General features: G+C 32.8%; 5 protein-coding genes across 19 annotated transcripts in view; 1 reads left to right on the top strand and 4 right to left on the bottom strand.

The window, feature by feature from the left end:
* Positions 1–5,079: 5,079 nt before the first annotated feature.
* Positions 5,080–12,515, bottom strand: Cpr51A (Cuticular protein 51A). Its single transcript, XM_075300322.1, has 2 exons — positions 12,378–12,515; positions 5,080–5,727 (listed from the first exon to the last, which is right to left on the bottom strand). Exons 1-2 carry the CDS (start codon positions 12,432–12,434, stop codon positions 5,365–5,367), a joined length of 420 nt encoding a protein of 139 aa, XP_075156437.1. The 5' UTR covers positions 12,435–12,515; the 3' UTR covers positions 5,080–5,364.
* Positions 12,516–53,107: 40,592 nt separating this feature from the next.
* Positions 53,108–69,160, bottom strand: hui (hase und igel). 2 transcript variants are annotated; one of them, XM_075303165.1, is made up of 5 exons: positions 69,112–69,160; positions 68,834–68,927; positions 68,398–68,480; positions 53,530–53,666; positions 53,108–53,369 (listed from the first exon to the last, which is right to left on the bottom strand). In XM_075303165.1, exons 2-5 carry the CDS (start codon positions 68,895–68,897, stop codon positions 53,261–53,263), a joined length of 393 nt encoding a protein of 130 aa, XP_075159280.1. In that variant the 5' UTR covers positions 68,898–68,927; positions 69,112–69,160; the 3' UTR covers positions 53,108–53,260. The 2 variants fall into 2 exon arrangements, with proteins under 2 accessions (XP_075159280.1, XP_075159281.1); XM_075303166.1 differs by having other exon boundaries at positions 69,019–69,120.
* Positions 69,161–77,372: 8,212 nt separating this feature from the next.
* On the bottom strand, positions 77,373–118,308 carry Nep3 (M13 family metallopeptidase neprilysin 3). 2 transcript variants are annotated; one of them, XM_075303168.1, is made up of 8 exons: positions 118,056–118,308; positions 100,853–100,969; positions 83,268–83,424; positions 83,097–83,205; positions 82,709–83,023; positions 82,085–82,579; positions 81,039–82,011; positions 77,373–78,383 (listed from the first exon to the last, which is right to left on the bottom strand). In XM_075303168.1, exons 1-8 carry the CDS (start codon positions 118,065–118,067, stop codon positions 78,207–78,209), a joined length of 2,355 nt encoding a protein of 784 aa, XP_075159283.1. In that variant the 5' UTR covers positions 118,068–118,308; the 3' UTR covers positions 77,373–78,206. The 2 variants fall into 2 exon arrangements, with proteins under 2 accessions (XP_075159283.1, XP_075159282.1); XM_075303167.1 differs by lacking the exon at positions 118,056–118,308 and adding an exon at positions 101,163–101,522.
* Positions 118,309–124,413: 6,105 nt separating this feature from the next.
* Marf (Mitochondrial assembly regulatory factor) lies at positions 124,414–133,488 on the top strand. Of its 13 annotated transcripts, none has more exons than XM_075300468.1 (11): positions 124,414–124,645; positions 126,871–126,978; positions 127,177–127,527; positions 127,586–127,875; positions 127,941–128,279; positions 128,556–128,672; positions 128,745–129,306; positions 130,138–130,382; positions 130,453–130,608; positions 132,295–132,491; positions 132,563–133,488. In XM_075300468.1, the coding sequence occupies exons 3-11, from the start codon at positions 127,272–127,274 to the stop codon at positions 132,762–132,764; spliced, it is 2,364 nt and encodes a 787-aa protein (XP_075156583.1). In that variant the 5' UTR covers positions 124,414–124,645; positions 126,871–126,978; positions 127,177–127,271; the 3' UTR covers positions 132,765–133,488. The 13 variants fall into 13 exon arrangements, with proteins under 13 accessions (XP_075156583.1, XP_075156584.1, XP_075156585.1 ...); XM_075300469.1 differs by having other exon boundaries at positions 127,200–127,527; XM_075300470.1 differs by having other exon boundaries at positions 127,217–127,527.
* Positions 133,489–138,929: 5,441 nt separating this feature from the next.
* The window catches only part of MED25 (Mediator complex subunit 25), a 23,868-nt gene continuing 18,618 nt past the window's right edge, over positions 138,930–144,179 (bottom strand). The window contains exons 4-5 of the mRNA XM_075300467.1: positions 140,122–140,724; positions 138,930–139,625 (exon numbers count right to left, since the gene is read on the bottom strand). Coding sequence (XP_075156582.1) covers positions 139,083–139,625; positions 140,122–140,724 — 1,146 coding nt within the window. The 3' untranslated portion in view covers positions 138,930–139,082. The remainder of the gene's footprint in view (positions 139,626–140,121; positions 140,725–144,179) is intronic.

The raw sequence follows: 144,179 nt of genomic DNA on the forward strand, positions 1-144,179 counted from the left end.
CATTTTTCATTCCCTTTTCGCGGTTTATTAATAAAGGTACTCACGTACAAACAAATGCCAGTTTAAAAATCCAAATTAAACGGATACTTCAAATTAAAAACTGTTTTCTTAATTCCAAAAAAAACTTTAAACCAAAGACGCTAAATCCTTACAATAAGTTTTAGCCTATATTTGAAGCGTTTTTATCTTAAGTTTCAATATTTCAGTTAATTTAAGGACAATTTCTTTAAATCGAAAATATGTTTCGTTTCTTTAAGGAAAATTAGTCTTAGTTAATAATACACCATGAATCAAATATTATAGTTTCCTTTGAAATTTCAGGGGGGTTTGATGAGAGTAATTCTCATCAAACCCCCAGCCATTACACTTCCAGAAGATAAATTTAAATATTTCACCTATGAAGACTATACAAGATTCTGGATTTATAAGAACCATTTTTCTTTGAGTTTTAGAAAAATCATAAACATATCTTGTAAGTGTGCAAGATAATGATGAAATTACGCCTTGATTTGAAATCAAAAATCTGTAGATTTTAATCCCCATTATTAAATGATTACGAGAAGTAAAATCTGGAAATTTTACATACAGTTTCAAGCAATTTTCATGATCAGTGCGCCTTCCAAATGGACCGAAATGGACCGATAAAAACTAAATCCGATACACGTTTGTTTGTAATTCTAAAATTCTAGTATATTTACAATTTCGGGCAAATCAGATAAAAACTACGGTTTCTATAAGCCCAAAAATTAAAATCGGGAGATCGGACTATACTAAAACTTTGACCGATAAGGTGGGTATTAAGTTCGAGTTTAGCCGCTAAAATCGTCATTTTTTCACGATTACTTTTCTATAATAATCAATTTGAAGGAATTCAAACGTTGTGAAAATTTACTATGGGCTATTCCCCATTATGTTATAATAAAATTTGCAACAAATATGAATAATTTTATGAATATTTATATATATATATATATATATATATATATATATATATATATATATATATATATATATATATATATATATATATATATATATATATATATCTCTTCAGAGATCTCCATCTTTGGTATCTCCCTCGACTTCGCAAGAGGATCCGCTTATTTCTGATACAGACAGAGGCTTGTCCATTTCTGAATCCTTTAGCTGATCGTTTTTCGTTTGGATATAGTGAAAGCCATAACATAAACGGGCCTGGGACTTTGCTAGATGTGACAAAGATTGAGTGTTCAATATAAACACTGCATGTTGTCTTGGTCCATCCACTTCATCCAAACGGCCAACCTTCCAATCAGCTGTTGGAAGATCTGGATTGCATCGTTTCAGTCTATTTAAAAGAGATTCAGGGTCAGAAGGGTTTGCAGGTATCCACGCATGTGCTCTAGGTCCAGCCGGTATGTCTTTCTTCTCGACTAACTCTAGAGCAGCTCCTTCCCAAACTATTTTAGTGTCAGAGCATCTTTAAAACATTCTATAGACCTCTGGTCCTCAAATGCGACTAGCTTAAATCGTCCTTGATACCAACCAGCCTCTTGGTGTCGAGGATCTGGACCGGGAAACTTTTCCAGCACCTGTGAGTAGACGACAGACAGAGCATTCTTAATTTCCCCCCATTTTTGCTCTGGAACCATACCGTCCAATGCTCCTTTATTAATGATTGCCATCACAAGGCTTTATTTAGCAACTGAGGCAAACGACCTTTGATCCCTTTTGGAGGATGGCAGCTCATCCGGTGATCGTTCCCTTTTATCCAGCCTCAAGAATTCCTTGAGCCCATTTTAAGGAATCGCTTTGTTTAGCCGACAGCATGCTTGGGTCGACTGATCCTAACTTTTTTAGGATAAACAAAGCATTTCTGCGTTCCTTGAATCTCTTTCGTGAGGGATTACCTCCTTTTGATGTCGTTACCTTAGAAAAAGTACGACTTGTCAAAGTGTCGCCACCTGTTTTGTTTGTTTAATAGGCTCGTGGGCGCTGATATAAATGTAACTCTTTGACTTTTGATGTCAATAAAAGCTACGTAGCCCAGTGGATAGTGTATTGGCTTACAAATTGTATTGTCCTCGGTTCGATTCTCCGTCCAGTCGAAAGGTAAAATGTAAAAAAATTATAAAATCGAATAATTTCTTCTGCATTGTTTGTATTACAGAAAAAGCTAAGAACTAACAAGTATATACGGCCGTAAGTTCGGCCAGGCCGAAGCTTATGTTCCCTCCATCATGGATTGCGTAGAAACTTCTTCTAAACACTGCCATCCACAATCGAATTACTTAAGTTGCGGTAACGCTTGCCGATGGCAAGGTATCTTAAAACCTCCTAACACCATCTTCTAAATTGTATGTAAGTCCATACGTGGTATATATTAAATCAAAAAAGATCGTTCCAATACGTATATAATTCAGTTTGACAAAGTAGACATAAAATTTTGACAAAATTTTCCACAGAAATAAAATTTTAACAAAATTTTCTATAGAAATAAACTTTTGACAAAATTTTCTATAGAAATAAAATCTTGGTAGATTATTTTTGGCTCGAGTAGCAACCATGATTATGAACCGAATAAAATTTAAACAAAATTTTCTATAGAAATAAAATTTTGACAATGATGAAAATTTTATTATGAACCGAATAAAATTTTAACAAAATTTTCTCTAGAAATAAAATTTTGACAAAATTTTCTATAGAAATAAAATTTTGACAAAATTTTCTATAGAAATAAAATTTTGGTAGACTATTTTTTGGCTCTAGTGGCAACCATGATTATGAACCGATATGGACCAATTTTTGTGTGATTGGACCATATACTAACACCACGTTCCTAATTTGAACAGGATCGGATGAATTTTGCTCCTCCAAGAGGCTCCGGAGGTCAAATCTGGAGAACGTTTTATATGGGGGCTATATACTTATGGACCGATATGGACCAATTCTGGCACGCTTGTTAAAGATCATATACTAACACCATGTTCCAAATTACAACCGGATTGGATGAAATTTGCTTCTCTTGGAGACTTCGCAAGCCAAATCTGGGGATCGGTTTATATGGGGGCTATATATAATTATGAACCGATGTGGACCAATTTTTGCATGGTTGTTAGAGACCATATACCAATATCATGTACCAAATTTCAGGCGGATCGGATGAAATTTGCTTCTCTTTGAGGCTGCGCAAGCCAAATCTGGAGATTGGTTTATATGGGGTCCATATATAATTATGGACCGATGTGGACCAATTTTTGCATGGTTGTTAGAAACCGTATACCAACACCATGTACCAAATTTCAGCCGGATCGGATGAAATACGCTTCTCTTAGAGGCTCCGTAAGCCAAATCGGGGGATCGGTTTATATGGGGGCTATATATAATTAAGGACTGATATGGACCAATTTTTGCATGGTTGTTAGAGACCATATACCAACATCATGTACCAAATTTCAGCCGGATCGGATGAAATTTTCTTCTCTTTGAGGCTCCGCAAGCCAAATCTGGGAATCGGTTTATATGGGGGCTATATATAATTGTGGACCGATGTGGACCAGTTTTTGCATGGTTGTTAGAGACCATATACTAACACCATGTACCAAATTTCAGCCGGATCGGATGAAATTTGCTTCTCTTTTAGGCTCCGCAAGCCAAATCTGGGGAGCGGTTTCTATGGGGGCTATATATAATTATGGACCGATGTGAACCAATTTTTGCACGGTTGTTAGAGACCATATACCTACACCATGTACCAAATTTCAGCCGGATCGGATGCAATTTGCTTCTCTTTGAGGCTGCGCAAGCCAAATCTTGAGATTGGTTTATATGGGGTCCATATATAATTATGGACCGATGTGGACCAATTTTTGCATGGTTGTTAGAAACTATATACCAACACCATGTTCCAAATTTCAGCCGGATCGGATGAAATACGCTTCTCTTAGAGGCTCCGTAAGCCAAATCGGGGGATCGGTTTATATGGGGGCTATATATAATTAAGGACTGATATGGACCAATTTTTGCATGGTTATTAGAGACCATATACCAACATCATGTACCAAATTTCAGCCGGATCGGATGAAATTTTCTTCTCTTTGAGGCTCCGCAAGCCAAATCTGGGAATCGGTTTATATGGGGGCTATATATAATTGTGGACCGATGTGGACCAGTTTTTGCATGGTTGTTAGAGACCATATACTAACACCATGTACCAAATTTCAGCCGGATCGGATGAAATTTGCTTCTCTTTTAGACTCCGCAAGCCAAATCTGGGGATCGGTTTCTATGGGGGCTATATATAATTATGGACCGATGTGGACCAATTTTTGCATGGTTGTTATAGACCATATACCAACACCATGTACCAAATTTCAGCCGGATCGGATGAAATATGCTTCTGTTAGAGGCTCCACAAGCCAAATCTGAGGGTCCCTTTATATGGGGGCTATAAGTAAAAGTGGACCGATATGGCCCATTTTCAATACCATCCGACCTACATCGATAACAACTACTTGTGCCAAGTTTCAAGTCGATAGCTTGTTTCGTTCGGAAGTTAGCGTGATTTCAACAGACGGACGGACGGACATGCTTAGATCGACTCAGAATTTCACCACGACCCAGAATATATATACTTTATGGGGTCTTAGAGCAATATTTCGATGTGTTACAAACGGAATGACAAAGTTAATATACCCCCCATCCTATGGTGGAGGGTATAAAAACGAACTAGTGGAAGTGAGAAAGATGTGAGGGAAAATGCAATTAGCCAGAAAAGATTGTTTTTTTGAGTTAGTCTTTATGAAATTGTTTTTACATCCTGGAAAACATTAATTGCTTATGACAACAAGTATAAACTTTTCAAGAAACTTCCTTAAAGCGAAAAGCAAATGAGAAACGATTTTTGTTTGTCTAAAATTTCGTTTTGGAGAAAAGAATTATTTTTTTGCGTGTACATGTCAAATATCCGATTTTTGGGAACACCATAAGATTAATATCAAACTTAAATGTATACTCGCCGGATCGGCCTACATGGCGATAACATGGCTGAATTAATCCTTATAACTTTTTTCTGGACACTATATAAAAACAAATAGAATATCCACTTAAAACTTACAATTTATTTTACATACATACTTTTTTCTTTTGTTTAAAGATAGGACACTACAATTAATAAACAATTACAACAAAACTATATGAACAGAATGCATTTTCGTTTTTTATTTTACTTTAATGGGACTTTAATGTGTCTTCTGCTTCTTCTACTCCTCATCTGTATTGGGGATCAATCAGTCTCTATTTCTAAATGTTAGAAATGCATCATTTTGTATTTTTTGCACTTTTGTTTAAGGATACGAGCACCGACATCCTTTTCTTTATACTGTCTTAGGCGCGGGCATCCTTGTAGTGTTTTTCGTTATCATCAGTATCCAATTTGATTGAGTATTTGCCGATCAATGAACCTTGAACATCGGCTTGACCATTGGCATTGAATTGAGGACCATCACCAATATCTTGGGTTTCCTCCTTGACTACACGGTAACCATTCTCATCGGCTTCATAATGGACGGTGCGCATAACGAAACCATCACTATAGGAGTACATGCCACTGACCTTGGTGCCATCACGAGTTTCTTCACGGGCAATGGTGCCATCATTGATTTGATCGTCAATTTGGGAATTGAAGGAGTATTGAGCAGATTCATTTTGAATACGTTCCAATTCGGCTTTGTCTTCATCGTCTTGGTCCTAAGGAAGAGAGAGAGAGAGACCAAAGGAGTTAAAATATTGTAACAAATTATTTAACAAATTATTGTAACAATTATTTTAGATCAATAAAATAATAATTAAAAAAGAAAATATTTGCTAACGTTTTAAATTGAAATATAACAAAAAGAATTGAAACAAGACTAACTGAAAAGTACATAGCCTCTGGTTGGTTATACTAATTTGTTAGTATAATAAATAAATAAAATTCTTATACAATTTTAATATAATTATAAAAATATCAGGCCTCTATGGCAAAATAATAGCCAATATAATCCCAGCCAAAAACTTGCTGAATTTTCAGAGCTTTCAGAAGCAGTACATTTACATGAGGAAACCATTGTTCGCTCAAGAATGCAGATAATCCTTACGAATATTGAAACCATTATAGCGATAAAGTACTACCAGATAGCGGTAATGAACTGCCTTTAAAAATTATGAAATGAGCAGCCTTCCTTCCGCAAGAGTTATTCTTACCTTCAATTAAATTCAACAATACACAAAACAAGAGAAGACAAAATGAATCGAGTCGTCCGCAAAACACGTCCTTATCCTTCAAACACAATACATCAACTGATTTATTTTTACAAAAATCTCTTCGGGAAAAAATTGTTCGTTCGTAAGAAGTCGTGATAAAAAAAAAAAATGATCTTGCTTACAGAAGTGCAACTTGGTAAGCGCTTACTCTAGTGCAATTGAATTGCGCTAATTTCAGCACTTTCACACTGTAACAAATTTTTAAAAAATTGTGCGTCGCCCGCTTTAAACGAAGAACTTACTTGCACCTTTAGAAGAATTAGCACTGAATTCAGCTCCTACAACTTTGCGCAGAATAGTAGCGCCTTCAGTATGAACACTAATATTAAAGTGCTTCCAATTTTATAATTATTTTTTGCTGGGATCCAGTGAAATTTATTTTTGCTAAAATTGATCATTTTCAAATTTTCTTTTTGTCAGTATTGACTGTAGCCATGTAAGTAATGAAACGTTTGGCAATACCGAAAACTACTCTGCTAAGCCCTCTAACTAAATTTTCCCTACACATAGGATAGGTTAGGTGGCAGCCCGATGTATCAGGCTCACTTAGACTATTCAGTCCATTGTGATACCACATTGGTGAACTTAAGAAATGCTTACCCTACACATAAGAAATGCTTTTGCATTTTTTCTGCGGAAAATTCTGTAAGACGTTGTTATTGATTTATATACATTTTGCTGTCATAAGAAGCGCAAAATTTTCGCTACAGATTTTGATTTGCCATCTTTTAAACATAAATTGAATTACGAATCTCGAGAATGGACGAACACGAAAATCTTCTGCAGAACTGTTCTGTATGTTGTCTTAAACAAAAAAAAAATTGAGAGTATAAAATATTTTAAATAATATTTGAAAATTTCAATTTTATTTTATTTTGATTAAAAATTAATCAACCCAATTACTCTTTTAATTGAAAATCTTTTTAAACTCAGCAAAGAGTTGTTGTCAGAGAGTTGTTTCGGTGTGATTAAATTGATTGTTCTTAACATTGTGAGTCTCGGTGGTATATTTCGGGTTTAAGAAAGAGAACCCTTATATTTAAGATTGAGACAGAATGGAACTACATGCATTGACATGTGAAAAGTTCCCCCTTGTATCTTACGGAATTTTATTGGGACCAATCGACAGTCATCCGAATACACTACAAAGCGTAAAATTTTTTTTCCCCATTCACAATATTCTCTAGATCTGGGCCAGCCAGATTATTTCCAGTTCCCTGATTTAATTTTAGCAGGGGCTAGAATTAAATTATAGAAATTTAAAATGTATCACAAATTCACCTTACAGAATCTCAAGAAATAATATTGGGCTAGCATCGCGTCGCCAAATTAAAATCTGTTATTCCTTGGCGGAAAATGGTAAAGTGTTGCCATTGCTTATCAAATTTATTAATTCACCACTAGTCATTGTCGTTGCCTGGCCATATGGACATTTTTTTATCTTCAAATAACTCCACACATAACAAGATATTATATGTTTTTATTCAACTCTAACATTAAATTAAAATATGAAAAATCATGTCTATTGAAATTTTTATTGTATTTGTCGTTGCAGAAAAAATGTTTCTCCTATCGCCTATCACTATGGTTATATTTACACACTAAGACCGTTGCCGTATCTAGACATTTTTAACCAGGGGGGGCTATAGCCCCCTATCTATACTACAGTAACAATATATAATGGAAAATCATATATAGGATTTCACATTCTAGGGGGGCAAATTTTTTTCTGGAGGGGGCTAAGCCCTCCCCCCAGAGGCCTTACTACGCTTATGACTAAGACTAAAGCTTTTATTTATTATTTTTTTTTTCAACAAAAAAAACTTAAAAGAAGCCTCTAAAAAAAGAAGCTTCCATCTCAATCTCAACTTAAACAATCATTGTAAATGTCACAGCAACTGTCATTTTCAAGTGTTGCTTCAACTCTAACGGATATAAATGTTAACGATTTGTAACAATTCCTTTTAAAATGGATAAAAACAAAATTGTATCGCACATTGTATGCACTTCACATTTTCCCTTGAGCATACTCAAAAGCCAGCTACTGGAACAAAAAGTCATTCGACTCTTGTCGAGTGGGTTGTGTTGTAATCGATTACTGGTGGTTTGATTGATGGATGGTTTTGTGCCAATCAGTCAGTCAGTCATCAAAGTCAAGTCAGCATCCAAGTACATAGCACCCTTTTCCTCAACATTAACCAAAATGGGTGAATGGACGACGAATGGATGTGGAATGTTTGGCAAATCGAATGATGATGGGCGTTAGTGTCGATGTTGCTGCCTTCGATGATGATTCTGCTGATGATGAGGACGGGTAGTTAACCTTCAACAACTTGTGAATTATTTGGTAATAAAAAGATTAAACTCATTTGCTTTAGCACTAAACACACAATGTGTGAGATAGTGCGGTTTAATGTGATTGCGTTGGGTTTTTTGGAGCTTCTTACATTTTTGGTGTAATGTGATAGGCACGATTGGTATCGATCATTGGAGTGCTTTACCACTTTTTGGTTACTCTCGCTGTTGTAGGTTGTTTAGCTTGTCTTGTTATTTAGTCAATTCATTAATTCTGCTGTCAAATAATTCCAGTGAATCGATGACCAATAATGACAATATTTCCACGTATACCATTGAGGGTATTTGCGGAACGCCAACACTCCGTTATTAATTCTGTTGCGCATGCTCTTTAGTTATGTCTTATCGGGTTGCTTAGAATTCCAATAGTCTATTAAGCTTATTTGAATATTCGACAATAATGAATATTGTTAAATGGAATGCATGTCTACCAAGTTTGCAAAATTTTGTAATATGAAGTGCCAAGAATGGATTTGTAATACGACGTAAGATTGACATCTCCGAGAGTTAGATGACATTTGATACCCTCCAACATTAGATAGATGGAATGGGGAGATATGACGATTTTGTTATATCGCTAATAACACTTTTACATGCTCTTCATTAAGGTAAGAATCGAAATGATCACGATTTCTGCCTGTTTTTGCCCCTCTGTTGTAAACACTCTACTGAATTGCACGTTACACAGAAATGTTTTTCACTATGGACAGTGATGGAAGTGAATTATACCAATTTATAAAGGAAAATATAGTGTTCACTTTCATTCCCAAAACAATGCAGCACAGATGGTTCACATATGAGCCAATGTTTTTATTTTACTTCTTCAGCATGTAGGAGTTGCTATTAGTATCCCAATTAATAATATATAAAAATTGATCTCTTGAGATTCAATATCAAGAATCATATTTGATATAGCCAGAAATGAGAACGATCTTTGTTAGTTGTTAACAGAAACATCAGTTTTGGCTCCATTTGGATTCTGGTATTCTTTTAGATCATTAATTGATAAGGTGTAACTAAGTATTCGTTATGAAATTAAAAATTGATATTCATTAAGAGCCAAAAGTATAAATGGACAATATGTTTTAGTTTGCAAAAAAAAAAAAACAATCTTGCAAGGTTACAAAGATTTTGGAACGAGAAAATAATATGGTCTCGGTAAACATGTTGTATGTTCTCCGATCAAAAACAACATTAGGGCTGTTTTCTTTTAGCACTGGATGCCCTAAAGGCCGGTATGCACCTCTAGCGAAATTTTCGGTAGCAAAAATTTATTTAAGTCTACAACAAAAAAACAGGGCTGTGTACAACAAATTTTAAACCAGCAAATCGCTTTTAAAAATTGTTAATATATGTTCCAAATATTCCTCAAATAAATTGTTTATTATTTACAGACCTTTTAAAACTTGTACGCATACAATGATTGTAATAAATTAAATGTTTGCTGCCAAAATATGCTTTTGACAACCCTGTTATTTTCATTAGAGGTGCGTACCAGCTTACGAAATTGAACGCTACCGAAAATTTCGTTAGCATAAATAGCAATGCATTTCTTATGGGAATGAAATTTTTCGCTAGAGGTGCATACCGGCCTTAAGCCGTGGAGGACAAAAAGAAAACAGAGTACTCGTTTATCCAGGACATCTCCAAAAATATGCAACACTGTCATCAGCTGTTCAAAAACAATCACAGAAAATAAGTGAAATCTTGCATTTTTAATGTATGAAATGCTTCAATTAGTAATAAATATTTATTGTTGCGATTATTTATGACACTGTACCACTTTGAATTTCATGTTTTTCATAAATTAGTCACAATAAATTGCTATTGTGAATCGAAGAAGTGTCACTTTATCAAAATACAGTCTGACAGCATCGGCGCGACTTGCACTGATGAGATGTTCTGGATAGAACACCAGTGCAACGATGTTCTGGATAGCCCATACAAATGTTGCATCCAGTGCTAAAAGAAAACATTCCTATTATGCTATTGAAAAATGTTTGAAGTAATCATATTCGTTCTCTGAGTGTACTGACTCAAGTTTTCAAATAAGAACTTTGTGCCAAGTTTTGATACAATTAATGATATTGATCGTTAATATTGAACCAACGAACAAATTCGTTAATACAAAAGTGATTTATGTGGTTGTCATTTTATGCCACTGATATAGGCCATGTTGACCACTTTACTACCCTATATCAGAGTCATAGTAAAATAACTTTTATCTGTACGAATATGTACCGATTTCATAAAATTCGATTTTTTCACAAAGACGACTGCTAACAAAATTGGAAAAATATGACCAAATTAAAAATAAATCCCACTCATAAATGGACAGAAATCACTAGTCGCATTGGCCCAAAATAGAGATGTGGCACATTTTTGGAAATTGGATAAAAGAGTGAAATATCTGGATGAAAATTCTACAATATAGAAACTCATGAATTAACGAATAGTATGGGGTAAATATGGTCCGATATATCTCATGTTTAAGTTTCTGGGACCAGAAGGGCATCTGTAAAATTTCAAGTCTTTGACTAGCTCGAATTTGAATTGAATTTAACCACTACATTCAAAACAGTGAGGCACTAAAGCCAATTTAACTCTAATTTGGTTCATGGAATTATGTTATTATGTTTTGCATCCACAAATAAAGCGCAAAGATTTACCATATTCGTATTTCCCACAAAATAATTCAAAATGTCTCCAATTTTTTCCGTTAAGATAAGAACAAGTAAATAAAAAGTTTGTGTTTTTTTTAATTTGTCGAAAAATATTTACTTAAGTTTGTGATATCGACGTTTGTAAAACAGGTACAGTTTCTATAAATAACCTATATTTTTCTTTCGTGGTGGGTTCACTGTTTTTTAGTATATCAAGAATATATTCCCTTTCTGGAATCTGAGATATTTCCATGTGTTACCTAAGATAAAAAGTCGAAATACCAAAGGTTTTCTTAAAATTTACAATTTTCAAAAGTCATCTTTCCAAAATAGTTAAAACTTTCATTTTTTGAGTACAATATTTATATTCATTACTGTTTGAAAGTTAAATTTTTAGTTTCATAAAGCTAATTGCCGAATATGCTTCCAATTCAGCTCAGAAGTTTAAAGACGAAATTGCCTCTCTGAAAAACATAAACTTTAACATTGATTCACAAAAATAAAGCGAGGAACATAACCATCTTCAAAGATTTAAAGTATACTATATTCCTAGTTCACTTTTGTTGTTGTTCGCGTAAAAAAGGATTGTTTTGGACAGGACTATAATCCAAACCAATATTAGCCGGACGGAATAGATGGACGTGAATATTTTTTACCTCCGTGATTTGCGAATTCTATATTATTATTTATTAATCGAATCCTTTCTATAAGTTCATGGAAGGAGCTTCAACGACTATCTCCTGACCGATGTCTATATGTTTGCTAGATTTTTTACTCCAATTTCAAATTTTACTGAATAAATTTCACTTATCTATATTAAAATGACTTTCTCAATACCATTTTTGAAAACATTTATTCAAATGTTCAAAATTTTTGTCGTTTTTTTTTCATTAGAGTATGTCACGATATTATTGTCATTATCCAATGGCAATATTTTCTTGGAATTGTCACCACTCCCTATATATGTAAAGGGAACATTTGCTCTTCAGTCTTTTATAATTTCTTATTTAAGAATGTTCATTGCTTTCTGTGTGTAACTTTTCACAATAGTTTTTTTTAATTAAAAATTTCACTCACAATTGGCATAGCAATGGCAGCGGCCAACAAACAGGAGATTAACACGAATTTGAACATTTTGATTTTGAAGCGAAGGTAATCGTAGCAGTATTGAATGTGCACGTTTCAAGTGTACTGTGGACTGTGTTTCAAAAACGTGCAAATATTCTTCTTATATACGCACCTCAACTAGTGAACTGGCTACGCATGCGCTCATACGCTTTACCACACATTTCAGACGCTGTTGGGTGCAGTCGGCGTTGGCCTAAAGCTTCCGTTAACCCGTTTATTTGACGGCACTGTTGTTTTTTAGCAGCATTAAGTAGCCTATGTGCTACCACCTATCTTAACGAATTCCATGGAATATTACCGCCTTCTGCCAGCGCATACGAACGAGCTTCTTGAAATATTTGCATTTGCCGGGGTACCAGAAATATCAATTGTTTAACCTATCTTCATGGGCCTGCATGTATAACCATCAGCCAGTGTGCAGTTTTTTTACTGCATACGTTTGGTAAATTCGTTTTGTTTTTTTTTTTTTTTTACTTAAACACCACCCAAATAAAAGTGAGTGTCGTCCGTCAAAAAAAAAAAATAATTATGTATCGACAATACGAACAATAAATCAATCCAATGATTAAAATTAAAAACTCTGATATTTCTAGATGAGAAACTGGGTTTTCAGTCAAAACACAAAAAATGAATAATGGCCCTGTCTTTGCTGACCTAGAGAGAGCCTAAAAGGTGTCGTTGCGCCCATTAAAATTATATTAACGTTCGAATATGTTAAATATTAAAAGCTTCATTTAAATAGAATATTAAATTTTTATGTCAATGAAAAAATTTTAATTTATTGGACCACAAAGGACCTTATTACGGCCCTTTCACGTATTAATCGAATGTGTTTTCTTTTATTTTTAAAATATTTCTTTAAGATCAAATAAAACAGATTGCTGGATTTAAAGATAATAAATTCCGATAAAAAAAGATTTTCGATTTTAAACACATTTGGCTCTTTAAATACGAACGCAAAATATACTTAGCATAGAAGACGTATTTCTCTGAAATAAAGTTTTTTCCTTGTCCAAAAGACTTTAAATTTGTTGGCTTATTGTATCTTCTCTACAAATCAAAAAAGAGTTTAAAAAAGTGTATCAGGCTCACTTAGACTACACGCAAAGAAAAAAACGTTTGGAAAACGTGTACCGAAAACGTTTTTCTTTTGTTAGAGTTTTTTGAATTGCTTCGAAAATTTTAAACTTTTATCACCAAAAAAATTCGTTTGTTACAAAATTTTTATTTTTTCAATAAAAAAAGTTATTTTTGAAACAACAACACAGTCCATTTCGTTTATATCAAACACTGTTCTTTTCTGACTTTAGGTCTTTAATAAGACACATTTTACAGTTCAAAATTTAATATACTACAATGTAATGTTGAACATTTTTTTCGGAATCTTCCGAACATATCTGGAATACATGTAAAAAAAAAAACTTTGGTCGAAGCAGGGATCGAACCCACGACCCTTGGCATGCATGTCAGACGTAGCAACCACTGCTCCACGGTGCCAAACTAAATGTTTGTTTCTGTCAAATAAACTTTGTTTATTCGGTTCGTGGGCGCCGCAAGCTATGCTATATAAATATAACTTATATGGATATTTATCTATTGATGACCATAACAGGTACATAGCTCAGTGGTTAGTGTGTTGGCTTACAAAGTGCATGGTCCGCGGTTCGATTCTCCGTCCAGGCGAAAGGTAAAAAACAAATTTTAAATGTATAATTTCTCGTATAATTATAATCGTATAATCGTATAATTTCTTCTACATTGTTGGTATTACAGGAAAAGGTGTTAAGAACTAAAAAACCTCGTGGATGTTAGAAGGATGTGAGGGCAAATGCAATTAACAAGAAAAAATGTTTATTTTTATTTATTTATTTTTTTTTTTTTTGAGTTTGTCTTTATGAAATTGTTTTTACATCCTGGAAAAGAATAAACGTTTATCACAAACAGTATATACATACGAACGCAAAATATACTTAGCATAGAAGACGTATTTCTCGGAAATAAAGTTTTTTCCTTGTCCAAAAAACGTTAAATTTGTTGGCTTATTGTATCTTCACTACAAATCAAAAAAGAGTTAAAAAAAGTCTCTGCAGCTTCCTGGAAGATCAAATTTTATCCGATCACGAAATTTGATGCGAGATATTAGTATATTTTATTGATTTACACAGCTAGGTTAGGTTAGGTTTGGTGGCAGCCCGATGTATCAGGCTCACTTAGACTATTCAGTCCATTGTGATACCACAGTGGTGAACTTCCCTCTTATCCCTGAGTGCTGCCCGATTCCATGTTAAGCTCAATGTCAAAGGACCTCCTTTTTATAGCCGAGTCCGAACGGCGTTCCACATTCCAGTGAAACCACTTAGAGCTTTGAAACCTTCAGAAATGTCATCAGCATTACTGAGGTGGGATAATCCACCGCTGAAAAACTTTTTGGTGTTCGGTCGTAGCAGGAATCTAACCCACGACCTTGTGTATACATCGGGCTGCTACATAACCTAACCTAACCTAACCTAACATATCATATATGCAATGTCATGCAATGAAGGATTAAGAAACTGGGATAATCCACCGCTGAAAAACTTTTTTGTGTTCGGTCGTAGCAGGAATCTAACCCACGACCTTGTGTATATATCGGGCTGCTACATAACCTAACCTAACCTAACATATCATATATGCAATGTCATGCAATGAAGGATTAAGAAACTATACACCCAAAGAAAAAATACTTTCCTACCGAACAAAATTTCAGATAAACGATTATTTTCTTTAAAAATTCTTTTTTCAGTGTATAAGTAACGTGGTTGGCCAGTGCAAAATATACTGGGCGAATGCACAACTCCATCCGCTGACACGGACAATTCCGGTCCGGTCCGTCCAGTGTACATATATGAATGTACGTGTGCGTATACAGAAGACTGGAGAACACGCTTTGATCACTTCTCATAAATTCGGGTTTACTTGCTCTTAAAGAACATATTTTATGACAAAGGGGAATTTCGTTTGTCTAAAATTTGGTTCCGGAGCAAAGTATTTGATCTTTGTGTGTAACAAGAAATGGATCGGCACACTTTTAACCATCTTTTTAAACTGCCAGTATTTTTATTTGCCTTTACATGATATTTTGGACAGTAAAATTACGAAAATTTAAATTGGTAGATAAAATAGAGTAAATAACATAGATTTTATATAACGCCTCAAAAAACTTCAAAAGTTAAAATTAAGCGTATCTATGGGAGAACAAACACTAAATATAAAACACTTGGGAAGATGTTCCATTTTTTTATGGGAAGAGATATATCCCAACCAAATGTAATGACAGCCTGACGGACATGATCCATCCCACCCAGGAAGAAATCAAGTTAATTAATGCGCACTGCATCTTTTAAGATACAACCAGAAAAAGTTCTTACGTCTTAAAGTTTTGACCGAATTCCACGAAATCAAGTTTGTTGCATTTAAAACATATGTTTTTACGGAAAATTTTGCCCGAAAATTCAAAAACCTACAAATTGGAGAATAATTAATTTTTGGCAGAAATAAAAGGAATGTTGGTAAAAAATTTGAGTAGTGCAAAATTTTCTCTATGCCCTACTACAATCAATTTGTTTATTTGTAAACAAAAACTTAGTTTAATGCGCACAGTATCTTTTAATATAGAACCACTGCTTTTGCAAAACATCGCAAAAAACAACATTTTTAAATGTGCTATTCAATCAATATTGAGGAGCTTGGGGTTCCTTACTATGTGCACTCGATGATGGTATAGAAATATTCTCAAATGATAGCCTTTTTTACGTAAGAAGTTAACTTAACAGATCCTGGTTCATGCTCCTGGAATATCTCATTGATTAGCATCATTATTATTTTTGCAATTATTGCTTTTTTGAAATTGAATTTTCTAAAAATGCTTTACTTCCACTCTAGTTAAAGGATAAATCAATTAGCCCAGCTTACCAAGAATCAATCCCTTAAAGAAATACGAGACCTACCTTAATTCCTTCTCCATTACCTTCTGTTGGCTTCGTTCACACTGTTCCATGTACACAAAGATCCCAAACTGGTTTTCTTGCCCACAGTCTTCCTTGCATACGCCGGTATTGTGTAATATTGTGCAAGGTCAACTGGTTAGCCCAAAAAAAAACTCGATTTAACAAAAAAAAAGCTGATGAAGACAGAAAAGCCAATTTATTGGATATGAATGTCTTCGATTAATTTAGTGGAACATTCACAAAGTACTGCCCTCATTTTGGACAACCTGAAACATAAGGGAAGCACTCAACTTCATCGTATGATTGGTAGATGAATGTTGTTCCTTGGCCATAGTAGTCAGTTATGTTGAATATTTAAAAGTCATTGAGAAATCAAGCAAAAGTTTCATAGTTTTTCCTTTTGCAAAAGAATTTTGAAAGGAATAACTTCCGGGTTTTTGATTACGTATGATGTCTTCGCATACCAATGCTCTTAATTGACCCTTCCACACATATTTCAAATTCATGGGGTATTCAACACAGCGAATGTCATCAGGTGCATCTTCTACTTGAATGTTATTTTTTATTTTAGTCAGTAGCCTTCGAAAGACACCACTATACCGCTGAATAAGAACTGCGTATCAATGAACCGACCATCTTCACCACCGGTAAATCTACCAATCATAAAGTCATATAATCAAAATTTGACTTAAGGACGAAGAAAATAAAAATGGAATGGGCTATGATTAAGAGAATAGCCAAACAAGAACGATATATATGTACCATATTAAAATAATGAACGTTACCATCTTGCAAATACAAGGAATTCAAATTCCAAATTAATATTTTATAATTGCAAATGCTCATTACTGGTCAGACTAGATCAGGTATCCGGAACGGGTTAAACAAATTTGCTCCAAACTTCGCTTCGTATTAAATAAAACAAATAAGATAAACATAAAGTCGGCAGGAGCATCAAGCAAATTTATGTTCCATCCTCCATAGTTTGCGTACAATATTTTGCTAAAGACTGCAGTCCAGAAACGAATTACTTGAGGCGTGTGATTTGTCGCCATTCGATTATTTTTTGTGGGGATGCCTGAAGTCTTTGGTTTACGTGGGTAAATCAGAAACGATTGACACTTTGGAAACCAATATTCAACGTGTCATTGCTGAAATACTTGACAATGTGGTCGAAAATTTGACCTTCAGAGTGACCTTTGTGCAAACTGGTCTTGGTGGCCATATGCCCAAGTTTCTCTTCTAAATTGTCCATATCGAGTCTGTATTAGATAAAACGTCTGATTAAAAAGCAACATAAGCCACTATAGTTTTTGATCAGTTAATACAGTAATCCCTCGATTTACGTCGTCTCGGTTTACGTTGTTTCGATTTACGTCGTCAAGTTTTTTGTTCCATCCAACTTCGATTTACCTTGCCATTCGATTTACATCGTCGATTTTTTTGCCAGCTTTATCAGAGACTCCTTCCATTAGTGAAATAAGTACCAACGATGATGACATTGCAACATTTATTACTGAAATTCTTACCGAAATTCGTCAAACTCTCATTGACATTGCATATATACGCAATTGTCGAAGTGACGATGTTTTTTATATGTATACAACGTAACGGTTTTTCATTTGTTTATGAACTGATATTTTGGAATAATGAATTGTTTTTTATGTTTGCTTTATGGATATATATTTAATTATTTATTTTTTATGGATAAAAGACTGAATTACTTTTATTCCTCAAGTTGTTAGGAGTAAGTATGAGCAAGTTTTAATTCGTTTTACGTAATTGACATCACATATACTATTTCAAGCGGATCGGATAAAATGATGCTCCTCCAGGAAGCTCAAGAAATCACATAGGACCAATTTTTAATAGATTAAGAAGACATATAAGTTCCAGCAGATATTAGCTGTGTAAATGGGAGCCACCGTGGTGCAATGGTTAGCATGCCCGCCTTGCATTCACAAGGTCGTGGGTTCGATTCCTGCTTCGAACACCAAAAAGTTTTTCAGCGGTGGATTATCCCACCTCAGTAATGCTGGTGACATTTCTGAGGGTTTCAAAACTTCTCTAAGTGGTTTCACAGCAATGTGGAACGCCGTTCGGACTCGGCTATAAAAAGGAGGTCCCTTGTCATTGAGATTAACATAGAATCGGGCAGCACTCAGTGATAAGAGAGAAGTTCACCAATGTGGTATCACAATGGACTGAATAGTCTAAGTGAGCCTGATACATCGGGCTGCCACCAAACCTAACCTAACCTAACCTAGCTGTGTAAATCAATAAAATATACTAATATCTCGCATCAAATTTCGTGATCGGATAAAATTTGATCTTCCAGGAAGCTGCAGAGGCTCATATCTGGGGATTCATTTATATGGGAACTGTATCTATATGGCTCATCTGCAATGCCATCCCACATCAATAATAACTATTTGTGTCAAGTTTCAAGCCGATAGCTCATTACGTTGCAAAGTTAGCGTAACAGAAAGACGAACCGACATCATCAGACCGACTCAGAATTTGACCAAGACCCACAATATATACTTTATACGATCTGAGATCAAACTTCCGATGTGTGGCTACCGGAACGACATAGCTTGTATATATTCTATGGTGGAGGGTATAAAAACAACAACAACAAAAATGTTCCATTTCCTGATTATAATAAATAACCAAACAACTTAAAAAAAATATATATATTCATATAATCTCATGTGTAGAAAATTTTATTTATGCATAGGTATGTATACAATATTTATACCCTGCTCCACACTGTGGAACAGGGTATTATAAGTTATTTTATAATATTAAATTGAGCCGATGGGCTTTTTGGGCAGCAAATAAATCAATTACTTCTTCAGTCGGCACATTTATTCGGCGATGAACCGACATTAGTGCCAATCCATTGAGTCTACTCTCGCTAGTCGAATTTCTAAGATACGTCTTTAATCTCTTCATTGTTGAAAATGAAAGTTCGGATGAGTACGTAGTAACTGCAGGGATGGAAAATGCAGTACTATAGTACTTTTTTCAATACTTTTTCACCCCGATCAGTACCGTAGTACCTCCGCGAATGATTTAGTACCTTTTGTGTAGACATTTTTGAGTCAATATCAGATTTATGGTACAATAGCTTTGACAAAATATTTTAATATTTTGCGAAAGTCTTTATCAACCTTATTTGCTAATAGTCTTTTACAAATATTGCAAAACAGATATGTTCATGTGGGAGGAAAATCTCGATTTTGTAAAAGACATAGTCAAAAACAGGATTTTATTGAACTTCAAGAATGTTTTAATCGAAAAAAGAATGCGATTCTATATTATCGATTTTTTATTTCGGTAGAAAATGTTGTCAAAATTTTATTTCTATATAGAATTTTTGCAAAATTTTATTTTTATAGAAAATTTTGTCAAAATTTTATTTCAATTGAAAATTTTGTACAAATTTTATTTCTATAGGAAATTTTTGCAAAATTTTATTTCTATAGAAAAAATTTTGCAACATTTTTTATCTACAGATTTTTTTTGCAAAATTTTATTTCTATAGAAAATTTTTGCAAAATTTTATTTCTATAGAAAATTTTTGCAAAATTTTATTTATATAGAAAATTTTTTCAAAATTTTATTTTCTTTAAAATTTAGTCTCTTGACAATAATTTTCCAGTGAAATTTCTGTTGAAATTTAGTAAAAAGTACCTTTCCGCTCAAAAAATACCTTTTTTGTACTTTCTTAAAAATTGTATTTTCCATCCCTGAGTAACTGGCAAAGTGACCAATATTTTTAAAAGAATATGCACGTTTGGAAATATCTCTTTATTGCACTCTCCAAGTGCTTTCATCACTGAATTAGGCAGGTTCTTTTCGCAGGTTTTGCGCCATTTCATTTACACATGTGTGTTTGGCTGTTTCGTTGTTGTTGCTATGGCCAAACAAAGCGAGTCATGTTCACAAAAAGAACAACAAACACAAATAAAAAGCAGAAAGACATTTTCCAAAAATGAAATTTGTGGTGCGAGAACAAAAACAATTTGTTTTTTTCGACCGCCGTTTGACGGGCTTTTCAACTAGTATTTTATGATTTGTGCAAGTTTTATAGGTAAGCGTTTTTCAAAATAAAACCACCAGCTTTTCTTCAACATCTTCGATAAGATTTTTCTATGCAGCTAAAAATATATATTTATTTATATAAAAATATTCATTCATTTCTTCATTGTTGAAAATGAAAGTTCGGATGAGTACGTAGTAACTGCAGGGATGGAAAATGCAGTACTATAGTACTTTTTTCAATACTTTTTCACCCCGATCAGTACCGTAGTACCTCCGCGAATGATTTAGTACCTTTTGTGTAGACATTTTTGAGTCAATATCAGATTTATGGTACAATAGCTTTGACAAAATATTTTAATATTTTGCGAAAGTCTTTATCAACCTTATTTGCTAATAGTCTTTTACAAATATTGCAAAACAGATATGTTCATGTGGGAGGAAAATCTCGATTTTGTAAAAGACATAGTCAAAAACAGGATTTTATTGAACTTCAAGAATGTTTTAATCGAAAAAAGAATGCGATTCTATATTATCGATTTTTTATTTCGGTAGAAAATGTTGTCAAAATTTTATTTCTATATAGAATTTTTGCAAAATTTTATTTTTATAGAAAATTTTGTCAAAATTTTATTTCAATTGAAAATTTTGTACAAATTTTATTTCTATAGGAAATTTTTGCAAAATTTTATTTCTATAGAAAAAATTTTGCAACATTTTTTATCTACAGATTTTTTTTGCAAAATTTTATTTCTATAGAAAATTTTTGCAAAATTTTATTTCTATAGAAAATTTTTGCAAAATTTTATTTATATAGAAAATTTTTTCAAAATTTTATTTTCTTTAAAATTTAGTCTCTTGACAATAATTTTCCAGTGAAATTTCTGTTGAAATTTAGTAAAAAGTACCTTTCCGCTCAAAAAATACCTTTTTTGTACTTTCTTAAAAATTGTATTTTCCATCCCTGAGTAACTGGCAAAGTGACCAATATTTTTAAAAGAATATGCACGTTTGGAAATATCTCTTTATTGCACTCTCCAAGTGCTTTCATCACTGAATTAGGCAGGTTCTTTTCGCAGGTTTTGCGCCATTTCATTTACACATGTGTGTTTGGCTGTTTCGTTGTTGTTGCTATGGCCAAACAAAGCGAGTCATGTTCACAAAAAGAACAACAAACACAAATAAAAAGCAGAAAGACATTTTCCAAAAATGAAATTTGTGGTGCGAGAACAAAAACAATTTGTTTTTTTCGACCGCCGTTTGACGGGCTTTTCAACTAGTATTTTATGATTTGTGCAAGTTTTATAGGTAAGCGTTTTTCAAAATAAAACCACCAGCTTTTCTTCAACATCTTCGATAAGATTTTTCTATGCAGCTAAAAATATATATTTATTTATATAAAAATATTCATTCATTTCGGGGGGGTTTGATCCCCCTCATCCCCCCCCCCCCCCCCCTGAATACGGCCTTGCCCGGTCTTACACATAGATGGCGTCGCTAGTATTAAATGCATATTATTTTTATATAGTACCAACCTTCAAATGATTCGTGACGTCTGTAAGTCAATTAGTTTGTGAGATAGAGCGTCTTTTGTGAAGCAACTTTTGTTATTGTGAAAAAAATGAAAAAAAAAAGAATTTCGTGTTTTGATAAAATACTGTTTTCTGGAGGGAAAAAATACGCTGGAAGCAAAAACTTGGCTTGATAATGAGTTTCCGGACTCTGCCCCAGGGAAATCAACAATATTTGGCTTGGTATCAAGCGTGGTGAAATGACGCAGTGGACGCCCGAAAAAGGTGGTTACCGACGAAAACATCAAAAAAGTCCACAAAATGATTTTAAATGACCTTAAAATGAAGTTGATCGAGATAGCAGAGGCCTTAAAGATATCATGTTGGTCATATCATTCATCAATATTTGGATATGCGGAAGCTCAGTGCAAAATGGGTGCCGTGCGAGCTCACATTTGACCAAAAACAACATCGTGTTGATGATTCTGAGCGGTGTTTGCAGCTGTTAACTCGTAATACACCCGAGTTTTTCCGTCGATATGTGACAATGGATGAAACATGGCTCCATCACTACACTCCTGAGTCCAATCGGCAGTCGGCTGAGTGGACAGCGACCAGTGAACCGAAGCGTGGAAAGACTCAAAAGTGCGCTGGCAAAGTAATGGCCTCTGTTTTTTGGGATGCGCATGGAATAATTTTTATCGATTATCTTGAGAAGAGAAAAAACCATCAACAGTGACTATTATATAGCGTTATTGGGGCGTTTGAAGGTCGAAATCACGGCAAAACGGCCCCATATGAAGAAGAAAAAAGTGTTGTTCCACCAAGACAACGCACCGTGCCACAAGTCATTGAGAACGATGGAAAAATGCATGAATTGGCCTTCGAATTGCTTCCCCACCCACCGTATTCTCCAGATCTGGTCCCAGTGACTTTTTTTGTTCTCAGACTTCAAAGGGATGCTCGCAGGGAAAAAATTGGCTGCAATGAAGAGGTGATCGCCGAAACTGAGGCCTACTTTGAGGCAAAACCGAAGGAGTACTACCAAAATGGTATCAAAAATTGGAAGGTCGTTATAATTGTTGTATCGCTCTTGAAGGGAACTATGTTGAATAATAAAAACGAATTTTGACAAAAAAAATGTGTTTTTCTTTGTTAGACCGGGGACTTATCGGCCAACCTGTTAAATGATATTTGTGTCTTAAAAAGATCCCTACCTCAATTCTCTACTTCTTTGGCTCGGAATCAATACCAAATATTTAGAATTCAAATTTCAGGCAAATCGGATAAAAACTACGTTTTCTAGAAACCCAAGGCCACAAGGCTGAATCGATATAGCCCGTCTTCGAACTTGACCCGCCGGCAAAAAAAGCAGGAATCAGGAAGGCTGCTGCGTAATTACAACAGATAAAAAGACGTACACGATTATATCGTCTTCGAATTTCTCCCTGATCAAGAATATATATACTTTATATACTCGGAAATCAATACTTTGATGTGTTGCAAATCATCAAGGGGAACATCCTAATTTTTCAATATTTTTTTCAAAATCTTCCACTGCCTCCTTAAAAGGTGATACGGTCAAAATTTGGTCAAGGGAAAACGCGTGTAAATCGGTGAAATCGTTTATTTAAAAAATCAAATTAAATTTCTTTTTCAAGTTCAATTAGTATAAAATTCAGGAAAAATATTCAGTTAGGCTTTCGCTTTTCCAAATCCGAATTGCCGGGCCTCACGCTTGACACCTGCCATCAGATTTTGTACAGCCACCTTGTCCACCTTCTTCGCCGCCGAAAGCCAGTTTGCCTTGAACTGCTGCTCGTCCTTAGCAGTTTTTTTGGTCTTCTTTAGGTTCCGCTTGACAATAGCCCAGTATTTCTCAATTGGGCGGAGCTCTGGCGTGTTGGGAGGGTTCTTGTCCTTGGGAACCACCTGCACGTTGTTGGCGGCGTACCACTCCATGGCCTTTTTACCGTAATGGCAAGATGCCAAATCCGGCCAAAACAGTACGGAACAACCGTGTTTCTTCAGGAAAGGCAGCAGACGTTTATTCAAACACTCTTTCACGTAAATTTCTTAGTTGACAGTCCCGGAAGCTATGAAAATGCTGCTTTTCAAGCCACAGGTACAGATGGCTTGCCAAACCAGATATTTCTTTGCGAACTTTGACAGTTTTATGTGCTTGAAAATATCTGCTACCTTTCCCCTTCATTTTGCCGTATAAAACTCCTGTCCAGGAAGCTGCTTGTAGTCGGCTTTGACGTAGGTTTCGTCGTCCATTACCACGCAGTCAAATTTCGTCAGCATCGTCGTGTACAGCCTCCGGGATCGCGATTTGGCCGTCGTATTTTGTTAATCATCGCGATTTGGAGTCACTACCTTCTTGTAAGTCGATAGTCCGGCTCGTTTTTTGGCTCGATGCACGGTTGTAGACGATACACCCAGCTTATTTGCGGCATCTCGGAGAGAGCGGTTAGGGTTTCGCTTGAAACTACCGCCAACTCTCTTTGTCGTCTCAGCGACTTCCGGTTTTCGATTTCCCCCCGATCCAGACTTGCTGGCTGTCGACAAACGTTCCCCAAACACTTTAATTACATTTGTAACGGTTGATTTTGCAACTTTTAGCGATTTTGCCAGCTTTGCGTGCGAGTAGCTCGGATTTTCGCGATGCGCGAGCAAAATTTTAATATGCTGCTCTTCTTGCTTGGACGGCATTTTGACAACTGAAGAGTGAATTCCAAAATCAAAATAGGAGCAACATTCTACACACACACACCTTCAAAATGAGGGGCGTTCAGGTTTTTTAAATGCAAAATTGAAAGAAATACGTCAAGTTTATATTGACCAAATTTTGTCCGTATCACCCTTTATCCCAAGTATGTCTCAAAAAGTCTATAAACTAAAAAACAAGAAAATCATTGAACATTTGATTAATAGAATTATGACTTGGAGCCTAAGATTTTTTCTTTACTTTGAGTTCAAATAATTTCGTAAATGGCATTTAAATATCGTACAAGTTCATTTCATTTTTCATTCCGGACATCTCAAAGAAATTAATACAATTAAATCAATTCATTTTCCTATACAACAGTTTACTTTTTTCAGTGTATGATCACATCGCATTTAATGACTTTAAATTGGGCAAGATGAGAAAAGAACTACTTTGGAAATTTAATTAAAATTCTAGATTCGTAGGGAACAATCCCAAACTTATCTATAATTACGTCCAATGAAGTCATTAGAAGATTTCTTAGCTATAACAGTTTTTAATGACTTCCCAGTATGCATAAGAGCACATTTTGCATAATGCTCACTGGATACTCCAGCGATGATGCAATTCTAATTCAATATAAGCTCACATCTGACGATGTCAAACATTAGACACTGTTGAAGAATTCCAAATTCTCATTTTCTTAACCTGGAGACACTTAATATGCTCGGTAAAAGCATACAAAAACACGTAAATATTTTAATAGGAATAAATATTCGACAATCGTATGTATGAGAACAATCTTTTATAGGAGGAATGTACATTAGGGAGATACGTCGCATATCTTCCAAACAATTGTGAAACGTGAAGGCGTGAACGGGGCATACATTTTCGTGAGTCACGCGAGAGCCATGTGTCATACCTGAAATTATCGGTGTAGAAATCTATGAGTGAGCTGCTTTGAAATATCACATTCATGAACCTACATCGGCTTAAAAAGAAAAATGCAGTAACACACCTAGAGAAAAAATATAATTGACGGATAATTAAATGACGCAATCTTAAAACACCAATATAGAAATTTCTCTTTTTATGCAACAAAACATACAACAGGAACAACCAAATCTTTTAAAATGTTTCATTAATTATAAATATTTTAAGGCACATAAATAAACATTTTTATTAATACTTCAAGAGACCTTTAGATATTTTGTATTTTTGACAAAAAGCATCATAAGATTTCATTAAATCTTTTGTTCTTATTTCGTTAACCCTTCTGTGCGTGATGAGGTCCCGCTGGACCTTTTTGATTTTTATTCATACATAACTTTATCTTTTATATGAATTTCAGCTTGATGGTTTATGACTTCTTGTACTGAAGTGTTTTAAGTTGAAAACTTTAAATTTTTATGTGATTGAATCATTAAATCGGTTTTTATAGGTATTTGAAAAAGTTTAGTGCGATTCTGCGTGATGAGGTCCAATGGGACCTATTACTAATTACATTAGTGGTTTTAGCACAGTTTAAAAAGCAGTGTAAAGATATTGCGATTTTCGTATTTGGAACAATTAATAACACTAACATCCTTTCAGAAAATACCGTTATTTGGAAGAATTTGTCATTTTTGAAGTTTCCATTGGTTTCGTTGCTTGGTAGTACATAATTTTATGTCTTCCGTTGATATATCCAATATAGTGAGAGTAAAAGTGCAAAAAAAGTTATTTGAACTTCATGGAAATCGTGGTCGAAAGAAGTTTTTATATTTCTATACATTTTCCAGACCTATCGGCTCCTGGAATTTGGCAAGATGTGCCTCAATTTGGACCAAGTTTGAAACAACCACAGTGCCCATAATACTGCGAGCAAAACGAACGCCACTAAAAAAAATCGTATTGTTTTTCCTTAAAAAATCCAGTTTGTTAAGAACATTCAACTACAAAAACAATATATTGTTGCTTGGTACGTATAAGGATACTTATAGGTTTGTTAAGAACATTTGTTAAGAACATTCAACTACAAAAACAATATATTGTTGCTTGGTACGTATAAGGATACTTATAGGTACCACGCCTGCGTCAAACATCAGGGCCACTAGTATACTAATCAAAAATCTTAACATTATCTGTATCCTATATATAAAAATTAAATAAAACTCTATATTTACAACCAGATGTTTATATATGCAATTTGTGCATTATAGAAGAGTCCACCTACAGTAAATGATCGAAAAATATCGTAGGGATAACCTCTCTACCATCCTTTTTTTATTGTAGGTCCCACGGGACCTCATCACGCTGGTATCGCTTCCAGTGTTATCACATACACAAGGGTTAAAGTTTTATTTAGCATAGATTATATGCTAATAGCTAATGTTGATGTACTACGGAACATGAGTTCATCCTATTCATTTCTAATTAGGCTGAAGTTCTGCAAAAATGACTGACGTTATCATGTTTTTATTGGATTTATACTTGAAAATCGCAAAAAAATCTATTTTCAAAATATTCAATTTACATTGTTCATCTGTTTTGATATTACATTTTCTATCAAAAAAATCATTTCATATTAACTGTTGATTTCAAGAAATAACAAAATTTCATATTGTATATTTTTTAACGAACGTATTTAGCCATACTTTCTTCTTTAAAAAATATTTCAATATCACGAAAAAAACTGCCAAAACTGAAAAAAAGCTTGCCAGACTCCAAATTTTTTGTCTCTATACGGACGAAAATGACTTTTTCTCATATGTTTCGGTGTAAAAAAATATATGTTTGGAACTGAAATTCTAGCACATTGCTTTAAAATGCAAGCATATAATGTTCGTAAACTAGTTTGGGACATATCCGTGTAAAAATTGTGGGAACTGATTTGATATGGTTAGATCTGTGCCAAGATATGGTCAGATCTGAACATATCCGAAAAATGGTTATATCTGGTCAGATCTAAATACTATGAAATTGGATCTGATCAGATCTCAAAAATGAGACACATATTATTTGATACATTTGTATCTTTCGAGATCTGTCAACAGAGATCAATTAATTTATTTAAAAATACAAAAAGAATATGCATTACATACACTCCATAACCTAACCATAACCATTACATACACTCAAAAAATTTTAATATAAATTGAATACCATCAAAGTCAATTAAGGAGGTATTGTTGTCCAGAGGTTTTTTTCGTTTGTTTTTTTTTTAAGGCAATCTGTAATGAAATTTAGTAAATAGTATTAGGAATTAAATTGAACTATGTAAGCTAGTATAAGGATTGCAATAAAAGTTGCTAAAAAGGTTATAATTTTATGTTGCTTTTAATACTCACATTTAAAGAGAATTCGTGAACAGTGATCAACATATCGAGTGATGTCCGATTCAATGTTTAGCTCAATAACATGGGACATCTTTCTTATAATCGAGTCTGAACGGCAAATCACGTTGCGTTGAGAAAACTTAGAGAATCTTTTAAGCAGTAAGAAATGTCACATTACTGCACCCAGAGAAGGAATATGATCACCTCAAACATGTTTTAAGAGCAAAATGTTATTTTTGGGTGGTGACCATGTAACATGGTTTTCGCAGCCATGTTATTTTATCGGAAATCATGTATCTGATTTCGGCAAGCAGGTTATATTTGATGAGAAAATAACATTTTAGTGACAAACATGTTACATGGTCACCGTACAAAAATAACATTTTGCTCTTAAAACATGTTTGAGGTGATCATATTCCTTCTCTGCGTGTGTGATAATCCACCGCCGAGATAATTTTTGGTCGGAACTGGGATTAAACGCATGACCTTTTGAATGCAAGGCGGGCATGGTAACCAATACCACCGTGGTTTCCTTTTTCCTAATCTAGAAAGTATTAAAACAATATATGAAAAGGACTACGAAGGAAATGAAAAATACAATCTACTTACCTACATAATCTCCGCAATAAAAGAAACTACAATTTACCAAATTAAAACTATTTACTAAATTAAAACTATTTACCAAATTAAAACTATTAAAAATTAAAAGTATTCCTTAATTTTCTCGCCTTTCTTGTGTTATTAATGGGTTTTTGTTGAGATTGATGGGCCGTTCACATTAAAGGCCGAATTAGTTTGTCGAATTTAATGGAAACATGAAGGACTTTTATAATGTATAAAACCCATTTATTAGAATATATCGATGTCTCTATTCCAAAGTACGCTAAAAAGTCTAAACAGTGAATTTTACAGGAAACAAGTTAAAAGTTTTTTTGGAATTTCTCAAAAACCGTTTAAAATATAAATTCACTTTTGTCGGTCTTAAAATCATGTTTATTGTGGATTTTTTTAGTATGTACGAATTGAAAATAATGATAATAGACCATGGTTAAAAATGATTTAGACCACTTTATACCGAACAAATTTTTTTGCCCTTTTTGGATTGGAAATTTGTAAAACTTTAGTCACATACTGCGTACAACATTAACAATAACTTTTGATAGAAGTGTCCAATAAATTCGAACATTTGAAAGGATGCAATTCACATCAATGCGAATAAAAAACAACGAACTCCATCAAAAAATGCTAAGTTGACTTAGCAATGTTTTTTATATAAAGAGGTGTATTTCAAGTAGTTTTCTTGGACCGTATTTAACCCCATATATAGTCAGATATGTTGTTATATATACCATATCTTATTAGATATAGTGCTATATACACATGGTTCTATCCAAGCATTAGATATGGGAGATATAATTAGATATTACACTATATGATGAGATCTGCGATTATATCTAACCAGATCTAGCGCCATATATAGCATATCTGTGCAGATCTAATTATATCTGAACCAATATCTGAACAGATCCAATTAGATAAAATTTGATATTATTAGATAGGATTGGATCCTCCAATTTTTACACGGGTATATCTTAATATGTTAGGTCATAGAAATGATAGTATCAATCACCAATGTCAATTAAAAAATTAATTGTTCCAATTAAAAAATTAATTATAGAATAGAAATCATTAAAAAAATAAAAATAAATTAATTGATAAATTTTTTTGATTGATTTTTGTTTAAATTAAAAAAACTTTTTTTGTTTAAATTAAAAATATTCAATTTGTTAATTGAATATTTTTTAAAACTCAATTAAAAATTTAATTAGATTTTTTTTGTGATATTTTTTTGTGTAATGTTCTAAAAATTTGACTTTCAAACATATAATTTTTATACCAAAACTTATGAAAAACAGTCGATTTCGTCTGCGCATGTCTTCAGTATGACACCGATAGCTTCTTTTCTACAAAGCCAACTTGTAGAAACGCAACATAGAATCACATGCTTTTTATTTATTTATTTTAGTTAAGCTTAAAAATAGATTATTAGGATATTTGCAAATGTAAAGAAATTAATATTGCACCCAGAAAAAAGCGAACCCACCATGAAAGAAAATGCGGGCTTATTTTAGAAAATTTTAACAAAAATATTTTACTAATTGAAACATGACACAAATAATTTTATAATTTTTGTAAAATTGCAGAAAATTTATTAATAATAATAATTTTTTTGCTTGAGAAAATGTCATATTTTGAAAGAGAAAATTAGTTAAAAACTGTTAAAATGTCTTTGGCGTTACATGAAGTTAAAAAAAGACACATAAACTTATAAACGCAGTTCAAGTAAACTTCACCCATTTTAGGAAAATATGAACTATTTTCAAATTTAGTAAAATTATTATCTTCATTTGTATACACATTTTTTTCTCACTTTTAGTTCATGTCATTAAAGTAATCAAAAATAATTAAAATGAGAAAATTGTGAGTTAAATCGCCTATAAAAAATTTCGTTCATTTTTTTCTGAGAGAAGTGACTACAACTTAAATATTTGAAGTGAAGTGAATTTGTTTACGTACTTTGGGACGTGGGGTAAATTTGACCCCCTCTTTTAAATAAATATTTTCTCATATTTGTTGTTTTGATCTCAGCTTAAAACCATTGTGTTGACTACAGTATAAGAGTAGATTAACCAACAGAGGAAAATAATGTTTGTCAAATTTATTTGGCAAATCCCTAAAGACTGCAAGATGGTTGGATGGAAGCACGTTTCGGAATTACCACATTCCTCATCAGCATCCTCTACTTGCAGCAAAACTATCAACTAATTATCAGAATAAATTCGCTCGAAATAAACTTAGCCAACTGAACTCAAATCGATGATTTGACATAGGCAAAGGAAAAGAGAGATGTTTGTGCAAAGATTTATTTCGGCAAAAGCCGACTATCATAAACCTTTTTTTGGAAGGTTCAAGTGTGGTTCACTTTGGGTTTAGTGAACTATGCGAATTTATTCTGATAACTGGTTGATAGTAGAGGATGCTGATGAGGAATGAGTGTGTGAGGTGTGTGCAAATCCGATGTAGAATCATGCAAATATGAGCCAATCACCCACACAAAAATGCATTTTTGGGTTGGTGAGTGGGTCATATTTGTATGATTTGACATGATTCTTTTAACCACTTAACTTATTAGAGATCCAATTATACACGTTGGTTCGTCATCTCAATACCTTTCATTTAAGTATTAACAACGATATTTTCTAACCGGATATATAATTTGTTTAGTGAAAAACAGCGAAAAACTAAAAATAACGGGATATCTCAAAAACTGTTCCATAAAAAAAAATTTAAATTGTTTTCGAATTCAGCATATCAAAATACATAAGACAAGTCACAACTCATCAAATGTACACGAAAAAAATTATGTTGTAAACTAGTGTTAAACCTATTTATATGGACACTAGCAACTAGAGGCTATGGTCCTAATGAAATATTTTGTTATTCAAAATAGGAAAAATTTCCTTGCATTCAATTTTCGCCCCAACTTTATTGACACAGTTCGTTATCAATTCGAATCTCATTTTCTACCAATGTACAGCTGTAATGATAAAGAATTGATTTGGCTAAAGACGAACTAAAAAAAACTACTCTCGAAATACTTGTACCATCAATATTTAAATTTCAAAAGGAAATGGTGTTGTTCTAACTGTGACAGTTTAGCCTGACAACAAAAGCTTACTTATAGCTTCGTACTGAATTTAAAGAACTCATAATGCCAATACTGGATAGATTATTAAATATCAACAAGTTTTTGTATTTCATAACTTTTGTTAGTTTTACATGCAAACGAAAAATTATTAAAATTGAGAAGACTTGAAAAGAAAAACAAAAAAACAAAGTAGATAATTGATTGAAGGCGAGAAATGTTTGCAAACGCAGCAAGTAAAAGAAACTCCGTTCGACTCCTACACCAGAAATTGGCTTAAAACTTCAACGATCCATTTTTATTTTTATTTTTTTTTTTTAGAGAAATCAATCATAATTCGAGTATTGAAATATTATTACCGTTTCTATTTGCACCTTGTGTCATTCATCTTTGGTGACCGATTCAATTAAATTTGATTTGACTCAAATCGATTGATATTTGTGTTTTGTTGTTGTAATTTTTAGTTCATAATTTGTGACTCTTGTCAATATTATTGACCAGTGGCTTGTGCCAGATATTTCACTAAGATGACTGGAGGGGTTGGTGTCCACCAAATAAATTATTGAAAAATTATGCAGTACCGCCACACAAAAATAAAACGAGGCCATTAACCCGTTCGCAGAGTCACCCGTTGTTTGGCCTGCACGCATGTTTTCCGTTTTATTTCAAATTTGTTCGCTTCTCTATCGATTACTGCAAATGCAAACAAACCAGACCACTGAACCGTTGTAGTTCAGGGATTGGAAAGAGAAGCAAAAATCAAAACAAAACACGAAAGTTATGTTTAACAAAAAAAAAATAATATTTAATAGCCTTCCACTCAATGGGAAGGGGTCAGTGGAGTGGAGCATGGAGCAGATAATGAGGATCATGTGATTGAAGTATGCAATGTCAAAGTCAAACTGATATTTTGATTCAAATTGATATTGGAATCATAATTGAGATTAAAGGTAATTATCGGAGTCTATTAATTAATCAGGATGGCTTGTGACATTATTGGATTTGTCAACACCAGTGGAGTAGCAGCATTCAATGGCACTCATGGCATTCACCATATGCGATAAACCCATTTAAACACACCTTGTTATTGTTCTTGTAATAACACTTTTTTATCCATGTTGTTGATCACAAACCATTGAACAGTAGTTTTCAGAAAAAAAAATAATTTCCAACAAATACCATTAAGGCCACAAGTTGTAACTTTGTGGGCAAACGTCCAAGATTGGTTCATGGATAGGGCCAGGTCCTACTACACTGTCCCCAAACTCATTGCATACCATTTGATCAGAATTGAGATAGATCCATATTGGTTGGGTCTAGACAAAGAACCGCTTCACTTTTCACTTCACTTCACTTTTTCAATATTTGGTCCCTCCCTTTGCCCGATTTGTTATGTACGGTGAAAAAAGTAAACTTCTCCGATTTGCTTGAAATTTACAGAAGAGATTAAGAAATTAATATGTGGCACCTGATTGTTTAATATTTGGACGGGGAATATTGGACCAAATATCTCTAATTTGCTGGAAATCTGCAGTGAATTTTTTGATATTTACACGTGAGAAAGAGCTCCTTCTTGACAGACTTTTTTAAGTAAAAAGCTTAATTTTACATTTTTGAGAAACAACATAGAGGGTGCTTCATTTCATATGTTCGGAAAGGCATCTTCCCCGTGTCCGACACATTAAAAAAATTTATTTATTTTATTATTTTTCTAGAACGTAAATATTTAAATACTTTCTCTGATAAATATGACAGGAAACATAGAGTGTTTGTATGTAGTTGAAATAGGATTCTCCCCAAGGATTCCACGAAGGGGAAAGAAAAATGTGGCGTAATAACTTCACGAGCGTTCCATATTTTCTAATTCTGCATATTTTCTACTTTTATAGCTAAGAAATTTGAAATAACGTTACTTCGAATTTCCAAATTCACATGTTATCAAATTTTATTCAATTTTTTCAAATATCGGTCGAAGAAATTTAAATACACAATACATGAAAGTATTCCATAAGTGAATCCTCTCTTAAAATAAGTGCTGCCCGATTCTACTTAACGACCAATAATGCTATGGGTGACACCACTTGAAGCACCCAGAGAAGGAATATGATCACCTCAAACATGTTTTAAGAGCAAAATGTTATTTTTGGGTGGTGACCATGTAACATGGTTTTTGCAACCATGTTATTTTCTTGGAAATCATGTATCTGATTTCGACAAGCAAGTTATATTTGACGAGAAAATACCATTGTAGTGACCAACATGTTACATGGTCACCACCCAAAAATAACATTTTGCTCTTAAAACATGTTTGAGGTGATCATATTCCTTCTCTGTGTGAGAGAAATAAACCGCAGCTGAAAGAAAAATTTTGTGTAAAAAGAAAATTTTTGTTAATTGAATTGAATTTAATAAAAAAATTGATACAATTAACTTCTTCAAACTAAAAACATTAACCCCTATTTTCATGAAGCTCCATTAGTGTTCCGTTAACTAACGAACTTTTAAATCGTATTATGGACAAAGTTGTCATCTTGTCTATATATTCCATATGCCAGTTAGGAACATAATTGCCAACAATTTTTCAGTTAAAGTTAACCGGAGAGAAGATATTTGTAATATACTTTCCGTTAATTGGAAGTTAAAGCCTAACGGAGCTACATGAAAATGGCCGTAAGTCTATAAGGTCAATGATTGAAAATTTGTAACATTTTAATTTCTTTAATGATTGACAAAATTAACTTTTTTATCAAATTCGGAAGACTAAGTCAGATAAAAATATGATAAACATTTTTAATTTTTAATACAAAAAAATAATTGATACAATCACTTTCTAAATCAAAATAAAAGTAAAGTCAATTCAGAAAGTAATTGAAAATAGTTACGTTTTTAATTAAAAATTTAATTGATACAATAATTCTTTTAATCAAACTAAGAACATAAACTTAGTTAGAAAATCAGTGAACATTTTCGCGGTTTTTATTGAACAATTAATTGTTGCAATTAACAATTTAATTAAAAAAATTATTCGCTGTCGATTGTAAAATTGAATAATTTGTTTAACTGATTTAATTAAAAAGTTAATTGAAAAATTGAAGTTTAACTAATTAATTAATTGAATCAATTAAAAAACTCCGAGTTTGGCTAGTCTCTTAAGCAAGTTCACCTTTCCCTAACCCTTTTCGTTCTTAAAAAGGCAGTAATATCTCGGAGGAGAGGTTTGAGGATTGTCACCATGCTTTGCTTATCCCTATAAAATAACTCGATCCAAACGAGGAACCTCTAAATATGCAATTTCTTGTGTGCATTCAGGCTAACAGACAACCACATTCTTAGTCCATAATTTTTCTTTAACAAACCGCATGAGATAACTCCGTTAGTCAGTGCTTACATTTCTGCCTTCAGATCCGCAAGACTTAAAAGATTTTAAACTACTTTTCACCACTTAACTACTTTAAGTGGTTCTTTCTGATTTCTTGGAAGATGAGTGTCATCAAAATCATTTTCTTAAGTTGAGGTGCATTCTCGTAGTACACTCAGAGAAGGCATATGATCACCCAAACATTTTCAAGAGCAAAATGTTATTTTTGGAAGATGATATGTTTGCCTAGAAAACAAGATTTTTGCGACAAAAAAGTTCCATATCCTCCGTCCAAAAATAACATTTTGCTCTGCCTATACTTAACCACTCCTCCCCCTGGGGAACATTCCGACAGCTTTTACAATTCCTACACGCAAAGAAAAAAAAAACGTTTGAAAAACGTGTACCGAAAACGTTTTCCTTTTGTTAGAGTTTTTTGAATTGCTTCGAAAATTTTAAACTTTTATCACCAAAAAAATTCGTTTGTTACAAAATTTTTATTTTTTCAATAAAAAAAAGTTATTTTTGAAACAACAACACAATCCATTTCGTTTATATCAAACACTGTTCTTTTCTGACTTTAGGTCTTTAATAATACACATTTTACAGTTCAAAATTTAATATAGTACAATGTAATGTTGAACATTTTTTCAGAATCTTCCGAACATATCTGGAATATATGTAAAAAAAAAAAAAACTTTGGTCGAAGCAGGGATCGAACCCACGACCCTTGGCATGCAAGTCGGACGTAGCAACCACTGCTCCACGGTGCCAAACTAAATGTTTGTTTCTGTTAAATAAAATTTGTTTATTCGGTTCGTGGGCGCCGCAAGCTATGCTATATAAATATAACTTATATGGATAATTATCTATTGATGACCATAACAGGTACATAGCTCAGTTGTTAGTGTGTTGGCTTACAAAGTGCATGGTCCGCGGTTCGATTCTCCGTCCAGGCGAATGGTAAAAAAAATTTTAAAATTTATAAAATCGTATAATTTCTTCTACATTGTTGGTATTACAGGAAAATGTGTTAAGAACTAAAAAAATCTCGTGGATGTGAGAAAGATGTGATGGAAAATGCAATTAGCAAGAAAACAATGTTTTTTTTTGAGTTTGTCTTTACGAAATTGTTTTTACATCCTGGAAAAGAATAAACGTTTATCACAAAAAGTATATAATTTTCTTCCAAATACACTTCCTTACAGCGAAAAGCAAATGAGAAACGAACTTTGTTTGTCTAAAATTTCGTTTGGGAGGAAAGAATTATTTTTTGCGTGTACACAGCAAAACAATTTGGAAGTTTTTCCAAAGGTACTACTTTATATTTTTAATGGGTAATTTTATCTTTTTTTTTATAAGTTAAAAATAGAGTAAGAAATAATAAAATGGTACAAGTTATTTAAATTTTGTCAAAAAAATGTTAAATTCATTCTAGGAAAATTGCGCATTTTTGCAAATATTTGAGGTCAAGCATTTCAGAAAATGCATTAAAATCATAAATAATTATAAAAATTATTTATTTGTCAAAATATCAAAAAATTTTTAAATTCACATCCAAAACACTGAATTCGGATCACACCTTAAGAAGTGATGTAATTTCATTGCAACGGCTGTTTAAATGGTAGACATCCATCCTCTGACAAGCCCATGTAAAATTCATCACTTCCACCACTTTTTTTGGTGACGCTTGTTTTGCTAGGGATACCTTGCTAGGGATACCTTTCCTCCAAAACGAAATTTTAGACAATGTTAGGTTAGGTTATGTGGCAGCCCGATGTATCAGGCTCACTTAGACTATTCAGTCCATTGTGATACCACAGTGGTGAACTTCTCTCTTATCACTGAGTGCTGCCCGATTCCATGTTAAACTCAATGACAAGGGACCTCCTTTTTATAGCCGAGTCCGAACGGCGTTCCACATTCTAGTGAAACCACTTAGAGAAGCTTTGAAACCCTCAGAAATGTCACCAGCATTACTGAGGTGGGATAATCCACCGCTGAAAAACTTTTTGGTATTCGGTCGTAGCAGGAATCGAACCCACGACCTTGTGTATGCAAGGCGGGCATGCTAACCATTGCACCACGGTGGCTCCCTAAAAAAAAAAAATTTTAGACAAACAAAGTTCGTTTCTCATTTGCTTTTCGCTGTAAGGAAGTGTAATTGGAAGAAAAGTATATAATTTTTGTGAAAAACGTTTATTCTTTTCCAGGATGTAAAAACAATTTCATAAAGACTAACTCAAAACAAGTATATACGGCCGTAAGTTCGGCCAGGCCGAAGCTTATGTACCCTCCACCATGGATTGCGTAGAAACTTCTACTGAAGACTGTCATCCACAATCGAATTACTTGGGTTGCGGTAACACTTGCCGATGGCAAGGTATCTTAAACTTCCTAAATTCGTAATATATACCACATAGTCCATACGTGGTATATATTAAACTAAAAAAGGCCGATTAAATACGTATATAATTAAGTTTAAAGTTTCTATAGAAATAAAATTTTGACAAAATAAAATTTTGACAACATTTTCTATGGAAGTAAAATTTGGAAAAAATTTTCTATAGAAATAAAATTTGGATAAAATGTTCTATAGAAATAAAATTCTGACAAAAATTTTCTATAGAAATAAAATTTTGACAAAATTTTCTATAGAAATAAAATTTTGACAAAATGTTCTATAGAAATAAAATTTTGACAACATTTTCTATAGAAATAAAATTTTGACAAAATTTTCTATAGAAATAACATTTTGACAATGTTTTCTATAAAAATAAAATTTTGGTAGATTATTTTTGGCTCGAGTGGCAACCATGATTATGAACCGATAAGGACCAATTTTTGTGTGATTGGGGATCGCCTATATATAACTATAGACCGATATGGACCAATTTTGGCATGGTTATTAGCGGCCTTGTACTAACACCACGTTGCAAATTTCAACCGGATCGAATGAATTTTTCTCCTCTAAGAGGCTCCGGAGATCAAATCTGGGGAACGGTTTATATGGGGCTATATATAATTATGGACCGATATGGACCAATTCTTGCATGGTTATTAGAGAACATATACTAACACCATGTACCAAATTTCAGCCGAATCGGATGAAATTTGCTTCTCTTAGAGGCTCCGCAAGCCAAATCGGGGGATCGGTTTATATGGGGGCTATATGTAATTATGGACCCATATGGACCAATTTTCGCATGGTTGTTAGAGACCATATACTAACACCATGTACCAAATTTCAGCCGGATCGGATGAAATTTGCTTCTCTTAGAGCAATCGCAAGCCAAATTTTGGGGTCCGTTTATATGGGGGCTATACGTAGAAGTGAACCGATATGGACCAATTTTTGCATGGTTGTTAGATACCATATACTAACACCATGTACCAAATTTCAGCCGGATCGGATGAAATTTGCTTCTCTTAGAGCAATCGCAAGCCAAATTTGGGGGTCCGTTCATATAGGGGCTATAAGTAAAAGTGGACCGATATGGCCCATTTTCAATACCATCCGACCTACATCAATAACATCTACTTGTGCCAAGTTTCAAGTCGATAGCTTGTTTCCTTCGGAAGTTAGCGTGATTTCGGACGGACGGACGGACATGCTCAGATCGACTCAGATTTTCACCACGACCCAGAATATATATACTTTATGGGGTCTTAGAGCAATATTTCGATGTGTTACAAACGGAATGACAAAGTTAATATACCCCCATCCTATGGTGGAGGGTATAAAAAAACATTGTTTTCTTACTAATTGCATTGTCCCTCACATCTTTTTCACATCCACGAGGATTTTTAGTTCTTAACACCTTTTCCTGTAATACCAACAGTGTAGAAGAAATTATACGATTTTATAAATTTTTATTTTTTTTTTTACCTTTCGCCTGGACGGAGAATCGAACCGCGGACCATGCACTTTGTAAGCCAACACACTAACCACTGAGCTATGTACCTGTTAGATAATTATCCATATAAGTTATATTTATATAGCAAAGCTTGCGGCGCCCACGAACCGAATAAACAAAGTTTATTTAACAGAAACAAACATTTAGTTTGGCACCGTGGAGCAGTGGTTGCTACGTCCGACTTGCATGCCAAGGGTCGTGGGTTCGATCCCTGCTTCGACCAAAGTTTTTTGTTTTTGTTTTTTTTTTTTACATATATTCCAGATATGTTCGGAAGATTCCGAAAAAATGTTCAACATTACAATGTACTATATTAAATTTTAAACTGTAAAATGTGTCTTATTAAAGGCCCAAAGTCAAAAAAGAACAATGGACTGTGTTGTTGTTTCGAAAATAACTTTATTGAAAAAATAAAAATTTTGTAACAAACGAATTTCTTTGGTGATAAAAGTTTAAAATTTTCGAAGCAATTCAAAAAACTCTAACAAAAGAAAAACGTTTTCGGTACATGTTTTCCAAACGTTTTTTTTTTCTTTGCGTGTAGTTATCCAGTGGCCACCGATAGCTTAATAAATTCCTTGGTGTATCCACTGTACATAAACCCTAAATATGTTGGATAATATCTGTAAAATTGCACACCCAAAGTAATTTATTAGCAAACAAATGTGTAGTTGGCACACCCTTACATATGTATAATCTAGTGAGTATCATCATAACCAATAGACCACTGTGTGCCCTCTAAACAGCATCACTAGCCATCTTTTGTTAACACCATGGTTATCAGTAAAATTCCCAATGCGCTTGGGATTGGGCTGGTTAAGTGGGTATGTCAGATTAATTTGTTGGATTTTGTTTTATTGTTTGGATCAGTTAGTCGACATCAGTAGAAGTCAGTAGACTGAGGTTGTCTGGGCAGTTTGCATTTAGTTCATGGCTGCATAAAATTAACGCATTTAATGCTAATTCCAATTTATTTATTTTTTTTTGTTAAATTTCTGATATTTTTATTCTCGGTTATAGTTTGCTTTTATTCTTCACCTTTGGTGAACAATTAATAATACCTTTTTAAAATTATTTTACAGGTGTTTATTGATATGCCAAACCACTGGATGTTTTCCCTTGCCTCAAGCATTCCAAAAGCAAATTTAAATATTATTCAATTCACACCATGTTGAGAAGCGATCGTCCATCATTAACATGGATTGTAGTGGTAATGACTACCGCATCGTTAAAAAGGACGGGCTTTTTTGAGGAATTTGACCGTATACACAATGGCCGTCAAATGATACCTAAACCTATGTTTGAAATATAGTCCGGGACTTTGTCTTTTATACTCCCTACCATTGGATGGGGATATAGAAAGTTTGCCATTCCGTTTGTATGAAATGCAATTTCTAAGACAATGTCTGTCTCTCATGGTCAATTTCGAAGATGACCTGAATCGACCTATTTTCTGATATAATCCATTGATCCTAGATTTGCTTTCCTAATGGCTCTAGATTAAGCACGCATGCGGGTTGTAATTTTTACATACACATAAAAAATAAAAAGTTTCGCAAGTCTTTTGTCTTTTAGACATATATCCGCTACTTTAGTTTTCGGTCGGGGTGGGGAATCTCCACTTTGTCCCACTTTTTTCAAGTGTAGTGAAAAATAAAAACTTCCCCGATTTACTTAAAATTTACAAAGGTCATGGGGGAGGTTATGAAATTAATATTGAGCCCATTCTTTTTTTGCATACCGGACTTTTTGAAAATTAGCTTAAGTTCTTAGCCTTCACTGAAAATTTCAAGAAGGAAGGTTGACTCAACAATTTAAATGAATGGCGTGATAAACAAAATTATAGGTACATAATTTGAATAATTTAAGGAGAAATTACAAAAAAAAATCTTATCTGAGCAAAGGCAAAATCCTTTTTGGAAGTTGAACCCGCGATAGAGGCATAGCGACATATGTTTCATATTTATTCAATATTGTCATATTTACACTTAAAAATGTGTTTCTGAGGAACGAAATTTTAGACAAACTAAGTAAATAAAAATCATTAGATATAACCGTTGCAGCAATTGTCACAATTTTGGGTTTATTTGCACTTTAAGGAAATACTTTATGACAAAAGGGAATTGGGAGCCACCGTGGTGCAATGGTTAGCATGCCCGCCTTGCATACACAAGGTCGTGGGTTCGATTCCTGCTTCGACCGAACACCAAAAAGTTTTTCAGCGGTAGATTATCCGACCTCAGTAATGCTGGTGACATTTCTGAGGGTCTCAAAACTTCTCTAAGTGGTTTCACTGCGATGTGGAACGCCGTTCGGACTCGGCTATAAAAAGGAGGTCCCTTATCATTGAGCTTAACACGGAATCGGGCAGCACTCAGTGATAAGAGAGAAGTTCACCAATGTGGTATCACAATGGACTGAATAGTCTAAGTGAGCCTGATACATCGGGCTGCCACCTAACCTAACCTAACAAAAGGGAATTTCGTCTTTATTCCTGAGGAAGATATTTTTTCTTGGGTGTACAACGTTTTAACTAAACTATATTACAAACTCCGCTATCAAGCGGATATGACAAAAATAAGAAAATATTGTCAGACAAACTCAAGAAAATTTATTATACATAATTATTTTTTTCTCAAAGAAATTTCGTATTTTAAAGGATGAAGTTAGTTTGAGTTAAAATTTGCAAAAATGTCAATGTTCCATCTTGCATTTGTTGTGACATTATTCAAAAATATTTTAAGAGCAAAATGTTATTTTTGGATGGCAAACATCGAACAATTTTAACTCGAAAATGCTTTTTTCTCGCCAAACATATGCATTGTTGCCGAAATCACATACATAATTTCCGACATGTTCCGTTTCCACCGTTCAAAAATAAAATTTTCTCAATTTTTAGCTATTTTCTGGGAAATACGAATTTAGAAAATCTTCATGCCTCATTTGGGTATAACTTTGGAGAAAGTTTAACTAAACCATAATAATAATCCACGAACGTAAACAGAGCTAAATTGGCTTTAGTGCTCTGGAGGAATCACTTTTTTTTGAGTGTAGTAGTTTTCCCTAAAGATGGGAACAAAAATCGTTTTAGCAGCTATGAATCAGAAAAATCTGAATAAAATTATATGGTTTTGGTACATATTATTATAACTTGAAAGGGAAACGATCCAAAGTACCAATTCAAAAAGTTTATTTTCTTTATAATGAAATATTAAGGAAAAGTAACCATGAACAAATTAATATATTCGGCTGGTATTGCTAACAAACACCGCTTTTTTACTTCTGGTCTATACGTTGCTATTATCGCCCAATTTCTCTAAATGTATAATAATTCTATGACTCCTTTATTTTTGGATCGTCTTGATTTGCCTGGAATTCGCTTTAAGAAATTTCGGCAGATACACAGAAAGAAGAGTTTTCTTTTCTGAGGAACGAAATTTTAGACAAGCAAAGTTTTCTTTTGACGCTAAAAAATATTCTTTTAAAGCAAATAGAAACTATCGGAGGCAATCGTAGAATAGCTTATCACAAATTCGGGTTTATTTGCTCCAAACGAAAATACATTATAGGAAAGGGGAATTTCGTTTGTCTAAAATTTCGTTCCGGAGGAAAGTATTTTTTCTTTGCGTGTAATATTTAATGCATTTCCATATCGGGATCTTATTTCGACCCCCTAACTCACGTATCTTAGTTTTTAAACTTTGTCTTCCATTCTGTAAAAATTTAAGATTTTCTATGGAATAAATAAAATAAATAAAGAATTTCGCATATATAAAGTTATATACATGATAGTGATGAACGAAAGATATGACGACTAAAAAGGTTTAAACGATAAATATTCTGGTGTGGGCTAATACTTCTCTGTTGGTGGCTTAGCCCTCCGGGCCCCCTAGCTACACATAATTTTTTTCTGATTCAATCACGAAATTAATTGATCCAATTATTTTTTTAATTGAAATGTCTTCAGTCACAGAAATGATAGTATCAACTAAAACAAACAACTGAAACACAATAAAAAATTAATTAATAATATTAATTTTTAATATTGATTTTTGTATCAATTAAAAAATTTGTTGAATCAATTAGATTTTTAATTGAAAATTTTTTAAAACTCAACTAAGACTTTATTTGGAAAAAGTTTCGTAAATTTTTATTTTGTGTACGCCAATGACCCAATTTCAGTACTTCTGTAGTAAAACAGAGAGATTTTGCAGTTGAAATAGAATACTCGTACTTGATTTCCCGATATGTTATGGAGAGTGATACATTCCCTTTGGCAAATTTTTAAATATTTCGGGGGTTAGTAGCCACCTCACCACTACGTTTCGTTAAGTTTATTAAGAAAAACATCTTCGATTTATTTAAAATTCATATCTGAATGACATAAGATACCTTCCGATACCTTTAAAACTTCACTAATGTTAACCTACTTCTTGAAATTTGAAGTATGGAAGAAAAAAATTCTGAACACAATTTTTTAAGTGAATCTCCCCTTTCAAGATGTGTTTAGATCAGGGATCCGGAGCGGAGCGTGGAGCGGAGTGGAGCAAGCCCTTTTTTAGCCGGAGCGGGAGCGGAGCGGTTTCCAAATGAAAAATCGCTCCGCTCCGAATAAAATATTACTTAAATGAAATGTGTAACTTTGAAATTACACTGTGTAGGTAATTTCAAATTTAGCTAGTACTTAGCGTAGTGTGAGCAAACGTTTAAAATGTACGATATGTATTTTTGTACGTACGTACATTGGGGAAAACACAACGTGTTTTTTTTAGTTATTGTTTTCAAAAACGGCAACTGTCAAAATATATCTCCAGTATGTATTATAAAAGTAACAACAGTACTTTCGATCAATTTCATCCCGTATTACTACAAAGATGTTTGTAATGAACGTCAAATAAATGCAATTAAACGATCTTATTTATATTTAATTTTTTAGTTTTCTACACTGAAAAAAATATTGTCGTGAAGTCAAAGATTCCATGTCCTTAGAATAAGAATGCAAATTTTGCTTAACATGGAAGACGCATTTCTCTAAAATAAAGTTTTTTTTCTTGTCCAAAAGGCAATAAACTTCTGAATGAAGTTGTAATGTCCTTATAATTAAGTGATTTTACTTAAAAATGTGTATCATAAAATGAAAGATAAAATTTTTGAGGTAAGGTCAACGTGACTTTAATAATTAAGAAAAATTCTTTAAAATTAATAAAATTGTCTTTAAATTTGTTTCCTTTTTGCATCTTGCCTACAAAGCAAAAAATCGTTAAAAAATAAGACATGTTTTTCAACACTTTATTTTAAAGACGCTTTTTACTTGAAACATAGCATAATTTCTACTGGAAGTCGAGTCTTAATATGGAAAAAAATGACTCGTTAACTCGTTTTTAAAGGATTTTGATAATAACTGACGAAAAAAATCTAAAAAAATGAAAAATTAACATTTGCTTCCTAGAAGCAAGTACATAACCCCAAATTTAAAAGAGAATTACGTCTTTAAAGTATCCTTACTTGTATTCTCCGCTTCTTTGGCTCGGAATTAATACCCAAACTGTTAAAGTAAAGACAAAATCTTTGGAACCGGGAATGCTTTTTTTCAGTGTAAGGACATTCATATTTGCTTTACTATTGCACTATATCCTAGCATTCTCTTATTTCTGATATTAGTTCTCGAAAACTTAATTAAAATTATGGATAGTTTCAATTTTGGCTGAAAAATGTGTGCATATACATTTATTATACAATAAAGGGGAAAAAAGCGAAATTAGGTAACACTAGATCTGAGTAAGAATATTCGTAGGTATACCACGGACTGATGTCGATGGAGGTTGTTGCAAACATAAACATACACACACACATTACAAATATAACAAAACCTCTTCTCTACGTCTGTTGCAAAACAAAAAAAAAAACTTTCGGAGAGTAGGTACTTCTACTCTGTGTATAGACTTTCAATTCCAATCAGCGTTGCCGTTTTGGTCCGATCGGACCAAAATTGGTCCAAAAGATTTCTAATTTTTAAACTTGGTCCGACTTTGGTCCATTTTCATAAATTTGGTTTCTATCACATATTAAATAGTAGATGGTGCACCGCAAAAAATATTGTCGGGAGGCCAAATATTTCACATGCTTAAAATACGAATTTTGCTTAGAATAGAAGACGTATTTATCTGAAAAAAAGTTTTTCCTTGTCTAAAAGTCTCTAAACTTTTCAATGAAGTCTGTTTATCCTTATAGCTAAGTTATTCGACATAAAAATGTGTATCCTAACATGAATGCAAATTTCGTTTTAATGAAGTCAAAATGGATTTAATATTTCTGAAAAAAATCTTCAAAATTAATAAAATGTTTCAACACACTAAACCACATAGTGGTTAGGGTATAATAAGTTTGATCTGCCAAAAAATGTGCCTACAAGAAATATTGATTTTAGACTCCATAAAATATATACCGATCGATTCAGAATCACCTCCTGAGTCGATCTAGCGCTTGGTGTCCGTCCGTCCATCCGTCCGTATGTCCATGTATTTGTTGTTCACAGGATTTCGGTCGCAATTATTAACCGATTTTGATGAAATTCGGTACAGGGAGTTTTTTTGGGCACAAGGACGAACGTTATTGAATTTGGAAGAAATCGGATCAAATTTAGATATAGCTCCCATATATATGTATTGCCCGATTTCGACAAATGGGGTCACTTTGCACTTTTTTACTAACCGATCGTCGTCAAATTTAGCACAAAATAATCTAATCAACCGATCCTTTATCAACAGTTCCTCCAAAGGCACAACTTCAAAATCACTTCCAGAAGATGCACTCCCAATGATGTTCTCTATTTCAACTACCCAGGAAGTTCTTTTATTTAAATTTTTTATAACTTGGTTTTTTCATACTTTTAATGGATAATTTTAACTTTTTTTGTTTCAAATAGGTTAAAAACAGAGTAAAATGGTAAAAATCATTTAAATTTTGTCGAAAAAAATGCTAAATCCAATCTGAAAAAATTGTGAATTTTTGAAAATATTTGAGGTCAAACGTTTCCGAATCCATTAAAAATTATAAAAAATTATAAAAATTATTTATATGACAAAATATCACAGAATTTTTTAATTTACATCCAAAACATTGAATTCGGATCACACCTAAAGAAGTGCTGCAAATTCAGTGTAACGGCTGTTGAAATGGAGGACATCCGTCCTATGACAAGCCCATGTTAAATTCATCGCTTCTGCGTCAATTTTGCACCACTTCCGGATCCAAAAAGAACATTTTCAGTACTTTTTTGGCGACGCTTTTTTTGCTGGGCACTTGAAGATGGTTAGAAAAGTCACCAGCACTGAGGAGAGATTATCCACCGCTGAATAAAAACTTTTTAACTCTGTATGTGAGGATGGATTACTTATAACACATATACCTCAAAACTCATTTTTATACCCACCACCATAGAATGGTGACGGGGGTATAATAAGTTTGTCATTCCGTTTGTAACACATCGAAATATCGATTTCCGACTATATAAAGTATATATATTCTTGATCAGGGAGAAATTCTAAGACGATATAACGATGTCCGTCTGTCCGTCTGTCTGTCTGTCTGTCTGTTGTAATCACGCTACAGTCTTCAATAATGAAGCAATCGTGCTGAAATTTTGCAAAAACTCGTCTTTTGTCTACAGGCAGGTCAAGTTCGAAGATGGGCTATATCGGTCCAGGTTTTGATATAGTCCCCATATAAACCGACCTCCCGATTTGGGGTCTTGGGCTTATAGAAATCGTAGTTTTTGTCCAATTTGCATGAAATTGGAAATCTAAAGGTATTGTAGGACCACAAAAACGTGTGCCAAAAATTGTGAGTATCGATCCATATTTTGGTATAGCCCCCATATAGACCGATCTCCCGATTTTACTTCTTGGGCTTATAGAAACTGCAGTTTTTATCCAATTTGCCTGAAATTTTAAATCTAGAGGTATTTTATGACCATAAAGAGGTGTGCCAAAAATGGTGAGTATCGGTTCAGGTTTTGGTATAGCCCCCATATAGACCGATCTCCCGATTTTACTTCATGGGCTTATAGAAACCGCAGTTTTTATCAAATTTGCATGAAATTGGAAATCTAAAGGTATTGTAGGACCACAAATACGTGTGCCAAAAATTGTGAGTATCGATCCATATTTTGGTATAGCCCCCATATAGACCAATCTCCCGATTTTACTTCTTGGGCTTATAGAAACCGCAGTTTTTATCCAATTTGCCTGAAATTGGAAATCTAGATGTATTTTAAGACCATAAATAGGTGTGCCGAAAATGATGAGTAACGGTCCATATTTTGGTATAGCCCCCATATAGACCGATTTCCCGATTTTACTTCTTGGGCTTCTAGAATCCAAAGTTTTTATTCAATTTGCCTGAAATTGGAAATCTAGAGGTATTTTCGGGCCATAAAGAGGTGTGCCGAAAACGGTGAGTATCGGTCCATATTTTAGTATAGCCCCCATAAGAACGATTTCCAGATTTAACTCCTTGGGTTTCTAGAAACCGTAGTTTTTATCTGATTTGCCTGAAATTCTAAATATTCTGGTATTTGAGGCTCACAAAAACGTGTATCGGATTAAGTTTTTATCGGTCCATTTGGTAATGCCTCCATATAGACCGACTTCACTTCTTGAGGGTGTAGAAGGCCAACTGATCATTAAAATTGCTTGAAACTCAATGTAAAATTTCCAAATTTTACTTCTCGGGTGAAAATCTACAGATTTAAGATTTCAAATCAAGACGTTATTTTATAATTTTCTTGCACACTTATAAGAGATGTTAATAATTCCTCTAAAACTCAAACAAAAATGGTTCTTATAAATCCAGAATCTGATATAGTCCTCATAGGTGAAATCATTAAATTTATCTTCCGGAAGTGTCCTCAAGCCCTCCTGAAATTTCAAAGGAAACCCTAATATTTGGTTCATGGTGGTGGGTATTTAAGATTCGGCCCGGCCGAACTTACTGCTGTATATACTTGTTTTTAATTTGTTTGTGTTCGCCGAATATGAAGCCTTCTGTATAGAGTTCAAATGGAATCAAATATAAAATTTAGAGCTCGTTTCAACATGCAAATAAATAAGATAATTTGTATAGGCCCGACCCCACAGCCCTGATCGCAACAGTCGCTTCATTTACCATTTTAGCCAGTCACACAAAAAAAATCTTTCCTCCGAAACGAAATTTTCGACCAAAGAAGACTGTTTATTGGTAAAGTCGTCTCTTTAAAGACAAATAGTTTTTTGTTTGTGGTAACCGTTGCCACGCTTGTCGGCAACGAACTTTGTTTAGCGAAAAAAAACAACTTTAATAACAAAATAAAACTTTATTGGTCTAAAATTTCGTTTTCCAGAAAAGAGAATTAGCTTGAATCTAGGGAACCCCAAATATGATATCTCCATACAGACAATCTCCTCACTGCAGTACCATATAAACAGCATAACATAATTTAATTTTTTTATCAAATATTTTTATGCCTAATTAAAACTGTGATTGATACTATCATTTTTGTGATTAAAGATTTTCAATTAAAAAATTAATTGAATCAATTAATTTCCTGATTGAATCAGATTTTTTTATTATATGTGTAACTAAAAATCTTATTTTTACTTGGATTCAAAGATTTTGACTTTCTCTTAAGAATTTTCGTATTTATTCCGAGCCAAAGATGCTGTTTTTTATTGAATTTTCATTCTCTTCTTGCGATATATTAACAAAGCTATTTATGCACAAATAAATACTATAAGGTGATTTTTAGCTATATTTTGGCAACATTAGTTTAAATAGCTGGCGCAGGGAGCCACCGTGGTGCAATGGTTAGCATGCCCGCCTTGCTTACACAAGTTCGTAGGTTCGATTCCTGCTACGACCGAACACCAAAAAGTTTTCCAGCGGTGGATTATCCCACCTCAGTAATGCTGGTGACATTTCTGAGGGTTTTAAAGCTTCTCTAAGTGGTTTCACTGCAATATGGAACGCCGTTCGGACTCGGCTATAAAAAGGAGGTCCCTTATCATTGAGGTTAACATGGAATCGAGCAGCACTCAGTGATAAGAGAGAAGTTCACCACTGTGGTATCACAATGGACTGAATAGTCTAAGTGAGCCTGATACATCGGGCTGCCACATAACCTAACCTAACCTAACCTAAATAGCTAGCGCACGTTTCGTGTTTTGTCTCACTGTCAAACATCTTCAGTTTGGTCTATAATTTAACCATGAATCGCCTTCCAAACGAACAACGCTTACTATTTTTATGTTAGCCTGAGATCAATTCATGCTGGTACAATGCCCAAATTGTTTATACTACATTTTATTATTTATTTGAGCTTATTGGACAAGAAGATTAAGGGAATATATCACAGTTCGGACCTCAAAATAATGCCAGATGTGACAAACGTAGTGGATTACACTCTGGCGAGGCCGCTTTTCGATAAAAAGTGTGAAACTCGAATTCCCAATAGTGAGGTGTGGTGTACACAGACCCCAGGGAATAAACGATATATAGATTTCTACACTGATGGCTCCAAATTGGAAGGACAAGTGGTTTTTGGAGACCTGGAACTTCGAATAGCGAAAAGATGACCTAATCACTGTAGTGTTTTTCAGGCTGAAATATTACCAATAAGAGAGGTGGTGAATTGGCTGAGAAGTAATGCTTCCAAAAAATGTTTGCATTAATATATACTCAGACAGTCAATCTGCAATAAAATCCTTGAACTCTGTGTTCCTTAACTCGAAAACGGTCATCGACTGCCGCAAATCTCTCAATGAGATGCCTGAGCAGCACAATATTCGCCTAATATGGGTGCCTGGCCATAGGAACATACCGGGGAACTGCGAAGAGGATGAGTTAGCAAGGCTAGGGACTACCTTACATATTCCAGGGGAACTAGAATCTGTTTGTATGCCCCTAGCTACCTGCAAGCTCATACTTCGTGAGAAGGCTGTTATGATGCAAATGTTCGATGGGAGAATTGCAAGGGTAGTCACCGTGGTGCAATGGTTAGCATGCCCGCCTTACATACACAAGGTCGTGGGTTCGACCGAACACCAAAAAGTTTTTCAGCAGTGGATTATCCACCTCAGTAATGCTGGTGACATTTCTGAGAGTTTCAAAGCTTCTCTAAGTGGTTCCACTGGAATGTGGAACGCCGTTCGGACTCGGCTATAAAAAGGAGATCCCTTGTCATTGAGCTTAACATGGAATCGGGCAAGCACTCAGTGATAAGAGAGAAGTTCACCACTGTGGTATCACAATGGACTGAATAGTCTAAGTGAGCCTGATACATCGGGCTGCCACATAACCTAACCTAAGGGTAGTAACAACACCAAGCAAATATGACCCCATTTAAACTTAAACCGCACACTAGATATGCTAGGGTTCTCAAGACGTCAGGTTTCACTCCTGATATCTGCTATAAGGTTCGCTGCTTTATAGGCGATTTGGCAAAAACTATTGGCGCGAAGTACTACTGTATGAGCTGTCACGATGCTGAGGAAAAGGAATCAATTAAACACCTCTTGTGCGAGTGTTCTGCGTTTTGTGTAAGGCGTAAGCAAATTTTAGGGGCACATAGCTTTAGATTACTGGCAGATCTGGAAAACGTTAACTTAAGCAGTCTGCTAATGTTTTTGGAACAATCTGGTTGGTTCAACAGAAGAAAATAATCGAGAAGGTTCAGCGGTTAAAAGTGCCCATATGCAATAGGTACTTTTAGTTAATGGGGTATCACAATGGACTGAATAGTCTAAGTGAGCCTGAAACTTAATAGTTAATAATTTTAATTAAAAATTAATAATTTTGAACTCAAATTTTTTCTTTCAAACTACAAAATTTTCTTTAACAAGTGAAAAAAATTAATTATGTCTAATAAATTTTCTTGAATTTGTCGAAAAATATTTACTTCTTTTTGTGATATCGTCGCGATGCATAGACATGCATTAAAAAATTGAATAAATAATTACTCAAGCACATTATCAAAGACAATTTTATGTCACGCATGGAAATTTTACAACTTCAATGAAACTTCCTCGTTATTTCAACGAAAATGTTTCGTACTTTTTATGAAGAAATTGAAGAAATATTTCGTAAAATATTCGTAAATTCCTAAAAACTTTTTCACAAAAGTCATGAAGAACATATCGTTAAAAGTACGAAATGTTCTTCGCAAAATTTACGAAAATGAATGAAAATTTCGTTGTTTTAATTAAGGATTCACGAAGAATATTATTCTTTGTAACATTAACGATGAGATTAATTACTAGTTTGCACACTATTTTCTAGAAAATCCATATTTTCAAAACATTTTTCACCCAACGGATGATTTATTCTTATTATACCCACCACCATAGAATGGTGACGGGGTATAATAAGTTTGTCATTCCGTTTGTAACACATCGAAATATCGATTTCCGACTATATAAAGTATATATATTCTTGATCAGGGAGAAATTCTAAGACGATATAACGATGTCCGTCTGTCTGTCTGTCTGGCTGTCTGTCTGTCTGTCTGTTGTAATCACGCTACAGTCTTCAATAATGAAGCAATCGTGCTGAAATTTTGCACAAACTCGTCTTTTGTCTGCAGGCATGTCAAGTTCGAAGATGGGCTATATCGGTCCAGTTTTTGATATAGTCCCCATATAAACCGACCTCCCGATTTGGGGTCTTGGGCTTATAGAAACCGTAGTTTTTATCCAATTTGCCTAAAATTGGAAATCTAGAGGTATTTTAGGACCATAAAGAGGTGTGCCAAAAATGGTGAGTATCGGTCCATGTTTTGGTATAGCCCCCATATAGACCGATCTCCCGATTTTACTTCTTGGGCTTATAGAAACCGCAGTTTTTATTGAATTTATCTGAAATTGGAAATCTAGAGGTATTGTAGGACCACAAATACGTTGCCAAAAATTGTGAGTGTCGGTTCATATTTTGGTATAGCCCCCATATAGACCGATCTCCCGATCTTACTTCTTGGGCTTATAGAAACCGCAGTTTTTATCCAATTTACCTGAAATTGGAAATCGAGAGGTACCTTAGAACCGTAAAGAGGTGTGCGAAAAATGGTGAGCATCGGTCCATGTTTTGATATGGTTCCCATATAAACCGACCTCCCGATTTTGGGTCTTGGGCTTATAGAAACCGTAGTTTTTATCCAATTTGCCTGAAATTGGAAATCTAGAGGTATTTTAGGACCATAAAGAGGTGTGCCGAAAATGGCGACTATCGGTCCATATTTTGGTATAGCCCCCATATAGACCGATTTCCCGATTTTACTTCTTGGGCTTATAGAATCCGAAGTTTTTATCCTATTTGCTGAAATGGGAAATCTGGAGGTATTTTCGGGCCATAAAGAGGTGTGCCGAAAACGGTGAGTATCGGTCCATATTTTAGTATAGCCCCCATAAGAACGATCTCCCGATTTAACTCCTTGGGTTTCTAGAAACCGTAGTTTTTATCTGATTTGCCTGAAATTGTAAATATTCTGGTATTTTAGTCTCACAAAAACATGTATCCGATTAAGTTTTTATCGGTCCATTTGGTAATGCCTCCATATAGACCGACTTCACTTCTTGAGGGTGTAGAAGGCGCACTGATCATGAAAATTGCTTGAAACACAACGTAAAATTTCCAGATTTTACTTCTCGGATGAAAATCTACAGATTTAAGATTTCAAATCAAGACGTTATTTTATAATTATCTTGCACACTCACAAAAAATGTTAATGATTCCTCTAAAACGCAAACAAAAATGGTTTTTATAAATCCAGAATCTGATATAGTCCTCATAGGTGAAATCTTTAAATTTATCTTCGGGAAATGTCCTCAAGCCCTCCTGAAATTTCAAAGGAAACCCTAATATTTGGTTCATGGTGGTGGGTATTTAAGATTCGGCCCGGCCGAACTTACTGCTGGATATACTTGTTTTTCATCCAGTTTGTTAATTTTTGAGCATTAGTAATTTTAACTCTTTCTAGTTTCCATTTTCTATTTCTTTTTTAATTATCCGATCCTAAAGTCTGATAAAAACGAATACTAAAAACTACTTTAAAAAATTATCATCTGCCTAACAGACCGTTCTAATAATAAAATTCACATATATTTTTGAAAAATAATATTTCAGAGCAGTAAAATAGTTAAAAATATAGTTTATTATACATAGATGAGGTATAGATTTCATTTAAATCATATCAGCAAATACTATGGGATACAATAAAAAAAACTTCAGCTCAGATTGTGCAATTCCATACGTTTAGATATGTGCATGAGTGTTGAAATGACCATGTTGAGTGTTGAAATGACCATGACCATTGGCATCGACTACTCCCTCAGTGTGGACGATGTGACCAACACTGCCAACTCTAAAATAAGCCAAAGGAAAAACTCCACATTAAAAATAATACCAAAGATAAACAAAGAAAATAAAATAGCCCAAGGCAAATATTCAGGGAATTTGCCATAAACATGAACCAGGTGTTCAATTAAAAATTGCAAGCTCATGTTAGTAGTTCAATTACTTACACATCATCGTGGTGAGTGTTGATAGTCTGGGTTGTGATAAAAGCTGGACCCCCATCGGATGAAACGGATGATGAAGAGGAAGAAGATGATGATGAGATTGAGGTCTGTCTACGCAAACGTCTTAGGTAATGGGCAGTCTACAAAAGAAAATAAATAAAAATTAGTTATAAAAGAAAACATAGACTAGTGGTACATATGTAAAATATTATCAGTTTATTTTTCATGCTCGAAACAAGCGCTTAACGTCCGAATACATGATTTTATTTATAGTTATTATTTGTTCTATATGGACAAAGAAGTATAAGGGACTTGAAGAATTATGTAATTGAGAATAAAACGTCAAATACAAATCTGTACCCGACTGACACTACTGACGAAAACATATGAAAAATATCCCCTTACAAAACGAATCGTCTCTAACCATTTCTTCATATACACAGAAAAAATATCACCAAAATTAAAATACATACATTTAAATATCATTGGATCTGGACAGAATTTGATAGACTTCTACAAAATCTATAGACTGAAAATTTATGTCGGCTAATGCACTAGGGTGGAACACAATGTTAGTAAAAAAATATGGGAAACATTTAAATCTGAAGCAATTTTAAGGAAACTTCGCAAAAGTTTATTTATGATTTATCGCTCGATATATATGTAATAGAAGTTTAGGAAAATTAGAGTCATTTTTAAAACTTTTCGACTAAGCAGTGGCGATTTTACAAGGAAAATGTTGGTGTTTTGACCATTTTTGTCGAAATCAGAAAAACATATATATGGGAGCTATATCTAAATCTGAACCGATTTGAACCAAATGACCAATTATGACCAGATCGGTGAAAAATATATATGGCAGCTATATCTAAATCTGAACCGATTTTTTCCAAAATCAATAGGGATCGTCTTTGAGCCAAAACAGGACACTATACCAAATTTTAGGACAATCGGACTAAAACTGCGAGCTGTACTTTGCACACAAAAATACACCAACAGACAGACAGACGGAGAGACAGACAGACGGACATCGCTAAATCGACTCAGAATTTAATTCTAAGCCGATCCGTATACTAAAAGGTTGCTCTATGATTACTCCTTCTTGGCGTTACATACAAATGCACAAACTTATTATACCCTGTACCACAGTAGTGGTGAAGGGTATAATTAATTGATACAATTAATTTTTTAATCAAACTAGAACCATTAAGTCAATTAAGTCAATGGTTGAAAATTTTTACATTTTTAACTCGGAAGACTGAGTCAGTTATTGAAGTTTTTTTAATAAAAAATTATTTGATAAAATCTATTTTTTAATGCAAATAAATCCACAAAGTCGATTAAGGAAGTGATTGAAAATAGTTACGTCTTTAATTAAAGAATTTATACAATCAACAAAATTAGTTAAAAAATTAGTGAAAATTTTCGCGGTTTTTATTAAAAATTAATTGCTGCAATTAACAATTTAATTTAAACAATTATCGATGTCTATTGCAAAACTCAATTTATTGTTTAATTAAAAAGATTAACAAAATAATTAGTTTAATCAATTTGAAAAGCTAATTGTTGTTTGCAATCAACATCAATTAAATTTTTAATTGTATCAATTAAAAAATTAATTGAAATTTTGAAGTCCAATCAATTATTTTTTTAATCAAATATTTTTATGCCTAATTGAAACTTTGATTGATACTATAATATTCGTGCTGATCAATTAAAAACTTAATTGGATCAATTAATTTTCTGATTGAACCAGCATTTTTTTTTTTGTGTAACTAGGTTAGGTTAGGTTAGGTGGCAACCCGATGTATCAGGCTCACTTAGACTATTCAGTTCATTGTGATACCACATTGGTGAACTTCTCTCTTATCACTGAGTGCTGCCCGATTCCATGTTAAGCTCAATGACAAGGGAGCTCCTTTTTATAGCCGAACCCGAACATGCTAACCATTGCACCACGGTGGCTCCCTTTGTGTAACTAAAACTCTTACCCCCATTTTAATGAAACTCCGTTAGTGCTACGTTAGCTAACGAACTTTTAAGCCATGCCATGTACTTATCTGTCATCTTGCGTATATATCCCATATGCCAGTTAGGAACATAACTGCTAAAAATTTTTCAGTTGAAGTTAACCGGAGTAAATATATTTCCATTTTTCTTTCTGTTAACTGGCAGTTAAAGCCTAACGGAGCTAAATGAAAATGGCCGTTATATTTATTTGTTAAAGTTTACTTGGATTCAAAGATTTTGACTTTCTCATAAGAATGTTGGTATTTATTCCGACCCAAAAGCGCTGTTTTTATAGAGTTTTCATTCCATTTTTATTAACAAATCTACACGTATACAATTAATTCTATACGTTGATTTTTATCTATTATCTTTTTGACAACACTAGTTTAAACAGCTGGCGCACGTTTCGTATTTTGTCTCATTATCAAACTTCTTAAGTTTGGTCTATAATTTCACCGTGAATCCCCTTACAAACGAACAATGCTTGGAAATTATTGAATTGTATTATCAAAATATGTAGACTTGCGAAAGGACCTGCAAGTGTACTGTCACAACTTTAAAGTTCCCACACGCACAGAAAAAACATGTTTGAACATGGTTGGCGCATCCATTTAATGCTTATCTAGAATATGTAATTGTCGCGAAAACCATGTATTTTGTCTTTGTAAAAATGATTTTCGAGCGGAGAAAAATATATGTTGGCAATAAGCATTTAAATGGTTCTCAAATGCCGCAAACATGTTCTATTATTTAAATGATAGAATTTGAGACCATTACATGGTCGGGAAAATCATGTACATGACCATTCATTTTTTTACTCTTTTGCAGAGAAAAAAGTATTTTTATAGGTTACGTATAGACATGTCTATAACCATTACATGGCCATAAAGACCATGTAAAGGGTGATTCTTTTGAGGTTAGGATTTTCATGCATTAGTATTTGACAGATCACGTGGGATTTCAGACATGGTGTCAAAGAGAAAGATGCTCAGTATGCTTTGACATTTCATCATGAATAGACTTACTAACGAGCCACAACGTCGAATTTTCAGTGAATGGGCCCTAGAAAAGTTGGCAGAAAATCCGCTTTTTTATCGACAAATTTTGTTCAGCGATGAGGCTCATTTCTGGTTGAATGGCTACGTAAATAAGCAAAATTGCCGCATTTGGAGTGAAGAGCAACCAGAAGCCGTTCAAGAACTGCCCATGCATCCCGAAAAATGCACTGTTTGGTGTGGTTTGTACGCTGGTGGAATCATTGGACCGTATTTTTTCAAAGATGCTGTTGGACGCAACGTTACGGTGAATGGCGATCGCTATCGTTCGATGCTAACAAACTTTTTGTTGCCAAAAATGGAAGAACTGAACTTGGTTGACATGTGGTTTCAACAAGATGGCGCTACATGCCACACAGCTCGCGATTCTATGGCCATTTTGAGGGAAAACTTCGGAGAACAATTCATCTCAAGAAATGGACCGGTAAGTTGGCCACCAAGATCATGCGATTTGACGCCTTTAGACTATTTTTTGTGGGGCTACGTCAAGTCTAAAGTCTACAGAAATAAGCCAGCAACTATTCCAGCTTTGGAAGACAACATTTCCGAAGAAATTCGGGCTATTCCGGCCGAAATGCTCGAAAAAGTTGCCCAAAATTGGACTTTCCGAATGGACCACCTAAGACGCAGCCGCGGTCAACATTTAAATGAAATTATCTTCAAAAAGTAAATGTCAAATCACAAATCACCCTTTACATTGTTTTCGTGACCATTTAATTCTTTAATTTTTTTGCAGCGAAAAGAATTTTATAAAAACATTGAGCAGGTACACACGATTTTCGATTTTGCGCGTCAGTCGTATGTTGATTGTTTCTTGGAATGGAATTACTGTGTTTTGTTTTAATTTATTTATTCAGAAATGACACGTGGTTTTAGTGAACGCAAAAAAGGAAAGTGTAATTGAAAGAAATGTACCTGTTTTTTGTTCTGCATTTTGACATATGGTATCATTTATTTTTTTGCAGTTACATGATATCTGCGTTGGTTCATTAGCACGACACAAATATGGAATGATTACTTATTATTGAAATAGAGCCAATTTAGAGTGTATAAATATATGTGATGTTTGTTTGCACAACATTATAAATACAAATAAACAATGAAGTAGTTTATAAATATATAAAAATAAATAAATAAATAAAGTTAATTTTGTGTTTTCGTTTCTCAAGTGGCGTCGACGACGAAAAAAGTTTTTTCATAAAGATCAAAACATTTTAGGTTGCGACCATGTTATTTTAACTGGAAGAAAAACATTTCTGACTAATACCATAATATTTTAGATCGTGACCATTGTCTTTTAATGGAAACAAAATTCTTTTTATCAATATAATAATATTTTAGATGAGGACAATTTTATATTTCGTTATTATAACATATTTTCTGTTAATCAACGTAACAGTTCGTACTATTAACGAATATTTTCTTTGTATTAATGAAAATGTTTCGTTATATCAATGAAAAATATTCATTGGCTCAATTTTAATGAAATTTGCTTTGTGTATGAGCCAACATGGTTGCAGGTGAAAATGTTACATGGTTGCCGCAAAAATATTTTGTATGGATTCAATTTCCAGAGGGTAAAGGAAAACACAACACCCAGAAAAAGCAAGAAAATGTAGGTTTATATTACAAAATTTTAACTAAAATATTTTAGTAATTGCAACATTATATAAATAAATTAATAATTTTTGTCAAATTGAAGAAAATTTATTAAAAATAAAAAATTATTTTCAAATTTCGGAATAGATAATTGGAAATTGTTAAAATGTCTTTAGCGCTATGCGAAGTTCTAGACATTCACAATTTAAGTAAATTTATTCATTTGAGAAATTATGAACTCAGTTTCAGCAAACTTCACCCATTTTAGGAAAATATGAACTATTTTCTTATTTGGTAAAATTATATAAAACTCAATTTCCTCGATTTTTGTTCACGTCATTAAAGTAAACAAAAAATAATTAAAATACGAAAAAAATTCTCACATTTGGCAAATAGAACTAAAATCATTTTCATGAAATAAAATTAAATTAAATCGGTTGTTGTTTTTGTTTTGCTTTTACTCAGTCTGTTTGTTTCAAAATGCATTGATCAGCAATGATGCGCAATTCGAGACTGTAATGATATTATGGTTCATGAGCCTATCATTACTCATTACACTGAAAAAATGTATGCCCGGTTCCAAAGATTTTGTCTTTAGTTTAAAAATTTTGGTATTGATTCCGAGCCAAAGAAGCGGAGAATAAAAGTAAGGACACAATTCTCTTTTAAATTTGGGTTTTGTGTACTTGCTTCTAAGAAGCAAATTTTAATTTTTCGCTTTTTCAGCTTTTTCTCTTCATATGCTATCACAGTCCTTTAAAAACGAGTTAACGACAACTTTATTTTCCAAATTAAGACTCGACTTCCAGTAGAAATTATGCTATGTTACAAGTAAAAAACGTCTTTAAAATAAAGAGTTGAAAAACATGTCCTATATTTGAACGATTTTTTGCTTTGTAGTCAAGATGCAAAAAGACAACAAATTTAAAGACAAATTCATTAAATCTAAAGAATTTTTCTGAATTCTTAAAGTCAAGTTGAACTTCGCCCAAACATTTTTTCTTTCATGTTATGATACCCATTTTTAAGTGAAATCACTTAATTATAAGAACAATACGACTTCATTGAAAAGTTTATCGACTTTTGGGTAAGGAAAAAAATTTTATATTAGAGAAATGCGTCTTCTATGCTAAGCAAAATTTGCATTCGTATTTTAAGGACATGAAATCTTTGACCTCACGACAATATTTTTTCCAGTGTAGTTATTATGAAAAGCAAAAATGTTGTCCAAAATGGTTGGGAAGACAGCTGTTTCGGATTTCCACATCCTCATCAGTTCCCTTTATTGGTAAAGCTTTCTTATATTGCAAAGAATTAGCTTTAAAAAATCCAAAATGTCCCAAAAAGAAAAATAGTAGAAACATTTTTGAATTCCAATTAACACCACTCCAGTATATTGCCGTCGGCAATTGATTTACTAGAGTATAAATGCCATGTAATGATATTCTATGGCCTTCTTTCATAGTTTTTGTTTTGTAAAAAACTTCGACGTCTTTTTTCCTGGAGAAAGAGCAAAATTCGGTTTCAATGGTGGGTTTTTCTATTCTTACCACGAATATGACTGCTGCGTACGTAAGATAGCTAATTATTTTCATATTACAAAAAGGCAAATAACTGGAGATTTGGAGATACTTAAGTTACAGAAAATTTAAAGAAATCGTCTTTAACTCAACTGACATATAGTATTTTTAAATTTAAGATAAAATCGCTTCAAATATAGGCTAAGACTTATTTTAAGGATTTGCATCTTTGGTTTAAAGTTTTTTTTTTAACATTAAGAAAACTGTTTTTACTTTGAAGTACGTGTTTTAAAGAAGCTGCATCTTTGGCTCGGAATCAATACCAAAATCCTTAAGGGAAGGTCAAAATCTTTGGATCCAAGTAAACTTTTTTTTGAGTGTACGTATATTCTAAAAAATTTCACAAGATTGTTCGGCATTACATACTGCTTTTTATTTTTTTACTATGAAACCAAAAAAAATGGATTTTTAACAAAGGTATTTTTTTTTATTACCAAAATAAACATTTTGTAAGAAAAATGTGTTTTGCTGATAAAAAAATACGATCGTTTCGAAAGATGTAAACAAACTGCAACGAAAGAACAACGTTTGCGACACCCGTTCTTCAACAGTTTTTTCTCTTGAATATATAGACAAGATCATTAGTTAGAGCAGTGCATGTAAATGGGGAGCTTTCTTGTTATATCAATCGCCACACTGTGAAACAGGGTATTATAAGTTATTGCATATGTTTGCAACACCCAGAAGGAGACGAGATAGACACATGGTGTCTTTGGCAAAAATGCTCAGGGTGGGCTCCTGAGTCGATATAGCCATGTCCGTCTGTCCGTGAACACATTTTTTTAATCAAAGTCTAGATTGCTGTTTTAGTCCAATCGACTTCAAATTTGGCACAAGTATGTGTGTTTGGCTCAGAATAGGACCCTATTGATTTTGGAAGAAATCGGTTCAGATTTAGATATAGCTCCCATATATATATATATATATATATATATATATATATATATATATATATATATATATATATATATATATATATATATATATATATATATATATATATATATATATATATATATATATATATATATATATATATATATATATATATATTTCGCCCGATATGGACTTATATGGCCCCAGAACCCAGAGTTTTACTCTAATTTGCTTAAAATTTTGAACAAGAAGAACAATTAGTACTATGTGCCAAATTCTATTGAAATCGGTTCAGATTTAGATATAGCTCCCATACATATCTTTCGCCCGATATGAACTTATACGGTCCCAGAAGGCAGAGTTTTACCCCCAATTTGCTTGAAATTTTGGACGAGAAGTACAACTAGTAGTTTAGTCAAGTGTGCCAAATTTTATTGAAATCGGTTCAGATTTATATATAGCACCCATATATATTGTTCGCCCGATTTACACTCATATGACCACAGTGGCCAATCTTTTACTCCGATTTAATTGAAATTTTGCACAGAGAGTAGAATTAGCATTGTAGCTATGCGTGCCAAATATGGTTGAAATCGGTTCAGATTTAGATATATCTCCCATATATAGCTTTCGCCCGATTTACATTCATATTCCCATATATATGTTTTCCTGATTTCGACAAAAATGGTCAAAATACCAACATTTTCGTTGTAAATCGCCACTGCTTAGTCAAAAAGTTGTAAAAATGGCTCTAATTTTCCTAAACTTCTACTACATATATATCGAGCGATAAATCATAAACAAACATTTGCGAAGAATCCTTAAAATTGCTTCAGATTTAAATGTTTCCCATATTTTTTTACTAACATTGTGTTCCACCCTACTGCATTAGCAGACTTCAATTTTGGGTCAATAGATTTTGTACAAGTCTATCAAATTCTGTCCAGATCGAGTGATATTTAAATGTATGTATTAGGGACAAACCTTTATATGTTATATAGCCCCCAACACATTTGACGGATGTGATATGGTATCGAAAATAGTTCTACAAAGTGGTGCAGTGTATAATATAGTCGGCCCGCCCGACTTTAGACTTACCTTACTTGTTTTGTTTTGGGAATTGGAGTATAACAGATAATTGTAGTTACGATAGCAACAAGTGATTGCTTTTTGATTTCAACTCGATGTTTTCTAATAAACTCACTTCTTCGAGTGTATGCTGATTAGTATAGTGAGTAAGGTAAATATATTCGATGAATGACAGCCCTTTTTTGCTAAATTGTGCTAATTATATCTTCACTTTTTGCTGTTCGTTCGTTCTTTTTTCTTATGAATTTCATGTTATTTTTATTTGTCTTGTTATTTTTTGTATTGTAAGCATTGTGGTCAACCAAACAGAATCATGAAAAAAGTGTTAAGAGATATTAAAGTAGGTATGGAACGTAGACATTATAATACATAGATGATCCACTATTCTCTTTAAAAAAAATGTGTCAGTTCCAAAAATTAATTTTCTGATATTTCGTTTTGATTTTTTCGTAAAGAGTCAGTCCGAAACATTAATTTTCGCGCATTTGCTTTTGTGTTGTTCGTAAAGAGCAATGGTGCTCAAAATTAAATTTCGTATTTTCGCGGTTTTGGTCCCAATTTTTTGTTCAAATATTAACTTTTAATATATTAATTTATTTATAAATCCTCTGGTGCATGATAAACGTTCTAATTTTGTGTAAAATTGGCAAACTACAAAAAGGAAAGCGAAATAGATTGTAAGCTCTTATTTTTCTCGTTTATTCTTAATCTTCGGAACTGTCAAACATAGTTTGACACCCATGGCTCATCTATATGTATTATAATTTCTATGGTTTGGATCAAAGGCATAACTGAGATATATTAGGCTCATAAAGCGCAATTCAAAAAATAAAATTTTCCGTCAAAGAAATACAAAATTATTCATGCAGAACTAAGAAATGATTTTTTCCATATAAGCCCTATCAACACAGGAAAAAATGCATGCCCTGTTCCAAAGATTTTGGACCAGGTAGAAATTATGTTACACTGAAAAAACAGTGAACGCACCAGGAAGAAAACGATTGGTTAATTTTGGAAAATTTTGAATATTTTTAGAAAATTTTAACAAAACAGTATTACAGTATTATATACAGTACATAATAGAAGGTCAAACTTGTACGGATATGGAAAATAAAGAATCAATCAATCAGAACGCTGGCATCATGCCGATATCACACAAATAAGTAAATATTTTTCGACAAATTCAAGAAAATTTATTAGACATAAATATGTTTTTACTTTTTAAAGAAAATGTTGTAGTTTGAAGGAACAAATTGGAGTTCAAAATTGCAAGAATGTCTTTAGTGACATACGATGTTCATGATGGACGCATTTGTAGCAAAATTTACAAATTTAAAGAAATAATGAACTATTTTGTGAGAAATACGAATTTAGTAAATCTTTATGCTTAATTTGTGTTTATTTTTTACGTTTGTACGCCAAAAATTATTAGAGAAAAGGAAACTTTCTCCAACCATAATAATTCCATGAACTAAAATAAAGTTAAATTGGCTTTAGTGAAATAGAGAATTCACTTTTTTGAGTATATGTTTGAAGGGGAAAACGTCTTTAAAATACCATAAACATTTGAGAAACATAAAAATACAACAAATTTAAGAATTTTTAAAAATTATTATGAAATCTTTGGCCTCACAACAATATTTATTTTCAGTGAATAAAATTAAAAGGTCACTAATTATGTAATTTCGCTTCTTTAATTTAATTGAATGTGACCAAACTGAATTCAATTTGATTGGCTTCTATAATTAATTAATAAGCAGGCGTATCCTACTTTATTAATTTCGGCCTTCATGCTCATGAAAAACACGTTAACTTAGATTCAAAGATATCGTCTTCAGTTAAGCATTTTGATATTCTTTTTGATCAGAGTCTTACACGCATAAATGAAGGATACAAATCTAATTTGTCGAAATTTCTGTTTTGTGTTTAAGGTATATTCACTTAAATATTGACATGCAATTGAGTAAATATTTGAAAACCAAGACTTTAAACTTCTTCTGTTCTTCTTCTTCAAGCATCACAAATATTGTCGTTAAGTGCCCCTTTTTACCTTTAAAGATACAATCATTAATTTAATATATAAAAATTCAAGTGAGTAAAGTAGAAAGTCGGGCGGGGCCTACTATATTATACCCTAAACCACCCCTACTGAATTAGTAAATAAAAGCATTTGTGGGGTATCATTGGTATAGGTTTTGTAGAACATAAAGGGGGGTACATGTCTAATATTAGGAGCTATAGTTTATTTTGCACCAAAAGAGTTAGTATAGTGGCATACATATTGAGTCCATTATTAAAAAAGAGGAAATCGGTCAATTAGTTGTGGGTAATAAATCCAAATTTCTTCAAATAGGTCAATAGATTTATGTAAGAGCTACATGTAAGTCTAAATACGATCAGCTAGTACATCAAAATTTGAAATTTGAATAACATAGGTCAATAAATAAGAGTATTATGGCCAAATATGACAAAATCGAGCGATGCATATATATGGGACCTATATCTAAATTTGAACTAATTTGTATAACATTTTGCAGGTATGATTGATACCACAGAAAGTCACTTTGTATAAAATTTGAGTACGATCAGTTAATAAATGGGCCCCTATGGTCAAAAATAAGGTTATTAGGGGCAAATTTTTCAAAAAATGTGGGAGATATATCTAAATCTGAACCGATTTCGATGAAATTTTGCAGACTTGAAGAACGATGAAAAAGATTACTTTTTGCCAAATTTGGTGACGATCCGTTTGAAAAAAAGCGCAACGTGTCCCCATTTGTCGAAATCGGGCGATACATATATATGGGAGCTATATCTAAATTTGATCCGATTTCTTCCAAATTCAATAGCGTTCGTCCTTGTTCCCAAAAAACTCCCTGTACCAAATTTCATCAAAATCGGTTAATAATTGCGACCGGAATCCTGTGAACAACAAATACATGGACAGACGGACGGACGGACGGACGGACGGACGGATGGACGGACGGACGGATGGACGGACGGATGGATCGACTCAGGAGGTGATTCTGAGTCGATCGGTATATATTTTATGGGGTCTAAAATCAATATTTCTGGTAGGCACATTTTTTGGCCGATCAAACTTATTATACCCTGACCACTATGTGGTTTAGGGTACAAAAATTCCCAAATCCAAAGTTTTGAATTAAAAATCTCTGAATTTAGAATGAAAACCTTACTTACAAACTTAAGTTAATAGACTATTATTTTTCAATTTTCAATTCAATTCAAGAAGGCATTTTGAATCCATTAACCTATAAATAGAAAAAAGTCACCAATATTTTTTCTACTTACATGTTAATTGAATTTGAAAATATGTTCAATTTAAACGTTAATTGGTCCAATAATGTGTTTTTTTTTTAATCTGCTTTTAAAGTTTACATCTGTAAATTATATTATAATTATCGTAATTGGAATACCGAGAATCCTTTGTGGGCTAAATATGTCGCAATATGCTTCCAAATTTTCTCAGATTGATCTCTCGCGTCGAATATAAAATATCTAATTATATTTCTCATATATTTAAAGGGAAGTGTGTTTAATTAATTTAAAAATATTCATTCCAAACATCATAAATATACCGCGCTATTTATATGTATATATGTATACATACATTAAGATTCAATAAACAAAACTTGTTCAATAATTAACGCTTCATAAAATATCATTACCAAAATATGAATAATTTAATAATTCATACGAAAAGCAAGTTGTCCATTTTACAATAGCCAAAAATTTTTTAAATATTCAGATTTACGATGATCCAAATTAATTACGTATATCCAAAATTTTCCATAATTCATTGATTAACTCGTGCAAACTAAAAAACATTTCCTATTAGTTTCAATTAGAAATTATACAAATAACATATATATTTTCATGAACGCAACATTTCATTATATACAGTGAGCGTCAAAATAAAGTGTACATAAGTTTTTTTTCAAAATTCATTTTATTTTAGCCTTCTCATTTACGATTTCATTAATTTTTTTTTTTTTTGGTTTGCCAGAAGAGTATTTAAATCTCTACTTAAATTTAATAAATCGCTTTACTTATGAATTTTAGTACTGCATATTGATAAATCAACCGAATGTATACTGTGGTTAGTTTTAAGTTTTCAATCCACATGGAGTTACACTTGCACTATAATTATAAGAATTTCCTGGTCTTGTGTCAATAATGTACGAATACGAATGTCTGATAAAAGTATAATACCACAAAATAAATATTAAATATTCAAAAATACGTCAAGTATTAAATTGTTTGCATTTGATGAGAATTTCTTATTTGCCACCTAATTTTTAAGTGGAAAATATAGGTCCATTTTGAATTGTACCTTAAAGCATATTTTGAATGTTGAATTTCGGCCAAGAAGTTTAAGAATAAATACAATTTGCATATGAAGTACGTATAATTAAATGTCATTGGTGTTGTTATTAAGATTGTCCTCTGGGAAATCAAGTAAAAAACTCTTTGCAGTTCAAAAACAAAGAATAAAAAATTTAAAAATGCTTGCTTTATTATTCAGCTTTAAACTGACTGTCCGTATGTCAACTCATTTGTTGTTCGTATACATTTAGACAAAAATCTGAGTTGGAGAAGTGCATATATATCGGGATTCTGTTCCATCTGCCGGATCATAGTAAGATTCTATTGGCGGAAGTTACACTAAAAAAAAAGTGAACTCTATATTTCACTAAAGCCAATTTAACTTTCGTTTAGTTCATGGAGTTATTATGTTTGGAGAAAGTTTCCTCTACTCTAATAAGGTTTTGTGTACGTTAGTTAAATTAACTAAAACCGAGGAAAAAATATACACAAATGAAGGATAAAGATTAACTAAACTCGTGTCTTCCACAAAATAGTTCAATATTTCTTTAAATTTGTAAATTTTACCAAAAATGCGTCCATCATGAACTTCGTATGTCACTAAAGAGATTCTTGCAATTTTGAACTCCAATTTTTTCCTTCAAACTACAAAATTTTTTTAACAAGTGAAAAAACTTAATTATGTCTATTAAATTTTCTTGAATTTGTCGAAAAATATGTACTTATTTTTATGACATCGGCGTGATGCCAGCGTTTGTTATACTGTTTAGTTAAAATTTTCTAAAAATATTCAAAATTTTCTAAAATTAACCGACATTTTTCTTCCTGGTGGGTTCACTGTTTTTTCAGTGTAGGGCGGTATATATTAAAATGTCATTGTTGGTAAAATACTAAACCACACTCAATAACAGTGAACCCACCAGGAAGGAAAATTTTAGAAAACATTTGTCAAATTTACAGATTTTACGAAATTCTGAACTATTTTGTGAAAGACACGAATTTAGTAAATCAGTATGTTACTTTTGTGTATAATTTTTACCCCTCTTTTAGTTCATTTAACTAAAGTAAGCAAAAAATTACACAAGGGAACAAAATTGAACTTTAGGTTAGGTTAGGTGGCAGCCCGATGTATCAGGCTCACTTGGACTATTCAGTCCATTGTGATACCACATTGGTGAACTTTGTTTGTGTTGATTTGAAATTTATAGCAAATTTTTGGTAATTTGAGGCCGCTTAATCCAAATTTGCACTTGGTTTTTTTTTCTATCAGCTCGATTTTTCGAGATATACCGTCATGTTCAAAATTAAGGCACTTCCGCTACATATATTGGAATATCTTGAAAACGGTTCAACATATTAAATTAAAAAAATTTCAGAAAATCCCTAACAATATTCTCTTTAAGCCGTCTTTACACTGTTTTTCAATTTTCCAAGTAGTTTTAGAGATATCGTTCAAGTTTTGAAAAAAAATGAAATTTTTAACAAAGCAAATTTTTGGTCTTTAAAAATTCCTAAAAAATCAAAATGGGACAAAAATCACAGTTAGTTAAATATATTTCGAAAAAAATGAGATTTATTTCATTACAATCGGTGCACAATGTTTGATTTTGTTCACGATTTACTGAATTGATATAAATCGCGATTCCCGTACAAAAATAACATTTTCTAATGGGTAAGTGTTTTTATGTAATAAGTTAGTTCTTTATGGATCTTTTGATTAAGAACTGAATATTGTTTTTAAGGTTATTTGAGACGCTGAATCCAAATCTGCAAAACCAAGTGCAGATTTGGATTCAGCGTCCCAAATAACCTTAAAAACGATATTCAGTTCTTAATCAACAGAACCACTGTTCCTCTGTGTTATTAAAGCCTAACAAAACATAATATTACCAGAACTAAAGTAAAAGCCAAATACGGTTCACTTTTTTGTGTGATTACCATCATCATTTTTTGATCAATCTCAGTAAAGATTTGATAAACGCTATAGTGTTTATGGAGTACCTCGTGAATTTCTTGGTATATGTTTACCATAAAAATATTTTTTTCCAGTGTATCGACTATTAAAAAAATGACGTACTGGCATTAAAGGTTTGCGAACATATTTTTTATTATTTTTCCTTTTTATTGCATTTGGATTTTCTATGATATATGTATGTACATCTATGACTCATCACTGTAATTTACACAAAACATTTAATTGCTTAGTATTTTAAAATACTTCCATGAAATAATAAAATGCTCATAAAAACTCTGAATTTTTTTCATCCATGCCCATTCTTAGAATAAGGTCAATGAACTTGTCTATGAGTACTTACATGTGGATTTATGGGATGGACATCAGACTTGTGACCCTCAGCATCAAGCGTATAAAAGGCTTTGGGAATAAAATGGGCAGAATCTATAAGAAGGAAACAATAGAGAACAAAAAATATAAAATATTTCATTTTCTGCATTGCCACCATAGGATATTTGACTACTAATTAGAAATAAAAATTATTTTTATTTATTTTACTCATTATCGTAATCTTCCTCATTATCTTGATGTTTTGTTCACGTTTTTCAATTTTTTTTAATGTTTTAATCTGCGTATGAATATTTGTCTGTATACATATTGATGAGGTAATACTATGATAATTCAAACTTTGTTTCTAATTAGTCAAGCAAGCATCGCAATAAAATGAATTAATTATCTTAACTAATAAATGGTATTGATAAATCATAAACCTCAAACAAAAATATGACAACACATACCAGCATCAGCGGAAACAGCAGCCAAAACTGCTACCAAACATAAAGTGCACAAAGCGATTTTCATTTTTAAAATATTTTCTTTTTGATTTCAAATCTAAAAATAAAAAACAATGAAATTTTATTTATCACTAAACGCAACTACGTTTTCTTCCCGCTCTCCAAAACTGAAGATTTAAGGCACGAACTTGATTTGTTTCCCCCCTGCTATGACTAGCAAGACAACAACAACAAATGAGAGAATTCTTAAACACTCTTTAGCTAAACACGAACGAACTTACACAGACAACCGGCAAATGCCAACTAAACCTCATCAATGGCAGCTAAGAATTTTTATAGACTCTCAAATTGAAGTTTATGACCATGGTCAAAGCAGAGAAACGAAAAAACAAACAAAGACCAAACGTATGGAAAAAATCACACCAAAATAAATGAAGATCTTGTCTTGAGTTCTACGCTAGTAATTGCCACCACCAGAAGTAACATGACGTATACACCCGAATTTAACAAAAAAAAATATCTTAAAAAAAACTTAGTTCGTTTGGCTATTGTTTAAATCTTTTTTGCAAAATTTTAAATAATAACCCAACGTTTTTAAACTCTGAAGAAAAAAAAACCGGTTTGGTGAAATTATTTTGGTACTCTTACTATAGTGAACTTTTAAATAGCACAAAAGTTCTTCATAAAAAATCTAAAAAGAAAGTTTTTCGTTCCAATTGTCAGTTGGGAGTAAATAGTAAATGAATCATTGAAACAAATGACTTGAACAAGTAAAGAGAAGAGTATTTGAAGTAAGAAAAAGTTATGATCGCAATGAAAGTGTTTACAAAGGTTTTTTCAAATTTTTAAAATCGATTTTTTAATGGTGTTTTCCTTTCTTGTAAAAAATGCGCACAAAAATTCTTTGCATTTTTCCCGGAAAATGTGCCTTTTAGGTTCTTTTCAACAAAAAACAGGCAAAAGTGCGACAAGGCTTCGAATTCTGTTGATAAAATAGTGCCACGCATAGAGGCAATTTCAGTACTGCCGACAAACGAGAGTGCTGCAATTGCCCTGTCTACTCCTTTAAATTCTTTTCTGCCCTCTGAAATGATAGCATTTTTTTGGGTTGCTGGCGACATTTTAAAAATGTGCATTCTGTACAGGCAAAATGAAGGCAAACACTTTTTCAAAAATGAAAACACCATAAGTTTTGAAGGAATGAAAAAAATTTTGATTCTGTCAAAAATCTAACCAATAAATCAGATATTGTTCGCATTGTATCACTATCACAGAGAATATATTTCATTACATTTCAATGCAATCATTTGGGAATATTAGCTATAAACGAAACCTTTGTCGAAATCAACCGAAACATATTTGCGCGTCAGGGAGTGTGATTTTTTTTTTGCTACACTATAAATTTTGTAACCTAAAAAAATATTTACTTCATTTTAAGAAAATGCGAGATGATGAGAGAGATGAAGCAATTGAATTCTCATTCAAGTAAAAGTGAAGGAAAAGCGCTGTTTTTCCACATTAAAGGATACTCACCGTTATACAAATCAAACAATTTTCTTGAAAATTTCTTTTTAGAATTTTAATATTCCTTTTTATCTCTATTTCTTTCAGAGTAAAAAACTCAACTCAAAATACATAATTCCAATTGAATTAAATACATTTGTATTTCATAACGAAATTCTGATTATTTTACAATAAATCCACAATTGGGTTTAGTACTAAAGTTAGGAGCTAAGACTAACATGTTTAGATTAAATCACAAAAAAATACAAGATATATGTATGTTAGTATGTATGCGTTTGTTTTTGTGTTTGTATATATAAACAGGAACTGGACACAATGATGATAAAGACTGACTAATATGACAATAACTAGTATGTTCTTCTCTATTTTTGTTTTGTTTTCTCCGTTTATTATCAAATTATGAATAACGTCCAGAACGTATGTGTATTTGTATTCACATATACTTATAAAGAAGGAAATTAAACAAAACAAAAATAAAACAATGGCATGTGTTCTAATGAATATTTTGAGTAACAAAAATATTATTCAAATTTTGTTTTTTTCTTTTAAGATATAAGAATTAAATACAATTTGGCTTCTATTTGAGGAATCATTGTGAATCTCGCCTTTAACTTTTTATAGGCGGAAACATTTGAGTTATTGCAATCTCTAGGATATTTAGTTTTTATTTGTGCTAACGATCTATTTCGCCGGTTTCTTATCTTAAACTTATATTTTTTTTTTTTTAGTTTGTGCATAATTTCCTTAGTAAAATCACAGGAATTACTTTTAAAATATCCTTTTGAAATAATAATATAATCAATACTTGATTTATTTTTGCATTGGATGGGGGTATTTATTACACAAAATTGATTGGGTTACCCAATAACAACGATTTTTTTTATTTTGTGGTCTCACTGGACATTAGTAATGTTTTGAAAATAGATTTCACAATTAAACATTGACTTTAGCATCATGACAAATAAATGACACAGAGAAAAATAATGTTTGTCTTTAATCACGAAATTAATTAATTAAATTAATTTTTAATTGAGATTTCAATTAAATTTTAATCACCAATATTTTTTTGTGTCGTATTAATTTACCCAATCACCAGAACTGGCGAATATGTACAACTTTTTCCAAAGCTTTCCATTATAGTTTTATTTTTCTATAACACAAAAAACAGCTATTTTGCCCTGAGCGCAAAAAAGTAAAATTCATTTGCTTTAATTTAACATAAATTAATTTAGTTTGAATAATTTCATGTAAACTAAATTCAAGTTATTTATCCCTCAATCCTCTAAAATTTGTATCGGAAGTAAGTATTACCAATCCCAATGCAAATATAAATCTTATCTCTCATTTCAAATGGATCTTATATAGGTTTTGTACAGTTACAAGGTTAAAAATGGTTAACTCTCCAATAGCCTTCGCCTTAATGGTTAAGATTTTAGCACTAAGTTTCACTTATTTATATATTTGCAAATAAAATAATACTAAATATGGCCTATGGACACAGCCCATTATCAGCCTTTTATATGGATTTCCGCTATAAAGATACTTTGCACACCGGCAAGAGGGACTGAATTGATTGAATAGGAATATAATTAATATGGGGTTTCACTTACATATAGCAGTTTTCCTTAATTTTCCCGATACGTACTTGCAATGGAGAGTTAAAGAAGGACTGATTTCAAAATACTTTAAATGGTGGCATATTGTTACTTTGAGCGAAAAAACATTATATAACCCAGCAAAAAATTTGAAAGTTCTTCCTTAGTCATTATTTAATGAACATCCAAAAGTGCTATTCTAGAGATGGACTTAATTTTCACTTTACAAGAAAATTTTTTGAGATGCTAAAAAAAATTCTTCATTTTATGCAATTTGCTGGGAAATTTAAGGCATTCACTAAACTAAAGGGAACGTGTTTCGCTTAAACTTCCACAGGACTATGACCTCCAGGACCACGAGCTATTATTTTAACCATTAACACTAGAGAACAATATTATATGATTTTATACATTAGATATATGTTTAATGTTATTATCAATTTATTTAGTTTATATTACGGTAGGTAGGATTTAACTTGTTGGTGTAAAAGGATCTTCTGTTTTGGTATTGGGATAGATATGTCTATGGAAATAAATATTTTTTTTTCTTAAAATGCCATTATTTTAAATGCTTAATTGTTTAAAATTATAATTAAAAATAAATTACAATATTCCGTAATATATTTGGGATTTATTCATTCATTTCTTTAGAGTGCATTTGTTTTTAGGCACAATTATTATGTTTTCTACTAATTTACCAAGTAATTATTTGGTATTGGTCATTCTTATCATTCTTGATTCTTTTTTAGTTGTGGATAGGAAAAATTATAATTTAAGTACAAAAATATAATTTTATATATTGGGGGGATTTGGGTTTTATTTTTCTTATGTTTGGAAGCTTTTATTAAAAGTTTTGATTCCATTTTTTCTCATAGTAATGAAAATATGTAAATGTATTCAAGTAACATTCAAATTCCTTAATGTTCCGTTGGTTCCACTTACAACTTCATTATATTGATGATCTAATCTCCTTGCCTCAATGAGATTGCTGAGTATTTTAACATGAATTGGAATTTTAAATCACATAAATCCGGATAGCCGAACTTTTTGGAAGCTAGAACAGGTTGGTACGTTTCTATCTATTTTATGAAACCATTGGATGGAATTTCGTTTCAATCTTATTTATATAAAAATTTCGACTTTTGACGAGTAATCAAAAGATGAAAAACATTGCTACCAAGGATTATAATAAATTGAATTGGGTTTAAACCAGAAAACCATTTAGCCTTTTACACATATTTCAAATGCAGTATATGTGTGTACATACGTACAAATCTGCTAAACTAGCAAATAAAGGAAAACAGTCACTATTTGCTAAAATGGCTAACTTTATCTCCACCCAGAGAAGAAATATGATCACCTCAAACATGTTCCAAAAAATTTTATTTTTGGATGGCGAACATGTTTATCTCAGAAATTATGTATCTGATTTCGACAAACACATATATTTTTGCGAAAAAAATTTTTTTTGGGACAAACATGCTCCATGTTCTCCGTCTAAAAAAACATTTTGCTCTTAAAACATGTTTGGGATGATCATATCCCTTCTATGTGTGTCCTATTTTTAAGCCAGGTGACCCGAAAACAAATATTAGTTAAACTGAAACAAACAAACAAAAATATCTACGAGCTACTAAAGCATTAACCAAAACGATTTTTTGTATTTATATCGGTTCATAACTATATATGTACTCGTATATAAGCCGATCCCAATAAATCTTACACGCACAGAAAAAACATGTTTAGACATGGTTGCAGCATCCATTTAATGTTTATCTAGAGCATGTAATTATCTCGAAAACCATGTATTTTGTCTTTGTAAAAATAATTTTCGAGCAGAGAAAAATGTATGCTGGCAATAAGCATTTAAATGGTTCTCAAATGCCACAAACATATTCTATTATTTAAAGTATAGAATTTGAGACCATAACATGGTCGGGAAAATCATGTACCCGACCATTCAATTTTTTGACTTGTTTGCAGAGAAAAAAGTATTTTTATAGGTTACTTATAGACATGTCTAGAACCATTACATGGCCATAAAGACCATGTACATAATGTATAGAATTTTATAAAAACATTGAGTAGGTACACACGATTTTCATTTTGCGCGTCAGACGTGTGTTGATTGTTGCTTGGAATGGACGGAGAGTACGGAATTACTGTGTTTTGTGTTAATTTATTCATTCATAATTGGCACGTGGTTTTATGAGAACACAAAAAAGGGAAGTGTAATTGAAAAAATGTACCTGTTTTTTGTTCTGCATTTTTTATTCTATTTGCAGTTACATGATGTATGCGTTTGTACATTTGATGGGCAGTAAATAAATATGGAATGATTAATTATTGTTGAAATTGACCGAAAATAGAGTGTGTAAAAATATGTGATCTTTGCTTGCAAGATATTAAAAATACAAATAAACAATGAATTAGTTTATAAATAAATAAAAACAAATAAATAAAGTTAATTTTGTGTTTCTTTTCTCAAATAGCGTCCTTTTATCGCCAACGAAAAAAGTTTTTTCATAAAGATCAAAACATTTTAGGTTGTGACCATGTTCTTTTAACTGGAAGAAAACCATTTTTGGCGAATACCATAACATTTTAGATCGTGACCATTGTCTTTTGATTCAAACAAAATTCTTTTTATCAATATAATAACATTTTAGATTAGGACAATTTTAGTTTACTTAGAATCGTGTTCACTGAGCCAACATGGTTGTAGATGAAAATGTTACATGGTCGCCGAAAAAATGTTCTTATCATATTATTTTGTTCTTCGACTATGATCGTGACAATCATGTTTCTTCTCTGCGTGTAAAATCTTCAGTCTCCCATGAGCGACATTATCTGCGATACGCTTGAAGTTCAATATGTGGTCTTGGTATTTACCTTCTAGCTATCACATAAAAAGATTTTCTCTATCAATTTGTATTTATATTATATTGCTCCCATACAAACCAGATATGTGTTCTTGAACATTTTGCAGGTGGTTACTTCATCCGCCCCTTTTGAAATGCGGTATTGTTCCTCCAGAACGACAAACGAAATTCCCCTTTCGTATAAAGTATTTTCGTTTTGTGCAAATTAATCCAAATTTATTATAAGCGATTCAACGATTGTTTGTTTTTAATTTACTTTTAAATTTTTTAGCGTCGAAAGAAAACTTTGCTTGTCTAAAATTTCGTTCCTCAGAAAAAAGAACTCTTCTTTCAGTGTAAGTATTCATCCTACAATAGCCACGTAGAAAAAACGCTATATGGATCCACTAATAGATATATCCTCCATTTAAATTTTTAAATTTTAAATTTGTTATATCCTCCACCATACGATGGGTTATACTATTCCATGGTGAAATTCTGAGTCGATATAGAAATTTCTGTAAGTCAGGTGGTATTGCAAATGGGCCATATGGGACCGCTTTTATGCATAGTCCTGATATACATATAACATCCGGGACCCCTGACCGTCTTGGTGGAGAAAATTTCATCAGATCCGGTTGGAATTTCGTACGTGATGTCAGTATATGGTTTGTCCCCACACTGAAAAAACAGTGAACCCACCAGGAAGAAAACTTTTGTTTAATTTTAAGAAATTTTGAAAATTTTTAGAAAATTTTAACTAAATATTATTACAAACGCTGGCATCACGCCGATATCACAAAAATAAGTAAATATTTTTGGACAAATTTAAGAAAATTTATTAGACATAGTTAATTTTTTTCACTTGTTAAAGAAAATTTTGTAGTTTGAAGGAACAAATTGGAGTTCAAAATTGCAAGAATGTCTTTAGTGACATACGAAGTTCATGATGGACGCACTTGTAGTAAAATTTAAAAATTTATAGAAATAATGAACTATTTTGTGAAAAATACGAATTTAGTAAATCTTTATGTTTAATTTGTGTATAATTTTTTCCTGTTTTTTAGTTCATTCAACTAACGTACGCAAAAAATTATTAGAGTAAAGGAAACTTTCTCCAACATAATAATTCCATGAACAAAAATAAAGTTAAATTGGCTTTAGTGAAATAGAGAGTTCACTTTTTTTTGAGTGCACTATGCAAACAGTGGCCCGATCGCCAGATTTGACTTTCGGAGCCTTTCGAAGGAGTAAATTTCTTCCGATCCGATTGAAATTTGGATGACAGTCTTTAGAAGAACTTTGTACGCAATCCATCATGCAGATTCGACCTGGACGAACTTTCTGACATATGTACTTGTTCAGATATAATTTCAAAACCGTTCCTCAATGTCCGTCATTAATTGTACTGATACGTTTAATAATTGGAAGCAATTAATAAAGAAAAATTCCTAAACTGTGGAGTCTTCTAATACTATAGACCCTATTGTTCATATGTTTGACAATTATTTTGGCCCTGTTCTAATTGCATAATAATCATGGAGGTAACTTAGTTCAAAATTGGTAACCAAATACTATAAAATGGAAATCATAACTATTTTCGTAGGACATGTTCTATGAGAAAAGTACAATATTTTATGAATATATATAGTATTTGCCCAAAAATCTGAATTTTTATCAAATTGAGGCATAACAGCAAACAAAATGTTGTACGTATATTACAGTGTAAAAATATACCAAAAACTACTTTGTTCTTAAATACGTTTTGGGAAACATTTTATAATTGGTTGTTCGTTAGAACAAGTACAAAAATATAACAGCAGACATCGTCTGCTGTTTTTTCTATGAGTGTATGCAGTTTTCAGTAAAATTTAAAAGCGACATGTCTATTCTTTCAAAAAATTTTCCTACGGATATTGGTGCATAACAATTCAATGGATAATAAACAATTTGATCAACTTAGAATATGCTATCATGGGGAATATAAAAAGTTTCTGGAAGCCAATATGCACCAATATTAACTAAAGTCAAGCAAATCTTAACTAAACTAAAAAAATTGTGGACTCAAAGTTATAAATTATTATTAAAATGTAATGCAAAAGTTGTTTCACATGTTATACTAAACCTTGGAGATGGATATATTGAAGATAGATTTCTAACCACATCACGTTATTTTATAGGGTTTTAAAACCATTTATAATTTTATGTAATATGCAGTTGGAACAATTAAGGAATTTATTACATAGTCCATTGTGCGTAACATTTTTACTAAAATAGTACACATTTCCTGTTCTAGGTAGTGAGTGATGTGCAAAAATTAAAAATGATAGCTAAATTAAAATAACGAAAAAAGGTTAGATAACATTAACTTATATTTAGTCTAAATCATTTTTTAATTGGCCTTAATGATAACGAAAATGATAATTTTCGGTTCGGTTAAAAATTATATATATAAATGCAATGGACCACATCACCCACTTCACCTATTTTTATTTGTTGATTGTATACTTTGACATTTTCTTCAAATAAACATTGGAACAGAATCTTAAAATACCTCCGAAATTTTTCCACTTATATTTCATACCGTTATACGATTCACACTTTATTTTTTTTAATAATTTATAGGTTTAATTTAATTATTTTAATAATTTTAAAATACATGTATATGTCTAAATTAGATTAGTTTAAATTTTCTTTGGCTCATTTCTTAATCAGAGAGCTTCTGGTTCCATTGATATTAATCCTTTATGCATGTACATTTAGATATTTACCATATTTATTTTCTTCTTAAATTCTTTTAATATTAGTTGTGGTTTTTTTCTGTAGTTTTTTCTATTTTCTTATCTTCATAAAAAATATTATTTTACGAGAATTATTTGTTCTTAATTTATTAAATCACACACATACATATTGTTACAAATATATTTTCAAATTCAGTATATATTTTTGGTTTCTTTGTTCGCTACCATCGTTTTAGGAATTTAAAAATCAGGAAAAACGTTTATAAAAAATCATCGATTTTATCTACGCGGACCACATACACATAAATACGTACTCGTACATACCGTTTTTTGTTATCCATGTATTTGTATAGGTTGATGTATTTGGCAATTGCGAATGTTTAGGACATACAATACACCGACAGAAGTGTTTTCTTATTTGAGAAACGAAATTTTAGACAAACGATGTTTTCTTTGACGCTATAAAATTTTCTGTAAAAGCAAATAAAACTAATTAAAGACAATCGTATGCACCGTATGTCATAAATTCGCATTTATTAGCTCTTAAAGAAATACTTTTTATAACAAAGAGGAATTTTGTTTGCCTAAGATTCCGTTCTGGAGGAAAGTAGTTTTTCTTTGAGTGTAAAGACCATCGGGGACAGGAAGGGAACGTTTACCACACGGCACATTTCTTCTCTGGATTCATTTTGGAACCTGGTTTGCATTGAAATACTTCCGCAAATTCAGGCATATTTGAAAGTGTACCGGTTACCCGCAGTCTTGACGGTGAATGGGTATCCTTCTCTAGTTGAAGCATAATTGTCTCTTCTGTATCTGAGGAACACCAAACCTGAAATTGAAAACTATCTTTATTTTCATCCAAAAAAGAGCTAAAGTCTATATATATGTATTATGTCCAAAACCAACACTACTTAACTAAATTATTCCCGCATTTAAAAGGTATTATTAAGAAGGATGCCACCATTGTTACCGTTATGCCTAGCGATGTTACTTTTTTCCAACGCATTCCAGTTAAGATTGCCAATGTCTACACTCTAGTTTACAAGCCCAATCTTGTAATTAACAAATAGATGACCCGTCCCTCTCAGCATGAAAAATATTGAAGAAAGCCAAATGTTGAAAGTTGAAAACCACTTTATTTTCGCGATTACTTTTTCTTAAATGACATAGTAAAAATTATAAATGAAAACAAACATATTCCTGTAAAGTCTTGCCGAAATCTAGAGGAACAAGAAACTGAGCATTGATAGAGTTAATTTATCTGCTTTATATTGAACTCTTTGAATACGTAACCGCGAAAACGGAACCTAGTACTGATCTGTATTCGTAAAGAGAAAACTTTCTAAAAGTTAAATTTTGTATTTACGCAAATATAAACTTTTAAATATTTAATTTGATTATAAATCGTCTTGTGTATCAAAAATGTTCAAATTGTGGAAAATGAAAGAGGAATAAGAATTTCCCCTATTTTCTTCGTTTAGTTTGATAGTTATGGGTCATCTATATGTTAGTTATCTATGGTTGTCTATTAAGTGTATTTTTTTTTTTTTTCAAGGTACGTTTGAGAGACATATCGACGCAAACTTCTTGATAATATACTACTATTTATTCGGTTTGATACTACACTAATGCAACTATTACAACCCTGTAGGAATGTCTCGAACTCACTCAAAATCAAACTAACTGTTTACTAACTAATTTGAGGCGACTTTAAGCTAACTCATTATTTATGCAGTCTTGAGTCAGTTGAATTTTTCCCAAACTCACTTTTTCTCGATCAGCAATGAGTTACCTTTTTACTCACTCTAAGCTGATGCATATTTAAGTGAAGTAAAGTCATGGAAACAATTCAAATAAACAAACAAAAAATATGTATTGGCTTCTATAACTGTCAATTTGGATTTGGCTTTTTATATTTGTTTCAATTTAGCTTCTATTTTCAGAGAACTTTTGTAATTTTTTGTCACGGTTAGCGGTAAGTAGCATAGAAATGCATTATTCAAACGCAATTTAATAATTAAACTTTCCTTATTTCCACTAGAACCCATCATTATCAGTGAAGGAATAAATGGAAACTTCGAATAAAAGCGTTAAATGGCTGTTTGAGGACGAAGATATTGGGAAATACACTTAAGCCTTTTGGACTTCCCTGACGAATGGCACTTCCATTCAGTGTGCGTCATTACAAAAGTAGGTACAACTCCCTCTGAGTTAAACGATAAAATTAACACAACACTCAAACTCAAGACAAGATGAACTCAACTAATATTATCCGAATTTTTACTTACGTTATATTTTATTTATTGTAAAATAATTTTAAAAAATCTGAATTGTTATTATTTTTTAATTAATTCAAAATAAAATGATTCATAAATAATAAAACAAAAACAAAATATTTTATTATCCACAAAGAGCTCACCATAAACTAATCAGTTAAGAGCTAACTCATAGTATAGTCATATATTATCAGCCTAAAGCTAATTCACTTTGAGCTAACTTTTGGTTAGCTGAAGCTTATGCAGGTTTGAGTGAGGACTGACTCGTTCCAATGACAACACGTGTTAAAACTGAATAGGATTTTACATGGGAAATGAGTTAGGATTTGAGTCACCTGTGACTCAGTTATGACTAACAATTTATTAACTTAAAGTCACCTCAATTTCCTACAGGGAATATTTATTCGGTTTGATACTACACTAATGCAACAACAAATCGAAATCTATTTTTAAAGACACTGCTGAATTCACCTGATTGATGAACAATCACACAATGCGTTGTTTCTAATCAACAACAACTATGTTACACAACAAGAATTCTAACAACAATATTAGTAGTGTTTTTTCCTTATTTACGACGGGCTCCTCGCAGCTTACTATTTTTATGTATGTCTCATATCAATGCAGGCTGGTTCAATGTCCAAATCATTTAAACTACTATTATTACAATATTTATTCGAGCTTGTTGGGCAGAAAGATTAAGGGAATTGATATTATGCTGGTAGAGATATCTGGTATTTGAATTTTATTATGAAAAAAAAACAGCAGAACATATCTAAATAGGATGTAAGTTGTTCTTCTAAGAGGCTCTCTAAGGCAAGTCTGAGGATCGGTTTATATGGGAACTATATACAATTATGGACCGATATCAACCAATATTTGCATACACATATACAAAATGCATAGACATATACAAACATCACGTACCGAATTTCAACAGGATGGTTATTGTAATGAAACCATTTACTGAAGCTTTGAAACTCTCAGAAATACCAATCCACCGCTGAAAACCTTTTTTGTTGTTTGGTCGAAGCTGGGTGAACTCATGACCATTTGTATGCAAAACGGTGCAATGCTAACCATTGCATGGATCATGGAACCATTAGCTGGTATTACTTTTCATTCGAGACTCATAATCATTGTATTATCGGAGTAACATCCCTAATATCCCAGTGAATAAATTTACACTCATACCAATCAGTACTCACCCTTGCGAAAGAAACAAAAAACAATTGTTTATGCGTTAAATTCAACCCAGGCAGTTTCAGGACATCCGCTTCTTTGTCCATCGATGTTTTTAGGAACGCATGGTAGGCAGCTTTCAGGCCACCATTATCGGCTATATTCTCACCCAACGTCTGTTTGCCATTCAAATGGCGGCCGTGAATGGAATAGGAGCCATACTGTTTCTCAATACACTCGGTTTTCTCGTTGAAGCGATCAATACTCTTATTGTCCCACCAACGATTGATGTTACCAAACTTATCAAATTCTCTGCCTTGATCGTCAAAGGCATGGGTCAACTCATGACCCATGACAACGCCCATAGCACCAAAATTCAAACTTTTCGGATGATGTATATCGAAGAAAGGCGACTGCAAAATGCCAGCTGGAAACACAATCTGATTCTTGGAGGGTGTGTAATAAGCATTGACCATATGTGGCACCATTCCCCAATTGGTCTTGTTCACCGGTTGATCAAGTTTCTCTAGATTTTTCTTCAAATTGAAAATACTGGACTGGATATTATTTTCAAAGTAAGCATTGGCAGTCACATTGAGATCTGCATATTTCTTATCCAATTCTTCCTGATTCAAAATGTAATCGGGGAAGCCTATCATATCCGAGATAGCATTTGCCTTATCTATAGCCCGTTCACGGGTACGTTTATCCATCCAGGTGAGATTTTGAATGCTAACTTTAAATGCTTCACGAATTTCGTTAATCATTTGTTCGGCCTCTGGCTTTGATTCACCATGAAAAGCCTGTCTCACAAATATGGCACCCACAGCAAAGCCCACTACATTGCCAGTGTCGGCAACGCAAAATCTCCAGACTTCCTCACCACCATCGGATCCCATTAGAGCCTTACGGACACCCTTGTAGGCATCGCGGAATGACCTGGATAGGCAAGGAGTGAGAACCCTGACGGCTTGCCATACTAGATAATTGTTGAGGGTACTGCAATTGAAAGAAACGGTTTTAGATCGTTAGACCGATTGGTCAGCATTAGGCTATAAGATCAGATACTTACTTTCTTCCTTCTACTGTCTTCTCCATTTCGGCAATTATCGCAGACAATTTCTTTAAAAATTCTGGAGCATAAACAACCACAACTTCTCGTTGATTGACACGTCTTCCCACCAATTGCATTGCATGGTCCATATGCTCCGTCCAATTAATAAAAGGTGCTAACGTATCCAATTCCCATAATTTCATGGGATGATACATGGCCTCCTCATTGCGTCTCTCCTCCAGAGGTATGGTTATATTGGCAATTTTTGTTTCGAAATCCATAACTTCCTTCATTTGACGGCGGGCATCAGTTTCATTGGCACCCAGGAGTACACAAACCTTGGTCATATATTCTATATATTCCTTGAGAACTTTACGATGGATCTCTGTACGATTTTCATAATAATCCGGAGTGGGTAAAGTCAGACCACCTTGATCGATTTGTATCACATGACGTGTTGAGTTCTTATCATCCTCTCCAATGGCCCAGCCAAAGAGGCAGTTGATATTGTATCTGTAAATTAAAAAAGTTATAACAAATGTATGATATAGAAATCAATCTCCCAAGCACAAAGGCAAGGTTTGCATTATTAGCTAATTTGACGTTAACACCGCTTGGACGGAATGCCTATATATGCCTTGCCTATTTTGTAACTCTTTCAAGGTCCTCGCCAATGACCATTTGGCTATATTGAAGCCTGTATGGGAAACATTCCAGCCTCCAATTTTCCATAGGAATGATACCATCGGCTTTGCTCCCAATTTCTCCAGCTCATCGTTGCGATCTAAGCATGACTCGTAATAGATTTTCGCCTTTTTCTCAGCTTCCGATTTGAAAGTATTCATTGGCTTCTCCAGAATATTCTTTATGATCAATTGATTTCTTTGTTCTATATTACTGAATGTGCCCCAGGAAGACTTGCCATCTGGAATAGGATTATTTTTAACCCATTGATTACTGCAAGCAAAAATTAATAGATTAGATTTGCCCGTTGCATATAACATACGTTGCACACTTGTCATATACTTACCATGAATACTCATAAAAGTCATCGCAGGGATTGACAGTACGATCAATGGAATTCAGAATATCATTGGCCGCAAAAATACAATGCTCATTCAAACAAGGCAACTGGGGATCTACAATGGATAATAAAGGGGTAAGTTATTGATTGGTAAGCTATTAGAGCTTCACGACATACTATCTTTATGTGGTTCCACATGGAGTATTCTTGTTGTTTTGTCAGCTTCTCTTTGGAAGATAATCACCAACAAGGTTATGATTATGAATGAAAGAACGATTGTTGTTGCCATTAGCCATTTCTCCACACGATTGCGAGAACGCCAATTTAAGGTTGCCTGCAAGAAAAGAATAACTCCATCTATATAATCTATATTTGACTTGATCTGGTGAATAGTTTGTATTTCCTCATAAACAGATTATCTTGTACCAAATTTGAATAGAATCAGTTATTAATAAAGCCAAAATTAAATGAGGGTTGGTTAACAATGGAAATCTTCGACTTGGAAATGAAAGGTTCACGGATAGAAAAGTATATTTTTCATATGTTCCGGTATAAACAAAGTGAATAACACGATATTTTTTTAAGTGGAAAAATATAATGTTCCTAAACTAGTATAACATGTTTGGGACAGATATGTTAATATGTTAGACTATGTATGTTGGAATATGTGTTGTTATGGATAACTGTGCTTGGGTGAGTATATTGGAAAATTGTATATGGTTAAGTCTAAATATTATTTAATCTGAATACTAAAATGTGTATTTGGAGCAAAAAGAGCGGCAAAGAGAATAGACATTTGGAAAAAAATGAAAATGTATTTTTGACTTGATAGCAGCCCTTTATGTATGTGTTAATGTTTTAAGAAGTTTCACAGAGTTAGGCAACTGCTATACAATACAAGTCCTTTGATTGTGAATAACACACACCCTCAATCGCTTCTTTAACATATGTTCCAAACATATTTTGCAGGAAGCACATATATTATTGGATACTGTCGAAACATTAATATGTTTGTTTTATGTGAACATATTATATGTTTGGAAGCATTTTGAGCCCAAAAATATTATATGCTTGGAAGAATTTTTCCCAAAGACGATTGTGCTCATTCCCTAACATACTCGTTATTTTCACTTCCACGAAATATTTTAATTCTTGGCACCTTTTTCTGTAATACAAATAATGTTGAAGAAATTATTCACTTTTATAAATTTTTTAAATTTTACCTTTCGCCTGCACGGAGAATCGAACCGAGGACCATACAGTTTGTACGCCAACACACTATCCACTGGGCTACGTAGCTGTTATGGTCACCAGCAGATAATTATCGTTATAAGTTACATTTATATAGCATAGTTTGCAGCGCCCACGAGCCCATGCAAACATAACATTATTTAACAGAAACATACATTTGTTTGCCACGTGGAGCAGTGGTTAGCATGTCTGCCTTGAATGCAAAGGGTCGTGGGTTCAATCCCTGCTCCGATCGAACACTTTTTTTTTTTTTAATTTACACATTTATATTTATACTATATAAAATTTTTATAATGAAACTTCGAAATGTGGGTTATTAAAGCTTTATGTTATGATGGCCAATATTCGATGGGAAAATTGCAAGGGTTGTAACGACACCAAGCAAATATGGCCCCATTTAAACTTAAACCGCACACTAGATATGCTAGTGTTCTCAAGGCGTCAGATAGCACTCCTAATATCTGCTATAACGGGTCGCTGCCTGATAGGCGAATTTGCAAAAACTATAGGTGCGAAGTATAATGACTATTGTATAAGCTGTCATGACGTGGAGGAAGGGGAATCAATTAAACACCTCTTGTGTGAGTGTCCTGCTTTTTGTGTAAGGCGTAAGCGAATTTTAGGAGCATATAGCTTTAGATTACTGGCTGACCTGGAAAACGTTAACTTAAGCAGTTTGTTAATGTTTTTGGAGCAATCTGGTTGGTTCCACAAAAGTTAATAATAGAGAAGGTTCTTTGGTTAAGACTAGAAGTGCCTATATGTAATAGGTACTTTTAGTTAAATGTGGTACACAATGGACTGAATAGTCTAAGTGAGCCTGAAATTTAATCGGGCTGCCACTTTAACCTAACCTAACCTAAAGCTTTATAGTCATTAACAGTGCTTGATATAAACTAAATTGACTGATTTTTGGATAAAATATTATTTTTTATTGCAAAAATAACAATTTTGTAACAAAAAACTGTTTTTGGTACAAAACTTTAAAATTTGGAAGGAATTCAAAAACTCTAACAAAAGAAGAACGTGGAGTCGAGTAGTAACATACATAAATAATTTTATAACATAAACATAAATTTATTTAGGCGTGAACAGTTTTTTGCTAGCATTTAACACCATCGGTCTAAAATGCCTTTTATTTTTCTTTAATAATTCATTTTAAAGAAAATAAACTTTTTAAATTGTTTTAGCTGCAAAACTCGAACTTAATGCCCGCTTTTATATTTGAAGGTGTCCGTCAACTCCTCTGGGACTACTTATTAATAAAGAGGAACTAAACTTTGTTTTTATACATTTTACTGTGTAATTTTTCACTATTTCCTCCTTATTTCATTTTACTGTCCCAACTCTAAAAAGAGTATAGTGCCCTTTCGTTATTTTTATGAAGACCCCTGATTTCTTTTAACGTACCAAGAAAAAAATTGTTACCATAATGCCAAAATGATAAACAAAACACATGTCCACACATACATAAAATGCTGCTCTCAAGGCGAAAACACATGCTTTTTTTCAAATGTCTATTCTCTTGGTTCCGAATGTCCATTCTCTTTATTCAAATTAAATAATATTTGACTTAAGCATATCAAATTTTTGGCATTATCATAAAACAGTTTTCCGAAACAACATACAAGCAGTTTCACAAAAATTTCTCTCTTTGGATTCTTTCGCTGTGTTATGTTGATATCTTTCGTCAACTCTCCCGGTTTCCATCTCTATTTCTTTCTCTATACTCTCTCTGTCGCTTTGGATAAAATATCACAACATATGTATGTTTAGTCGAAATTTGTAAATTTATATATGTTTGCATTCACACATATGATTTTTATGAAACATTTATGCCCCAAACATAATATATTTTAACATATTAACATAGATGTCCCAAACATTTAGTGTTAGTTTAGGAACATTACATGTTTGCACTTAAATATATTCTGTCTTAAAATTGTGCCCGAAACACACTTGGTTTATATCGGAACATATGAAAAACATATTTTTCTAAGAGTGCAGTGACACATAATCCATGATGAAGGGTACATACGATTCAGCCGAAACTTCGGTCTTGTACGCAAAGAAAAAACGTTTGCAAAACGAGTATCGCTACGTTGTCCTTTTCTTACAGTTTTTTTAATTTCTCCGAAAAGTTCAAACCTTTTTCACTATCAACTAATTATTAGAGTAAATTCGCATAATTCACTAAACCTAAAGTGAAATACACTTGAACCTCACCGAAACAAAAGGTTTTATCTTAAAAAAAACTTGTAAAAGCATCGTTTATATTAAGCACGGTTCGGTTCTATTCTCCGTCTGGATGAAAGGTGAACTTTGAAAAATGTATAAAATAACAATTTCTTCTAGATTGTTTCTATTACAGAAAAAGTGCAATGTATCTAGTTACTTTTGAGGGTGTGAGAAATATATGAGGATGCAGTTAGTCAAAAACTTAAAAAAAACATATATATTTTTTGAGTTTGTATTTATTAAACTGTTTTCACATCCTGTAAAAAAGACAACATTTATTACAAAAAGACTATACATTTCTTTCAAACAAACTTCCTTACAGCGAAGAGCAAATAGTAAACGATATTTGTTTGTCTATAATTTCGTTTGGGAGGAAAGAATTGTTATTTTGATTTATGATTTTTGAGAACAGTTTTCACGGCAATGCGAAACTTTGACATTAAAAAGACAAACAAAGACTGATATTTTTACTGTACAAAAAACTTCTGTCTTAGCAGTTTATATTTGTAAACCAACAAACAATTTGCTATTTTGGAAAAGAAAACACACCGGTGAAAAGCCAGTAGATTGTTGAAATTTCCTACGGACCCAAATAAAATTATAAATTCTCTTTGGACTTCAAACATTAAAAAACAATTAGTAGTTTTTAATAAAACGAACAATAGATTTTGATACATTAATCCTCTATGAGATATTTGTCCTTGAACTCATAATTTCAGGTGTCACAGTCTTCGGTAGTCTGGTCTACAAAAGCATGATTTTATTGCACGTAAATATGACAATGGTTGTTACAAGGATAAAAAATATCACCTATTTCAAATAATGCAGTGTGAGCAGCGATTTATTTCAAAAATTTTTGCAAATACGTTTGCTAATTCAGCAAGTATTTGTTTGTTATTTCAGCAGAGAAAAAGGCTTGCTGGTCGAACTAACGGATGTTTGTTAAAACAACTTATCGACTGCTTTCCCTTTTTCAGCAGACAAGAACTGTTTTAGCAGTGTTTCACCAAAAACCGCTAGATTTGTCCAAAAAATAGCTAAAAAATCGCTAGAAAAAAACTAAATTTTTTGTATCAAAAGTCAAATTTTTGCATTGAAATTTAACAAACTTAAAAGCTTTATTTCACTTAAAATGCATATTAATTTAATTGTATTCATTTCAATTCTACTTCTGTGAGACTGCAACAATATCTAAGTCATATCATTAGAAAATATCAATATGTTTCATTGTAATTGGCTTAAATTGGGGATCAATTTGAAAAATCCCATCTTCTTACCAGAAACTTTGTGAGTAGTATGGATAGAAAAGTTTCTAAGTTTATAAGGGATTTGGAGAAAAAATTCATTGGCGAGCTTGATTCGAGGGAACTAATATCCGTAGATGAGATAAGAATGAAAAATAATAAAGCTCCAGGATTCGATGGTATTCTACCAACCTTTTTGAAAAATCTTCCAGATGGCGCTCTATCATTTTTACAAAACATCTTCAATGCCTGCACTGAAAAAAAGCATACTCGGTTCCAAAGATTTTGTCTTTACTTTAAAAAATTTGGTATTGATTCCGAGCCAAAGAAGCGGAGAATACAAGTAAGTATACTTTTAAGACACAATTCTCTTTTAAATTTAGGTTTTGTGTACTTGCTTCTAGGAAGCAAATTTAATTTTTCGCATTCTCAGCTTTTTTTCTTCATATGCTATCAAAGTCCTTTAAAAACGAGTTAACGGCAACTTTATTTTCCAAATTAGGACTCGACTTCCAGTAGAAATTATGCTATGTTTGAAGTAAAAAACTTCTTTAAAATAAAGTTTTGAAAAACATGTCCTATATTTGAACGATTTTTTGCTTTGTAGTCAAGATGCAAAAAGACAACAAATTTAAAGACAATTTCATTAAATTTAAAGAATTTTTCTGAATTATTAAAGTCAAGTTGACTTTAGCCTATAAATTTTTTCTTTCATGTTAAGATACCCATTTTTAAGTCAAATCACTTAATTATAAGGACAATACGACTTCATTGAAAAGTTTATCGACTTTTGGACAAGGAAAATAACTTTATTTTAGAGAAATGCGTCTTCTATGCTAAGCAAAATTTGTATTCGTATTTTAAAGACATGAAATCTTTGACCTCACGACAATATTTTTTTCAGTGTGTCTTAAACTTGGAGTTTTCCCCTCTTGTTTCAAATGTGCAAAAGTCGTACCTATACCAAAACAATGTAAAGACCCTAGACTACCCAGTAGCTACAGGCCAATCAGTATTTTGAGCTCGTTAGACAAACTCCTGGAAAAATGTTTACTCACTAGAATAAATATGTTTGTTGATGACAATAAACTAATTAACAAAGAACAATTTGGTTTCCGAAAACAACACTCAACGGTTCACCAATTTAAAAGAATAACAAACCTTATCAAGAAAAGCAAGCACCAGCGGTACTCTACAGGCATTGTACTAATGGACATAGAAAAAGCTTTCGATAGTATTTGGCACAACGGCCTAATATATAAGCTGCATAAATTTGGATTCCCGATGTATATAATTAAATTAATTAAATCTTTCCTAGCGGACAGAACATTTAAAGTGTTTCTGAACAATCACACTTCCTCCGCAAGACATATCACGGCAGGGGCCCACAAGGGTCCGTTTTATAGCCGGTTTTATATTCATTGTACATTTCGGACTTTGTTCCAAAATCCGAATCTGATATTGCCCTGTACGCCGATGATTTGGCAATAATAGCAAAAGGCAAGGTCTCAAATGCAATCGTTAAAAGACTTAAAGCTAATATAGACAAATGTTCACACTACTATAAAAAATGAAAAATACAAGTAAACACAAACACAAACAAAACTCAAGCTATTATCTTCCCTTACAATAGATCCATGAAACATGTCCCATCAAAAGAGCTCCAACGTGATGATGTCGTAATTCCACTAGAAAGCTGTGTAAAATATTTTGGTGTACATTTGGATAAGAATCTAACATTCAAGTATCATATAGAATCCTCTCGCAATAAAGCAATAAAGAAAGTCTAGACTAAATGTCCAAAACAAGCTTCTAATCTACAAGAGTGTAATCCGTCCGATAATGCTGTATGGCTGTATAATATGGGGAAATGCTGCTGACATACATATCAGAAAACTACAAGTTCTACAAAACAGAGCTCTTAAAACCATACTCAACCTGCCTTTTCTATACCGAACTCAGGATCTCCACATCCGATATGACCAATAATTGGTAAAACAGGCATGCGCAGTGTATAACATTTAGCAATAAACTAGCTAATATACAAAGGTTTTTCTATCATTTTTTCCTTTTTTATGCATATTTTTTAAATAGTTTATTATATTCAAATACTCTGTTTTTACACTGAAAAAAAGCATACCAGGTTCCAAAGATTTTGTCTTTACTTTAAAAGATTTGGTATTGATTCCGAGCCAAAGAAGCGGAGAATACAAGTAAGGATATTTTTAAGACACAATTCTCTTTTAAATTTGGACTTTGTGTACTTGCTTCTAGGAAGCAAATTTTAATTTTTCGCTTTTTCAGCTTTTTTTTCTTCATATGCTATCAAAGTCCTTTAAACACAAGTTAACGACGACTTTATTTTCCAAATTAAGACTCGACTTCTAGTAGAAATTATGCTGTGTTTCAAGTAAAAAACGTCTTTAAAATAAAGTGTTTAAAAACATGTCCTATATTTGAACGATTTTTTGTTTTGTAGTCAAGAAGCAAAAAGACAACAAATTTAAAGACAATTTCATTAAATTTAAAGATTTTTTCTAAATTATTAAAGTCAAGTTGACCTTAGCCCAAACATTTTTTCTTTCATGTTATGATATCCATTTTTAAATCAAATCACTTAATTATAAGGACAATACGACTTCATTGAAAAGTTTATCGACTTTTGGACAAGGAAAAAAACTTTATATTAGAGAAATGCGTCTTCTATGCTAAGCAAAATTTACATTCGTATTTTAAAGACATGAAATCTTTGACCTCACGACAATATTTTTTCAGTGCATTACATAAATTAATAGTGTATTTGTTTCTATCGCGCGTTTAATAATGTATAGGATCAAAACATTATTAAACGCGCGATAAAAATACGATATTTTTTATTGTATTTTTGATGCTAAAAATATCACATTCAAAACTTTATTTCCTTAATTTTTTCTTGCATACACTGAATAAAAGCATGCCCGGTTCCAAAGATTTTGTACACTAATGAGTTTGGTATTGATTTCGCGTCAAATTTGAATTTTTTCGTTTTTTTTCAGCTATTTCTTCATGAGCTATCAAAGTGCTTTAAAAACGTGCCTACGACAGTTTAAATTTCAAGTAGAAATCATTCTATGTATCAAGTAAAATAAATAAAGTATTGTGTTTAAAATAAAGTGTTGAAGAACATCTTCTATTTTTGAACACTTTTCTGGTTTGTGGCCAAGATACAAAAACTCCACACTCAGAATTGTCCCTAGCCTAACAAAATTTACTTTCATGTAAAGATACCGATTTTTAAGTTGAATCACTTAACTATAACGACACTGACAAAAAGACTTTGTCGACTTTTGAACAAGGAAAACAGTTTATATAAGATAAATTCACAAATGCTATTATAAGCAAAATTCGCGTTTGTATTTTAAGGACATGAAATCTTTGGTTTCACGATAATATTTCTTTCAGTGTACAAAGCAATTCACATCTACTATTTTAACTTAGTAATAACATAATAACTTAGGTTAGGTTAGGTTAAAGTGGCAGCCCGATTAAGATTCAGGCTCACTTAGACTATTCAGTCCATTGTGATACCACATTATCTAAAAGTACCTATTACATATGGGCACTTCTAGTTTTAACCGCTGAACCTCCTCTATTATTTTTCTTTTTTGAACCAACCAGATTGTTCCAAAAACATTAGCAGACTGCTTAAGTTAACGTTTTCCAGATCCGCCAGTAATCTGAAGCTATATGCTCCTAAAAGTTGCTTGCGCTTTACACAAAATGCAGGACACTCACACAAGAGGTGTTTAAATGATTCTTTTTCCTCCGCATCATGACAGCTCATACAATAGTCGTTATACTTCGCACCAATAGTTTTTGCAAAGTCGCCTATCAGGCAGCGACCCGTTATAACGGATATCAGGAGTGATATCTGACGTCTCGAGAACATTAGCATATCTAGTGTGCGGTTTAAGTTGAAATGGGGCCATATTTGCTTGGTGTCGTTACAACCCTTGCAATTCTCCCATCGAACATTTGCCATCATAACAGCCTTCTCAAGCAGCATGAGCTTGCAGGTAGCTAGGGGCATACCAACAAATTCTAGTTCCCCTGGAATATGTAAGGTAGTCCCTAGCCTTGCCAACTCATCCGCTTCGCAGTTCCCCGGTATGTTCCTATGGCCAGGTGAATATTGTACTGCTCAGCCATCTCATTGAGAGATTTGCGGCAGTCGATGGCCGTTTTCGAGTTGAGGAACACAGAGTCCAAGGATTTTATTGCAGGTTGACTGTCTGAGTATATATTAATGCCAATATTTGTTGGAACATTACTTCTCAGCCAATTCGCCACCTCTCTTATTGCTAATATTTCAGCCTGAAAAACACTACAGTGATTAGGTAATCTTTTCGCTATTCGAAGTTCCAGATCATTAGAATATACTCCGAACCCCACTTGTCCATCCAATTTGGAGCCATCTGTGTAGAAATCTATATATTCTTTATTCCCCGGGGTCTGTGTGCACCACGCCTTACTGTTGGGGATTAGAGTCTCACTTTTTGTCGAAAAGTGGACTCGCCAAAGTGTAATCCACTACGTTAGGCACATCAGGCATCATTTTGAGGACAGAACTGTGACCGTAACCTTTTTCCGGCCACAGCGATAGTTCGCGCAACCGCACAGCCGTTGTTGCAGCTGACTGTTTGGCCAAAGTGTCTAAAGGCAATAGATGCAGCATGACATTAAGGGAATTTGTTCCTGTCTTGCTGAATGCGCCTGAAATACACAAACACGCCATACACTGAACTTTATCTAAACAAGTCGGTTTCTGAAGTGCCGGCCACCAGACTACATAATAACTTGAGAATATTATAACAACATAAAAAGGGCACCATAAACGAGTCAAATACTAATATTCCTAATAATTTACTGACAGTTTATCTAAGGAATTTGTATAGTAATAGTAGATTTAAAGTTTACGTTAACTTTTATGCATATGAGGAAAAAACTTTACAACTAGGTATACTTGCTGCAAAAATGCCCCGCATAATGGCGGGAATCATTATTAATGTTTCAATTGAGCTTTGTGTTATCCATATTTCAATAGAAACATGTAGAAAATAAAAATAGCTAAAACGCTCATGAAAAAAAGTCAGTTGGGAACGCTGTGTTTTAGCAAGATGTTGCTAAAATGTTGTAAAATGATTTTCAACCTAATCAATTTATTTATACCGACGCAAATCGTAATGGTTCTTCAATTATTTAATTTTCGCGTACAGTTTTAATTGAGTCACTATTTGCTTGCACTAATTAATTTGCAAAAGCAGAGCGCATATTGAATACAATAAATTGCTTTGTGTAATAGCTACTGATGGTATTTATGTGGACTATAGAAATGTCTACAAGAGATACTACGTACGTCTAGGGATTCCAATTGAAGAATTATATATTGAAAATATTTTAGAAAGACAAAACGAATTTATCATACTAGAAAATCAAAAATTGTCAAAATGAAATGACACCATATGGCAACTACCGTATATGACCTAAGAAGAACAGGTGCCTGAAATAAGAACGTTGCGTTCTTATATATATTATACATGGCAATAAGAACGCAACGTTCTTAATATATATATATATATATATATATATATATATATATATATATATATATATATATATATATATATATATATATATATATATATATATATATATATATATATATATATATATATATATATATATATATATATATTAAGAACGTTGCGTTCTTATTGCCATGTATAATATATATAAGAACGCAACGTTCTTATTTCAGGCACCTGTTCTTCTTAGGTCATATACGGTAGTTGCCATATGGTGTCATTTCATTTTGACAATTTTTGATTTTCTAGTATGATAAATTCGTTTTGTCTTTCTAAAATATTTTCAATATATAATTCTTCAATTGGAATCCCTAGACGTACGTAGTATCTCTTGTAGACATTTCTATAGTCCACATAAATACCATCAGTAGCTATTACACAAAGCAATTTATTGTATTCAATATGCGCTCTGCTTTTGCAAATTAATTAGTGCAAGCAAATAGTGACTCAATTAAAACTGTACGCGAAAATTAAATAATTGAAGAACCATTACGATTTGCGTCGGTATAAATAAATTGATTAGGTTGAAAATCATTTTACAACATTTTAGCAACATCTTGCTAAAACACAGCGTTCCCAACTGACTTTTTTTCATGAGCGTTTTAGCTATTTTTATTTTCTACATGTTTCTATTGAAATATGGATAACACAAAGCTCAATTGAAACATTAATAATGATTCCCGCCATTATGCGGGGCATTTTTGCAGCAAGTATACCTAGTTGTAAAGTTTTTTCCTCATATGCATAAAAGTTAACGTAAACTTTAAATCTACTATTACTATACAAATTCCTTAGATAAACTGTCAGTAAATTATTAGGAATATTAGTATTTGACTCGTTTATGGTGCCCTTTTTATGTTGTTATAATATTCTCAAGTTATTATGTAGTCTGGTGGCCGGCACTTCAGAAACCGACTTGTTTAGATAAAGTTCAGTGTATGGCGTGTTTGTGTATTTCAGGCGCATTCAGCAAGACAGGAACAAATTCCATTAATGTCATGCTGCATCTATTGCCTTTAGACACTTTGGCCAAACAGTCAGCTGCAACAACGGCTGTGCGGTTGCGCGAACTATCGCTGTGGCCGGAAAAAGGTTACGGTCACAGTTCTGTCCTCAAAATGATGCCTGATGTGCCTAACGTAGTGGATTACACTTTGGCGAGTCCACTTTTCGACAAAAAGTGAGACTCTAATCCCCAACAGTAAGGCGTGGTGCACACAGACCCCGGGGAATAAAGAATATATAGATTTCTACACAGATGGCTCCAAATTGGATGGACAAGTGGGGTTCGGAGTATATTCTAATGATCTGGAACTTCGAATAGCGAAAAGATTACCTAATCACTGTAGTGTTTTTCAGGCTGAAATATTAGCAATAAGAGAGGTGGCGAATTGGCTGAGAAGTAATGTTCCAACAAATATTGGCATTAATATATACTCAGACAGTCAACCTGCAATAAAATCCTTGGACTCTGTGTTCCTCAACTCGAAAACGGCCATCGACTGCCGCAAATCTCTCAATGAGATGGCTGAGCAGTACAATATTCACCTGGCCATAGGAACATACCGGGGAACTGCGAAGCGGATGAGTTGGCAAGGCTAGGGACTACCTTACATATTCCAGGGGAACTAGAATTTGTTGGTATGCCCCTAGCTACCTGCAAGCTCATGCTGCTTGAGAAGGCTGTTATGATGGCAAATGTTCGATGGGAGAATTGCAAGGGTTGTAACGACACCAAGCAAATATGGCCCCATTTCAACTTAAACCGCACACTAGATATGCTAATGTTCTCGAGACGTCAGATATCACTCCTGATATCCGTTATAACGGGTCGCTGCCTGATAGGCGACTTTGCAAAAACTATTGGTGCGAAGTATAACGACTATTGTATGAGCTGTCATGATGCGGAGGAAAAAGAATCATTTAAACACCTCTTGTGTGAGTGTCCTGCATTTTGTGTAAAGCGCAAGCAACTTTTAGGAGCATATAGCTTCAGATTACTTAGAAAGACAAAACGAATTTATCATACTAGAAAATCAAAAATTGTCAAAATGAAATGACACCATATGGCAACTACCGTATATGACCTAAGAAGAACAGGTGCCTGAAATAAGAACGTTGCGTTCTTATATATATTATACATGGCAATAAGAACGCAACGTTCTTAATATATATATATATATATATATATATATATATATATATATATATATATATATATATATATATATATATATATATATATATATATATATATATATATATATATATATATATATATATATATATATATATATATATATATATATATATATATATATATATATATATATATATATATATATATATATATCATTATAAGTGTTAAAAGGTCTCATTGCCTTAGTAAATGGCTCATTTGTAGCATAAGAAGTAGAATGTGTATTTATATGGAAAGGGTAATAGTACCGAAGAGAATGAGGTGGCGTATTGAAATTGATAGAAGAACTTACAATTCCTTGCAAGAATACCAACGAATCAATCTGTCTACGAGAGCGCAAAGACTGCATCCTCAACTGCATTATCAAATAAAATTATTTTTTCGTTCTGTGTATACATATCGCTCGATTTAAACACCCAATTTGTTTGCAAATTTTAAGCACTTAAATGATGTCATATACGCTCAAATTTTCTAAATATCAAAGAAAGGTCTATTAATCGTTGTATACACAGAAAAAAAAGTGTCTCGTAAATTTAAGAAGATTTTTACAATAATTTATTACAAGAATTTTCCAGAATTTTAGTTCATTTTTCGTATCTTCAACGAAAATTAACTACTCGAAAGGAAATTTTACAAATTCTAAGTAGCAATCGTTTAGTTCATGGCCTACAAAATACGATGGAAATTTCCTTAAAAAATTTCTTAACTGGTTAAAAATTCGTTTGTCATGCTATAAAACTACTTGTGAAATGTAAAGTATTTTCTAAATAATAAGTGCAATTTACTATAAGATTTTTTTGTATGAGAAAATATTTTTTTACGAAAAATTAACTTGAAAGTAGATAGCAATTTCTTACTGACAATTCCTATAGTTAATAATTGTTGGTAAAAAATTACCCAATGAAATATTTTTAGTTCACATGTAATTAAATTTATAGACATTTTCGTCAAAAATGGTAGATAACATTTCATGAAAATTTTGCAAACTTTAAGTTAAACGTTTCATCGTTCATAAACTGGTGTGCCTTTACGAATATTATTCTTAGAGTAAATTGTCAGCAGATGCGATGAACTAATGCATAGTACAGAGATCTTTATCGGAATAGTGGAATGTGATTAATGTAAAGATGATGTTACTTGAGTTTTGTTGTGTATACATGAGCGTGGGGTTGTTTTTATTTTTGTTCATTTAGTGGTTTGTGTGTGCGTGTGTTTGTTATTCGTTGATGGTTTTTGGCTGGCACATGTGTTTTTGTTGTTGTTGGGATGTTTTGGCTTTGCTTGGTTTTGTTTGGCATGCTTCAGTCGTACAGTTGGCGTTGGCGTGGGTTGTTGCATCTTTTAAGCAGGTATGCAACAAGGGAATATAAAGGCATGGAATATTTTGGATTTTTGAGACATATATTGGTGTTTGTTTATTAAACCTTTTAAATGAAAGTTATTAATATTTTATCGGTAGTTTAGAAAAAAGTTATTAAGAATATTTAGTAAAATATGTTGAAATTGAATGTGTATTGAAATGTTCATTATTCAATGTAAAAAATTAATATTCAATTCCAGATGAATTTGGAAAATTTTTGTTATATCTCAGCGAACAGTTTATTTATAAATTGGTAAGTATTTTTAATATGGCTTTCTTTTAAAAAGAATATTTTTTATGTATATTATTATTTGTTAATTATTTTTTTTGGAAACCAGTTTAATGCTTTTCTTTGTTGTAAAAGCAATATTTAATTTCAGAGCAACTCCAGATGGATACAAATAAATTTAAAAAATAGAGAATTGGTAAGTTTTGCTAAAAATTGGCTTTCTTTCAACTAGAATATTTACGTTTTTATTACCTTTTTATCATCAAAATTACAGGTTTTTAATACCTTATGTTAGTATTTCTTTAATCAAATTTTTTGGAAACCAATGCTATATTTTTAATGTAAAAAACAAATATTTAATTTCAGAATAACCCCTTAAAAATTTGGAAAAAATTTTAATACTCCTTTGCTTGTAATTTAATAGTGAATTGGTAAGGATTCCTTAACTTTCTTTTAAGCCTGTACAGTCATCCTTATTTTTTGTACATTAACGTCATCCTTCGTCATTTTGACTACGGCTCATTTCAAGACGCTATAATTTTCATCGTGAGCGAAAAAGTGAACCAAACTTGAATTTTTCTTATTCAATTTGGTTTTAAGTAGTATAAAACAAAAATTCATAAAACGGTCGAATTAGTATAACTGAAATTTACCATTTCCCAATAGACTAAAATGCATTTTAAATCGAAAATGAAATTACGTGTCGTCATTTTGACGAATGATGACTGTCTAGGGTTAACCATAATATTTTTATGCATATTATTATTTTTTTCATTGGATTTTTTGGAAACCTATTTAATAATTTTAATTAATGTAAAAAATATATATTTAATTTCAGAGTAACCCAAATAAATTTGGACAACTTTTTATATTTCCCCTCAGCGTACAATTTAATAGAGAATTGGTAAGTTTTATATTAAAACTTTGTCTTTCTTTCAACTAGAATATTTATTTTATTATATCCTTCACATCGATAACAACACAGTTTTATGAGTTTGTATAGAATACTTCATTATTTCTCTAATTGTTTCAGGTACAAATTTTATGAGATACGTTTTTCAAAGAAAAGTTGAATTCGTTACACCATTTGATAAAATGCCCCCAAATATGGTAAGTTCCAAGCTAATATAAAGAATTAAAAACTTATATTTCATTACATGGTGTTAATTTTTAACAATTTTCATTATTGCTTCCATTTTTTCCAGCAAGATATGTGAAAAAATTACCTACGATGGATAAAAAAAGGATAAGTCAAAATGTCCAAACAGCGAGTTCAAATGAACTACTCTCTGTTCCACGTGGTCATAATTTTTATTCACAAAAAACATTGTATTAAGAACTTTCATCATAAGTTTTTATAATAAAGTACTTTTGCTTAAAGAAAGTTTAATTTTAATGTATGAACATTTTCATAATAGTAAAACGATTTGTTGTTCCTTTAATTATTTAATTTCTCTGTACTATGGAAGGATTGATTTAAAAATAGTTTAGTTGTCGACATTTTAAAGAGACTGTAAACCAATTTTTATTATCGGGTTTCCCACAAAATAAGCAAGTAAACCAAAAGAATATTGACTTTTTAACTTGGTAGGGGTATATAAATCTTATGGTGTTGTAAAAATGAACTAAACTACAATGTTATAGATGAACTAAAATTTAAGAGAATTATAAACTAGACAAGTTGAAAAAAATCTTAAGGGCTAAATCATGGTCAATATTACTACAGTTTAGTTCGTTTTGCAATGGAAAAGGGTTCACTGTTTTTTCAGTGTATAATTCAAAACTAATAATTTAAATGATTGCCGCATTCAGATCAAAACATTTAATAAATAACCTCATTTTTTAACCGACCTTATTAAAATTTAGCACAGGGTAATAATTTGTAACAGGTTTTAGAATTGTAAAGTAGAGGGATATTGATTTCGATTTAGATTAAGCTACCAATGATTTTCTTTAATACGGACATCGTCTGAGATTTGGGTTATTTTAATAATTCCCCTCAAATGCTTAGGTTTACTAATTCAGTAGGGTGATTTGGGGTATGATATAGTCGGCTTCGCCCGACTTTTTACTTTACTCACTTGTCCTTGAAATGTGATCAGTTGATACAGTCAATTTACATCACTGAATTCTTGCAGTAGGTTAGGTTAGGTTAGGTGGCAGCCCGATGTATCAGGCTCACTTAGATTATTCAGTCCATTGTGATACCACATTGGTGAACTTCTCTCTTATCACTGAGTGCTGCCCAATTCCACGTTAAACTCAATGACAAGGGACCTCCTTTTTTTTCATTGCACTAAAACTACTTAGAGAAGCTTTGAAACACTCAGAAATTGCACCAGCATTACTGAGGTGGGGTAATCCACCGCTGAAAAACTTTTTGGTGTTCGGCCGAAGCAGGGATCGAACCCACGACCTTGTGTATGCAAGGCGGTGGGTACTTCTTCTTGCAGTAGTACGATCAAGTTAGGGATGCCAGACTTTGAAGAGGCAAAAAGAGCACATTCAGTTTATAATAAGAGCACATACGAAAAAAAGAGCACACTTTTTCAAATGAAATAAAAACATTTAATTCCATATTAATTCATTTAAACATAAAAAAGGTTCATAACATATACATAAAATAAACCACGTTCAACTCAATCTAATTTTCTTACAATACTTTGTAAGTCATTTGTTTGGTCTTTTTGTGAAAAATATTATTGAAAGAAGTTTGTTTACATTTAGAACAGAGTACAAAGTGAAGAAGCAACATCGGCGTGTTCTTCTTCGAGTCTGATATATAAAGTAAAACACTATTTAATTAGAAAATAACGGCGTAGGAAATTCTCGTAGTGTGACACATTGAATCGCGTTGGAGTAATATTTGTTGTGATGCATACAAAGAGCACAAAAAGAGTACTTAACTAAAAATAGAGCACTTTTACGTGCTCTATCTTGTTTTAAGAGCACATTTTGTACAAAAGAGCACATGTGCTCTTTAAAAGAGCACGACTGGCATCCCTAGATCAAGTTGAGGGGACCTGTCTCAATTGTATCTCAAAAAAATACTCTAAAAAAATCGAGTGTAACTCCTACCACAAATAAATCCCTGCAGAGAATTGAGACGGTTCTGAACTTTCTTTCCTTGGCCCTGGAACCTTGTATACCCTTTCTATATTGCTAAACCAATAAAAATGTGGCAAGCCCTTCTTAGTTTTCGCTGAATATACATACCCTTAGCTTATTTTTATGGACGTCCCATTCCTACGGAGTTCTGTTGGACCAAAGCCCTTCTCAGTTTGGTAGGAATCCTAATCCTCTGGAGTATTAGTGGACAAATTTACTTTTCAGTTCTCGCTTTGTATGCGTTCAGTTCCTCTGGAGTTCTGCTTAGCCACCAACGTAACATCTCGCGCTAGAGGACTGACGAAGGTTAACTGAGGCAAACCACTTGTGATAATTTTCAGATTTATTGTATTGTCATTAATTTTGGGAAACTTTTCCTAAAATATATCCCGTAATCCCAGAAAATACCCAAACATTTCAAATTGTACACCTCTTACTCTGCCCTCCAAATATTGCCATTAAGATATACAATTACCACGCCGTCCATTGTTGTTTATTTTGTACTTACCCGTGCTGTATGATAGCGTATCTGCATACCCGTACTTATCCCTGGCTCATTCAGTTGTACGCCACCCATGGAACTGCTGTCTTCCTCAGAGAACTCTGTCTGTTTGTAACGGGTCATCTGAAAGGAAAAAAAACAACCAAATACGCACAAATGAAAAGTAATTCCGAAATTCAATATAAGCGTAATCATTCAGCAATCTTGGATGCATATCATTTGGACATTGACATGTGTAGAGATGAATGGACGGACATATTTATGGGTGAATGCATCATTCGTGTGTAAACATATGTCTTGCCTCTGACGTACGTACATCAAAGCGTCGTTGAAAGAAATTGTAAACAAACATGGTGATGATGACTCCACTCCTCCCACAATCGTCTAAGTTCTCCTCCCCTTGACAACAGTGCGTACGATGCGAAAACGAATCCAGAAAACAGCGTTAGTGTTTTTGTTTTCTTTCAAATTAAATTATGTGCGAAAATTGAAAAGTGTTCCATACAAAATGACTATGTACTGGACACAGTGGCAGTGAGACTGACGGACCGTGAGTCTATGGAAAGCGTGAAACACTACCCTCAGACAATATCCAAACACATTGAACGGTGGTGGTGCCTTTAATGTGACCAAAAGCTAGGGGAATACTAAAGTCGCAAATATTCACGATGGCATGGAAAACTCGTACAGTAGCAATAAGACCAACGGGCACGGGAATGCGAATGCCTATAGAATATGCCATAGCATTGTACGTGTGTCGCTACATGTGTATTTTGTGGATATTAAAATATCCAGCAGTGGAATAAAAGAGATCTTATAATTGTATATCTTGCCTTATACATACATTGGGGAGCAAAACCGAGTGCATGTTTTCACATTTGCAATCTTTATTAATTTTCTAATTGTCTGGAAAACGGTCGTCATGACCGTTGGTGACTGCAAATAAGTCATATGGTCAGATGAAGCAAAAATGTACCGCTTTCCAAAGAATATTAATGAAAACGACCTCATGGAATTCGTAAAAAGCAACACGTCAAGAAATCCATTAAATCTAGAGGGGAAACCTAACGGTATGGGCATGCACCCAGAGAAGGTATATGATCACATGAAACATATTTCAAGAGCAATATGTTATTTTTGGATGGGGAACATGTAACAACCATGCGCAACCACGTTATTTTCTCGGAAATTATGTATCTGTTTTCGCCCATGTCGCCCTTTAAAAATAACATTTTGCTCTTGAAACATGTTTGAGTTGATCATATTTCTACCGTGCGTATGCTGGTAAACATGTCTTGATATTTCGCAATTAAATTTGCCTAAGTTTGTTGAGGTTTGCTTGTTTCTGTGAAACAAGTTGGTCGGAGACAAGCTTTCAAATGCTCGAATTGCCACCACAAATCACCGATTTTAAAACCATTGAGAATCCATGGCATTAAAAGGCGGTTGTGATTACTCCAAAAAATATCGATGAGTTCTGGAGCCGTGTTCAGCACAATTGGTCAGATATTCAAAAACAAAATAGTTGAAAACTTAGTAGAAAGTATACCAAGGTCAGTGAAAGCCTAATAGAAACAAAGAACTATGGACTAAAACATTTGATTTCAATGTATTATACATAAAGGGTAAAATTGAGTGAATGGGACTCAAGAAACGTTTCATACACTCAATAAAAAGTTTACTTGGATCCAAAGATTTTGACCTTCCCTTAAGGATTTTGGTATTGATACCGAGCCAAAGATGCGGCTTCTTTAAAATAAAGAAATTTTTCATCGACCTATCTGGCTTTAAATCTAGGACCAAAAAAATTAAAATTGGGATACAAATCTCATTTATCAAATTTTCATTCTATGTTTACGGTTTATTAATAAAGATGCCAATTTAAAAATGCAAAGTATAACGGATACTTCAAAGTAACAAATGTTTTCTTAATTCAAAAACAAAACAACTCTAAACCAAAGACACTAAATACTCAAAATAAGTCTTGTCCTATATTTGAAGCGTTTTTATCTTAAATCTAAAATTTCAATATTTCAATTAATTTAAGGACAATTTCTTTACATCAGAAAGAAATTGTTAGTTCAAAGACATGCGACTTTAACGGAGGGTCGCAAATTTACAAAATTTCTGTCCTAAATTTAATGAAAAAAAATTTTTGAAACAAAGATTATAAACTTTATTTTAATTAAAATTTCATTATATTAAAGAAATTTGTCCTTAATATTTTGTAAATTTCGCATCCTAATATTTAGGTTGCGTAATCTTTAATTTCACGTAAACATTTTTTTCTGTGTATTAAACAAATAATGCATAAGTGGTAAATATGCACTCGATTTTGTTCTCTACTGTATATGACTACTAACAAAGCACTGTAAGCTCCGCTCCCCCCCTTCAATGGTCTTCCTAGGGACTCAAAGAAGATCATATATACGAGGGTTGCCTTTTCTATTTCGGGATTAGAGAACAAACATAAAATTACTTCATTTTTATCAAAATATTCACCATAAATATCTCCACACATTTGCCGGCACTTTTGCCACTCTGATTGAGGTATCACCAAAAAAACTGTTGTTTACTTTCGGACTCATATACGTAAATCCATGAATCATCACCTGTCACTATGTCATAGACGTGTTTCAAAGTACCACGAACGTATTTTTGGAGCATTTTTTCCGTCAATTGACACGATCCATTTTGAGCTATTGACAAAGTGTGTAGGATCCAACATGAACAACATTTTTTGACGGTCAATTCTTCATGCAATATTGAATGTAAAGCCTAAGGACGACAGGTCATAATTATTATTTTTCAATATCAGTTGACTCACAGCATCAATGGTTTCCGGAACAACCAGGGCTGTGGAGTCGGAGTCTGAAGATTTTGCTGGAGTCGGAGTCGTAGAAATTTTTCTCGACTCTGGCGAAACAAAATGTGAAAAACACTTCCTATCTTTGTAACTAAAGAAATATTTCGACAAATTAGATTCCATTAGGGTTTTTAATCGAACAACGAAAAACGAATTGATGGATTTCAGGCCATTCAAAGTGTATTTATATGGTGAAATTTCACTTTGATATAAAAAGTAGGTTTTACTAGAATATGGGATGAATTAATCAATTGTATTGTCCATTTTTAACATATTAAAATATCGATTTTTACCCTATATGTACTCTTGATAAAGGTACAATTTTAAGGTACTATAGCAGTAGAACCTAACGTTCTAATTTTTTTTGGCAGGTATGTTGAGTTCGAAGATGGGTCATACCGGACAATTTTGTGATATAGCACCTACACTGTTAGAACAATATGTTTTTCATATGTTCCGATATAAACAAAATGTGTTTCGGGCACAATTTTTAAACACAATATATTTAAGTGCAAACATGTAATGTTCCTAAACTAACACTAAATGTTTGGGACACATATGTTAATATGTTAGAATATATTATGTTTGGGGCATGAATGTTTTATAAAAATAATATGTGTGAATGTAAACATATATAAATTTACAAATTTCGTGTAAACATATATATGTTGAGATATTTTATTCAGAGAGCGACAGAGAGAGAGAGAGTATAGAGAAAGAAATAGAGATGGAAACCAGGGATGGAAAATGCAGTACTATAGTACTTTTTTCAATACTATTTCGCCCTGGTCAGTACCGTAGTACCCCCGCTAATGATTTAGTACCTTTTGTGTAGACATTTTTGAGCAGATATCAGATTAATGGTACAATAGTTTTTACAAAATATTTCAACATTTTGAGAATATCTTTAACAAACTTTTTTTCGTCAAAATGTTTTCTGTAAAATTTTGTAAACATTTTATTTTTCTATAGTATATTTATCAAACTTTTATTTGTATAGAAAATTTTGTCAAATTTATTTGTATTAAAAATTTTGTCAACATTTTATTTCCAATATTTATTTTTTTTTTTGAAAATTTTGTCAAAAATATATTTTTATTTATCTACAGATAATTTATGAAATATCGTGAAGTACAACTGTGGCAGCCGTGATTACAATACTACGGTAGTCTTTGTAAGCGGATATAAAACTAAAAAAATTGAAATTGAGGAGTTGACAAACAAAAATTTGCTTTAATTTTATTTTCTTTAAAATTCATTCTAAAAGAGCTCTCGACAATAATCTTCCAATGGAATTTTTGTTGAAATTTAGTGAGAAGTACTTTTTCGCTCAAAAAAAAAAAAACCTTTTTTGTACTTTCTTAAAAATTGTATTTTCCATCCCTGATGGAAACCGAGAGGGTTGATGAAAGATATCAACATAACACAGCGAGAGAATGAAAAGAGAGAAATTTCTGTGAAACCGCTTGTATGTTGTTTCAGAAAACTGCTTTATGATATGCTTAAGTCTAAATATTATTTAATTTGAATATTAGAATGAGTATTCGTAGTAAAGAGAATAGACATTCGGAACCAAGAGAATATACATTTGAAAAAAACAGCATGTGTTTTCGCCTTGAGAGCAGCATTTTATGTATGTGTGGACATGTGTTTTGTTTATCATTTTGGCATTATGGGCACAATTTTTTTCTTGGTTCGTTAAAAGAAATCGGAACGTATGCTAACCACTGCTCCACGTGGCCAACAAATGTATGTTTCTGTGTAATAATGTTATGTTTGCATAGGCTCGTGGGTGCTGCAAACTATGCTATATAAATGTAACTTATAACGATAATTGTCTATTGGTGACTATAAGAGCTACGTAGCCCAGTGGTAGTGTGTTGGCTTACAAATTGCATGGTTCCCTGTTCGATTCTCCGTCCAGGCGAAAGGTAAAATTTAAAAAAAATATAAAATTGAATAATTTCTTCAACATTATTTGTATTACAGAAAAAGGTGCCAAGAACTAAAAATTTCGTGGAAGTGAAAATTATGTGAAGGAATGAGCACAATCTTCTTGGGGAGAAAATTCTTCAAAGCATATAATATTTTTGGGATCAAAATGCTTCCAAACGTTCACATAAAACAAACATAATTATGTTTCGGCAATATCCAATAATATATGTGCTTCCTGCAAAATATGTTTGGAACATATGTTAGATAAGCGATTTTTTTATGGTGTACATATAAACCCATTTTCCCATTTGTTTTAAGAAGTTTTCCCAGTCTAAGATTGGTCAGAAATTTTGAATTTAGAGTTATTTGAGATCAATAAATAAATTTATTGGCCTGACATTAAAATGTAGAGTTCTTTACATCCCTAAAATGCTGAGATTTGTCGTCGAGTATGGTACAAATAGATAAGTACATATGGCAAAATAGATAAGTATTCTATTTATTTTTGGAACATTACACCTTAAAATTACAATTGGAATACTGTTAAAATGAGATTTAGGTACACCACCTGGAGTCGACTCGGGAGTCGGAGTCGGTGTCGAGGCTAATAAGAAATGCTGGAGTCGGAGCCGGGGTCGAGCACAATTGACTCGACTCCACAGCCCTGGGGACAACAACTAATTTTGTACTACCTTCACGAAATTCGTCTTGGAATAAATTACGAAGTCGGTTGAATTCATCATGGTTAGGTTAGGTTAGGTTATGGATTAAGGTCATCAATAAATGATTATTGACTTAATCCAAGTCACAAGTTGTAAAGAATAATCGCACGAAAATCTTCACGAAGAAACAGTCAACCCACCAGGAAAGAAAATTTTAGTTACTTTTAGAAAAAAATAGATTAATTGAAAAAAATGCAGAAATTAGAAACGCAGATGTCACGCCGATTTCACAAAAATAAGTAAATAATTTTCGACAAATTCAAGAAAATTTACGAGGGCGGTTCGGAAACTTCTTAGCCTATCAATGAAAGAGAATAGTTAGTTTTTGAAAAATATTTTTATTTTTCAATATAATCTCCTGAAACTTCAATACACTTAGTCCAACGCTTTTCTAGCAATTATATCCCTTGATTAACATAGTTTTCCTCAAGGTCTTTAAAATAGTGGTTTACAACTGTAATTTCATCTTCATTTGAGGTAAAACGCTTGCCAGCAAGGATTTTTTAGATGTGGGAACAAGTAAAAGGCACTGGGATCTAAATAAGGAGAATAAGGTGGGTGGTCAAGCAACTCGTACTTAAATCGTACTTAAATTTTTGCCATTGTTAAAAATTTTTTGATGAAAAAAATTTTTTTTGTGTTGTAAGCCAGGAAGTTTTTCTCGAATTTGTACATTTAATTGATCCAAAAGGTTGCAATAGTACTCTGAATTTATTGTTTTACCCTTTTGCAGATAGTCAATCAATAAAATACCTTTGAAGTCCCAAAAACCCGTTGCCATAACCTTACCAGCCGATTGAATTGTTTCCGCCTTCTTTGGGGCACTTCCTCCAGCTTCAGTCCATTGTTTGGATTGTTCTTTTGTCTCTGGAGTATAGTGGTGGATCCATGTCTCATCAACAGTTACACTGTTAGAAAAATATGTTTTTCATATGTTCCGATATAAACAAAATGTGTTTCGGGCAACATTTTAAAACACAATATATTTAAGTGCAAACATGTGATGTTCCTAAACTAACACTAAATGTTTGGGACATCTATGTTAATATGTTAGAATAAATTATGTTTGGGGCATGAATGTTCATAAAAATCATATGTGTGAATGCAAACATATATAAATTTACAAATTTCGACTAAACATACATATGTTGTGATATTTTATTCAAAGCGATAGAGAGAGTATAGAGAAAGAAATAGAGATGGAAACCGAGAGAGTTGACGAAAGATATCAACATTACAAAGCGAAAGAATCAAAAGAGAACAATTTCTGTGAAACCGCTTGTATGTTGTTTCGGAAAACTGTTTTTTGATAAGGCCAAAAATTTGATATGCTTAAGTCTAAATATTATTTAATTTGAATAAAGAGAATAGACATTCGGAACCAAGAGAATAGATATTTGAAAACCAACCAGCATATGCTTTCGCCTGAGAGCAGCATTTTATGTATGTGTGGACATGTGTTTTGTTTATCATTTTGGCACTGTGGGCACATTTTTTTCTTGGTTCGTTAAAAGAAATCAGGGGTCTTCATAAAAATAACGAAAGGGTACTACAGTCGACTCCGCTTTACTGAAACGTTAAAAATGCAGCCATTTAATTTCAGTTATCCGAAGTTTTTGCTAAAGCGGACTACGGATAACTGAAAAAAACTTCCAGTAATGCGAACTTCGGATAACTGAAAAAGTTTCAGTAAAGCGGACTCCGTATAACTGGAAAAAAATCCACTCAATTTCAGTTAACCGAACTTATGACCAATGCTATGTACATAAAATAATAAAAACAAGGTGTTTGATTCCGTATGTGTGCCATCTACAATTTTACCTTTCAGTTGATTTTATTTACAGAGTGATTTAAACTGTTTTGAAAGTGCCATCTTCACTTGAAATAAAGCGTTCTCAATACGGAGAAGAAAATGTACTCTCTCTCAATAGCGAGAATGTGGCATTTTCAGTAAAGCGAAGTCATACTAATGTGACGAAACTCATTTGAACACAAAAAACTTTTCAGTAATCCGATTTTTTCAGTTAAGCGGAGTTTCACTAAAGCGGAGTAATTTAAATGAAATGGACAGAAAAAACAACTGGGGAATGCGATCGATTTCAGTTATCCGAGGTTTTTCAGTAAAGCGCATTGCGCTAAAGCGGAGTCGACTGTATACTCTTTTTAGAGTTGGGACAGTAAAATGAAATAAGGAGGAAATAGTGAAAAATTACACAGTAAAATCTATAAAAACAAAGTTTAGTTCCTCTTTATTAATAAGTAGTCCACGAGGAGTTGACGGACACCTTCAAATATAAAATCGGACATTAAGTTCGAGTTTTGCAGCTAAAACAATTGAAAAAGTTTATTTTCTTTAAAATAAATTATTAACGAAAAATAGTAAAAAACTGTTCACGCCTAAATAAATTTATGTTTATATTATAAAATTATTTATGTATGTTTATACTCGACTCCACGTTCTTCTTTTGTTAGTTTTTGAATTCTTTCCAAATTTTAAAGTTTTGTACCAAAAACAGTTTTTTGTTACAAAATTGTTATTTTTGCAATAAAAAATAATATTTTATCCAAAAATCAGTCAATTACGTTTATATCAAGCACTGTTACTGACTATAAATCTTTAATAACCCACATTTCAAAGTTTCATTATAAAAATTTAATATAGTATAAATATAAATGTGTAAATTAAAAAAAAAAGTGTTCGGTCGGAGCAGGGATTGAACCCACGACCCTTTGCATGCAAGGCAGACATGCTAACCACTGCTCCACGTGGCAAACAAATGTATGTTTCTGTGAAATAATGTTATGTTTGCATGGGCTCGTGGGCGCTGCAAACTATGCTATATAAATGTAACTTATAACGATAATTATCTACTGGTGACTATAACAGCTACGTAGCCCAGTGGATAGTGTGTGTGTATGGTCCTCGGTTCGATTCTCCGTGCAGGCGAAAGGTAAAATTTAAAAAAATTATAAAAGTGAATAATTTCTTCAACATTTTTTGTATTACAGAAAAAGGTGCCAAGAACTAAAATATTTCGTGGAAGTGAAAATTGCGAGTATGTTAGGGTATGAGCACAATCGTCTTTGCGAAAAATTCTTCCAAGCATATAATATTTTTGGGCTCAAAATGCTTCCAAACATATAATATGTTCACATAAAACAAACATATTAATGTTTCGGCAGTATCCAATAATATATGTGCTTCCTGCAAAATATTTTTGGAACATATGTTAAAGAAGCGATTTTTTTTGAGGGTGTATGAAACGACGCTTAAAATCCATTTTATTTCGCTTAAAACGATCCAAACAAGCTTGAGAAATGTTCATTCTTATGCGTTTTTGATCTACTGTTAACAAATGCGGCACCCATCTTGCAGAAAGCTTTTTCATCTGTAGTTCTTCATGCAAAATTAAGTGGACTCCATCATTTGAGATGCCCATGATATTAGCAATTTCACGCACTTTTATTCGTCGATCATTTAATACCATATCACCATATCAATTTCTGTTGTTGTTGCTGTTTTTGGACGTCCACTACGTGGTTCATCTTCAATGCTTGTACGACCACGTTTAAATTCAGCAACCCAATTTTTTACTGTTGCATATGAAGGAGCACTTTCACCTAACACATTCACCATATCATTATGAATTTCTGGTCCCGATAAACCTTTTTTATGTAAATATTTAATGACAGCACGCATTTCTAATTTTTCCATTGTAAAAGAATTGCGGATGCGTCTTTTTTGAACAAATGTTTCTATATGAAGGAGTTGCCAGATCGAAACAAAATTTAACATGTATTCATAACAGAGATGGAAGTTTCCAAAACACTTAACTTTTTTCTGTTTATACCACGCTTTTTGTGCTAGGCTAAGAAGTTTTCGAACTGCCCTCGTATTATACAAAATTATTTTATTTTCACTTATTGAAGTAAATTTCGTAGTTTGGAGGATGAAAATTGAAGTTCAAAATTGCAAAAATGTCTTTAGTGCCATACGAAGTTCAAGCTGGGTGCATTATTGGTAAAATGTACAAATTTTAAGGAATTCTGAACAATTTTGTGGGGGACATGAATTTAGTTAATCTTTATGCTTTATTATACCCTCCACCATAGGATGGGGGTATATTAACTTTGTCATTCCGTTTGTAACACATCGAAATATTGCTCTAAGACCCCATAAAGTATATATATTCTGGGTCGTGGTGAAATTCTGAGTCGATCTAAGCATGTCCGTCCGTCCGTCCGTCTGTCCGGCTGTCCGTCCGTCTGTGGAAATCACGCTAACTTCCGAACGAAACTAGCTATCGACTTGAAACTTGGCACAAGTAGTTGTTATTGATGTAGGTCGGATGATATTGAAAATGGGCCATATCGGCCCACGTTTACGTATAGCCCCCATATAAACCGATCCCCAAATTTGGCTTGCGGAGCCTTCCGGAGCAGCAAAATTCATCCGATCCGGTTGAAATTTGGTACGTGGTCTAAGTATACGGTCTCTAATAACCATGCATATCGGTCCATAATTATATATAGCCCCCATATAAACCGATCTCCAGATTTGACCTCCGGAGCCTCTTGGAGGGGCAAAATTCATCCTACTTGATTGAAATTTAGTACGTGGTGTTAGTATATGGTCTCTAACAACCATGCAAAAATTGGTCCATATCGGTCCATAATTATATATAACTCCCATATAAACCGATCCCCAGATTTGACCTCCGGAGCCTCTTGGAGGAGCAAAAGTCATCCGATGCGGTTGAAATTTGGTACATTTCGTTAGTATATGGCCTCTAACAGGCATGTAAAAATTGTCAAATTTTATTACTATAGAAAGTTTTGTCAAAATTTCATTTCTATAGAAAGTTTTGTAAAAAGTTTATTTCTATAGCAATGTTTGTCAACATTTTATTTCCATAGAAAATTTTGTCAAAATTTTATTTCTATAGAAAATTTTGTAAAAAATTTATTTCTGTAGAAAATTTTGTCAACATTTTATTTCTATAGACAATTTTGTCAACATTTTATTTCTATAGAACATTTTGTCAACATTTTATTTCTATAGAAAATTTTGTCAACATTTTATTTCTATAGAAAATTTTGTCAAAATTTTATTGCTATAGAAAATTTTGTCAACATTTTACTTCCATAGAAAATTTTGTCAACATTTTATTTCTATAGAAAATTTTGTCAAGTTTTTATTTCTATAGAAAATTTTGTCAAAATTTTATTTCTATAGAAAATTTTGTCAAACTGAATTATATACGTATTTAATCGGCCTTTTTTTGTTTAATATATACCCCTTATGGACTAACTTACAATTTAGAAGACAGTGTTAAAAAGTTTTACGATACCTTGCCATCGGCAAGTGTTATCGCAACCCATATAATTCGATTGTGGATGACAGCCTTTAGTAGAAGTTCCTACGCAATCCATGGTGGAGGGTACATAAGATTCGGCCTGGCCGAACTTACGGCCGTATATACTTGTTTTTGTATAATTTTTCCTCCCTTTTAATTAATTTAACTAACGTATGCAAAAAATTATTAAAGTCATTGAAACTTTCTTAAAACGTAACAATTTAATGAATTAAATCGACTTCAGTGAAATATAGGCTTCACTTTGTTTGAGTGCATTTTTTGCGAGATGAATCTTCTAAGTTGCTGAAAATAACACAAATAGAGCTCGTACGTCAAACTTTCTGAGTACGTATAACATCATCAATGTCAAACTTTATGCTAGAGCTGTCAGTTGGTAGATTGCAACACTAGAATTGCCCAATCCCGGCATATAAAGGGCAACCCTCGTAATTTTAATAATCATCATTCATTTTAAAAAGCTCGCGTATAGATATCAGGCGATTATGAATATAAATAAATATTTAAATCGGTTTACCTTTTTTCTAAGGAAACTACCTCTAAACAGTTTTTATTACAGACGTACTGGAGATGTGCACGTGACTCGATTCTATTTTCACCCAAGAAAAATTGTGTGATTCACGACAATTAATTATTAATTGAAATTGCTTATAACAACTTATCGTAAATGCACTGAAAAAATTACGTGATATTAAAGATTACGCAACCTAAATTTTCATAATATTAAGGACATATTTCTTTAAAATAATAATATTTTAATTAATCTTTGCTTCAAAAATTTTTTATTAAATTTAGGATACAAATTTTGGAAATTTGCGTCCGTCCGTTAAAGCCGTATGTCTTTGAACTAAGGCAAATTTTCCTTAAAATAAACAAACAAATTTTTGATTTAAAGAAATCGTCCTTAAATTAACTGAAATATTGAATCTTAAGATTTAAGATAAAAACGCTTAAAATATAGGCTAAGACTTATTTTGAGGATTTAGCATCTTTGGTTTAAAGTTTTGTTGGAATGAAGAAAACATTTTGTACTTTGAATTATCCGTAATAATTTGGATTTTTAAATTGGTATTTGTTTGTACGAGAATAGCTTTATTAATATACCGCAAAAGGAGAATGAAAATTTGATAACTGAGATCTGTATCCTTATTTTAATTTTATTGATCCTAGATTTAAGACCAGATAGGTGGCTAAAAATGTCTTTATTGTAAAGAAGCCGGCTCGAAATCAATAACAAAATCCTTAAGAGAAGGTCAAAATCTTTGGATCCAAGTAATCTTTTTTTGAGTGTATGTAAACGTAAAAACTCGGCTGCATTGATATCAAAAATTGATTTAATTAATTTCTAATCGAAATTGCTTCAACCATATAAATGATAAACAATCATTTAACTAAAATAAACCAGAATCGACTAATGTGAATTAGCGGTTGAATACACTGACAAAAATATTGTCGTGAGGTCAAAGATTTCATGTCTTTAAACTACGAATGCAAATTTTGCTTAGCATAGAAGACGCATTTCTCTAATATAAAGTTTTTTTCCTTGCCCAAAAATCGATAAACTTTTCAATGAAGTCATATTATCCTTATAATTAAGCGATTTCACTTAAAAATGGGTATCATAACATGAAAGGAAAAATGTTTGGTCTAAGGTCAACTTGACTTTAATAATTCAGAAAAATTCTTTAAATATAGTGAAATTGTCTTTAAATTTGTTGTCTTTTTGCATCTTGACTACAAAGAAAAAATTCGTTCAAATATAGGACATGTTTTTCAACACTTTATTTTAAAGAGGTTTTTTACTTGAAACATAGCATAATTTCTACTGGAAGTCGATTCTTAATTTGGAAAATAAAGTTGTCGTTAACTCGTGTTTAAAGGACTTTGATAGCATATGAAGGAAAAAAGCTGAAAAAACGAAAAATTAAAATTAACATCCTAGAAGCAAGTACATAAAACCGAAATTTAAAAGAGAATTGTGTCTTAAAAGTATCCTTACTTGTATTCTCCGCTTCTTTGGCTCGGAATCAATACCAAATTTTTTAAAGTAAAGACAAAATCTTTGGAACCGGGCATGCTTTTTTTCAGTGTACAAAATCAAAAAATTTGGAGGGGTAGACTTTTGGAAAAGGTCTTTTTCATAACTCGAAAAAGACGACATTTTATAACTGATGTTGGCTAACATCAAAAGTCGAATAGTCTCATCAAGTTTTAACAAATTTTGGATCAAAGTGGTATAAATTTATATTGTTTTTACTGATTTATTTTCGATTTTAGCGGCTAAACTCGAACTTAATACTCACCTTAAGTTGGAAAAAAAATGCTGAATAAATACCTATATAAGACAATTAAGTTATTGCTCGGTTTATACAGAGTAGTCTATAATTAATTAAGAACCGATATGAACCAATTTTCTCACGGTAATTAGAGAGCCAAATTTCAACCGCACTGTTAGAAAAATATGTTTTTCATATGTTCTGATATAAACAAAATGTGTTTCGGGCACAATTTTAAACACAATATATTTAAGTGCAAACATGTAATGTTCCTAAAAAAACATTAAATGTTTGGACACATATGTTAATATGTTAGAATATATTATGTTTGGGCGACAGAGAGAGAGAGAGAGTATAGAGAAAGAAATAGAGATGGAAACCGGGAGGGTTAATGAAAGATATCAACATAACACAGCGAGAGAATCAAAAGGTGAGCAATTTCTGTGAAACCGCTTGTATGTTGTTTCGGAAAACTGTTTTATGATAAGGCCAAAAATTGAATATGCTTAAGTCTAAATATTATTTAATTTGAATATTAGAATGAGTATTCGGAGTAAATAGAATAGACATTCCCAATCAAGAGAATAGACATTTGAAAAAAAAAACAGCATGTGTTTTGGCCTTGACAGCAGCATTTCATGTATGTGTGGATACGTGTTTTGTTTATCATTTTGGCGTTATGGGCACAATTTTTTTCTTGGTTCGTTAAAAGAAATCGGAACGTACGAGGAGTAAGTCAAAATATTCACGCAAAGGAAATTAAAAAAACGGTGGAAAATATACAAAAATTACATTTCATAAAAGTAACGAAAAGGCACTATACTCTTTTTAGAGTTGGGACAGTAAGATGAAAAAAGGAATTAACCCACGACCCTTTGCATGCAAGCCAGACCTGCTAACCACTGCTCCACGTGGCCAACAAATGTATGTTTCTGTTAAATAATGTTATGTTTGCATGGGCTCGTGGGCGCTGCAAACTATGTTATATAAATGTAACTTATAACGATAATGGTCTGTATGGTCCTCGGTTCGATTCTCCGTCCAGGCGAAAAGTAAAATTTAAAAAATGTATAAAATTGAATAATTTCTTCAACATTATTTGTATTACAGAAAAAGGTGCCAAGAACTAAAAAATTTCGTGGAAGTGAAAATTATGTGAGGGAATGAGCACAATCTTCTTTGTGGGAAATTCTTCCAAGCATATAATATTTTTGGGCTTAAAATGCTTCCAAACATATAATATGTTCACATAAAACAAACATATTAATGTTTCGGCAGTATCCAATATATGTGCTTCCTGCAAAATATGTTTGAAACATATGTTAGAGAAGCGATTGTTTGCTCCTCCAAGAGCAAAGCTAAATCTGAGGGTCGGTTTATATAGGGGCTATACCTAAACGTGGTTCCATATGGCCCATTTACAATACCGTCCGGTCTACATCAATAAGTTTTCAGTGGATAGCTTGTTTCTTTCTGATGTTAGCGTGATTTTAACAGACGGACATCGGTAGATTAACTCAGCATTTCACCTCGACCTACAATATATACACTTTATACACGGATGAAAAAGGCTGTTTTTCATATGTTTGGCTATAAACATTATATGTTTGGAACACAATATTTTTGAGTGCAAGCATATAATGTTCATAAACTAGCATAACATGTTTGGGACATATATGTTAATATGTTAGAACATATTATGTTTGGGACATAAAATGTTTTTAAATATAATATGCTTGGATGCAAACATATATTAATTTAGAAATAGCCTATAAACATATATGTGTTTAGTAGCTTGGAGCGCTATTTAACAGGGAGCGATATTGAATTAAGTTGGTGGTTGTTGCTTGTTATTACAAAATTAACATTTTATTTTTCCTTGGGCAATTGATCAGCTACTTCTTTGATCCCTACAAACTGTGTGGTCCGCTGTTCGAATCCCCGTCCGGCAAAAGGTAAAATTAAAATATAAAAAAAATCATACAATTGAATAATTTCTTCTACAATGTTTGTATTACAGAAAAAGGTGCTAAGAACTAAAAAATCTCGTGGAAGTGAGAAAGATGTGGGGGGAATATACAATTGGGCAGAAACAACATTTTGAGGATTCAGGTCGAAAACCTATGTTTTTAGCACCAATATTACCTGTTTATTTTCATAATTCGTTATGATTGTAAATATATAAATAAATAAATAAAATTTTGAGCACAATATTGTTTGGGAGAATTTGTTTAAGCATATAATATTTTTGGGTGCAAAATGCTTCCGAACATATTATATGTTCACATAATAACATATTGTTTTTTGGAAGACAACATTATTGAATTTGGATGCAAAAATACAAAATGTTTGGAACTTAGACTGCCCAAACATATATTGTTTAGACTAATATGCTTTCAAACATATTATATATTGGAAGAGATCAAAAATATAAATGTTTGGGCAATACCCAAAAATGTATATGCTTGAAGCAAAATATGTTTGGGAGTATATGTTACAGAAGCGATTTTTTGTGAGCGTGTAGGGTCTGAGATCAATATTATCTATATATTACAAACGGAATAAAAAAGCTCCAAAAGTACCAAAGATTTTGCATTTACTTAAATTATTATCTTGAATACAGAGCCAAAGAAACAAGGAATTACAGTAACGATACAATTTAGACACATTTCACTTTTAAATTTAGGGTTTCCGTATTCTCGGTTTCTTTGATTCGGAATAAATACCAAAATCATTAGTGTAAAGACAAAATCTTTGGAACCGAGCATGCTTTTTTCAGTGTAACTGCAACAGTTATTTTTTTAATCGAAAACATTTTCAACGTCAATCAACTTTTTAATTGGAAATTTTAGATGATTTTGTGCACATGCTTCATTTTATCGTATAACTGCATCTTTTTTCTTTGCACCACAATTCAAGTAAACCATGACCCAGTTTGCCAAAATTCAATTTTAATGATTTCAGGGTCATGTTGCAGAGTCTTAAATACCAGGTAGCAAGGAAATCATACATAAGATTGTACCTACAGTAACCCAAATAAATACATATGTCAAAGATCGTTCTTTATTTATACAATACATTTTCCAAACGAAAAGTTCCCAAAAATGAGTAAATTTTTGGGGGCCGATGATAGCACTGCCCCACAATGTAAACAATCAACAAAAACCGCCATAAAAAATATGCATATTGTCTATGTGTATGGCTAAGTAAACAAACAATACGAAACGTTTGCCCCATATGAACCCGAAATGAGATTCGGCTAATATTTTTGCATTGTACGAATATGAATGTAGAAGAGGAGGGGAGGGTTAACTTTGCTTTTTTCATTCTCAACAATAGTTTCCTTAATTGAAACACATTTGAATTCTCGTAAGAAAGGCATAGGTCACATACATTTCATCGGCATATGGCTCATATGCGCAATGAAATGGGATGTGGAATAAAAATACCACCCGTAGTTTTCAAAACCACACAAATGGAGCAATAAAAAAGATAAGTAAAAGATAAATATGTATGTAATTTCGTTAATCTATTTATCAGCCTTATCTCAAAAAGTAAATAGTGTTGGAATGGGCTGCAATCCACTTGCCATTTACAAAACAAACAACAGAGTAATATGTAGGTACTCTTACACTTACATACGTTCGGTGTATCTCTCTCTGGATCCCCTCAATTGAACATCATAAACCCGCAAATCAATTGTCACATGAGAATTTGCACAAAAAGAAACTTCCCATCCCCTCAATAAATAACACACAACATATGTCTCAAAGAAAAGTCTGTATTCAGAGAAAATCTGTGATTACAAGAGCGGGATTAACTGATGCTAATGTGAAGGTGATGTTTTCATTAAATTCTTATAAAACACATTTTATGAATATTTTATTAGCTGTGCCTATTGTAGACCTGCAGTCTCTTGAGAAAGGGTGCAAGAGTCTTACTTGCCTACCACCATCGACGAACTAAGGTGGCAATGTGGATAGATATGTAAAATTACTGTTATTTTTTCACCACCTCTCACCCTTGGACACTCACCTTTGCCGACATAATTTTCTTGTATACTCAGTTGCTTGCCTTTAGCTGTTCACTACTATGAACTGCTAATAACTCTCTGTCGTTTTTGAACTGAAGAAAAATTGTGTTTTATTTAATTTTTTGGCCACAGACTTTTTGCTTTTGATATTTTCACTTGATTTTCATGGAAAATATTTTATGAGATTTTTTCTTTATGGGATATTCTAATGAATTGCAAGAGCATCACCAAACCATAGATTTTTTTATCACTTTCACAAAAAAACCAACACTCTTAGGTGAATAAATTTTCAAATATTTTTTATGCGTATCCGAATTGTCCGAGAGGAAAAATACTTATGATTACCGCATTTATCTATTCAACAATTACAATTGATTTCCTACCACCAAATTGGCAAAAAGAAAAACAAATTTCACATCAGTACCGTTATGCTCTCTCACGCAATAACAATAGTTTATCGCTCATACGCATGACCTGTATAAAGGATGCGGGTTGCCAGACCCAACAGTTTTTGGCTGTTAGATTTGAAAGTGGATGTAATCACCCAGTAAAAAAAGCTTCGCCAAAAAAGTAGTGAAAATGTTCTTTTTGGATCCGGAAGTGGTGCACAATTAGCGCAGGAGCGATGAATTTAACATGGGCTTGTCATAGGACGGATGTCCACCATTTCAACAACCGTTGCACAGAATTTGCATCACTTCTTAAGGTGTGATGCGAATTTGGTGATTTATGAATTTAGAAATGTTGTGATAGTTTGACAAATAAATAATTTTTAAAATTTTTTATGAGTTTTAATGCATTCTAAAGGTTGAGTTACATACCATGCGTTAATACGTCCGTTGATTGAAGAGTTGAATTTTCACTTTGAAAGCAACAGTTTTGTTAGATTGCTTCGAACTGAAAAATATCAATACTTCCATCAACGCACGGATTAACGCATGATACCGCATGAACGTCGGACATCAAATATTTTCAAAAATTCGCAATTTTTCCAAAATGGATTTTGCATTTTTTTTCGGCAAAATTTAAATAATTTGTTTCATTTTATTAATTCTTAATCTGTTTTTACCTATTTGAAACAAAGAAAGTTAAAATTTCCCATTAAGAATGCAAAAAAAGCGAGTTATAAAAAATTGATTCAAATTTACTTCTTGTGCATTTAAAATAAAGAACATCTTTCGGAGGAATTTTTGGAAGTGCTTTTAAAGTTGTGCTTTTAGAAGAACTTCCAAATTTTTAGCTGGGCAATTAATAATTGTATGTTGACTTTGTTCAGTACAAAAAATTCGTTTCTCCCAAAAGAAAAATGTGCCAGTTCCAAGGATTAATTTTCTACCATATAAATAAATTTTCCGACTGCGAAAAATTTTGATTTTTACCTAGGAAATAACTTTGTACTTGTATAATTTATTTAAGTTTGCGAAAATTTAATAGGAATATGATTGTTTTCATATATAGCCCGGTATGCACCTCTTGCGCAAATTACCTTTGCATGCCAATAACACAGTTTTTCAATGTATTTCTTATGGGATCAAAATGTAAACAATTAATAATAACGCCTCACGGAGTTTTCTTTAGCAAATATGTAGCAATGCATTTCTTATGGGTAGCGGAAATTTACGCTAGAGGTGAATACCGGCCTTATATTTTTAATTAGTATAGAAAAAGTAATGAAGTGGGTTTCAACTCGAAAAAATGAACGTAGTACCGGCCTTTAGGTAACTTTTTAAAAATGCTAAACACTGGCATGTCCAAATTTGGAAAAATCTGATTTTTCGATTCTCATTACAATCCCTAGTTTGCAATTTTGTAATCACCTTATAGTTAGCTGATTATTTCTATAATCTGTTATAAGCTGATATTTAATAAAGAATTAAGATAATTACATTAGTATAAAGAAAGAACAAGATGCTAATTTAATGCACTTAATTCCTCATCAAATTCCTTTTCGTATGTTAGAAACTGTTGTTGTTCGAAAATTTTAAATATACTGTAGATACGTCCACACTTACAATTTGGCTCTTGCAGGGAAGTACTTTACAAAAAAGAACATTCCCTTGAAAAAGTAAATAAGATTTCTATTTAATGGAATTTTTTTTATCAATTTGGAACTAAGATTATGGTAATGACAGTTTTTAATTAGAATTTGGAAAGAAAATTAAAGTTCTCGTTTTATAGCTTTAAAATTTAACAAATATTAAAAAAATAAAAATTAATAACTTTATTCAGCTTTATATTAAAAATTAAAATTACAATAAAAACAAGTTTGTAAAATAATTTTAAAAAAATTTAAGGAAATATGATTATATTTTACACGAGTTACTTAGTTACCATATTAACATTTTTTCTTTAAGGTGAGTACTAAGTTCGAGTTTAGCCGCTAAAGCTGAGTACTTGTTTAGTTTTCAAGCTGGAAACCAGTTTTTTTTCACGGTTACTTTTTTAAATTAATTAAACTATAAATATATAAAATGGTTCACAATCAATTCCTTAGGTCTTTTCCTTTCATTATTTCACAAGACTTTATAAAAATATAATCGTCTTCATATAGATTTTTGCAATTTTAATTTAATGTTTTGGTGAAAAATACGAACATAGTACTCACCTTAAAGTGAAAACTAAATCAGTAAAAAAAGGCATACAAATATATTTGTTGCAAATTTTATTATAACTTGATGGGGAATAGTCCAAAGCAAATTTTCACAAAGTTTGTATTCCTCAAAATGGATTATTAAAGAAGAGTAATCGTGAAAAATGACGATTTTAGAACTTAATACCCATCTTTAGGTCTGTACCGTTATTGAATTGGAAATCGCTTTATTTTCGCGGGTACCTTTTTGTAAAATAATTAAATATATTAATAAAAACTAACATATATTAAATCTTGACAAAACCTAAAAAACCGTAGGCATCCATTCAGTAATAGTATATGCTTTACAAATAATTTAATAAAGTATACACTGGTAGAAAAAGGCGGTACGTGGCCATTACCGTTTGGTATTAAGAGATTGGCTTACGTTATATAAAATTTTGATACCACTTTAATCAAATAATTTCCATCCGGTTTCTGAAGGTTTCAAAGCTTCTCTAAGTGGTTTCACTGCAATGTGGAACGCCGTTCGGACTCGGCTATAAAAAGGAGGTCCCTTGTCATTGAGCTTAACATGGAATCGGGCAGCACTCAGTGATAAGAGAGAAGTTCAGCAATGTGCTATCACAACCCAATAAAAACAAACGCTTGAAAAATGCTAAATTTCAACAATTTTTTAAACATTTTTTCAAAGGATTAGGGTAATATTCAAGCTGAGAAATTGTTGAGAAAATCGCGTTCTCAACAAAAAACAGACATTACCCTCAACAGTAAAATTCGATACAATAGCAATAATTTCTCAAGTGTTATCCTCAAATTGAAATGCATCGCTACTCAACAATTTCTCAAACAATTTTCGATGCGAGTCAAATTAAAAATTAACATTGTTGCAAATACTTTTCAACCAAAATTTGTATAAATGATATCGCCACTTCTAATTGAAAGTCAAAGCCAAAATTCTATGAATTGTGTATAATTTATTCTTTTTCGTCAAAATAAAATATATAATAATACACTACACTACACAATACACTACAATACAATACTAATTGAAAAATAAATATCTTATTAATCATATCAACAAATAAGAACAAAAAAACAAAACTTTAAATATCTTAAACATTAAACACTTTTGCATAGATAATTCGATTTCCTTCCTGTTTGTGCCATAAAACTGCATAGAAATTAATTAATATGCGGGCAATTTGAAATTAGGAACGTGATGGACCGCGTGTTAGCATAGATTTTCAGCAGAAGGAATTCCATTTAAAGCTTATAATAGGGTGTAAATTAAACTGACGATCTGATGCACATTTTCATCCAGAAGTTAATGATATGGAATAATATCAAGTTTTTAACAATTTTAATTGGTTGCACTTTGAAATCTTTCTGGAAACTTTTTCTGAAAAGCCATTCATTTTTCATCGGCCAGCTTCATAATGTTTGCAAGAATGTAGCATCCAAAGATTTTGATTTAATTTTTCATATTGACTTACCAATTATTATAAACTATTTGAAACAGTTCCAGTTAATTGTACAATATTTTTTCATTGGTCAGCTTTTTAATATTTTCAAGAACGTAGAATCCATGATTTAGTTTTCTACATTTAGTGACTTTCTTAAAGTTTTATTTCATTTTTTATTTTCACTTACCTATTATTATAAACTATTTGGAGTAAATTCAGTTATTTGTCTAAAATTTTCAATTTATTGAAGATGAGCTGTTTCAGGTCAAGTTGAATTTATATTGAAAATTACATTTACCCTCAAACTGAAAAGTTGTTGCATTTGAAAAACGCTCATCCTGTGTTTATTGGGAATGGACTGAATACTCTAAGTGAGCCTGATACATCGGGCTGCCACCAAACGATAACGATGTGTAACCGTTGCTGAAAACTAGTTGATTGCCTTGGGAGTTTAGTTTTTTCACATAATGCAAATAGTTTATCCCTGCAAATAGTAACATTACCTTAAAGTGAGTACTATGTTCGTATCACCAAAACACTAAATTAGAAGTACAAAAATCTATATGAAGACGATTATATTTTTATAAAGTCTTGTGAAATAACGAAAGGAAAAGATCTAAGGAATGGATTGTGAACCATTTTATATTTATAGTTTAATTAATTTAAAAAATTAACCGTGAAAACAAGCTGGTTTCCAGCTTGAAAACTGAACAAAATCACTAAATTATCGCGATTACTTTTACTGAAATAATCAAAATTATAAATGAAAATAAACATATTCCTGTAAAGTCTTCCCGAAATCTAGCGGAACAAGAAACTGTGCACCAGTTGAGGGCATTTATCTGCTTTAAATTGAACTGTTTTAATAAAGTAATCGCGAAAATTTCTACGCGAACAAGGAACATAGTATTGCCCCTAAATGAAAAAGAATGAATTATTTATGATTAATAATTGAATAAACGTAACCTTGAAAAATTGATATTTTAGCACAACAATGCGAACTTACAACCAATGTCTCAAATCCGAAATGGTGCTTTCGTTCGACTGAAACGCCAAAAACAGTGGATTTTTCTTTATAAATTCAGCTGTTTTTGACATCCTAATCTAAGCATTCATCCTAGTTCAAAGCATTCGTATTTGGAAAATAGAAACAGGACCAATAAGCTTGTTTTCTTCTAGTACTATTATTTATTATTTATTTTATTTCATGTCGTTGAACAAAAAGTTATAATGGATGAAAGGATGACTACTTTATGCAAATTCAAGCTGGCAATACCGGCGAAACTTGCACTGATGAGATGTTCTGGACAGTGTTTCCAGTATTTTTCTGACTCTTGTCCCCAAATTATGATGTTTTCATCCCCAAAAATCCCCAATTTAAATTTAAATTCGTCACAAAATCCCCAATACATTTTTGACAAGTTTTGTTTTGTTAAAAAAAAATAAAGCAAAAGGCTCTGCTGTAGAAAATCAGTAATAATTTAAAAATATAAAATAAGATCAAGATTTCGAACCACAACACCAAGAGACTGTTGCTCGTCTTCCAAATACTGGAGATACGAAGATGGTAGTTCGATCACCTTGTATTTATGAACGAACATTTACTTCTAAATATCAAGTAGTGAAATTGGGTGGTAGACATGTTGCCAAAGTTGGTAGAATTCTACCAGAAATGGTAGATTTTTTATTGTTTGGTAGATTGGTAGAATTTTTGATGTTTTGGTGGATATTGAGAGGTACTTCAAACTTCTGACAAAACTTTCTATATAGAAATAAAATTTTCTATATAGAAAAAAAATTGCGAAAATTTTCTATATGGAAAAACACTTTGAGAAATTTGTTTACATAGAAATAAAATTTTGACAAAATTTTTACAAAATTGTCTATAGTAATAAAATTTTGAAAAATTTTATATGGAAATAAAATTTTGACAAAATTTTCTATAGAAATAAACTTTTGACAAAATGTATAGAAGTAAAATGTTTACAAAATCTTTTATAAAAATAAAATTTTGACAAACTTTTCTATAGAAATAAAATTTTGACAAATTTTTCTATTGAATCCCCACAAAAATCCCCACCAAATCCCCAAGTCCCCAACTCAGAAATTTCGTCCCCAATCACGAATAAATATCCCCAATTTGGACGGAAATCTCCAATACTGGCAACACTGGTTCTGGATAGAACAGCTATTTATTTATCCGTCGAAGGCTGCGAGCCACTGTCCCAAAATATGACATTGAAACAATTGTATCTTCCAAATACAACTCTGGTTGGAAACAAAGTGACAGTAGTGGCTGTCAAATGTTGTGTCAATGGGTTTTGTCGGGAATATTTCGTTGTTACATCATTAAGAAAAACAAATTAAACAGAATTACAGAAGTTTCATCTAATTTAGTGATTAACAACATAACAAATATAGATAATTAAGTGCTGTTGCCCATTTCAACATTGGTTTGGAAGCAGCAACAGCAGTGAGTATCAAAAGACAATAAAACAAAGCAAAAATAGAAATGTCTGAAGAAACTAGTAATCAGGTTAGTTGTGTTATGGAAAAGAAGAACAACACTAACAAAATTGTTGAAAAACATCCTATCGCTGCAATTCCAATGATAACATAGATAATATGGATTAGTAAGCCCATAAGTGATAGGAAAAAGCATATCATTAGATTGCCTAAATTTTTATTCGGAAGTGGGATGGGGTGGCACGTATACATCTTTGCAAATGTCACTCCTTCTCCGGTCCCCTTGCATTTTGTATACATATGTATTTCTTTCGTGTATATGTTTACTGACAATTTATATAGTACATGTGAATTTATTTGCAATGATGTTTGGTGCGCAATACTTTTATTAGATTTTAAGATCGGCATTTAAACCAAAACTTTCTTCCAAAATGTAAAGAAGAATAGAGTACTATTAACAGAATTGTGCGCGTGAATTCACCTGAATGCGACAGAAATGGGTCGTCCGTGACTAAACCCCACGTGAAAATTCATCTTCTCAATTAAATTCAAGCTCACGAATTTAATCTTACGATTCTAGTTACGTCCATTATTTGGTGGTTCGTTGTTTTTCTTTTTTTTATTTGTTTTTACATTCACTCACACATTTTCCCTCTAAAAAATTATCGCTAGTCATGACTATACTATAGAATAAATTTATTATTAGCAAATGGCATAATTTGGAAGTGGATGTGGGATTTCAATAGTGTAATTGAGAAACTCAAGTATTTTACCATTTGGAATATCAAAATATTTTTGAATTATTGGTGCTATAGTTCTGATGCTTAAACCATTGGCCATTTGCCCCTTAAGGCTACTATTAAATTCGAATTATCGTGCTAAAATAGAAATTTTATCACAATTTCTATTCTTTAACAATTAGTTTTGAAGAAAATATTGTTTCAATTATTGCTTTGGATATTTTCCCTTCAAGTTATAATGAAATTTGTTAAAAAAAAAACTTTATCCCGCTTTTACAGATTTCTTTTCGATTCTAGCGGCTAAACTCAAACTTAACATAATACCCATTTTATAACTTAATTAGGAGATCGGATCTATGTATACGCTATATAACAACCATGCAAAAATTGACCCATATCGAGCAATAATTTATATAGCGCACATATAAATTGACTCCCCGAGATTTAACCTCTAAAGTCTATTGGAGGAAAAATTTATCCCTCTAATCATCCTGCGAAAATTGGTTCATATCGGTTATAGACTAGGATCAAGAACTATAGAGGCCTACATAGGTATTTAATCCGCTCTTTTTATCTAACAGAGGTTCCATATGGACTATTTGTATAAAACTTTACTTTGCCATAGGCAAGTTTTAAAACAACCCAAGTAATTTGAATTTTATGACAGTATTTAGTAGAAATATCCAATGTAGAGTGTACATAAGATTCGTCCTGGGCAAAATTTCAGCCGTATATACTGTTCTGGCTTACAAATTCGCAGAACGCAAAATTTTCCTCAGTCGCTAGTTTCCGAACCACAATGATATATAATACGAATTTTTGCGTATTGTTTTAAATGGAAGAAATTTATTGGCAAGGTATGATATTGTTCAGAATTTATTGAATTAAAAATTTTGCGTTTTGCGAATTCGTAAACCACAACATGGGGGATAGAGTGATGCAAAATTGGCAAATTCGTAAACTAGAACTTAATAAAATAAAGCTTTTTCTCCTTGCTAGTGTCTTTCTTTTACGCACGCTCAAACAAAAGTGAACCAACCAATCGCATAACTGGCAGGAAAATATTTTTAGTAGAAATTACAATAACGCCATCTAGCGGTATCCGGTCGAACTTATACAACGCGATATACAGAAAGAAGTCATGTATGGGAAAATAATGCCGGTAGAAAAAATTACGTGAAGAGCAGTGAAGGTTATTTATATGCAGATACAAGTTATACCTCGACCACATAATGGTATAGGGTATAATGAGTTATATTTCGTATTATATTATTCCATTATCACATTCAATTGTTGCCATTCCAGTTTTAATATATTCTAATTGTCTCTTGCTTAGAGAAATGACATTACACAGTATCATGATTCATATACTAACTTTCATTCCTTTTCCCGCTATTACCTGATAAACCACCAATTTGTCTTTGAATGTATGCAAAGGTCAACACACAAAACCCTTCTCAAACAATCCATTATCATAAGCTGTTAACTAGAATATTATTTATTTTTTCTTTATTATTATTGCTTACATTTTGTTTTTGTATTTTTCTTTTTTCAGTTTTGATAGAAATTAAATTATTTATTTACCATTGGACATATATATTTACACTCTCCGTCAGCAGTGCTACAAAATCTACACCCCTACGACTCCAAAAGCTATTACCTAGTAAATAGAAAAAAAATATTGGATTTAAGCCTTTACCAAGTTTACAACCCTTACCCTATTTCAAAATTCTACTTTGTTATCGTTTTCAATTTTTTTAATTGGCTATCACAGCTTTGTGTGTCAAGTTAAAATTGTAAAAATTGGGAAAGATATCTTTAAAAAAAGTGTATATTTTATATTTCTTTTCAATGTTTTAAGTTTAATTTGTGATTAAAAAATAGCGTATAATTCAATATAGAAAAGATTACTACTTTTTCATATTAAAAACAACCAAACGTTTATTTTCGTAAATAATGGCGGCCTATTTGAACCGTACAATTTCTATGGTCACTGGTAATGGCGGCGACGCCGGTAACAACACTAATTCCAACACAACCCACAACAAATCATTAAACTACGATCCGACGGCGTTGATGTCTGAAAATCGAACAATGCATATCAACGCTGATAAATCCCCTTTGCAGATTTTTGTCCGGGCCAAGAAGAAGATCAATGATATTTATGTGGAAATTGAAGAATATGTGGCCGAAACGACAACTTTCATTAATGGTTTGTAGAGAACAAAGTGTATCAGTCGTGCGGGTATTTGAATTTTTCAATTTTTTAGCCCTGCATGCCGAGGCAGAAATTGTGGATAAAGCGGAACGGGAACTCTTCGAGAGCTATGTACTCAAAGTGGCCGGTATACGTGAAGTATTGGCCCGTGATCACATGAAGGTGGCATTTTTCGGTCGTACATCGAATGGCAAAAGTTCTGTAATCAATGCCATGTTACGTGAAAAAATCCTTCCCAGTGGCATCGGCCATACGACAAATTGTTTTTGCCAGGTAGAAGGTAGTGACAGCTCGGAGGCGTATTTAATCAAAGAGGGTTCAGACGAAAAACTGAATGTGGTTGTAAGTACTGCCGATTTTAAACATCATTTGTTTTTAGTTTTTAATCAAATGCTTACACCTTTCAGAATATTAAACAACTGGCTAATGCTTTGTGCCAAGAAAAACTTAGTGAAAGTTCCTTAGTGCGTATATTTTGGCCGCGCGAACGTTGCATGCTCCTTCGTGATGATGTTGTCTTTGTGGATTCGCCTGGCGTAGATGTTTCTGCCAATTTGGACGATTGGATTGATAATCATTGTTTGAATGCTGATGTCTTTGTCTTGGTATTGAATGCCGAATCGACAATGACCCGTGCCGAAAAACAATTCTTTCACACTGTTTCACAAAAGCTGTCGAAACCAAATATTTTCATACTTAATAATCGTTGGGATGCATCAGCCAATGAACCAGAGAGCCAGGAATCGGTATGTAATCATCCATACTCGTACACTCTTTGACACTTGTAGTTGACGGGCTTTGGTTTTTATCTAAACTTCCTTTTTACTTTTTTTAATTTTGTAAACTTAAAAAAAAATATATATATATATGAAAAAATATGTAATTCAACCCTGGAGCTTGAAAAGGTAATACAAACACCTTTTGCTGGCTAGCTTTCCTATAAGTTATAGAGCTTTAACAGCTTCTTAATTAATTCTTACCACTATGTCCTATATAATTGAAATGTTTACATGTTTTAATAGGTTAAATCCCAGCACACGGAGCGTTGCATTGATTTTCTAACAAAAGAATTGAAAGTCACTACTGAAAAAGAAGCAGCTGAGCGTGTCTTCTTTGTATCAGCTCGTGAAGCTCTGCAAGTAAGCAAATCTTAATGAAATGAGCATTATCTCTTTTGTTTTAAATTTCTATTAACGTTTCTTATCGCACAGGCTCGCATTGAAGAAGCCAAAGGCAATTCACCCAGCCAAGGAGCCATTGCTGAAGGTTTCCATACTCGTTACTTCGAATTTCAAGATTTTGAACGTAAATTCGAAGAATGCATTTCGAAAAGTGCCGTTCAAACCAAATTCGAAAAACACAGCTCTCGAGGCAAAACACTGTCCGGTGATATGCGATCGATGCTGGATAACATTTATGAACGCATTACCATATTCCGCAATTTGAAAATGGACCAGAAAACATTGCTGAGCGAACGCATACAAGGCACCGAAACAGAAATGATGTGTGTTACACGCGAAATGAAGTTGAAAATCCACAATATGGTCGAAGAAGTTGAACAAAAAGTTTCGAAAGCATTGAATGAGGAGATATGGCGTTTAGGAGTTCTTATTGATGAGTTCAATATGCCTTTCCACCCGGAACCGTTGGTCTTGAATATATATAAGAAAGAGTTGAATGGTCATGTAGAAGCTGGTTTAGGTTCCAATTTACGAGCCCGTCTTTCTATGGCTTTGGCTATGAACGTTGAAGCTGCTCAAAGAGAAATGACAGGTAAGGTTATTCTAAATTTAATTTATGTTATTATTAAATAGAAATCGAATGAACAAGTATTGTTAAATTAAATTAGCTACATATGAAAGATATGTGCCCAATTTCTTCCATTGCGAATTCTTTTGCGACATGAGAAAATTGTTTGTTTTTTATTACTTTTATCGGTAGCATCCTTTAAGCGTCCATTTTCGATGCTCATTAAATTGATTAGTTTGAACATTTGCAATTGTCTTTAATTTCCATACTTTATTGTCCGCAACTGAAGAAATAAACTAGGTATTGCAAATTTTGAGCTATTTAAAGAGAAATATTGAGGATTCTGGATATCGTTGATATCGTTAGGGCTGTGCACAAACAACAATTGCAAACCGGGAATATGTTTACACATTTTTAAGAATTTAATTTGACTAAATTTGTATTCTTCAAAATTATCAACTATATTCCATTAATATTTTCTTTGTAGATTTCTTCTTTTGTAGGCTAAAAACGTTTTCAAAACTCCGTGAATTTCGTAAAACAATTCTTTTCTTTCAATTTTTGACTTGTTGATTCACATGACACTACAAAAGGGAATTATGCTATGTTTTGCAATTATTTTTTTTTTTGCACGTCGAATGTAAATTAGGAATGCTACGATAAGAAAAATATTTTTACAGCAATTATCTTATTACTACTGGTTGGTCGAACTATTTAGTGACACGACTTCATAATTTTGTATAGACTGCCATCGACATAAATTGACGCTTCCCGATTTTCTGATAATCAGATAATTGCATTAATATTATTAATTGTGTGTTAATATGGTAAATTTAAATTATATTTTAATTTTAGACCGCATGCATGCCCTCGTACCAAGTGAGAGTGTAGCACCCCAAACCAAAGTCGTGGTACGCGCACAACCCTTCGAAATGCTATATTCATTGAATTGTCAAAATTTGTGCGCCGACTTCCAAGAAGACCTTGAGTTTAAATTCTCATGGGGTATCACGTCAATGATACAAAGATTCACAGGCAAAGTGAAGGAGCGTAATAGGAAACAACAGCCAGCAATCTTGAATCGTCAAGGTAGTGTTATGGTAAGTTAAATTAAAACACAAATATTTTACATATACACTAAACTTTTCTATTCAATCTCAAACCAAATAGAATCCCGTATCGCCTATAACACCTGAAACGCCGTTGTGTCTTATACCTACACCAGTTGGAGGCATTAGTCAAGAGCAATTATCACTTATATCACGTTTTGCTATAAGCTCTATTGGATCGCAAGGAACTGTTGGTGGTCTCATTGTGGCTGGCATTGTAAGTATTTGCAAAACTATTTACTCTACCTGAAATTCGACAAAAAATTACCGAATTAAAACAGAATCACATTTCAAAACGTACTTTCTTGATGATCAAGAAATAAGTAGCTCTGAAATAGGGTGTCCAAAACCGACACCGGCTAACCGAATTCAATTGCACAAACCGAAACCAGATAGTAAAAAATTGGCATTTTCGGATAAACCTGTTTTAGAACATCCGTTAACCGATTTTTATATTTTAATGGAATTTCTATCTACACAGAAAAAAAATTCATGAACATTTTTTCAATTAAAGTCCTTTTTGAGTTTTAAAAAATATTCAATTAAATATTAATTAATTAAAAAAAAATAATTGAAACAAAATTCAATCACAAAAATTAATAAAAAAATTGTTAATAGGATCAATTAATTTTTTAATTGATACTATCATTTCTATGATTGAAGACATTTCAATTAAAAATTATTTGCATCAATTAATTTAGTGATTGAAGAAAAAAAAAATATGTTGTTGTGTGTACCTTGTTATATTTTTATTACGAAAGAGGAACTTTTTGTAGAGAGGTACTGAAGATGATAACCAACAACACTCTCTATACGACGATTTCGCATTTTTCGATTAAACTGAAGAAGTAAATTATGGTCTTGCACCCAAATAAAAAAATATTTTCCTTCAGATGCAGAAGAGGTGGTAGCATATAAAAAGGCGGATATACCAATCATTTTATGAGTGTGGTAACCACATAAATTAACCCTCTAATGCCTAATCCCGCCTTTAGGCGGGCTTCGTTAAATCAGGAAGTTTTTAGTAAAACTAAAAAGAAAACTTAGTTAAAACTGTTCAAGAGGCTTTGCAGCATATACTGAATTTTACCGTATAATTTTTTCTTGTTTAGTTTTATTGCTTTTGTGTCGTTGCATTGAATATTTAATCAGCTGGCAAAAAAAGAATTGGGGCATTAGAGGGTTAATCCTCAGTTAGAACTTTTGAATTGTATCCTGTAATACGAATTTTCTGTTCAACGAGGTTTTCTTTTATACCATTATATTTGCAAGATTTTCCGAAATTTTAAAAATTAGGACAACTTTTCGTTGCGTTAGAAACGCAATCTTTTTATATCGCCAATGCAGATTTATTGCTTTAAGTGACGAGTAACCAGAATTGTAAATAAGTAAATTTATTTAGAATAAAACAGCTGTTTCAAAATTATATAGAGTATATAGTCAGTTCATTGTGATATGGGTTTATTAACTTGTATCCAAATCAAGTAGCTTATAGGGGAACAAATCGAGAGTGATTTGATGTTATACCAGGCAAGCGAACATATGATGATGGCTCACAAATTAAGCTGTAGGGCAAGTTGGAGTTTAAGCGGGATCATTTTCCAGATCTAAGCCACAACTATCCCGGTCTGCCGTATTAAGGGCTGTGGTCGGACACGAAGAAAAAATAACCTTTTAGTGGTTTAACGCTCTCAGATACTCCAGAATATTGTTCTGGTCTAGAGGAACGCTTTTTTATAAATCATAACAGAGTAATAATGTTAAAGCCGAAAACTATTTTTAACCAATACAATTATTTTCATATAATGGGACCAATATTGGTATAAATTTCGTTGAATTTCCTCGTAGAGTACTTATACAACCATGCGTAAATATTAATGTAACATTATGTATGCACTTTCAGATGTTGAAAACGATTGGCTGGCGAGTTTTGGTTGGCGTTGGTGCTTTATACGGTTGTGTTTATTTGTATGAACGTCTATCCTGGACAAACTCTGCCAAAGAGCGTGCCTTCAAAGCACAGTATGTGCGTCATGCCACCAAGAAATTAAAAATGATTGTCGACCTAACATCGGCCAACTGCAGTCATCAAGTGCAACAGTAAGAAAAAATCCCAATCTGTAAATACTTAATTTGAATTAAAACTAACTTGCCATTATTTCCCTTTGCAGAGAATTATCCAGTACATTTGCCCGCTTGTGCCGCACCGTGGACACTGCCACCACCGATATGAATGAGGAACTAAAAACACTAGAGGCTCAGCTCAGTGTCCTAGAAGCTAATCAAAAACAATTGAAATTATTACGCAACAAAGCCAATTACATCCAAAATGAATTGGAAATATTCGAGAACAATTATATAGCACCGAACTAGCAGCCTATCCCGTATAACTGTAGGCCAGCTCCAATCTGATCTTAAGCTAATGATTCATATGATTCGTTCACTCACCAAAGTGATGGACATTGTTAAGATTTTGTAAATTTATAGAAACGTAAGGCATTATGAATGAAGTGGCATCATGACTATGATAATGACTGCGCAAATTTAATGGAATTCATACAGAGTATGGCGAAAAACGTAACCAGTTGCACGTTTAGTATCTCAGAATAGCATGAATTTCACTTTAGGATTTACAATGACATAAAAAAGAAATGGCAACAACTGGAAGTTGAATGAAGCAACTTCATTTTCCATATACTGATCTTTTTACTTTGCTTCCATTCTGTTCCGATGTTGAAAATTTTAATTTGGCTCTTTTTCTCATATCGATTATGTGTGCTCATACTAAATAACGTATTATTTACAAACTGGGGTTTCACGAAAATAAATCTATAACATTATATCAATTTCTCCACTGCATCCACCCTTTCCTTTAATTTAGTCTATGGCTGAATGATGATGTTTCTATTCTCTAACTCATATTATATATACAATTGTACACAAAATGTTAATTTTACCCCGATTCCGTGTAAAGAAACAAATACATTTAATTTAATATTGTTTTCTTTTTATTTTTACAATTATATTTTGAATGTTTGTTGACCTTATTTAAATATGTTGTAACAATAAAGGAAATAAAATAACTAGAATCCTGAAATTGTTGTTTGTTTTTGTCTTAACTTTTTGCAAGTCGATGGGGCGAAAATTAGAAATTGTCATTTTACGATTTTCAACCATTTTCTGCATAGTCAAAACGTTACGGAGTTAAAGAAAAAAAGAGAACTAGAACAGCAGATTAACCAGCATCGGAATAATGCAAAAAAATATAATCAAATGTCAAAGAAGTAATTTTAAACCTTAAAACTATTGTTTTAAGATAATAATGTTGCCTTAGAAATGCATTTCAATAGAATAAAATAAAGCCATATAAAAAATCATCCATATATTGTTGAGCCATGGCAAACAACAAGCCATAAAGCACCGCTTCTCTCGTAACTATGAGCTGAAACCAAAAGATTATGCGAAAAACTGGGAAACTAGCATAAAATAAACAAAGATTTTAGACAGGTGGTCGTGCGATAATTTCTGCGAAACGTCCTAAATGGAAAGCTGAACCCAAGACTACAGATGGATTTGCGGTAGTGACATGCAAGTGAGTTAAAATTGCACATACGCTACAAAATTTTTATTCACGTACGATACTTAGATAGAGCTCACAAATTTAAAATACTACTACGTACTGTCTCAAGAACAACTTTAAAAGAATCGAGCTCACTGTTTGAGAATTTTTACTCATGCGCAATAGTGATAGCAACAAATGATCGCAACTAACTAAATGCGAAACAAAGTCGAAACACATTTCTACACACCTCCAGTTTATCACCCTTATTCCCGAAGTCGCCATCGCGTTTCTTCTGTCGTCACTAATTGGTATTCTACTTATCGACTATTTCTGTATTCATAAGCGTAGGAAGGCCTCTGGGGAGGGGGCTTAGACCCCCCCCAGAAAAATTTTAGCCCCCCCAGAATTTGAAAACCTATTTACGATTTTACATTTTTATAAAAATTAAGCAAGTATATACTCGTACAACGCACAAAGTTCCACTAAAGACTTTCATGCACAATCGAATTACTTGGGTTGTGGTAGAAGTCTGATATTTATGAAATAAAGCTGTGGTTGAACTTATGATTTAGTTGAATAAAAAATAGTAATTGATATTAGAACTATTCTTTCATAAATTAATATCTTAATAATGCTGCAAAAAAGCGTCGCCAAAAAGAAATGAAAATGTTCTTTTTGGGTCTGGAAGTGGTACACTCTTACTTACTATTTTACTCTTTTTTTAAACTATTTGAAAACAGAAAACAAAAAATTACGCATTAAAATATAAAAAAATGAAGTAAAAAAACTTTCTGTGTAGTTAAAATAGTTAACTTCTTTGTGAGGACATTTTTGGAAGTGTTTTTAAAGTTGTGCCTTTAGAACAACTCCCAATTTTTTGCTGGGAAAAGTGTGGAACTACCCTACGGGAAATGGATCAACCACAGAACTGGTACAGGACTAGTCCCTGGTGTGTATGGACCAGTCCCAGTTCTGATCAAAACATATGGAAGGGACCGTCCACCTTTACATGGGTTTGTCATTGACGGAGTAAACTTACATTTAAGGACGCGTCTTGGACTCACCCCAAAGGACATGTCTTGGAACAATTTAGCAGGAGCAACCCTAAACAGGTCCTCAGGAACCAGTCTCGGACAAACTCTTAGAAATCTCTTTCAATTTGGGCTCCTAATGGAACCCGAAATGAAAAAAAAAATGAAATATATCGAACAAAAGGTTATTCTGATAATTTTATTTCACTAAATTTTATTTCACAATTTGCACCAATTTCCCGTAGGGTACTTTTAGTTGCTTTATTATAAATTGATTCTCGAGTTATTTTGATGTCTATTTTTTATTAAATTTTATGAAATAAAACATTAGTTGAACCTATAAGTTCAGTCTATAAAGTTTTAGCTAGGGGGGCTATAGCCCCCCCTAGGAAAATTGTCTAGCTACGCTAATGTCTGTATTCCTGGAAACGTTTTTTGTCGTCACTTATTCGCATTTTGGCAGCGACGAGTTTTGTGATCAATTTTTGAAACAGTTTTTTATATTTTAGTAATCGGCAAATGGATAGAAGATTTCGGAGGAGCTTGACTCAAAACAATCTAAAACAGATGGAAGCAAATGATTTGAGGCTCAACGTTTCTGTACTTTCCAAAAACAAAAATAATATTTTTCAGACTCAGACTCAGAATAGCGTAAAGCTGAGTACTATGTTCAGCAGTTTTCAAGCTGCAAACCAGCTTGTTTTCACGGTTACTTTTTTAATTAATTAATATAGAAATATAAAATTATTTGCAATCAATTCCTTGGATCTTAAGACTTGATCAAAATATAAGTCTTCATACTTATTTTTGTACTTTTAGTTTAGCGTTTTGGTGAAAAACCCGAACATAGTACTCACCTTAAGAAATAAAAACATTTTAAACCGAAATAATTGAAATTAAGTTTTTGAACATCAGTTGTAATGGCGAAAGTCGTTTATCTTCTTTGGCGAACCTTTCTTTGCTTTTTATTATTATTATTTTTTTTTTAATTATGTACTTTCTTTTGCTTTACTTTTTCTTATTTTTTGAATTACTTTATTTTATTCTTTACCTTTGTGAAGTACTTTGTTTGTATTTATTTTAGATTAAATGAAAACCTATCCAATCTAACTTTAACTGCCTGTTCATGAAACACGAAATCGACTCGAGACGAATCGTTTGTCTAGATTGAAACTAAAATAACATTTGATATATTTTCTAGAAAATCCTGAATTTGGTCATTAACTCATTATTTATGATTTACTATCGAACACCGAAACAATTAGCATTTCACAGACTCTGGTTTTCGAGATATCAATATGTGATTTTTGATGAATCGTTCGTCTCGAGGCGAACGAAAATTCCACGAGCAGGCAGTAAGTTACCTCTAGAATTCGTGTCTCGTTTAATTTCTAGCATGCTAACTATATTTTTACGTGGTATGCATGTGCAAAGCAAGATACGGTATCTTGTTACCGGTTAATGCGCTTTACAGACTATCAGTTATTCCAGACGACAGTGCTCGTGTCGAACATATCTCATATATTGTCACACGACCACTGTTGTCCGGATAAACTTATATTTTGCAAGGCGCATAATGCGCTTTACAGACTATCAGTTATTCCGGACGGAATGTCGGTGTTTGTAAAGAATCTTACAGTGTGTCGGATCGATACGACTTGTCGGCGATGACTAAATAATCGGTAAATGTGTTATCGATCCCATAAACATGCAGCAGTATCGATTATGCCTTCGGACTTAACTTATAATGTGCACAATGTATGGGATATGTTCGACACAAGTACTGTCGTCCGGAATAACTGATAGTCTGTAAAGCGCATAAAGTAACGTCGACTGCATGTGGACTAGTCGACAGGCGGTAAGTAGAGTATGAAATATTCTATCCTGTGTCCTCCAATCCGAAAGATGAGTGTAAAAAGAGGTATGGTCCATAAGGTACATATAATGCAATATAATTCACTTTTTACTTAAAATCCTCAAGAATATGTTTTCTACATTTCATTTTGTGTCGCCAACTTAATTTTGTTATTTCATTTCGTTCTGTTTCTTTTTTTTCTGTTGCCAAAAAATCACATGCCGTGATCCAAAGTAGAGGTGTGCGCGTGACTGAAATTTCACTCACACTCACGCACATTCACGAACCAAAATATTTATTCACGCACACTCACGCACGATACGTGTGGTAGCCAATCCCACTCACGCACATTCACGAAATGAAAACCAGTACTCACGCACGCTCACGCACGAACTACTTTTTAAGGCTCACACTCACGCACGATTCACGACAAATTCACGTGATTCACGGGACTCACGATATTTTCCAAACGGAAATCAGCAAAGGTAACAAAATTCAAAAATAGAATATAGTTCGAGAGCCAAATTAATTTCAGTTTACATATGAGTATGAATTAAATATTGATTTTTTTCGTGAGCGTGATTTTGCAGAAATTTTATTCACGCACACTCACGAACCGATTTTATTTCTCACGCACGCTCACGCACGACATATTCATTTTAGTCCCATTCACGCACATTCACGAGAGTGAATCACGCGTGTCACGAAAATTTCGTGTCACGCGCACACCTCTAATCCAAAGTTTTATTCGTATTCACAATGTTTTCGATACGATAATGCATTCGATATCGAATGCCGTGATTAACCCCCTGGTTGAAATCGGCACGAGAGAACGGATGCGATCTACCGCAACCGATCAGCTTGTAACGTGGTTTTCTCGTGGGCTGAGGTAGGCCAGTGGCTGTCCAGGATTACCTTTTAACGGTCTACTAACCTTAAATAATAACATACTACTTTATTCCTTTGGTTGTTATTTACAATTCTTATTATATTTACAATACGAATGTGGCTGATGACGATGGTGTCGTGCCGACCGCTGTTCGTAAACGGGAATGACGATGGTGTCGTGCCGACTAGTGCTCGTGAAATGGGGTTGATATTGTGTCGTGCCGATTGGTGCTCGTGGACGGGGATGCGATGGTGATGGTTCGGTCCCTGTAACGAGAAGAGGGAAAGGAGAGGTTCGGCTATCGCTGAAGCGGACGAACCGCGTTAGGTGCGTGCTAGTATTGTCTTAAGATGCGAACGGGGTTAAGATGCGAACGGATCGCGTTAAGTTTAAGGTATTGATGCGAACGAATCGCGTTAGGATAAATCGGGCGCTGCTATCAGAAGTTTGGCTGCGGGCGACAGGTTATCAGAACGACAGAAATGTCACCAGCATTACTGAGGTGGGATAATCCATCGCTGAAAAACTTTTTGGTGTTCGGTCGAAGCAGGAATCGAACCCACGACCTTGTGTATGTAAGGCGGGCATGCTAACCATTGCACCACGGTGGCTCCCTCTGCGGGCGATGCCACTCACTTTACTAATCGTCAAGCTTAGGGTGATTCATGTCATCGTCGCGACAAACCAGCATTCTTAAGTCGGTATTGATCGCAACCAAATGAAAATTCCCTTTACCTAAGTAGTGGTAGCAATGCGTATACGTACAGTGACGCAGAGCATGTAAGTAGGTACAGTGGACCGAAGGGGGAATGGGCGTTATTAAATTACAATCTTTCGTTTCACTTTTTACAGTTTACACAAAATTATAACATTTAGATGCACCAGACAATAAAAAACTCAAAGTTCATGTTTGCACAGAAAATCTCTCAATTCTCTTAAGTTAATGCCAACTACTGGTAGTTGTTTTTGTTGAGTGCGATGACACTCAGTGTATGTGTATGACCGACTCGTTTTTTTAAAGCGAGTATTGCTGCGATGCCAATTGGTTTAACACAGCAAACGAATGTGTGTATAAACTATTAATGCAAAAGATCGCACGGTAATTGATGTCTTATTCACTGCCACCGACACTTGTGGACAAGCTTGCAATACGAAGAAAAGCCACCGGTTCTGTGATCGGCGCCCATAAACTAAAATCGGATTATTTATGGGTAGCGCAAGACTTTTATTATCAGCTCTTTGCCGCTTTGTTTTGTCTTTGTTGTTTTTTTTCTTTTAATAATAATTACTATAATAGTAAAAACATAAATGGATGGTAATGTAAAAAGTTGTATATGGGTATATAAACTAATTTTTATATAAAATCGAAATTATTATCATCAAATGGCCTATTAGGACCTCCGGGGCCGCCAGGCATTTGATTTGGATTGGGCATTCCACCACCCATTCCAGGAACTCCCCCAGGACGAAACTGCTGGCCTGGTGTTGATTGTTGTTGAAGCAAATGCCGTAGACCGGGATTGTTGTTCATCATCGGCCTTACCATACGCATCTGTTGCTGTTGTTGTTGGGGATTGTTGGCTCCGGTCATCATAGGCATACGTTGTTGATGTTGTTGCATCATAGACATTTGCTGCTGCATGGGATTATTTCCGCCAACCATTTGATCGGGGCCTCCAGCCATTGGAGGACCACCCATCATTTGTTGATTCATAGGTCCACCTCCCATTTGCATGCTCATTTGTTGTTGTGGATTATATTGGTTGAACTGATGCTGCTGTTGCTGGCTGGGATCTTGTTGTTGCTGTTGAGGATTCATGGGATTAGGACCCATAGCATTCATTTGATTAGCCATTTGGTTCTGCATTTGTTGTTGGTTTTGTTGTTGTTGCAGCGCCTGGAAGACAAAATGTGATTTACTACAGATGCATACAAATGAATCTAAAAAGGACAAAGGCACTGGTAGCAGCGTTTATTGAAGTGAAGGGAGTCACTTATTTTTGGCAGAAATGTCTGCTATCGCAAAAGCTACTGGGTCGCTGTTGATGAGGCCGTTATTCAGAAGCGATATCAGCTTTTTCATTGACAGTCAAACAGCTATAGACTTTGGGCAATACAAACATGAGGTCTAAGGTAGTCAGCTGCTGCCGTAGAAATTCGATACTAGGACAATTCGATATGAAATAAATTTGTAAAAAAGCATCGTCTTTAGATAATCGGCCTTTTGAAGCCGAAGGCCAATGCTTAGGATGTTTTCCCCTCGCGATGATTACAGTATTGTTTCGTGATCTTGAGGTTTTCTCATAATTCCTCTCCGATTTAATAGCTATATACTAAATGCACCGTCATCTATCTACTCAATACGAAAGAATTAAAGTGACCTTAATACATACATGATTTGGTTGTTGTTGATTTTGTTGTTGCTGCATGTTATTTGTTGTCTGCATACCCATTGACTGCTTTTGTTGAATGGCTTTACGCAAGCGTTCCACAAACATTGACTGATTATTGGGAATAAATCCCAAATATGCATTTTTCTCAGCCGTATACAAGAGTATCAATACTTTTATGTCACACGGTGGAGTATTCGCAGGCGTTGTAAAATGAACGCAACCAGCAAATATAGCAGTCATGTTTTTAGCCAAAGCATCCAATGCTTCGCAGGGCTGGGGTTTGAAAACGACCATTTTCGAGTCTTTGAGAAATTGTCCACCTATATTTCCAACTAAATGTTTCGGCATCAATTGCATCAACAATTTCGATGGCCAATTGACGGCCTTAATCTCGGGCTCGCCATCTTTTATATTCGCCGTCACCGTGCATTGTAGGGTTCGGGTAATTTTCTGTTGATCTGGTTTACTTTTCTCAACCCATTCTAATGTGCCCGACCAAATGGTGTCACGCATAACAGCTTGATCGGAAGGCTTTTGAACTGCATTTTGTTGATTTGCCATTGAAGTGCTGGGTTGATTGTTAGGCACAGACATTTGTTGTTGCTAAAAATAATAAAAATTTGGTTATACGGTTTGTAACAAATGCGAAATATTAAATTTGTAGAGTGAACCAGTAAAGAAACTAAATGTCCAAGGATGTTCAGAAGCAAAATAAATGTCATTCCAAAGATGTTCTTTAATTCCATTATTTATTAATCCGTTTTTCATACTTTTAAAGAATAATTTTAACTTTCTTTGTTTCAACTACGAATTCAAAAAATAATTAATAAAATGTTAAACATTATTAATATTTTACCCTTCTAGAAAAATTGCGAAGTATTTAAGCTCAAACTTTTCAGACAAAATTTTTGTCATGATTTATTAAAAATCATGACAAAAATTATTTGGTAAATTTTAACGGATTTTTTCCATTCACATTCAAAACATCTAATTCGCATCACACCTTAAACAGTGATGCAAGATCAATGCAACGGCTGATGAGATGACGGACATCTCTCCTATGAAATAAAATTATATAGACCCTTGAGAGAGATTTAAAAAAAAAATCCACGCGTAACTCGCTTGGTTAGCCCACATCGACCCTCTCTATGGGAGAAAGTCTAAGTCTGCACAAAGCGTATGCTTTTCCCGTCAAAAGTTTTACTTTATATTGTTAATTAATTTTGTTAATAGATCACAAAAAGAGAATAAACAAGTATATACAGCAGTAAGTTCGGCCGAGCAGAATCTTAAATACCCACCACCATTAATCAAAGATCAGATTCTGGATTTATAAGATCCATTTTTGTTTGAGCTTTAAAGGAATCATAAACATCTCTTGTAAGTGTGCAAGAAAATGATGAAATACCGCCTTGATTTGAAATCTAAAATCTGTAGATTTCTACCCCAATGATTTAAATGATTACGAGAGTTAAAAATCTGGAAATTTTACATTACCCTCAAGATCTGAAATCGGTCTATGTGGAGGCTATACCAAATGGGGGCTATACCTAATGGGGGCTATACCAAAAACATGGTGGGATACATACAATATTCAGCACATCTAATTGTAGTTCTAGAATCATGGCCCCACATTATATATACACTATATATTCGGTACACCTCGTTGTGGTCCTAGAATACCTCTATATTTCCAATTTCAGGCAAATTGGGTAAAAACGGATTCTAGAAGCCCAAGACTAAAATCGGGAGATTGGTCTATACGGAGGCTATATCAAAACACAGACCGATGCTCATCATTTTTGACACACCTCTTTATGGTTCTAAAAAACATCTAGATTTCCAATTTCGGGCAAATTGGATAAAAACTACGGATTCTAGAAGCCCAAGAAGTAAAATCTCGAGATCGGGCTATATGGGTGCTATACCACAACATGGTCCGATACTCACCATTTTAGGCACACCTCTTAATGGTCCTACAATACCTCTAGATTTCCAATTTCAGGAGAATTGGATAATATACAAAAAAAAATTATTACCGATTTTTTTCAATTAATCACTCAATTGAATTTGGAAACGGATTCAATTAATATGTTAATTGATTCAATTAATTATTTAATCAAATCCGAATAAAAACCAATTAAAAAATGATTGATATTTCTTAAGTTTCCAATTAAAATATTAAATGATTCAATCAAATTGTTACACAATTCGGAAATAATTTTCTATTATAAACGTTATTGGAAATTTTTCCGTTTCCAATTACACATGTGATTGATCCAATCACCTTTGTGATTGAAATCCAATTTCGGGCAAATTGGATAAAAACTACGGATTCTAGAAGCCCAAGAAGTAAAATCTCGAGATCGGGCTATATGGGTGCTATACCACAACATGGTCCGATACTCACCATTTTAGGCACACCTCTTTATGGTCCTACAATACCTCTAGATTTCCAATTTCAGGAGAATTGGATAATATACAAAAAAAAATTATTACCGATTTTTTTCAATTAATCACTCAATTGAATTTGGAAACGGATTCAATTAATATGTTAATTGATTCAATTAATTATTTAATCAAATCCGAATAAAAACCAATTAAAAAATGATTGATATTTCTTAAGTTTCCAATTAAAATATTAAATGATTCAATCAAATTGTTACACAATTCGGAAATAATTTTCTATTATAAACGTTATTGGAAATTTTTCCGTTTCCAATTACACATGTGATTGATCCAATCACCTTTGTGATTGAAATTGAATATTTTTGAGCAATAGAAAGAGCGGAAAGAGAACAAGAGAATGGGTATTTATTCAACAATGTATGACCGAGAGATCAGTCTGTTGAAGTAACTCGTAACGAACGGTTGGGTTTTTGTTTTTCGCGTAAATTGAAAAACATGATTGGCGACATTCTGTCTACTGCATTCAAAATGTGTGCATAAATATTTTGAACGCAACAACAAATCATAGCAAAAGGTTGAAATAAATAGTGTCCAATAACAAATGGCCACGTGGTAAAAGTTTGAAAAAATATATGAGAGAACGCATTTGAAATTACCTGTGTTTGTGTTTTGTGGTATTGTACAAATGGAAAACAATCTACGTTTATTGAATGTAAGAAATTGTGAAATGTGAATACCGTTTTCCATTGAAGCCTGTTTACATTAAACGGACTAAAATACTATATTTTTTATTCATTTCTTTTAGTGGCCAATTTTATTTCGTGAAATTGACCAATCTATCCCATCAACTCCATCATTTTATCAAATATATAAGAATATAAGAATATGTTTGCAATCAAAAGGTGGGTACCGTATTGATATTTTAAAAGTATTAATTTTTTTCACTCCTAGTTTTCTTAAAACCAAGAACGGTATGGGTTTGTTGGAAGATTCACCTTGAAGTTGCGAAGTAGCGTTGGCCTTAAATTGCATTTTGGTTTTACCTGCCTTTTTCAGTATGAACCCAAGTAGAGAGCAGTATATCTGATATATAAACTAAATAAAGAGCTGAATTATGTAATGGTAAAAGAGATCTTTCTTTTCGATTTAAAAATATTTTCCATTCCATTTTCCATTTATATTTTTTCTATTTCCAGAATTTGCAAAGTATCATCAATATAATACCAAATATTACATTGTTTTGCTATTATTTTTGACTTTGATTGGTTCAAATTTTAATAGACGATGTCAATGTGTGGAAATTTTGGAAAGGAATTGTTACTAAAATTAAATTACAGAGCTCTTTAATACATTTTTTATGCTAAACGACTACAACTGCAAAAGAAGATTATAAATATGCAACCTGGAACTTGCGTTTAATGTTTAACAAAATTAACTTTTAATTGAACAAAATTAAATTCGAATTATTCTGTTTACTTTCAGAAAAACTAATTTAGCTTACAGACTGCTGATTTATTGGAAATCTAGGCGCAGCCAAATATTAGTAGGAACATGCTGACATCGTTAATATGATAAGGAAGATAACAATTTATATAGTTTATTTTTTAACCCTTTAGTTGTTATTGATCATAATTGTATGTCTAATGGCC

The sequence above is a fragment of the Haematobia irritans genome, chromosome 3, assembly GCF_050003625.1.
Source record: "Haematobia irritans isolate KBUSLIRL chromosome 3, ASM5000362v1, whole genome shotgun sequence".
Taxonomy (NCBI): domain Eukaryota; kingdom Metazoa; phylum Arthropoda; class Insecta; order Diptera; family Muscidae; genus Haematobia; species Haematobia irritans.

Coding starts and splice junctions, on each gene's coding strand:
- Marf (XM_075300468.1), top strand. CDS start 127,272: ATGGCGGCCTATTTGAACCGTACAATTTCTATGGTCACTGGTAATGGC. Junction 127,876..127,940: donor ACGAAAAACTGAATGTGGTT/GTAAGTACTGCC, acceptor TACACCTTTCAG/AATATTAAACAACTGGCTAA. Junction 130,383..130,452: donor ATCGTCAAGGTAGTGTTATG/GTAAGTTAAATT, acceptor CAAACCAAATAG/AATCCCGTATCGCCTATAAC.
- Nep3 (XM_075303167.1), bottom strand. CDS start 101,198: ATGTTTGTTTACAATTTCTTTCAACGACGCTTTGAT. Junction 82,580..82,708: donor TTGAAAGAGTTACAAAATAG/GCAAGGCATATA, acceptor TTTAATTTACAG/ATACAATATCAACTGCCTCT. Junction 82,012..82,084: donor AAGACAGTAGAAGGAAGAAA/GTAAGTATCTGA, acceptor TTTCAATTGCAG/TACCCTCAACAATTATCTAG.
- Cpr51A (XM_075300322.1), bottom strand. CDS start 12,434: ATGTTCAAATTCGTGTTAATCTCCTGTTTGTTGGCCGCTGCCATTGCT. Junction 5,728..12,377: donor CTGCCATTGCTATGCCAATT/GTGAGTGAAATT, acceptor TCTCTTCCTTAG/GACCAAGACGATGAAGACAA.
- hui (XM_075303165.1), bottom strand. CDS start 68,897: ATGAAAATCGCTTTGTGCACTTTATGTTTGGTAGCAGTTTTGGCTGCT. Junction 68,481..68,833: donor TGCTGTTTCCGCTGATGCTG/GTATGTGTTGTC, acceptor TCCTTCTTATAG/ATTCTGCCCATTTTATTCCC. Junction 53,370..53,529: donor AACACTCACCACGATGATGT/GTAAGTAATTGA, acceptor GGCTTATTTTAG/AGTTGGCAGTGTTGGTCACA.